General features: G+C 37.2%; 5 protein-coding genes across 14 annotated transcripts; 3 read left to right on the top strand and 2 right to left on the bottom strand.

The window, feature by feature from the left end:
- The first annotated feature begins 667 nt into the window (after positions 1-667).
- On the top strand, positions 668-6,655 carry FFAR4 (free fatty acid receptor 4). 2 transcript variants are annotated; one of them, XM_068688069.1, is made up of 4 exons: positions 668-1,422; positions 1,853-1,981; positions 2,763-2,851; positions 5,659-5,823. In XM_068688069.1, exons 1-4 carry the CDS (start codon positions 901-903, stop codon positions 5,684-5,686), a joined length of 768 nt encoding a protein of 255 aa, XP_068544170.1. In that variant the 5' UTR covers positions 668-900; the 3' UTR covers positions 5,687-5,823. The 2 variants fall into 2 exon arrangements, with proteins under 2 accessions (XP_068544170.1, XP_068544169.1); XM_068688068.1 differs by lacking the exon at positions 2,763-2,851 and having other exon boundaries at positions 704-1,422; positions 5,659-6,655.
- A 333-nt stretch (positions 6,656-6,988) lies between these two features.
- On the bottom strand, positions 6,989-14,692 carry RBP4 (retinol binding protein 4). The gene is made up of 6 exons (XM_068688073.1): positions 14,533-14,692; positions 14,231-14,366; positions 13,425-13,561; positions 13,159-13,265; positions 11,581-11,793; positions 6,989-7,273 (listed from the first exon to the last, which is right to left on the bottom strand). Exons 2-6 carry the CDS (start codon positions 14,357-14,359, stop codon positions 7,260-7,262), a joined length of 600 nt encoding a protein of 199 aa, XP_068544174.1. The 5' UTR covers positions 14,360-14,366; positions 14,533-14,692; the 3' UTR covers positions 6,989-7,259.
- An 11,549-nt stretch (positions 14,693-26,241) lies between these two features.
- PDE6C (phosphodiesterase 6C) lies at positions 26,242-55,561 on the top strand. 3 transcript variants are annotated; one of them, XM_068688058.1, is made up of 22 exons: positions 26,242-26,721; positions 35,888-36,040; positions 36,159-36,248; positions 36,521-36,661; positions 37,182-37,256; positions 37,342-37,406; positions 37,519-37,585; positions 38,391-38,438; positions 38,629-38,778; positions 39,582-39,725; positions 39,809-39,877; positions 42,504-42,650; positions 43,029-43,136; positions 43,226-43,335; positions 46,182-46,269; positions 48,849-48,949; positions 50,048-50,155; positions 50,442-50,505; positions 51,549-51,623; positions 51,768-51,851; positions 52,793-52,946; positions 55,492-55,561. In XM_068688058.1, exons 1-22 carry the CDS (start codon positions 26,242-26,244, stop codon positions 55,548-55,550), a joined length of 2,580 nt encoding a protein of 859 aa, XP_068544159.1. In that variant the 3' UTR covers positions 55,551-55,561. The 3 variants fall into 3 exon arrangements, with proteins under 3 accessions (XP_068544159.1, XP_068544158.1, XP_068544160.1); XM_068688057.1 differs by having other exon boundaries at positions 55,480-55,561; XM_068688059.1 differs by lacking the exons at positions 35,888-36,040; positions 36,159-36,248; positions 55,492-55,561 and having other exon boundaries at positions 52,793-53,025.
- Positions 55,434-94,503, bottom strand: LOC137859234 (protein FRA10AC1 homolog). Of its 3 annotated transcripts, none has more exons than XM_068688071.1 (15): positions 79,039-79,157; positions 76,091-76,167; positions 73,601-73,693; positions 73,472-73,517; positions 73,042-73,118; positions 72,303-72,386; positions 71,703-71,787; positions 66,867-66,912; positions 63,408-63,521; positions 62,597-62,639; positions 61,280-61,404; positions 60,609-60,647; positions 59,166-59,241; positions 58,646-58,702; positions 55,434-55,700 (listed from the first exon to the last, which is right to left on the bottom strand). In XM_068688071.1, exons 1-14 carry the CDS (start codon positions 79,069-79,071, stop codon positions 58,660-58,662), a joined length of 981 nt encoding a protein of 326 aa, XP_068544172.1. In that variant the 5' UTR covers positions 79,072-79,157; the 3' UTR covers positions 55,434-55,700; positions 58,646-58,659. The 3 variants fall into 3 exon arrangements, with proteins under 3 accessions (XP_068544172.1, XP_068544173.1, XP_068544171.1); XM_068688072.1 differs by lacking the exon at positions 55,434-55,700 and adding an exon at positions 94,483-94,503 and having other exon boundaries at positions 57,059-58,702; positions 79,039-79,090; XM_068688070.1 differs by lacking the exon at positions 55,434-55,700 and having other exon boundaries at positions 57,059-58,702.
- LGI1 (leucine rich glioma inactivated 1) lies at positions 79,243-110,071 on the top strand. 5 transcript variants are annotated; one of them, XM_068688060.1, is made up of 9 exons: positions 79,246-79,384; positions 97,729-98,178; positions 98,557-98,628; positions 102,578-102,649; positions 102,753-102,824; positions 106,737-106,808; positions 108,073-108,242; positions 108,660-108,824; positions 108,906-110,071. In XM_068688060.1, the coding sequence occupies exons 2-9, from the start codon at positions 97,988-97,990 to the stop codon at positions 109,721-109,723; spliced, it is 1,632 nt and encodes a 543-aa protein (XP_068544161.1). In that variant the 5' UTR covers positions 79,246-79,384; positions 97,729-97,987; the 3' UTR covers positions 109,724-110,071. The 5 variants fall into 5 exon arrangements, with proteins under 5 accessions (XP_068544163.1, XP_068544161.1, XP_068544164.1 ...); XM_068688062.1 differs by lacking the exon at positions 106,737-106,808 and having other exon boundaries at positions 79,243-79,384; XM_068688063.1 differs by lacking the exon at positions 97,729-98,178 and having other exon boundaries at positions 79,250-79,384.
- The last annotated feature ends 9,720 nt before the right edge of the window (positions 110,072-119,791 follow it).

Here is a 119,791-nt window from a genome sequence, read left to right as displayed (position 1 = left end):
TCACTCCCTGTCCATTTCTAAATCATCTGGAATGAAGAGCGTAAGAAGGAAAGCCTCCTTTACAATTTGAGCAAACACTCAGAAATTAATGTCCTGAAAAATGACGCTATTTCCTACACATCTTGATTAATGAGGCTTCTTCCTCAAGAAGTCGTAGCACAGAAAGGTAGGACTCTGGATCAAACTAGTACAAGGCTCCCCAAAACAGTATTGTAATGTCTCCTCCCCACAGTGGACCACCGTCAGCACATGCAATGCACAGGACCGCTGTTTCCAAAAAACACTAGCAAGACATAAGGCAATGGGTAAATCCCTCTTTTTTTACCTTACAACAGCACTTGTTATCCTGGCCCCTAGAAGGGCTCTCAGAGCCATTCCTCCTTGAAATCCCTTCCTGGAGTTTTTGCTTTGCCCCGTGCTTTACCACAGGTGCTCCCAGCGGAGGGGTGCATCATGGCAAAGTCTGGGAAGCCTCCCCAGGTCACTGGCACCTCAGGGGCCTGTCTGGAGAGCGGGTCAGACCAGGACCACCCTGAAGGATGTGGCCAAGCTGGGTCCCCTTGGCACGGAGGTGCCATCGCTGTGCCGCACGCCCTCCCAGGGAGGTGTTGGGTGGCCCCACTTGTGCCCAGCCCCTCGCTGCCTCCCCAGGTGCACCGGCCTCACCTTTGTGTGAGCTGTGCTGTGTTTACCCTCCCACTTCCTTGTTCTACTCCGGCACGAGGGCCATAAACCACACGGCTGGCACGGCCGAGCCCTCGGCAGCAGTGCCAGGAGGAAGGTGAGAAGGGGGATGGCAGCCAGCCCCTCGCCCCGTGTCAGGAGGGCACCCCGAGTGCCACCGTGGCGGCTGGGAGCGCAGCCGTTCCCCTAACTCGCTCATGCCCACCAGCTGCCCTCATGCCCGGGGCCGCGGGGGACGAAAAGACCTACTTCCCCTTCTTCTCAGACTTCAGGGGCCGCAACGTGACGGCCCTGCGCGTCGGTGAGTCGGTGGCGCTGGGCTCCATCTTCCTTCTGGCCTTGCTGGGCAACGTCTGGGGCATTTGCCTGCTGCCCTGGAGGCGGCACCGGCTGTGCGTCGCCAACTGCCTGGTCCTCAACCTCTTCTGCGCCGACCTGCTCTTCATCACCGCCATCCCCTTCATTGGCGTCGTCCGCTGGACCGAGTCCTGGGTGCTGGGCGACGTCATCTGCCACATGCTCTTCTACGTGATGACCCTCAGCGGCACCGTCATCATCCTCTCCCTGTCGGCCGTCAGCCTGGAGCGCGTCGTCAGCATCGCCCGCCTGCGCCACGCTGCCTGCCGCCGCCGCAAGATGCTGGTCGCCGCCCTCCTCGTCTGGGGCTTCGCCGCCGCCGTCACCCTGCCGCTCTGCTGCTTCTTCACCGTGGTGCGGCTGCCTGCCGCCGCCGGGGAGGTAGGGGCGAGCGGGGGGAAGGCTCCAGGCTCTCTGCCTCCGCCATCGGGGGGCGAGCGGCGCCGGGGAGCGGGCGGCAGCGGGGCTATGAGGCGGGCAGCAGCCGGCCCCCGGCCCGTCCTGAAATGGGGCTCGGCGAGGGTCAGGCTGCTCCTCTGCGCTTTGTAGGTCGAAATTCCCCGTTTCGGTACACGTTAGTGTGTAAAATGCCGTTAGCATATGGTCCGGAATTGCTGGCACTGACTAGATCGAGGACAACTCACCTATCTGTACACGTGTGGGCTTTTAAAACCATAAAGTGATACATGAAAGTTTTCACGGGTTCAGTTTAGTCTGCACCTGCTTTCTCCATAGGCACAGAGGGAGATAAGGACAACATTGTGGTAAAAACTGTACAATGTTACTTTTCTTCTTTATTCTTTGCAAACAGGAGGTTCAGATTTGCACCTTGGTTTGGCCCAGCACTGCAGGAGAAGTACTTTGGGATGTGACCTATGCAACTGTTGTCTTTTTAATACCGGGATTAGTCATTGTCGTCAGTTACTCCAAAATCTTGCAGGTACTTTTCTATTTTGTTATACAACTAGGAGAAGTAAACAACCATTCACTAGGCATCAACATATCATCATTGTATACAAACACACTTAAAGAGTATAGACATTATTAGCTCTGGTAGAAAATGTGTGATATAAACAGAGACATTTCAACCTGTAAGCATGTACCTTTCAACTAGACATGCTTGAACGGCACATTACCAGAAGCCTAACATAAAGTTTGTCGTCATTTATATGCAGTATATAATACCCTTCTCCATTTATGTATCATTCATATTTAAAGACTCTCAATCTCCTAAATGCATACAGACTTAAGAATCTGAAATGCTTAGATATTGCATTTCTTTAGCTTAGACTCCACAGACTTGCAAGGGAGTTGTACGAAAGCAAAGAAAAGCAGGATTGGAAACAACAGTCCTTCCCCTTTTAGATCTACTGATTTTTCTGTTTTCTGTGTGGATTTCTATTTCACATATTTTATTAGAACACATTTATTCCTCCACAACTTCTGACTTTGCAATGTGCAAATGGAACACCATATCCACATTCTGAGTAGATGTTGAAATACAGGCACCAAAGTCTATATCCTAGCAAGCATGGTACTAGACACCTAAATTCCTTTTAAAAATATGATTTCATAACCCTTCCTCTTCCAAAAACGGTGTGAGAAAAGAACTAGAAAACTACAAACTAAGCACAAGAATGTATGTTTTTTAGCAACTGCCCTGGAAAGATTCTTGTTTCCTGTTATGGGCTAATTAAATTTCTCATACTGTTTTACTACAGAAAAGTAAAAGCTTTGGAAAGGAACCTCAGAATACACCAATTATTGAGCAGGGATTAATTGGTGAAATGGGGAGCACCAGAAGCTGTGGGTACGTGAACCAGACATATATGTAGGTGTACATGAACCTGGGACCTAGACTCCAAGGCTCTCAATGGACTGCTATTGATCGGACTCAAACTTGTCAGTCATCAGTTCTAAGTTTCTCTACACTCTAACCTCATTACAATCTTGAGGTAAATGCATTAGGTAAACCTCTTCTAGTGAAGTAAAATACTTGCTTTTTGCAACCTCATACTATCTGTACATGGAAAGCATACAGTAACTCAACGGGGAGTCCAAGCCCTTTGAAAAAATTGCAAGAAACTGCAGGCCAACAAATGCCACAGTCCTTGTTCAGAGAGCATGACAGGAATGGTGTTCTGCTTGTCCTTGCAGACTCCAGATTATTACAGGTAGATTTGGAAAACACAGTGGCACATATGGATATAGAATCCCCAAAAAGTGTTCAGCATACTGGATTACAAAACAACCCCTTGCTGCTATGCTTGCATTTCTTTTCCAGCTTGATAACACAGATGCTGAGATGTGTTACCACTTCTCCTGAACTGAAAAAGGAATAAGGCCTATAGCAGATTCCCATATGTTGTAATTGATTCTTTCTTACACAGCTTTCTGGAAAGCACCCAGAACTCAGATGGAGTATATTTTAATCCTTGAGTCGAACAGATTCACTCTTACTTTGTCAGAACACTCCATGATGCCAGTACTCACTGGATACAATGCTAAATATTACTGCAAGAAGTTCAAAACATTAGTGTATTCATTTAACACAGCATCTATGAGGATGATGATTAACTACAAACGCTCTAAGTTAATAAGAAATATACTCTACAAATGTAGCTCAATTTAATCTGAAACTGAACATTATTTTTATACAACACTTCCCAGAACACTGGCAAAAACGACAGGCTAGAAGGCACGTTTAGTTAATGGAGTTATTTGTTTTTGCAGTGTTCCCCCTTCAGGTATGGCCCAACCCATATGGATTTAGATAGAAGGCAAGAACCAGTAAAGATATTACTTACTTGTATATACATGACCTTTAAATTACTTGTCCTCAGAGTGTAGTCCAGATTCCCACTGTATGTGTCTAGATTCCTTATGCTGGGCACACCAAAAAGGGATCCAAAACATGTCACTGTCACCCTGTTTCAGTTGAGCATTTCATTCAGATGCAGTTGCATCTTACTGCAGTGCTGGTGATTCTTTTATTCTTAGTTCTAGACTGTGCAGTTCCAACAGCAAAGATGGGGTACTTTTATGGTGGATAACAAAACCTGCTGGTTGAGGACTTTCTGTAGACATTGCTTTGAAAACTGGAAGCTGAGGAGGGTACAGAGCTTGTTTTTCCTACTTTTTGGATAAATGCTTAAAACCCTGCACACATATTTGAAGTAGGCATTAGTCCTTTGTATTTTATGCAGTGCATGTTCTTACTAAGGTGGGTTTTGTATGCTCTGGGAACAACTCTTGAATCATTCAGAGTTAGCCTGATTTCTGGATGTCAAGAAGGTAAAGCAGGAGATGATCAAGCTGGTATAGTTTTACATGTTCAAAATATCAGAATTCTCTGCCCCTTTTAAATCAGGGAGGCGGCTATTGATATTGTTGGTAGATGTCTAGGTTCTTACAGGATACTTATTCTAGGACATCAATCTCTGTGACAGACTCAGAAAACTGCAGGAAGAAGAACAAATTACTCAATGTCTATAACCATTTTCATCTTTACCTGAACCAGGAAACTATTAAGTATTACTCATACTAGTGTTATCCTTCTCTTAGTTATTGGTAAAGGGAAATGCCACACATACAAATATCAGAAAGACTCTTATGCTTTAGACTTTCCTATTTAAATACCAGATTGATTGAAGGTTTTTAAAATAACCATACTTGGGGTAAAATGGCATCTTGATTATTTAGCTTTTTTTTTTTTTTCCAAAAAAAAAAAAAAAAATATATATATATATATATATATATTTTACTTTGCATCACATATATAAATCTAACAGACTTCAAATGTTCTGTGCAAACTACAATGAAGACATTGTGAGTAGAGCTTAAGATTTAAAGTTTTCTGCAAGACCTTGGGATTCAATATTCTATGTAATGACAGATGATACACACCCATGAATAGCAGATTCCCAAACTAGCCATCCTCTGGTTTATTACATCAGACAGTAATTTTACAAGACACAGAGATTTTAGTAGTGACAAAAGGATCTGTAAGATTTCAGATTAATTCATAGAAAGCAATTCTGATTACTGGCTGAAAAACTTAAGAGTTTACACAAAACCTGAAATCCTATTCAAAATTAAAACATACCGTGATTTCATTACTGTAATAAATTCATGCTCCTTCTAATACCTACCTTATAATACCAACATGGCCATAAGAGAATTGGATTGTGTTCGTTCTTGTGCATCAACAGGATTGTTAGTTATGTTCCAGTTTGCATTTGTGGAAAAATCAATGTGATTATTTAGATAGAGAAAATGAAGTCATAATTTGAAATTAATGGGATTTCATGAGTAATTAAGGCCCTATTTTATGCTGAATAGTATTTATGGCTTCTGGAGAGCCATACAGAGAACAACCAGTTTCATTAATACTGAGGTGAGCTCACAGCTGAGAGGAAGAAAAACCTCGGTAGTAAAGTGAAAATGTTTGAAATGAAACCATTAAAAAAGTAAACATGGAATTCTCCAATGCCTTTTTAAGTAGTCACTTTTCAAAATGGAAACATCACGTGCAGAGACTTGCTTTTGCAACTATAAAAATGTGTTAAAAATATTTCTAGGTTTCAGTGAAATCTACTTTCTTCTCTTTTACTGCAGATTACAAAAGCATCAAGAAGAAGTTTAAATGCTGGTTTGGCCTACTCACATAATCATCAGATTCGTGTTTCCCAGCAGGACTACAAACTATTTCGAGCCCTCATTGTGTTGATGATCTCCTTCTTCATCATGTGGAGCCCAATTATAATCATTATTTTTTTAATTTTAGTCCAGAACTACAAGCAAGATTTAAATGTTTTGCCATCAGTTTTCTTTTGGATAGTGCTATTCACTTTTGCTAACTCTGTTGTCAACCCAGTTTTGTATAATGTTGCCCATTTCAGACGTAAATGTCAGGAAATTCTTCTCTATTTTACAGGGAACCATACAGGGAATGGGGCTGGTACAGAAACCACTGCAAAAAGAAGTAAACGTGAACAACCTAATTTGTCTTTCATTACCAGATAATTATTTGAAGTTCTGAACAGTGACACACTTTGGATGTTAATGGCTATACTATCCCAGTTTGAATAGGTCATTATACTATAGTATTACATGTTGGAAGAGGCAAAAAAAGAAAAAAAGGAAAGAAAAAAAAAAAAAAGAAGCTAATTTTAATTCTCTTGCATTCGTTGCTTTGCCTCAGTAAGATTGCACAATTTAATCCAATGGATTGAATTTATACTGGAAGAAATTGAAATATGGCAGTGAATTTGGTGAGTGTAAAATAGTTGAAGTACTTAGTAGAAGAATTAAATTCTATGGGAGTACATTTTCTGTTGATGTAAAAGTTATTAACTTTAATGAAGTTATAATGAAGCCATATCAAGAGTAGACCTGTTCCATTTTGAATCTGTATTTTCTACTGAGTGAGATCAACTTGCTTGTGAAAAGGTACATCCACAGAGAGTATCTGCTCTTGTAAATTACCAGAAAAAGGACACTTGATTATACAGTTAGAAAACCGACTACCTGAATAAAGGTTTGGGCACATGAGATGATAAATGTATTGTCACCAAAAGAATGACTGTTTTGGTTCCATCTCAAATTAAAAATGTGGATGCCTGTTAATTTATAAATAAACAATAAATGTTTACTTGTTATGTTTAAATTATTTCTTTTAAAAGGATGCATTTTTGGTGTCTTCAGTAGTCATAAAATTAAGCAGTGATATATACAGTCATTGAAATTCCTTCCTCCTTTCTAAAATGCTATTGGAAAAGATTTCCAGTATTTCCTAGAAAAAAAAGATGACATCATACTTGAAAAGAAAGTAAGTTTTAGAAAGCAAATACACACATATATATTCCAATTAAAACACCATTAGTCAGAAATTGAAACCAATAACAACAAAAAAAAATAATTCTTAATTATTGGCATCTGTCAGCAATTTAAAATAGTGCATTATGATAATGGTTTATTAATAAAACCAATGCCTACATATATACAGATGTGCATACAGACAATTTGCATCCCCTGTAATTTGAGTTTATTAAAATGTTTCATTGGTTTATTAACAAGATGAGCTATGCAGCTCAGATAAATATATTCAAAATCTAAATGAAGCCATCCAAAGGCTTTTCAAAAGAGCACCTGATCAACGTGTTAACTTTACATCCATGGTGCTGTCACGTGGTTTACTTCCATATTTTTGGATCTCCTTAAGAGCAAAATCCTGTAACACACAAAAACCCAAATTTAGTTTTTCATCCACATTAGACAAAACTATAATATACACACTTTCACCAAACTTAAAATGAATACGTATTTAATTTCTTTTAATATGTTTTTAAGTCCAGTAGTCTGTTGCTTGTAATGATGTGCCAATACTTAGCTCTGCACTTTATAAGCCCAAAGAATTTTCAACTCAAAACAAAATAGGAATTTATCCAATCTGTTAAACCTGTCCTGATCATTTTAATACTTTCACAAGCAAGGCATTGAATAGATCACAGGTAGAAGTGTTATTTATGTACTTAAACAAGCTTCAAAGTATTTTCAATTTTAAAATTATTACTTTAAGTACATCTTTCAACAAAATTAGAATCTCCTGACCTCCAAAATTTCTAATGGCAATAGTAAATTAGTTGAATTTACTACTCTTTGGCTGAAAATACTGCTATTTAATTCAGAATTTTTGCTTCTAATAAATGCTAAACTGCAGATTTAGTTTTAAATTCTATTAATATCAAGCTCTAAAAGCTTGCTCTGAAAGTAGCCACACTGTGATATCCACTCCCACGTTGAAAAACTTAAAAGCAACTGTGTTATATACTCTGAGAGACGGTGTCAGTGTATACAGCACAGCTGGATGTATATTTGGAAGGGAGCTACCACCAGAAATACAAGATCAGTTATAACAAAAACAACAACAACAACAAATCCTATGTTTCTCTTTTGCCTAAAACAGCCAGTATACAAAGATATATATAATATATAAAATATATATATATATTTTTATTTTTTTTCCATCAAGGCAAGGTTTGTACATCTATTAGTCTTTTGGGGGTGCATTTAGTACAGTATAAATTTAAAAAGTTATGGATAGATCAACAGAAAAAATATTTAGCTTCAAGACATAGGCAGAGTATGCATGATCAGAAACAGATACAAGCCTATTCTTGCAGTGTCTATTAACTTCAATCAGAATTTTACTGCAATAACAGCTGAATACAGGCTTGTGCAGATAATTGAAGCTGGCTCTTTTAGCTAATAGTTCTGCAGCTCTTAATAGCAGAATTAAAACTAAAGTAGCAAGTCTCATGCTTCATTTCATGAGGAATTAAGTGATTTTTGTGAGTTTCTAATATAAAGCTTTTAATAATCTTTTGTCAATGTAGCTTGCAGTCATTCTCTCATTTCCAAACATTTTTGATATTCAGGAACTCAGCTTAATGGTACCAGATAATTCAGAATCAACTAACAAAATGGTAATTACGGGTCTGATCACAGTAATGGAAGAATGCAAATTGCTTGCTCTAAGTTTCATTTACAAATGCTGCAGACAACATTAGAGACCAGACTACCATTTTTCATTTGCAAACAGTATTGGACTCAAATGGTTTTATCAGACACAGCACTCAACACCTAACATCTGAATAATACAAATGAGGGTAGGAGAAACAGAACAGTACTCAGCAGAACTTGGTAGATTTGATATTTCTGTAAAAAAATGGAGGCAACAACATCAAGTTTTAAATTAAGGTCAGGAAAGTAAAAGAATATTTGGAGCTTAACTTTCAAGAAACATGCTGAGCTTTTATTTTTAAATTATCCTATTGGATCTATATTATGTGAAAAATACAAGCATTCTATTATATGAAAGTTCTAAGATATTTAAAAAGATATAACACAAATTATGAATAAATTAATAAACTCATTTTTTCTTTTTTTTTTTTTTTGAAGACTGACCTGAGCAAAGTCTATGCTTGCCAACACAAGCAGAGAGAATTGGATAGTAAAGAACTTGCAAACATAGGAATACTTTCTTGCAAGGACTGACAATGCATTTATTGCGTTGTGAGCCTCATACATCCTAGACATAATGGAAACACAGATTCTACAGAGCTGAATCCGACTAGTACTGAGACTAGGCCAATGTCCTGATTTTATAGTTGGACAGTAAAAAAAAATTTCTCTGGTTTGACAGAAATGCAAGGAACCACCATAACATACACCTCTCACAGTTAAGAACAACAGCTGTATATCTATACATGTACTTTATCTTAGATTTAATGCAAAAACCTCCCTAACATCTCTAATCATCTAATTATTTTGTTTTCTCATATTCAGTTTTAAAAGTTTTAATTTTTGCCATACTTCATTTGAAGAGCAGTAAGTGTGGTATTCAAAACAAGAAAATATCATCTATTTATATAATAATGTTGTTTATTTTCTATTCTACACTTCATGCAATCAAATACAACATTAACTTTCTGATTGCTGCAGCAAAGGAAGCAGAATTTTAATTATGTTGTCTGCTGCATCATACAGATGTCTTTCCTATACACACAGGTCAGAACTCAACAGCATATGAGTGGTTAAATTTTTTCCTGTGAAGCTTTATTACAAGTACTAATCAAAAGCCAATTTCATTTGCATCTGTGATTTCTCTTAAACCTGCTTTAAATACTGTTACGTTGCCTCCAAATTCTCATTCAATTTTTTTATTTTTTATTATTTTTTATTGTTGTCAGGCACTTTTTCCAGGTCACTAATGAGTATACTGGCCACCACTCACCTTAGCACATCTTTCAGGCACCCTGTTATCAGGATACTTACTTTACAACATGGCTATATATTTACTCTCTGTTAATAGATCAGGTGAACAGGTAATAAAGACACAAGACCTGACTACTCATCTGTTCTGACTTTCTTTATAGTACACCAAAGTTCCTTCAGTCAATCCCAGTTGATTCCAACATGTTGTTTAGAAAAGCCTTTTATCTTGATTTACAGATTTCAGTGATGAAGACCATGGAACAGCTCTTGATAAATAGTTCCAAAGGTTAACGAACTTTGGAGTTAAACAAATGGCTATTTATTTCTGCTCTGAATGTGTCCAGTTTAAAGTTCCATCCATTTTATTTTATTATTCCTATGTTTGCAAGTCCTTTACTATCCAATTCTCTCTGCTTGTGTGGGCAAGCATAGACTTTGCTCAGGTCTGTCTTCAACCTCTCCTGATGAGAAAACGATCAAGCTTTTTGAAATATTCACTGGGGGACACATTTTGCAAACTCAATCATTTTCGCTGCTTTTATTTAAAATTTCTAATTCATCCTCAGTACCCTTCCCAGTTACACAAGACATATTGAGTGGACCTATGCCAAGCACAGTATTCTCATATGAGTCTGTAAATTCATTTTTGACACCCCTGATTTATGCACTCAAGAATCATGCTAGCTCTTTTGGCCATAGCATTGAATAAGGAGTTCACATTCCACTGATTCACCAGTCAAGTATTCTGTAAATATCTTGTTTTCCAGAATGCAAGGAAAGGAGTGGGGGAAAACTGCTATTTTTTTTTTGCCCTAAATATTCTGATCTATCTTCTTCATAATTTACTATTTCCCACTCCATATATAATCTTTATCAGTAAATATACTATGTTTTCTTCCAGATCACTGATTAATCTAGCATAAGTAGTCACTTGGCCTTTCCTAATATATTTTTGAACTTTCTGTGCTGCACTCTACTGGCATAATTTGCTGGATGGACTAAAAACAACTTGAGTCTTTCGCTCCTGTCCCCAGCTCTTAAACACTTCTGTTGTGCTGGAAATGTGCACATTGCAAATGTAGCCCCACAGCTTCTCTGCAGTTTTTCAGACCCAAAAGTAGGATGCACAGAGGAGCTGAGAAGAAGCGAGCTAATCTGTATCCTTGTGTTGCAAGTTCCACTTGATTATATAACTCAAGATAGGGTCATACCTCTAGCATGAGGCATATGTCCCTTTTCCATAAACCTTTGTGAAATGGTTAGCATGAGGACCTGCGAGAAATGGACACCCTCTGCTGATACAAAGTCTGCATCTGTATCCATTCCAAAAATTCTGATTTCCCTTAAAAGCCTTTTGTGAATAATTTTCAAATAATTTTTTGAAAACACATTCTATTTCTTTCACCAACACTTTTTAAAGAAGGCAAAGAATCGTGTTTAAAGAGAGAATTTCTCTTTACAGCAACAATGAAGTTTATCCTTACTGTTTACTCACACTACATTGATTTGTTTTACAGCATCCTCTAATTATTATTTCAGCTGATGCGATACACCACATAAAAAGCTATACACCTTAGCTCTCCTTCAGATAACAGAAATAAAAGTTGAAATTAACTTACTACAAGCTCCAGTTTTCACAAGACAATATTACAGCCACTAAGTATAAGACTTGATGTATGTGCTGTTTAATGAGCAACAGACTTCAAGTGCTTTTCTCAGTAAGTCCTGAAATAAAATTGTAAAGAAAAAAAATATTCTTACCATTATGAACGATAACTCTGTATTTTCTGTCCAAGCAGAGGTCTATCTGCCTTTGTCTGACAATCTTCTGTGCCTCTGGAGGCAATCCCTTAGGGTCCCGGGAGAACACAAATGAATAACTATCGGCACAAGTGCCATCTTCATTTAGCTGGCGGCAGGAATAATGAAGAGCATATGTATCATAATCTGTGTCCACTACCCAGTGATCATCATCTGGAAGAAACCATAGCAAAGAAGCAAAGGAGTTACAGAGACACAAGTAAAATATAATAAATCAATAGAGATCTATAGATCTATAAAGATCAGGGTCATAACTTTATAGAGTTAATACAATGTTAATACAATAACTTTTTTTTTTTTTTTTTTTTTTTTTTTTTTAATAAGCGTATATATTAGGGGCAGTGAAGGAGAGAAGAAGAAAGGTTGGCACCATTGCTTCTCCTATAACATGGGCATTGAAGAAGAGAAGCATGTGGAAGTGCAAGTAAACATCTTGTAAATCAATGCCTGAAAATCATTACAAAATATGGCACCAAACACAAAAATAGAACTATGCATTAGAGGAGCTACTGTGAACACTAAGAAGATTTTCTTATTTTAACCAAACAAGGGGTACAGTCAGGAATAGTTAAAAAAAAAAAAAAAAAAAAAGAGCTCCTGGTCATGCCAGTCATGCCAGATTACTCAAAAGTCATCACTATTTTCTCTTCAGGGGTGTTACTGAAACCATATTTGTAATAAAAAAGATTAATGCAGTTGCCAGTTGAATTCAGTTATCTTCCCTGTCTCTCCTGTGGGTGGGGACCACAGTTTTTAGGAAGATAGAGCTCCAGATCAGCAAGTAATCTGCAGTATCCATGAAAACTTGACTCATCAGCATGCTGTGAGGAGATTCAGCAACAATTCAGGAGAAATTGGCATCCAAAACATTCTTTATAACTGTGCTTTTGGAGAGAATGGAGTTTCAATCACTTCCAAATTCTACCTGCTTTTCTTGGAAACAATCCATGGAAATGTCTTGAGCTACAAGTGACTGAATGTCTACTTGGCTCAATAAAGTAATTTTGCATAGGGTGTGAGAAATGACAGGAGAGGAAAATATGAATATATATATATACTGGATCATATTTATTTCTTAGAACAGATAAATCCCTACATTTGCAGATACTGGATTAAGCAAAAGGATTGTAGCAGAATTCTCTTCCCTGCTGGACCAAGTCTGATGTTAGACTTTTTGCAGAGAACAGATCAATCCAATAACTGAGTTCTGAATGAAAACAATACTTAAAATACTTTATTTCTTCCGAACAGTGACCTTAGATTATATTGCTGGGTAAGAAACAGAAGAAACACAAAGATATACAGAGGTCTGGTCTTCAGTTTTTTAAACAAAACCAGACAGCTGTCCCATCCAGAAAGAAGTAATTACCTTGTTCATGTTAAGGCTTTGCTATATTATAGTTATTACATGTTTTAAGTGTTTTAGAAATTCAGCACTACTTCTTTCTTCCCAAGCATGGACATTTAACATAACTAGGCCCCTAATTAGCTCTGCATCTTCTATAGCTAAGTACTCACTTCCTTTCTGCAGAAAAGAGGCAACTCCCCAGTACTTCATCTTGAACTTGGCAGGATCATCAGTGTCAGTGAAAGAGCCAATCATATCAGCACAGACATCCCAGTTACTGCAGTCAGAGAGAAAGAAAACATCACATTCAAACCTAACAGCACAGATTTGGTGAGACTGTGTGACTACCACAGGGATAACAGGTAGGATTGGAGCACAAGCAAGCAGAGCAGAAACTTAGTGGAACGGAACAGACGGAAGACTGCAAAAAACTTACTTGAAGAGTCTGACTCTGCCCTTTGCAGTGGCACTCATCTGTCCATTTTCATCTACAGTAAACTGGGCTACCACATTGTCCTGCAGGAACAGCCCCTCGGGATCTTTTTTTGCCATGGCATACCAGGTGCCGCTGTACTGCAAGGAAATGAGAAAGGCTGCAGTTAGCCCTAGAAGTATGGAGAACATTACAAACAGACATTACAATTTAGGGTTGGGTGACAGAGGGAAGGACATGAAGATCTTTGACACCATGCCTTAAAGTTGTACCTAAAAAACAAATTTAAGTCTTCTAACATCTAGCATAAGTCTTCTAACATCTAGTATAGTGCAGACAAAAGAAAGAATTTACTTTTTTTTGTGTGTGTGTGTGTGTGTGTGTGTGTCTGTGTGTGTGTGTGTATCTTTTTTGTATTTACAGTTCTCCTGTATTGAGAACAGAGAATTTGGTGGGAGCAGAACAACTGGCACATGTTGACAAATCTACATATAAATATGATTTTCCTTTGTAATGTTGCCTGAAAACACCACGCATTTTTCATAAAAACAATGGAGTCACTACACTCCTTTTCCATTTAGAGCATATAGTTTGAGAGCAGCCTGCTTGACCTACATTTCTGCAATATTCCTGTATTGGTTGCATCAGGATCCATCACTGTGGAGTTGTGGGCAACATCACACACACTGTTTCTCAGTATTGCAATCCGTGACTTTGAGTAAAAATGTGACCACACAATGCCAGATGTTGTAGCCTGGGAAGGGCAGCTAGGCGAGACATCACAGATCCAGAAGAGAAAAAAGTTTTACCCTGTTCTTGTCGAAGTTCTCCTTGACTTTGAAGCTGCTCACCCGGCAGTCCCGCTCTGCCATGCTGCTGCCCAGGAAGGTGAGTGCCAGCAGCAGCAGACAGGGCAGAGCTCTCCTGGTGTAGGCCATCCTATCCCTACAGCAACAGCAAGAGACAAAGAACAGCATCAGCAATGGGCTCCATCAGGCACCCGGGGAAGGGAGGAGGGTTGTCCTGACAGGTCCCCAGGGCATTGTGCAGTTTTCCCTGATGCAGGCAAGGTGCTCAGTGCCCCCCAGCCTACCCCAGCAGGGTCCCTTACAGTCAGTGCCAGTCCCTGCAGCCTCTCGAGATCTGTGTGTTGGGGGCAGTGGCCAGGCCACCCAGACAGGGAATGCTTTATGTAGTCCTGGGGCTTTCGCAATCCCCTGAGGAACAAAGCCAGAGTTGGAGGGGGAGTAGGAAGGTGGATTGATGCATGCTGCAGTCTGGGGCCCCTTCACAATGGCCCCTTGCATAATACCCATGGGCTCAGGTGGTCTTTGACCTCTACCTGAAGCCAAGCGGGTGTTAGGATAGAATGCCTCTCTGGTTTTCCTAACCCAAAGGCAGAGCTCACACTGGGGGGGAAGGGGTGTGCACGTGTGTGGATAGAACAACGGGAAGGAGAGGCACCCCACCTTTTCACAGCAGGGGAGCCAGCTGCCTCCACCTTCTCTGCCATTTTACCCTGCAGTCCAAAGTACTTCTTGCCCAATGTGCCAGTTACAAGGTGCAGGCTTGTTTCCTCCACCTCCTCCCCAAATTTCTTTCCTCTCATCCCCCAGTAAATAGTGGCAACCATCATACAAGTTTCTGATACCATCTCTGAAAGCCTCTTCAGATCCACACTAATGGTTCCCTTCTGCATCCCAAAGGATGGCTCTGGTGCCAAAACTACCTCTCAGGAGAAGGAGCTGAGGCCCTGCAAAACCTCAAAAAGGCAGAACGCATTTATGTGGCCCTGCAAATACCTGAGAGCATGTATATACCACATCTGGTCCTTTTGGCATCAAATATAAATTAGAGCTTCCAGAATTTCTATTTTGTTTTTGACAAACTGTTTTCAGTTATATAAACCATTATTGTTTTAGCCTGTCCAGGCAAGTTTTGCTGCCTGTCAGTCAATATTTGTTCTATAGTTTCAACATCTTTAGGAAGCATTAGAGAAAACCTGTTAATTATTTTCTAGATATGTAATCAGAGTAGGGTAGGAATGATCGTTACCAAGAGAACTCATTCACCTACTTATTTCACCTCCCAGTTTTTGAAAGAATAAAGGCAGAAGCCTGTTAGGGGAAGAGTTTGTGTTCATTACTTTCAGAATTAAATAAAAATATAATTCAAATATGGAGATATTGATGAAGCATAAAAATATTTCAATAGTGGGTGTACAGAAATAAAACCGTTTATTTAGCAGTTTCCCAGAAATGTTTCACCCTTCTGTTCCTTTTATATACTAAAAAAAATTAAACTTTTTACTGTTGCTGCCCTTTACGATCTTTTGCATATGTAATGCACACAGTGGCACAGGCTGCTGGGTTTATATGCTATTCTTTCTTTTCTGCTTTGCATTGGAACCTTTTTGCATAGATAGCACTATGTTTTTGTTCACATTCTCAAACATAAAATGCTCTGGGCTGTTAAAGTCTGTTCTGAAGCCTTTGATTCCCTGGATATCATCAGACACTTTATATTATATTTAATGTTAAACTGTTGAACTTTTTTTTTTTTTTTTTTTGAGTAAAAAACCTATTTAACACAGGTAACCAGAAAAATTCAATGGATATTAATTGGCTTAAAACATTCAACAGTAGCCTTTCAAAAAGCCAGTATTTACATTTTTAAATGAGATTTCAGGTTTGCTAATTTCCACACAGACTGAGGAGCAACAGAAATCTATATTCTGCTAGCAACCTTTAAAACCTTGTGCCATCATCTAGCAATGGTGTTATATATACAGATTTTTACACAAGTTTTAAAAAGCACACACTAGTATTAATATATGAATTCATCATATTTACAAGATCAAAATCAACATGGATTTTCTTCATTCAGTTTCACATGACTAAAAGATAATGGCTTTATTTATAAACTTAAAATTTCTTACTGTCTTTATTACCAAAGAAAACAATTCTCTCTTTATTCTCTGCCAGTTTGTGAAACATTGTTATTTCTCTTACTTTTGTCCTCTTCAAAAATCTGTATACAGATTTATAATCCCAGAGAGGTTCTTTCAGGATCAAACCTATTCCTACAAAGTTTTGTTGATAACATGATTATCCATGAAAAATCTATGGCAGAGGTTTTCAAAGGTGTCTATGGTCATGCATCCAAATTAATCAAAATCTGATGAGATCTGGCAACCTCTGAAAATCTAGGTCACTAGTCCCATTATACTTGCAACATTGTCCTCAGCAGCTTTACAGAAAGGAGACCAATCCAAGTTTCACCAAAATGAAAATTTGCTTCTGTTAATTTTTTATAAAATCAGTTCTAAGTATATATAAGAGCCATTTCAGTCTCTTAAATTAATCTGAGGTCATCAACAATAATAAATCAAAATAATTGTATTTTGTATTAGCCATGGCACAGCATTTCTTTAACTGTGTGCCTCCGATGACCTCAGCAAGGTTTGGCAGCTCATCTGGTGGAGGTGCCTGGCAAAGACTTAGCAATTATAACTTATCATTCATTCAGTTCCTCAGGCCTGGGATCTCTACAAACTCCAGGAAATGCCAGAGAAAAACCTTTTTTTGAACTGCTGTAATTGTGGATTTATGGCAGTGCAGTCACACCAGTATTTCTAAGTCAGATTTCAACAACTGCAGAAGAGGACCTGGACAAGTCAGTAGGATTTGAGGTCATATTGGAAAAGTCTGGCTCTCTGCCTCTTCTGGTTTGCCTGTATTTCTAACTCTGCCTAGCTGAGACACGGTTTACATTGATGAAGTCCTTTCACAAATGCTGGTAAAGCACTTTGGTTCAATGAGACAAACTTTTTAGGCAAAAAGGCTCCTCTGCTAAGCCAGTTAAATCAGGATCGGTAGTGTAGTGGAGGAAGGAGGGGAGGCTGCTGGCAGGCTAACATTGTTATGGAAATTCAAGGGTGAATTTTTTCTCAGTCCTAACAGATGCAGCTATGCCAGCTAAACTCATATGTAAACTGATAAACAGTGCCTCAGTTAATCATTTGGATTGACTTGGGCTATGGGCTCTGTTGAGAAATGGTGCCAGCGAGTGATCCTCATCCAGATCTTTGGAACCAGGATATAGCCTTTGCAGGTTTCTACTTCTCAGGCAGAGAGGAACAGAATTTGGGCAAGGATTTCAACTGAATCTGAGACCAACATGCAGAGATCAAGTAAATGGCATCAAATGATTGATGGATTCTGGGAAAGCTTAGACAATTAAATTTCAAAGATTAATTGAAATATCAATAACATAAACATAGAAATAGCCTCTAATGTAAGACATAAATTAACAAAACTTGTGCTGAGTTGCCAACTTGACAAATTTCATATATGACTTTCCATTCCAACATTTGAAACTGGCAGCATATTTTGAATATTACCGAAAGTTTTTGAAAGTGGGTATGTATTTCTTAAAACTATTTAATTGAGGACGAAAGAAGCCTTCTACCTTTGCCATAAAGGGTTAGCTTCTGGCAGTGATTTTGCATTTAAATTATTTTTTACATTAATAGCTTGTAAAATTCTGTAATATTTTCCATTAGGAATAATGACAGAAAGTATGCATAAAAGGTGAGATTTTCAGAGCAAATGGCAGAAAAAAGCTTTCATTGTAGGACCTATTTTAGTTTCACTTATAATTGCATAATAAAAAAGGAGTGAGAGTCAAATTACCATTTAAAATTTTTTTAATGCTGAAACATTGAAGCTTTAAATATTAAAATAACTAGATTTTTATTTATGGTCACAAGAGTAAGTCTATCTCTTAGGAGAAAGCTGACTCAAAGAACTGGTAAGAGGAAACGGAGCATCCATTTCCAGCCAGACTGTGCACCAACTGAGAGGCTTCGTGCTGTGTTTGCATGGTTATTTATTGTTTGTGCCATGCACAAACACGGGTATCCATTAAACTCTCAGAGGCAGATTTTGCAGGGGAACGACTGAGTGCTGTGTGCACAGAGCGGTGGATCCGAGCGGAGCCCCAGCCATGTGGAACCAGGCTCTTACGAACAAAGGAAAACAACTGGTGTGAGCTGAGCCAAGGAGCTCCGTGTACTTTTCAAGGGACAGCTATGTACACTGTCACCATCACAACTGTTCCCCTTGGTGGCAGTCTGAGTACAGAGGTCAAGGACAGCATTAAACTGAAAATACAGGTCTTTGCACCATGCCAACCTGTGTGCTGCATGTTTTTGTAATTTAATGACGTGACACTCTGCTTGAAGGAGTATATTTACACTGGACTCTTTATAAAAAAAAAAAGCAAACTTCATTTAAAGTGGTGACTTTATTCTCTTCACCAAACATTGGTAGGGATTGTGATTCTGAAGTGTTTTTCTAGATGTCCTACTAAAATGAAAATAAACTTGAAAGAAAGATGTAGAGATGTCTCTGCCAACAGGCTGGCCAAGCTAGTGCGAAGAGTGTTAACCCACGAGTGACAGGGCAGGGGATGACACCCAACAAACAAGTGAGCCTTGAAATCAAATAGAAAAGTCAAAATTCAAGTGTATGCACATAAATAAAAGGATGCCTACAGGACATTGTCATGGGGGGAGCTTTCAGACCTCCTCTGGGAAATCAGCATGACCAGGCACCTCTCTTACACACCTGTACACTAACACATACGGCATGGGGAGCAAGCAGGAGGAGCTGGAGATGTCATGAGGTAGCTGACACAGCTGGAGTGCTGGATACAGGCTCTGAAGGAACGACAGGCCAGGGTGGCAAAGAAGGTGAATCACCCTTTATGTGAGAAATAAGTGGGGCTGGACAGGGCTCTGCCTTGGGATGGATGATGATCCAGGTAGGATTAGGGAGCACATTGACTATAACCTTCTGACATAGACGATTGAGGAAGCAATGAGGGGAAACACTCTGCTAAACCTGATTCTTAAAAACAAGAAAGAAATGGTTGGAGATGTGAAAGTCGAGGGCAGCCTTGGCTGCAGTGAAATGAGATGGTGGGGTTCAGGTTCCTGAGAAGAGGGAACAAGATGGATAACAACCCTAGGTATCAGACGATACCTACCTGCAGAAGACTAAGTGGTCCCGGTAGACAAGAAGTTGAATGTGAACCAGTAACATGCCTTTGTAGCAAACACCAACAGCCTCCTGGGTTGCATTCGGAAGAGTGTTGGCTCTTTAGTCAGCACTGGTGAGAGACATCACATAGAATTTTTGTCCCATAAGTCCATAAAGTCTGGGTAGGCCTTTTATTACAGCTGATGAAAGAGGGGGGAAGATGCAGATGCCTGTGCAGATAGGCAAGACTGCTTCTGAATTGGCTGAAGGGTGCTCTTTCCTACTGCCCATTTAGCATACTACTTCTGCAGCACGCCAAGTTCATACCACCCAGAATCAAGGAAGCAAGTTCAAAACTCACTTTTGTATGTTCATTTCATTAGCAAGCTTTGGAGAGCCCACAAAAGCAAACTACAAAACAAAACTAAAACAGTAACAACAAACCCCACAACTTACAAAAGTCAGTATCTCTACTTGTTTAGTCTATGTCCAGACACAGATCCATGAATACACTGACTTATGATAAAAAGTTAGCTTCTTCTTTTCTCTTATAAGTTTTGATTGAGATGAATTTAAAGCAGGTCTAACTATGCTCAAATTGGAATTATAAAATCTTAGAAATTCTCCGTGAAATAAACCTGTAGAGCTAATGGCACCACTCTATCTGAGACTAATGAACCCTCCTAGACAACACTGTGCTGCAGGGACAATGTAAATCCAAGCCTTGTTCATGTGTCTTTAAAGAGCTTAGGGGAGAACCCAGATTTGAAGAGATGGATATTAATCCCCAGTGTACTGGCCAGCTTTCAGGTTGGGGAACTACAAGCCAGCAGTTGTATTTTTCTTGTCATTTCAATTACTCTTAACTTTCTGCTCCAAATATTTTATAGAGTAAGTGCATGCCTGGTGTAAACAGCAGGTACATTTAACTCTGGAAGCAGGTGCCTTTCAATGATGATTAGCTGGGATGTTTAATAGTTTTTGGCATATGGTTGCAGCCTTGTATGTTTGTGAAAGCATTTTGGAGCACTTAGAGTGACAGGCAAAATTGTTTTGCTCAATGGGAAAAGAAAACAAAAAATACCTGGCTGCTATATGTAATCATACAATAAACAGTGTAACACACCAAAAGCTTCCGTATGAGTTACATCTGCTTTTGGGCGGGTTTACTGTCATTAAGCTACACGTGGCTTGTCCTTGACACAGACCAGAGCAATGGCATACAGTGGGTAAACCCTGTATCCAGAGCTGCTTTCTGACTGGTGGCAAAGCAGCTGTTCAGAGAATGGAGCTGGTGATTGGCATGCAAAGTGTGTGAAACCTCTCGAAGTCAGCCCTTTCATCTCTATTAACCACTTCAAAGCCTCTACTTTACAGTATTTTTCAGTAAACTAATCTAAATTAAACCAAGCTCTGCACCTTACAAATATTACTCACAGCATGTAATTGTGGCATAGCACCTACAGTGTAATTATTACGATCTGACTCCTTTTCAGGGGATGTCCGCACAAAACTTTAGGATGGCATTTACTGTAACAAACAATTCAAGTTGAAACACGAAACAGTAACCAACAGCAACTCACAGTCATCAGTAAATGCCAAGAAAAAAAAAAAAAGAGAGAGAGAGAGAGAGAGAAAGAAAGAAAGAAAAATCAAGGATCAGCTTCTTCTGATTATCCTTGTTGTTTTTCCTGCCTTACAAATAATTTCTATAAAGTAACACTCTGTGTAAGCAGGAAGGCATTCAGTGGGAGATATTGTCCAGAGTAGTGACCAAGGAAAGGAAGAGTGCCAAAGAGCAATTTAGAGGAGACTTTATGCCTTTGGAAAACATTTTCTTGGCAATAGATAGAAATATGTTATCAATAATTACCTTTTTAATACGTTGTCATAGCTCTGTTTTATTAGAAGGTTTCTTCACAGTGGAAGCTTTGCAATTATTTCTCTACTAGCTACCTACTTTTGACATTACTTTGAGCAGATCAGTAAGAAATAAAAGTGAGATTTTGTTATTTTTAATCTAAAATAATAGAATCATAGAATAGCTCAGGTTGGAAGGGACCTTAAAGATCACCTGGTTCCAAGCTCACTGCCATAGCCAGGGATGCCACGCACTAGATCAGGTTGCCCAGGGCCCCATCCAACCCAGCCTTGTACACCTCCAGGGATGGGGCATCTACAGCCCCTTGGGGCAACCTGCCCAGCCCTCCACCACTGTTGTGGTGAAGAATCTCCTCCCAACACTGAATCTAAATCTCCCCTCACCCAGTTTAAAACTTGTTCTATCACATATAAATTGTACTATACTATCTCATAGCTGATAATTGTACTATATTATCTCATATTATCTATGTTAGTTGTAATATATTATCTCAACTTCTAGATTGAGATTTTTTACATGTTTAAATGCTTTTTAGATTAGAGAAACCAACATAAAATGTACATGCTAAGAGAGGAAAGGAAAGCATTAGATTTAAATAGGCAAAATGAATGCAAATTCTCTGCAAAATATGACTCCTTTTTGATATGGTCTAAGAACGTATGGCAAGTTGTCAGTTGAGCCTTATAAAATCAGAATTGTTTGTTATTGCAAAACTCTCAGACACCCCACAGGACATTAAAAAATATGTATTGACAATAAAAAAAGAAAAAGAAAAAAAATAATAACTCTGTGAACATTTCTGTATGCACAAAAGTTTCCTAAGCCTTCTTCACATACATGCTAATCATCTGCTGCAATATTCCTGTAACATGCATATAAATATTAACCCCATTTTACTGGTGGGAAACAGTAATAAAAATGGTGAGGTAAGCTAAGATCGTCAAGAAATAAAGAGGGGATGAGATAAAGATTAAAAAGCTTCTGTCCTTTGCACAGTCCGTATACTAAAATTCATGCCAAGCTACCAAGAAATCCATCATGGTCAAAGCTGTGGTGCATCTGGCAGCCCAGGTTCACTCCTCCATGCTAGACTGACTGCTTACTTTATGAACCCTTCCCTAGAGGTTAAAATCTCTACTTGTTTCATGAAACCCCAAAGATAATCTTTGGTAGTTTTAAGGGATCATGAAAACTTGCAGTCATATGGAAAAAGCAGCTAACTTACTATTTTCAGCATTTGCATTTCTAAGATTACTTTTTCAAGTAGAAAATTATTTTAAAAGAAACACAAAAGTTGAAGTTGAATAGAAAAGTTGAAGCATCCACAAAAATACCAGATCAGTGATACCAAAACATATCAGTGCCAGAGAACTGGCTGCATCAGTGGCACACAGTACTGATTGTAAATATCTATAGAAGCCGTTCTCACAGCCTAGCCATTTAGAAAAAAAATAAATAATAATAATTGTATTTCTGAACAATTATTTCTTCTATATCCAGACAGTGGCCACAAAATCATCCACGCATAAAGCCATGCAATTGAAATAAACACATTTGATCTATATTTCTTCTGAAAATCATAACGGAATAAACCACAATAACTGCTGTCAAGACGGACAGATACACTGAGACACAAACACTGAGCTGAACTGGGAAACCTTATAAATACCTTTGACATTTACGTGCTGCTGGATTCTATTTAAATAACCACGTCTGTCAGTTATCCTTCTTAGGAATTTCCATGTATCACAAGGGCTCAGCAATGGTCTACTACTAAGAACTATTCTATAAATAGTTTTGATTTCTGTAGTGACTATGAACATGAAAAGAAAATGGCATCACAATGTACATCACAGAGTATAAATATTTCCAATATTCTCTGAAAACAATTTCAAAAATATAGCACCATGTTCATCCTGTTTTTAAATCAAACCATGTTAGCATGAAAAAGGAACAAAGCCAAAAATATATTAGTTTTGCCTTCAAAAATTCAATGAAAATGATTGTGCAAGGTTAGCTTCCAGTGGTAAACCTCCATGTGTATAATGGATCCTAAATTAAAACCTATTTCCTTAAAAGGTGATCTTATTGACAAATACTAGGAGGGATGATAGCAAAACCAAATTCAGATGACCTTCGTTCTGGAAACATGAAATAATTTGTGGTATACTTTATGATAAACTTAAATATAAATATGAATCTGCATTACTAAATATAAACGTGCAGAAAATGACAATAGAATTGGAATAGGAATATATGCCTTATTCTAGCATATTAGAATGACAGATCATATTAGAAGGACAGATCTCCAAACAAATCTAATTTCCAAAATACATTAAAGTACTAACATTAGTAAAACAAAATAAACAAACAAAAATCACCAATATAGATACAGTATATTTTCCTAACTCTAAAATTAGGACTTACATAAAAGTTATAAAACCAAACTTCTTTAACTTTTATTGAATGATTTCAACTTCTTGGTTTGCCTTAGTATTCAGTTAATAAATATATACGTAGAGTTTATTATGAAACATAACATGACTAGTATAGCAATTATTGAAAAAAGACAACTTAAACATCTTTCAGACATAAACCTCATAAAGATCTTCTATTGATTTATGATTCTTCTTTCACAAGCACTTACCATCAAGAGTGAATCTTAATTAAGAGAAAAAATATTTTTTTGATTATTTAAGAATGATTATAGGACAGCTCAGATAAATCTGAAATTACTAAATAGCATAATTTATCATTTGTAAAAAAAACACTGGTCATAATGAAGATGTGGTGGAACCATGATAAGCAGTTTATGTGTCCTTTCATATGGAAGAAAATGGGCATACATGAAAATAAAATTGCTAGGTACCTTATAAAAACTTAAAAAATTGTTGACTTTTACAAAACCAGAAAAAAAAACACAATACTAATACTTTTAAAACTAGATGAAAATATTTGTGTGCATTTGTGTCTATTTGTGTACATGCCATTTCATAACACAAAGAAATAGGATTTAAGTCATGGTTAATTCAAGAATCTGCTAGTCAACAAAAAAGATCATGAACAAATCAGTGTGGTTTGAACCAGAATGACAATATGATGCTGAACCTGTTCTTTTGGGAATCTAACTGAAACAGTACATAAAATAAATTTTTAATCAAACATATATGATTACACAACTCTACAACTCTAAGTTTCCAGGAAAGTTTCCAGAGTACTGTGAATGTACCTCAGCTGACACTGTCTCTGGTTCAGATCATAGTCCAAGCCATTGTGTGTTATTAACATGGTCAAACTAAAGATGAATTATGAGGGAGTTTCTAATGAAGACCCATGTTATTGTGCAATATTTGGGACATGTCATTATATGTATAAAAATGGTAACAATAGAGGTCAGGAGGAATCCTTGACTTTATTTATTTATTTATTTATTTATTTGTGGCAGAAAGGGTCCTTGCAAAAATCTATGAAATGGAATTTTTACTGCTAAAAATTTGTTTTTGAATATCTAACAATGTTCATTCACCACTACCTATAATATGTTATTTCTTAAATTCTGTATTTATAGCTAAATATTAAGCCCATATTCATTGATATTCATTGATACTTTTATTAAAGGGTAAAAGATAACAGGCTTATAAAAGTTCCATTAAATGCTCATGCCTTATGATTCTCAAGAACATTACATGCCATGGGCCGGGACACCGTCCACTAGATCAGGCTGCTCAAAGTCCCATCCAATTTGGCCATGAACACTTAAACAATTCAATACTTATTAGTGAAAAATGGAGCAGACCTAAAGCTGCCTTCATCTTCATTCTTCTTTGCACTCCCCCTTTACAGAAAATTCATGTGAGTCATCATGAACTCCCAAATGTAAGAAATTTTAAACATGTTATAAAGCTATGACCAGCCTCAACGTTCCCTCTTTGCATGGAATTTGTCAGTTACTGCAATTTCTATGCTATTTAATGGAGCAGAGATCTCCCACTTTTTCCTCAAAAAGGCACATGAAGAAACTGCATTACTTGCAGGACCCTGTCTGACCATTTACACTTTATTTATACTAAGAATTTGACTGGCTTTTGAACTTAATTTTGTATTCAAGCCATTTTTAAATTTTACTCTTTCATTTAGATTATATCTATTCTTGAAAAAAGTTACATATAAGTCATATCTGTCTGTGCTGAGTCAAATTCTGGTCCTTTACTAGATCAAGCTCAAACTGTTTTAAGGTCTTTAGGATTTTACCTGTTTTACGCATGTATAGCTTGTTAATTATTTACTTTTAGTAATATAATTTCAATCAACTCCTGACTTACTGAAGGAAAACTGATTTTTGCAATTAAAAAAAAATCTGTAACATTGTTTTCCTCCCTTTAAGCACTTTACACAAATACACGTGTACATGTCAGCCCACGTGTATTATGTGGACTAAATATCTAAGTGGAATTCCTCATATTAAGTTGCAATGGAAAATTGTGTGTATAGTACAATATATATACTATGAATGCAGGAGAGATCTTTTATGTATACATATCTACACCTCAGTCAATTTTAAAAGGTCTGAGAACTCATTGGTTTGTTTCAAATACTAAAACAACTCCCTTAGGATTTATGAGCTAAGAATGCTTAGGGGTTTAGTGTCCTGACATCTCTTTAATTAGCAGTCTCCAAGATCTCACACTAAGAAGATGCTAAGCCAGTGCCTTCTGTCATATCTCAAGAGTTTCAGAAGGCTTGGAAGCCACAGAGGAAGCAGAATGTACTATGCCTGATAGCTATACAGTATGTACAACGTACCATTTTCTTACTAGTACCTAACTTCTTGCTACCGCTCCTGCTTTGATGGTGATGAAGTTCTGAAAGAAATCCTAAGAACAATCCAGCCAAAATGGGTGAGGTAAATAAAGATGCTGTTGAAAAATACTTGGAGAACAATCCCCAGTTTGCCAAGGAATATTTCGACAGAAAAATGAGGGCAGAAGTGCTGGGAAGTATCTTTAAAGTGAGCCCTGGAGATGTGAAGGAAGGAGTCAGCTTCAAAGACATGTCCCGCTTGGAGGAGTGTAACATACTTTTTGAGCTGCTAACAGAAATCCAGGATGAAGCAGGCACTATGGAAAAGATAGTGCACAAAGCCCTGCAAAGGTTGGCACAGCTGCTGGCAGCTGATCGGTGTAGCATGTTTATTTATCGTTCCCGAAATGGTATTCCGGAGGTAGCTACCAGGCTTCTCAATGTCACTCCAACTTCCACCTTTGAGGAGAATTTGGTGCATCCAGACAACGAGACTGTTTTTCCTTTGGACATCGGGATAGCGGGATGGGTTGCTCATACCAAGAAGTTTTTTAATATACCTGATGTGAAAAAGGTAAGTGAGTGACTTCTCTTGGGGAATGGGACTGTGCATACACTTAGCTTCCTTCCTGCACAGGGCTTGTGGTTTGGAGTCACTCTTCACAAACATCTCAGAGACAGAAATCCAGACCAAAACCATCAGAAAGCCAACAGAAGAATATGTTTAAAATCCATTAGAATTGCATCATGTAGCTTAGTGAGAGAGTTCCATTATCCTTGCATAATAACTGAAATATAATTTGCTGTAATAAGGAAGGAGAACATTAGATTAATAAAGACCAACAAATACTTGTGTTTCTATTGAACCAGGCAGGCTCCTACTCTGTTTTCCAGTACAGGCTTGCAAGTACTATCCCTTGTCAAATTCCATTGAGTGTATAACAGCACAGAATAAGTAATTTGCAGTTTTCATAATGAAAGTGCTTCCTTCTAAGGGGGGTGAATGAACCCAAATGAAGATGATGTCAACATGTATGTCCAGCTTCACATCTATCTTTGAATTTAAAGTACCTTCAAATTTAGTGTATGTCCAGATCCAGAGATTTATTCAGAACCACCTACTGAAGAAGATTAATAAGTCAGAGCTGCTCTGGCATTTTCAAAGTTCTTGTTGAATTTGCACAGAATCACCTTCTTTGAAATGTTGATACGGGTCATTACAAATATTACATGAAAATTATGTGAATGACCTAACACAAATTAAACATGCATGCATAAGAACTGCTTTAGAAACTGCTTTGAAATACAGAGGGAAATAAAAAGGTGCTTTGATTGTTGTATTTAAAAAAAAACAAAACAAAACAAAAAAAAAAAAACAAAAAAACAGCTAACCTTCAACTCTTAATCTTACATGGAGAAGCTCAGCAAAATCAAATGGTGCTAAGATAATTATACCAGATGATATCTGTCTTCTCAATATTTCCTATACTGTCAATTTAAAATTCTAGGGCATTTTAGAGATAGAAACCACCTCAGTGTCCTAAGCTCAATGTAAGCAATAATGTCTTTATACAGTATAATTATTTAGGTTTTCCTGGAGGTAAACAAAAAGTAATGTTTTTTATCATGCTAAAAGTTGGCAGACAAATAAATAAAGGACTATTTTTAAAGCTTCACACCAAGCAAAAATGTAAACCTATGGGAACAGAACATTCCAGTATATAGTAAACTACCTCTGATGTAAGTAGGAATCATGGAAACAAACAGAAAAATGACTGATATGAGGAAACAAATCACTTGTTTTTAACTGATCACTGAGACACCTTCTTCAGTGGCTGCTGTTCTGACAAGAAGCATATGACTTACTGCCTCTTACCACCACATGGGAAGATTGGAGGATAATCCTTCTAAATTCATAAGGCTGATTACATGAGAAAGATCAGGAGGATCAAACAAGATGTGCCTTCTATCAGACACTGTACTGCTCCTTAATATCATTACATGAGAGGTGCCTAGAGCAGGGCTGCCCAAATATTTCTGTGCTTGAAGCAGGACTTGTTCAAAATTTTGTGATAAATGTAATTTGAATACCTTTAAGAGTACCTCTCTGTTTATCCAGTACTGCTAGGTATATGTTTTACATGCATAAATTAATGTCTGCTGAATATCTATTCAGCTATTATTCAGTTACTTTAAGATCATTTTTACTTTGGCATTCATTTTTTTATTTAGGATTACTGAGGTCCATGCCACTAGGTCACACTTGAAAACACAGTTAAATCATGGGGCCGTCCATCCACATTTGATAACTAGATGTCATCAAAACTCCCGGAGACTTCACTGGGACCAAGGTTTGTTATATGAAAATAACCTCAAAATGGTCTCAAAATGGACAGCATTTCCACTCTACTTGTAAAACTAAAACATAAAAACAAATAAAATTCAGTGTCCAAATTCATACTTTCCACATAGGCAAAGCTCCCACTACTGTCACCAGAATTTTATCTCCATAAGGAATCCAGAAGTGCAATTTTAGTCAGTAATATTTAAGGAATATAACCAGTCCACGACAGAAAAAAAACAGCCAGCCACTGAGGCCTTTATCACACTTTCTTGGAAAAGATCATTATTTGTAAAATCAGTTTGTTTGCAGTTCAGTCAAACTAGATTGTCTGCTACCCAAATTCTGACAAGCAGATTTAAGTCAGAGAGGAGTTTTGCCCCTAATGTCTTGTCAGAATACAAAATGCACAATGAATAATTCCAGATGCCTGCAGTGCTTTAAGGATGTCATGTCTAACCACTTTCTATTGTTGACAGAATCCATATCCAGACAGCATTGCATTTTAAAGTCTTAAATATATGACAACACTGACAAACCCACAGCGAGACATCATCATGCTTCAATCACCACCCCTGTATAACAAGAGGGAATGTAACAAAAGGTCACAACAGCAGTCAATCTTTGAAAAAAAATGTAAGACCCCACTTCTAGTGCCTGGGAGCCAGTTCTTTAGGGATTATCTCCATCAACCTGGAAAAGTACCAATAAACGTGAGGAAGCTCCTCATCCTGACTAATGCTTCAGAAAAGAAAAGCAGAGGAAAAGATACAGACCTTCCATAATTAACTTAGTAGCAAGAACAGTCTCTCCCCACGAGATTACAGACCTGTTGACTGCAAGAGCTAATAGTGTTTAATCCAGGATTTAACAGCAGTGAGATATAGGAGGCCAGGAAAGACCACTGCCCTGATGGTTGGCCTCACATTGTTCCCAGGGCCTAGCAGAGTATGCTAATTCCACAGTAAATTGAAAGACTGCATAAGATTTGGTATGTCTGGTATTATCCTTTAATTATTAACTGATACCATTGACAAAATGATAAAGAAGAGTTTACCTTACACCATGTCCTAAGGTACTACTTCCAAATAGAACTAAGAACTAGTTAGACGAGGAACATGACTTCCAAGGAATTAAAATCTCACAGTCTCAGCTTGTAAGAGCCAACAATGAAGACAATAATATATTTGCTTTAATCCACCATGCATTTAAACTATTGCATTATTGCTTCTAATTCATATATATGTGAAGACAAAGATGTTCCTAAAGATTGAAATCTCAAAAAATAATTTTCCTTATTATAGTAGAGAAAAAAAATATATAAAGTGGTGGGAAAAAAAATAAAAAATATTAGAAGGCTTTAGGATTAATTCCACGAAGGGACCTAAACGTGGAGAGATTCTGCTATTTCCAACTCGAATTAAGCAGAGCAATGATTATTGTGGCACCTAGTGTAACTACTGGAGATCTGTGATACAAACCATCTTAAAAACTTCTTCAAGTTGTGAGCACTTGTATTATCCCTTTGTAAACTGATTCAGCCTCAGTTTGCATGAGCCTTTTTCTGGGAGCTCTACTTCTCTATAATTAAAAGGTGGGAGAGTTTCATGCCAGGCCTGTCAGAACTAACACGAGTTTCAGGTTCATGGGAACACACGAATCCCTAGACTTCAGGCTGTCTGAGCCTGGAACCAAAACAACGAGACACTCCATCCCTTCTCTTATTTTTACAGTTTGGTGTAGATTCAAGTTAAAGACAATTTGAAAAAGGAAGAGAAGAAAGCAAAAGGAAGTGTGGTATTGCCGCTCAGTGCTTTGAACTCCCACGTGGCAGTGAGTAGGCCTGGACCCGGAGCTGCTGTCCAGCGCCTGGGTGTAAGCAGACATTCTGGTAACACACAGCAGTGGCCTTGGGATCAGGCAATAATCTTAGACTCCATCCTATGACAAGAAGAGGTTGATGGAATCAGGCACATCCATGTTGAAAATATAAAGCACTGGAATGACACAACAGGTTGACCTGAACATGGCAGAGGGAAAGGATTATGGAGGAAGAAGGCAGAAGAATGGGAATCACTTTGTGGTGGAGCTGGTAGCATGGCAGTCTCTTGCTAATGAGATTCTCGGTTCTTAACTCATCTTCTGCTAGGCCCCTAGCAACGCGATCTTGGAGAAGAACCCCAAGTACCCAACATATTGATGTTAAATAATGCTCCAAAGGCCAGAGGACAATTGTGAAATTAACTTTAGATGGAAATTCTTCAGAAAAAAATTCAAAACTCATAAGATTAGAACAAATGAGAGCAAAGATACACAATGCTACAGAAGAACTGCCTTCCTAAATGTTTGGAAAGCAGTGAGAACTGAATGAAACAACCCCAAGAAAAAGTAAACATAAGGAAAAAATGGAGAGGTAGCTTTTTACCTAGAAAGACTCTGCATTGTACATGTAAATATCTGTTCCTCCATTTTATATTGTCATCTTGATAACAAACTGATTGTTATTATAAGAGAGAAATAGATTTCCATTTTTTCCAGTTAATATTTGCTATATTGAGTATAAACATATGACAAAGATTCAGTCAACTTTCAAGAAAACATTTTAACACATGAAGAAGGTTATATTAATCATGCCCTCCAGGAAACAAGCAAACAAACCAACCCCAAATAGCTTTCATTCTTATTTTGAATTAACTTGTGTTAAAAGAGGAAAGCTCTCAAAATGGAAGAAAGAACAAATATTAAAAATTACAAATGAAAAGTTCCCTTTCAGCCTTATTTTCTTGCTATATGTGAAAAAATGACTTATAGCAACATAATACAGATTCATTTTGAAAAAGTTGCAAAATATCCACTAACCATGGCCAGAAAGCAGAAAATCATTGAAAAGTGACATGACTGAAGTTTAACCCCCAAATGCTCTCAAATATATATTAATTTCTATTTACTTTCATTTTCAAAACTCTAATGATCTTGAAGGTATCAAAGTCAATTTGTTCTGTTATGCTAGTAAGCTACATGTAAAAATGCATCTGTCTTACTTCCCTGACAAAACTTGATTTTTTGAATGTTTTCCAACGAATGGCCAAATCATTTAACTAATTGGTTTTGAATCAGAACTTTATTTTCATAGCTGATGCTAAATGCTTTTAATATTCCATTCATATTCAATTGTATCATTACAAAACAGAAACATTTGTGAGTTGAGAATAGGATAAGGAGAAATAATATAGCACTACAACTCAGCAGTAAAAATTTTGTTTGAAAAATCTGAGCCAATGCAAGACAATCAGTAGAAGAACAAATATCAGGAAGAGGAAAAAATACCGCAGACTACCAGACAATAAAAAAGAAACATGTAAAGATTGTGCAAAAAATCATGTGATAATGATGACAGTGTGATGCTGGCTCCTGATGTCACCACCCCCTATGGTTTCTCTTCCTGTAGTGTTCCAGACCCATGTCTGGTCATCCTACAACTGAAGGATGATGTATTTCTACAGTTTGAGCTGACCTATCCAACCCAGAACCTGCAGTCCACTGTGCAGATAGCAGCAAAGTAGTCATAACTGCAAGTGCTCCCATAAAGTCCCTCTTCCTCTGTGCTTCATAGTAGGAAAGAGGTGGAGGAAAATAGGCATTGGCTGTCTACCTCCATAGCTGCAGGATTAAGTCTTACTGCTTCTTGTCCACTGTGATATCAGGTGCACTTTGCTGAACTTAAAATGGGGAAGTGGCTGCACAGCAAGGTACTGACAAGTCACTCAGAAACAACACAAGAAGGAAGAAAGTAAGAATGGGAGTAATGGTGAAAACTGGGAATAATGGCAAACCAAGGCGTAAATGTCATCTGCGGGACATGGACAAAATGCTATCATGTTGCTTCATAGCAGGGCCCCCAGTCAAAAAAGCAAAGATTTACGAGACAGTCTCATTTCCTAATGCAGCAAACCACATGCAGTGAAGGTGTTGATGGTGGGCCAGATGATAAGCAATTGAAACTACGGAAGTATACTGGAGATGTGAAAAGCCTCAGTACTAAAAACTTACAGCTGCTGTTCCTATTGCTTCAGATGAACCAGTACAGTGAGACTTCACCCTGACTGGCCAAACTGGGAAGTGGGTTCCATATTCCTTTATACCTTCAATTGCATTGCTTTTCAGAATTCTCCCTTTCTCTTTCTTTCTTGAATTTATATAAATTACACATCTTTGTATGTACCATGGAAACCAAATTAACAATGATTACACTCATTACTTAAAATATTTTTTGCATTTTCTGATCAAATTTACATTTGCTGAGTGATTATGCTAAGGAGTTTGTCCTGAAGGTTTTGAGTAGTGTCAAACTCACGTGACTCCAGCTGCATTTTGCCATTAATCCAATCAGAAATGCTCAAGACTTAGCTCAGTGTTATGGAGCACACTGTAGCTAAGATGTCAACACTAAGATAACATGGTGCTCTTCCATTATTAAATACTGAATGATGGTTGAATGAACATTATAACAATCATCTTCAATTATAATAATAATTATTATCAAGTTTGGCATAGAATAAAACCCATGAAAGTTTAGAAATCTTGGACAACTCTTTTTCATAATTTGCTTAAAGAATTGTGGGATATCTAAAACCAGCCAGCAAAGCAGAATTTGTCATGAAAGACGTAAGGTCTTTCAAGACTGCTAAAAGGAAACATAGATGAACATCACTCCTAAGACAGGAACTGAGATCTGCAGGGAGAACCATGAAATAAGAAAGATAAAATGATTCCTTCTTATAGATGGTCCTTCCATAAGAAATTTTTAGAAACAATAAAGTAACACTGATTTTTGAAACAAACAAGCAAACAAACAAACAAAAAACAGCAATGTAATTGTAAAGTATAATCTGGTCACATAATCTTTGAAAATTAACCGACTTCTTTAAATGCCTGTGGTTCCCAGGGAAGATACTTTTTCTCATTTTTACCCTATTACCAACACAAACTTACAGCTGTGTAGCTACAATTCACAATCATACACAGTATAGTCTCAGCAAGCCTATTCATAACCACCATTCAAGGAAAGTAAACAATATTGTTAAAAAGAATGGCCAAATTTTTCACTTTTACTGAGGTGCAATCACACTGTTTTCACAACAGTGATTTATGATTTTGTAAATTCCACTGCTACCTATTAAATGGAAATTAGGTTTATAGAACATAAAGAAATTGAAAAGTTGAGGCCAAATTATCTAAACATAGAGCACTATATGGACAATTTGTTGGTAAATGGTTTATAATAATGTGTAGTAGTATTCTTAAGTTTCAGTGAGATAAAACTGGTGTCCTGGTTTAGAGAGTAAATAAATAAAATAAAATATTAACTAGTCACTTCAAATAAAATGGCTAGAACACAGTCACATGCCAAACCTCCCTCCATTCATCTTCTGTCACCTATTTAACAGAAGGATGAACACAGAGAGGGGTCCCAAATTTCCATTCCTGTATGCTGGTTTTAGTTTAGTGCAAATCCCTGACATGTTGCACATCTTGGCATTTATCTATAGAACTGCTTGTGGAACTGTAAAAGGCTATGTATCTGAGCTTTAAATGGAGCTAGTTGAAAACATTTGCAAATATACTACAGTTAGGGAGTTATCAACAAATTGCCTTTCTCTCATTTTTTTAAAAGCCTGTTTTACGATTTCACTGAGAGTTGAAAGTTCCCAACATCACTCTAAAAGATGGTTGGAATCGTAAGATCAGGCTCAGAAGACTTAAGTTTCTACCTTCATATAATCATGGGAACACTGAGATACTCTTCTGGCTCTGGTACTACAGAGCTTATTTATGTATCAACACGATTTTCCAGACATTGTGAAAAGTGATTTTATTCAAAATCAAAAGGAGTTTATGTTCTCAAGAGAAAATATTTTAAAACTTTGATTGGAAAAAAGGCTTCAAAACCCCCTGCCCCTTTATTTTGTGCAAAATAATCAATAATGTAAAGTCTAAATCTAAGCACAAAATTTTGCTTGTATACGCAAATCATGTGTGATTGAAGTCTTTGTGATAAAGCTGCCAATGTGTCATGAGGTATTTATATCTGTCTGTATTTGCACTATCTAGGCACTATTCAGGTTGGCTTGTGGTTATTTTCTTATTACCTGCAGAAATCTTGCTACCATAGTTCTTCCCAAGCACCACTACTTGTCTGGAGTAATTAAACAAATTAAACTCAGCTGTTGTATCCTGTTGATTCAACTCACTTGGTGTATGCAGGTCCCTTTTAAGTAGTTGCAGATCGTGGATTCAGATGTCTGTTAAGTGACATCCCTATACCATTCTCCTAGAAAAAGAAAAAACAGCAACTCAGCAAAATGATTGAGAGAAGTAAAGAAAATATCACTCTTCACCTGGACCTCATCAATTTATAAATAAATAGATTTATTTGTAACTGGCCACACTCTCCAGGGACCCAAATACAGCATGATTTATTGAATGACAGAGAGAATTTATGGGGATAATACAAGCTTTCCCTAAAAGAATCAATTCTCTGTAATGCAGACCAATTAGTAAATACAGAAAAACACATTTCAGAGTTACTTCCGCACCATTGATTCATTTCCCAAAAATACAGTCCTAGCAGGAAATTTAAAATGGAAATATTAATGATGGGCAAACTAAAGGCTATAAAGAACTGAAGGAAAAAAATAAACCTAACATTTTGAACACAGAATAAAGTCCAGTCTAACTTCTCAGGGTTGGATAAACTATCAATTCAGCATATCCCAGAAACATTTGCTAAAGAGGAAGGGGGAAAAAAGAAAATCAGAGAAAAGATCCAAACAATTAGTAGACAAACAATTTTAGTTCTGGCATTTCCTAGCATTACCATCCTTGATTATATATATATATATTTTTTTTTTCTAAAGTAGTTTTCTGTACAAAAGCAGAAAATCTGGTATGTGGCATCCTGCAACATTCTCCAGTACATCAGCAAGGAGGAAACGTTTAGGTCCACCACAAAGATCTCAAATGATCTTCCATGAAAGATAACCTATCTTTCCAGTGCTTACATGACAGAATGAAAAGAATAGTTTTTACTAAAACCTCCTCAGCATTCAGCTTCAAGGATTGAAGTTGAATTGGAGTGATAGTTATGGCTCTTTCATTAGTGACATGGTATCAGCCCCACAAGATCCCATGTCACAACAAAAATAACTGTGTGCCCTGATCCCTCCTGGTCTACACCCTCTGATTCAAGTTGGGGTGGGAGCTGCAGGAATGGGAGTCTGTCAGAGAGGTTATAAGCATAAATTATCAAATACAACAATCATTAGCTTTTGGCATGATAACTAATTGTGATGCTTTTCAACTGTGGCTTTGATTTTTCTTTTTTAATTATTTTTTTCAGAATAACCATTTTTCTGACTTTCTGGACAAAAAAACTGGTTATACAACGACCAACATGTTGGCAGTCCCAATTACGCAGGGTAAAGAGGTGCTTGCTGTTGTGATGGCTCTCAACAAATTAAATGCCACTGAGTTCTCAAAAGAGGATGAAGAGGTAATAACCTCAAATGTTATACAACAGCACAGTTGTTAGTTCACAAAGTAGTCTGAGTGAATCTACTTCTTGATTTGAAACTGTTGTCTATTTTTTTTTTCTTTTAAATCATTTTTAGGTCTTTAAAAAATACCTCAATTTTATATCTTTGGTCCTAAGAAACCATCATACATCATACCTCTACAATATTGAATCCAGAAGAAGTCAGGTAAAGAAGGATTTGTTCATGATAATACTTTGTTTTTAAATGAGACTATTATGCCCACTATTTTATATTCTCACTAGATTATTGAAGTAAGAACAGCATCTATTCAATTATTTTGTTTTTATTTTTGTTTTATTACAGTAGTTCAATTTATTCTTTTATTCTGGAATATTCAGTATTCATATGTGGTTTTTTGTTGTTGTTGTTGTTGTTTTTTCATTAAAAACACTTTGCCATTGTGACAATTTACCCAATTTCTCTTTTGTTGTAAATAGATGCTTTTGTGGTCTGCCAACAAAGTATTTGAAGAGCTAACAGACATAGAACGGCAGTTTCACAAAGCCCTGTATACTATTCGAATGTATTTAAATTGTGAAAGATATTCTGTTGGTCTCCTGGACATGACCAAAGAGAAGGTAATACTCATTTTGCCTACCTGTGAGAAACGTGTTACTCCTAACTTTAAGTTATAAAGTCTGTCCTTCTAGTTTCCTATGTATTTCTAGTGCACCCCTCTCCAAGATAAAAAGATACCATCCCTTCTAATACTTTGGGATAATTCATATAAAATCTGACTGATTTACAAAATAAGCATGGCAAAGTACATGATTAATATTAGGACTAATTCTGAAATAATTTTTCGTATTAATAAATATATCTGAGTAAGGAAATAAGTGTAGTCTGATTATTGCTTTATAAATGCCTGCTTTCTAAAACAACAATTAAAGTGTACAGTTGGGGAGATAAGCTTCATATTCATCTGAAATTTACTGGTTAATTGCCTGGAATATCCTTAATGTTTTCTTAATTTTGTCTGAAATGTGACCACACAACTGTTGTAGAGAAAAAAAAAATGTTATCTGCAGATTTCATGTTACCTCTGAAGACAGACCCGATGTTTTCCCTTTTGCTAATGCCTGTGTATTATTTTCCCAGGAGTTCTATGATGAATGGCCAATTCGGCTGGGGGAGGCAGAGCCTTACAAAGGCCCCAAAACACCTGATGGAAGAGTGAGGATATTCATTTTTCTTTTTATGAGTCTTAATTCTGATGTTGAGTGCTATGTCACCTACATGTTTTTCTCTTTTTACTTAGGAAGTCAACTTTTATAAGATTATTGACTATATTTTACATGGAAAAGAAGAAATCAAAGTTATTCCGTGAGTATTCATTGGCAGCCTGTGAATATGTGGTCATTAGATTTATTGCTGGTATAGAATAATAACGTGTCTGTATCTGCAGAAATCACCTAATTTCATTCTCTCTCTAAAGGTCACCTCCAGCAGATCACTGGTGTCTTATCAGTGGATTACCAACATATGTTGCTGAAAATGGATTTGTAAGTTCATAGCAAAAGTAAAAACTCTTAACCTTAAAGTTTTAATCCATGCAGTACTTCTGATCAGAAAAAAAAATAAAAATTAACAAAACAACCTTCCCTATACCAAAAAGGCTCTGTAAAAATACTGTGCTGTTCCAGAGAAATCATGTGAAATCATAGTCTGGACAGAGACAAGCCCTCAGCACAAATAGTCAATTATGGTGACATCAGAGGAATAAATTGTGTGTCTGATGTCATTTTGCAACTGTGTGAACTATGTTAAATAAAAAATGTAAAAGTAAGAAAATCATTTTATATACAGTTCTATTTTTTTTTTCTTGCAATAAGTTGGAAAACATGGGTTGGGCCAAGTAAGCCAGAAAATACGTGTAGCTCCCAACTAGTACAGCGCTTGTTTAACATGGCATGTAGCATAGCCTAGATACTTAACTCAAAGTCATGGTGAATGACAGATATTAGTAATTTTACAGCATTTGTAACAGCAGTAAGGATGAAGCCCTGGGAATAAGTACTCAATTATTTATTTCTGCAAATCCCCATGCCATTTTAAACTGGCATGGTAGTGGCTTTCTTAAGCCTTATGCATTGAGGCATCATACATGAGGCACTTTGTTATAAGCACTCCAGAATTCTGTTACAATAACTGCAACTGCATTAATAGGAATGGTTTTACTTTTTGTAGCTAGCTAGGCTGCTGACTGTTTTTACCTTAGCAAATATATATGCCTTCTTTAAACATTAGGCCAAGTTTAGTGTACGTTACATTGCCTTTAAACAATGCCCCCTTTTCTTTCTACTGCAGATTTGTAACATGATGAATGCACCAGCAGATGAATATTTCACATTTCAGGTAATTCCAGTGATGGTAAGAGTTATAAACTTTGTGGAAAATATGCTAGTGTTTTCCACCAATTAGTTATACATTTGGATACATAAACAATTCTGTAATTTGTAGGACTTAATGTTACATTGCCTATATCAATAGCTGTACTACTTTCAAAGAAATATGCAGTATTTCCTGCTCTCTGGCTTTCCTACAGAAAGGACCTGTGGATGAGACCGGATGGGTTATCAAAAATGTCCTCTCATTGCCTATTGTCAACAAAAAAGAAGAAATTGTGGGAGTTGCAACATTTTACAACAGGAAAGATGGAAAACCTTTTGATGAGTATGATGAACAGATCATTGAAGTAAGCTTAATATCATTATAGGCTTTAAGGAGCGATATGATGCTAATCAAAATATTATTGTAAAAACATTTGATAATATCTAGAAATTTCTAACAGGCTCTATTAAGATCAACAGAAACACTATCTTCTTCACCATAGAATTTCTTAAGAATCAGAGAATTTTATTACCCTTTGTAAACCTGAAAATTTATGAGTTCGTTTATGTTCCAATCATAAACAAAAGTCAGGTGTAATTTTTATTTTTAGTCATTTGACTTTTTAATGATGGTCAACATTTCTAATTAATGTGAGTGGGTAAAAAAAAAAAAAAACAGAATAGAATAAAATGGTCAAAGTTCATTTAGTCCAACTGCCTGACATGTTCAGGGCTAACCAAAAGTTTAGCATATTACTGAGGGCATTGTCCAAATGCCACATGTAAGCAGGTATGCCATGCTGCTTACCAAAGGACATCATGCCTGCAAGCATAAACTCAAAGGGAGTTCATGCACTTTGGCATGATAAGATGTTACACAGTGCATTCAAGCCCACCCAGCTATCTTAAGCCCCATAAGCCTCAAAGTCCTGTATACAAAATAGGACTATGGGCCCTTAGTTACATAGGTTGAGACAAACAACATCATTAAAAGCTCTAAGGGTCTAACAGAATCTGCTGATGGAAGGTAAAGGTCTCTAACAGGTAGAGTTGCACGTTGCTGTTTAAAGGACACTACCAGAAACTGAACTTAAAAAAAAATAATTCAAATCATCTGTTCAATTTTATTGTCATGTTGTCATCTCCACTTTGCTTGGCTTTGTTCTAGACTCTTACACAATTCCTGGGGTGGTCTGTCTTAAATACTGACACTTATGACAAAATGAACAAGCTTGAAAACAGAAAAGACATTGCTCAGGAAATGCTAATGTACCAGACAAAGGCCACTCCTTCTGAAGTTGAATCTATACTGGTGAGTTTCTGTCCATAGTCACAAAATTAAAATAGGAAATTTGCTACACAAAACTGAATATGATATTCATTTTTCATTTTTAGAAATACAAAGAGAAATTAAATGTAAAGAGTATAGAAGAATGTGATGAAAAGGATCTTATCAGGATTTTGGTAAGTCAATAAACTAAAAATTTGACTTTTGAAAGCATGTTGACATCAGATGGTAATGGACCCTCCTTACAAGAAAACATTGTATATAGATAAATTCTGTTTAATATGATTGATATTAGCCATCAGTTCCACAAGCTAGATTGAGCTAATTTAATTTAATAATACATCTTCAACTTCATTGGTTCCTCCATGTGCATATCCCACTGGTACCTACAGGGAAACATTCTGTCCCAAATATGTGTTGACAGACTTGGATAGCCAGAGTTATATAGAAACCTTTATATGAATAAACATTTAAAGTATTGAACTCCATTAAATGTCCACATGAACAGTGCTATCCCTATAATTATATTTATTTCATTTTGGACATAAAAGAGGATACCTTGATCTAGGTTGCTTTCATTTTGACTAAGAGAACACATACAGAAGCGTCCAGTAGAGCTAACCTAGTTTCTCATGAATTTTCCTGCATTTCTCTAGACAGAGAAGTCTTACTGTATCTAAAACAAAACTAAAAGATGTGCTTCAGGAAAGCACCAAATGCACTCTGACTGTTAATGATCGAAATAGAACTAGGTTGAAAAAGAAACATCAAACACACACAAGTCTGTTGACCTCCAATATCAGCCATGTATTTCCTCCTATTACACCACATTTGCTAATGCAGGCATGTGTATGTGCATGCCAGGGTTCAATGCTGAAGTTTCACTGGCTCCCACAGAACAGATGCTCACACAGCTTGTAAGTGGTGAAACACAAAAACATCAACAGTCCATGTGTAGCTCCACACACCTTTTAAAGAAAACAGAGATATGCATTCTTAAATCTCTGTATTTGCAGAGCAACAAGTGATTAGGATGGTGCTGGCCTCCAAATGTAAAAATATAATAACACTGGTATGAATTTTTAAATCTCCAGAAAGTAAAATGTGTTCTCTCAACACTGTGGTGTCAAGTATTTAAAGGTCTTATATGTTCTGCACTGCAAAGTCAACATGCAAATTCTTTATCCTATTTAAGGCCTGGAATCCCAGATTGTTAATGAGATAAAGCAGGTGTTTCTAGATCTGATGATTCACAAAGTAATGGGTCTTAAAACACCAGTGCCCCAGGTTTCTTTGTCCTTGACCTCTGAGCAGAGTAAATTTAAAGGAAAATCCAACCAAAGGAGAAGGAAATGCTCTTCCATGGATGTTCAGCATTATTTGTTGAAATACATGCAGAGGGGGAAATAGGTTTAGTTATAATTTTCCTTATTTGTAAAAAGAAGATCATTTAGTGGCTATGTGGCAGAAGGGAATAATTGTGGTCATATAATCTGTTTTTGTGTTGCAGCAGACATCCTTTAAAATATACTACTGCTCTCCTTAGGCTTTGGACGTACAAATGAAAAGCATTACAGAACAGTTTGCTAATATCGTTATTACCAATTAGGCTATTCAATGTGAATCCATATAATGTATACAACATGAAATTTAATACAAGCTTCTTAACATTTGTATCCTCTGAATTTTAGAATTTAGTAAATGCTTTCTGGACATTCTTTAGTACAAGGAAGAGCTGACCTAAGCTCTGTATCTGCTCTTCAGGGAGAGAAAAGTCTTTGAAAGGCATCCAGCTAGCATCTGATAAAATCTAGTATGTGGGGAAAATAAAATGCACTTATACTGTCCACTACTTCTGGAATGATCCCTCATTTTCATCAGTGGTCAGGGTTGTTCAGAACAGGCTGCTCTAAATCACAGAGGACACTTCTAATACACAATCACCACCAACTACAGCAGTAAAAAGGAAATGACTAAGGGATTTGAAGTAAGCCATAATAACTGAAAACTACAGACTTTGTACATTTAAGCATTGTATCAATTTTTATTTTATGCATATAATGAGATCATTCAAGAGCAAAGCAGTCAAGAACCTATTGAAAGCAAACAAGAACGTAAGTAAAATTATTCAGCCACTCAGACTATTAGTTGTAAATTTTTATAATTGATCTGTAGGTTTTTCCACTCTGCTTTACATCTGCCAAATAATCCCTACAGATTTCTCTGTGAAGCGTATACAGGTTATCAAAGACACAAAGAGAGATTGTCAAAGCAGACAGGGTGAGGCAGACTAATTTAGACAGGGTTAGACAGACTAATGCGTTGTGGAGCATCAACAAACCACCAGCACTCTAGAGCTTTAAAAATGTACAGGAATCCTTGCTTGGCTGTAGGCCAAAAGGGAAGAACACTTTTACCAGGAAAAGCTGGGATTGTTTAATAATTTTGGCTGTGAAAAAGATTAACTGCAGCTTTGAGACCAGGGTAAAAGTGGGAAGCCACCAAGGCCTGCGTCTTCATAACTAAGGAATTGCTGAGATTGTCACAACCAAATGTTCTGGAATTCAGGGTAGGAAGAAACACCACCTGCCCAAGACTTTTACCTATTCTCTTGGAGAAGAAAAACAGCAGTACCACCATTGTGTTTCAAAACTTAATGTGCATTAGATTCTACGGAAACCTGAGGTCTTTGACCATAAAGCAAACATACTGTCCTTATGCAATGTTTCCACTGAAGAAAGAACATTTTCCCCACCATTGTTAGGCCATAAAAATCCTTGTGCTTTTAACTTTCCCTAACAGAAGGAAGAATTACCTGATCCAAAAGATTTAGAACTATATGAATTCCGCTTCAGTGACTTTCCTGTTACAGAGCATGGCCTGATAACTTGTGGAATACGACTGTTCTTTGAGATAAATGTTGTCGAAAAGTTCAAAGTCCCAGCAGAGGTCTGACTTTTTTTTTTTGTCATCTTGTTTATGTTTCTTTTAAGATAGAAGAAAAATAGCTGGCTGTTGGTACTTTAATATAGAAGTAAGCTATATTAAGTATGAATAGGATTAGTTATCGTATGGATAACAATATTCATTCTTAAGCATTTGCATGTCTGTCATAAAGTCTTAAAACTGATCCTGAAATTGTGTGATTTGTGGAAGGAATTAAATCAACATACATTTATATAAGAACATTTTGGTGTTGCCATGTTTAATTTAATAGAACTTGCATGTTATCCGAGTAATTTTACAGTATGTTCCATTAATTTTATAGAAAATTCATAATTTTTTTTCAGTTAACAGCACAGTATCAACCACTTTTAATCATAACAGGTCCTTACAAGATGGATGTACACAGTCAGGAAGGGCTATCGAGATATCACATACCACAACTGGCGGCATGGATTCAATGTGGGACAAACAATGTTTACGCTGCTGATGGTAATACTGCTAATATTAACTTTACATTCATTATTTATTTTTTCTTTCAAGGCAGGTGCACACTCAGAGTTGTTTGTTTTCTTTTACAGACAGGCAGAATAAAGAAATACTATACTGATCTAGAAGCCTTTGCGATGGTTGCTGCTGCTTTCTGCCATGACATTGATCACAGAGGAACCAACAACCTGTACCAGATGAAGTAAGTGCAAATACTCAAATATATGGCTATGAAGTATTTTAGTGGTAAATGAAAACAAAACAAAAAAAAAAAAAAATGAACAAACAAAAAAGTCAACACACGGAAAAATATAATGTAGATATTTCAGTTTATATAGCATGAATGGACATTCATCCTACAGAAGATTCCTTCCTCAGTATCTGTCAGGTCTGCTGAACCAAAGACAAAATGCAAAAAAAGAATCTTAGAAGGATCTGCTGGAGCTGTGGTTCATTTTTAGGAGAGCCTCAGCTCTTGCAACACTTGTAGTGGAAACTTATGCACATGAGACCACACAGAAATGAGAAAAGAAAATTAACAAGATAACAAAGCCAAAATTACTGGCAGTGAGAGGGAGCACAGAAGCCTGCAGAGTCTAAAGTGCTAATTGATTTGTGTAGGACCTACAAGGACTTCTGCCACAGATTTGTCCTCAGCAGCAAGCCGAGGTTGAAGGGGAGACTGAAGCCTCAGAAGTAATCATCACTCCTTTTCTCTTCTTTAATGCCTTTCAGCATGTATGAAAGCCCCTATCTAGACGACGGTTGTTTTGAGTTCATGCCAGACCTCTGTAGCTCCCAATCTGAAAATTGGTTCAGGTGCCGTAAGAGGAATTCATTGAAGCAAATGAGACGGCTCTGCTACAATATGATCAAAAGGACAAGAATTATTTTGCCTCTAACATTTTTAACTGAAAAAATATTTAAATGAAGATCAAGAAGACAAAAAAAAAATATTCTGGGACAACAGCAGTTAGGCTAGAAATATAAAAACATCTATGTCTGTTGATATTACAGTAGGAAAAAAAATAAATAAATAATTAAAACCAAACCAAACCAAAAAAAAAAAAACAAAACAAAACAGTTACAATAACAGTACGGCAGACAAATTCATAGGACTTATCTGTCATAGCCAGCAAAATCCAAAATCAAACTTGTGTTCTCTTTCTTACTGCACCAGCAGTAACATAAAATTAGCTTCAATAAAAAGAGTAGAAAGACCCTAACTGGATTTATTTTTTTTTCAAGATAGGGCAAATTCACTTTTCTGGAGAGGAATTCATGATGTTGCACAGACAAGGGTCAGCTTAAAAAAAGACAGGATTTCAGGTGCATTCTTTTTCTCAGTTTTCTACTGGCTGATTTGCCCAGCTTTTTTGTTCCCTCCAGTGAGTTTACTGACTGACGTAAGTCCTTTCCTGAGGTGTGATCTCATCATATTATATAGGATTCTGAACTATTGAGATTGCTTTCTGCCATGGGATTCGTTACACGTCATGAAGTTATGCTTTGCAATTCGTGATACTTTGTTTTCTGAGTGTGTAAAATATTCTAAAGGATTTCTTTGTGATCTTTCCCTTGTTGATACTAGGTTTTGGTTGAGATATTAATAACAATAATGTTAACAATATTATGTAATATGAATTAATATTGTTAACATTTTAACATTATTGTTATCATTAATGTTAATATTGTTAATGTTAACATTAACGTTAATTAACATAATTAATATTAATGTTAACAATAATGTTAAAATGTTAACAATATTAATTCGTATTACTTTAAACTTGCCAGTTTATTACAACATTACATATGATGGTGAGACCAAGTACTCTCTTGAAGAGTGATCAATCTGTCCTTTAGTCTTTCATGTGATTTATTTGGGTTTCTGTGTGCTAGGCAGAGAACACAGGTATCTCAGGATGTCATGTGTACCAGGAGATTATAACCGTAATTTTTGGAGTACTATTTCCCACCAGCTGTATCTCCAGAATGATTCATCCTCCTTCTCTGCCCCTGGACGCACTCTGCCCAGGAGAGCAGTTTCAGACTGCATGCTGGAGCAGTGACGTTAGGGGATTTTCTGATTATTCTCTGGGATTCTCCAGGTGACGTAGGAGAAAGAGAATGACAGACACTGATTCTTATTCAGCTGACTGCCTCTCATCCAAATAAGTTTAAGGGGTTTTAAAATCTTCCTACTGTGGTCTTCCCCAGTTGAAAGCCCTCTAGTTGAGGTCATATGCGGTAAAGCTATTTATAAAAGCTATCAGCTTTGCTGTTACAGCCTGGAAGTCTGCCTCCTCTACACTGGCAGAAAATACAGGTAGCCTATACCAACCCACCTTAGATTATCTCAGGAATTAAGTTTTTGGCCAATGGAGGACAGGAGGAAAATATGCTTCCAAACATGCTGAACTACCTATAATATAGCTAGGACACTTCTCCCTTCCTCCTGCTGACATAGTCTGAAGCAGAATTACCTCTTCTTGAAGTCTACCCCAGAGGGATGCTTTGATGCTTTGAGCTATGTGCTAAGACACATTGAACACATCTGAGCTGTCAGGATTTGTGCAGTTCATAAAACAATGACTCTGAGGGAAGGGAGGAGCCAAAGGGTGCCTGAGGAATTAAACTCTATTATACCATTACTTTAGCTTCAACTTTAGTGAATTAGTATCACAGGAGACATGCTCCACAGTGATTACCGAAAGACAACAGTTCAAAAGCCATGCCACACAATAAATACTGAATGATGGATACAGGCCCTTTTAAGGTAACACAGAAACTGTGTAGATTAAACAAACAGCAAAATAGAATGTGCAAGATGAAATTGTGGCACATTTTCTAAAAGACAGTTTTTGAACTTTGAGGCCTCTCCTTTGACTGTCAGCGGGCACTGAACACCCAGTACTCTTACTGCCTCATACTAGTGGTCAATATATAAATTAAACTATTGAATATGCAGATCAGAAGCATTTGAATCACAATCATAAATAAAAAAGAATGCCTTCAAAATAGTATAAACAATCATCTCTTTTTCAACAGATCAGCTGCTCCACTGGCAAAACTTCATGGCTCTTCCATTTTAGAAAGACATCACCTAGAGTACAGTAAAACCTTACTGCAAGATGAGGTATGTTTGCATGAATCTTCTGCTTACACTGATCAACACAAAAGATCCAATTAAGTTATGACATTACAAATTTCTCCAGCTTTTATTCATTTCTCTAATTCTGAAATAAGAAATTATGCTCAAATTCATAAGTTTAAAACAAATTCTTATGTACTGTCTACTTTAGAGAAAAATCAGTAATTTTGCCAGAAATTGATTCTCTCAAGATAAAAAAAGCTTGCCCTGTGGGCCTCACTCACATGCCTCAGTTCTTCCTGCTTTCACTAAAAATCTGAAGTAGAAAATACATGGTGATGTAATTAGCGTGCTGCCCCTCATTCTGAGTTCAGTTGTTGGCTCTGGCAACTGAGGAACAAAGGGATGAAGCTGTTTATGGAGGCTCCTCCAGCCCCCCCTATATCTCACTAAAACAGCTAAGGGAGCTTCGTGATTCTGTGGCAGCTCCCATTACTGCTCTTCCCTGCATTAGATGTTTTCTCTCTTCTCTTCTGCCACCTTATATGTCTCTACCCCCCTCTCCCTATCACTTTTCATACCCCTGCTGCCTCAGCCTGGGCAGGCACATGCCTTTCTTTGGGCCCACAGGGGCACTGTGTGGCCATGCACAGTGACATGAGGGCCATGCACAGAGGGCATAGGGCGCCCTCAACCCTCCCCAGGCTCAACAAAATGGCGGCACTGTGCGGCCATGTTCCCCCTCAGCCCTCCTCAGGTTCAACAAAATGGCGGCACTGCAACCAGCCAAGGCCTTCTGCCCCACAGAGCCCTGACCTCCTACATGGGTCAGCCATTCCTCCCTAAGTGGTGCCTGGTTGTTTCCCCACTAAAAGGGAAAAGACTACTTACAACACTTTAAAGGATATTTTTCAGGGAAATAAGAAAAAGACTTAACAGTCTAGGCCTGAAAACTGGTGGTTGGAAGACCCCTTCCAACTTGTTTGCACCAGTGTGGCAGGCACTCACTTCCACATCCTTTTCTAATTTTCTAATCCTTAAAGAAGTACTGACCACTGCAGGGCATAATCAGAATAAATCCTTACACTTACCAGTAGCACAGTGGTCTTAAACACAACAGAATATTTATGATTAAAAAAAAAATTAAAAACTATTTACCTTTATTGATGGAGATGTACTTTTTCAAATGTGAGATGCTGGGGCCTAACCACTGCTTTTTGGTGGAGCAATTTTCAGAATCTTTGAAGGTGTTGAACTTGGTATCTGACACCCCAAGCTCTCACATGTATCGCCCCATCAGTGATATGTATCCCCTCTGAATACGCTCCAGGGCCTCAATATCCTTCTTGTACTGAGGGGCCCAAAACTGAACACAGTACTCGATGCGCGGCCTCACCAGAGCAGAGTACAGGGGGACAAACGCCTCCCTAGTCCTGCTGGCTACACTATTCCTGATACAAGCCAGGATGCTGTTGGCCTTCTCGGCCACCTGGGCACACTGCTGGCTCATGTTGAGGCAAGCATCAGTCAGCACCCCCAGATCCTTTTTCCCTGCACAGCCTTCCAGCCACTCTGCCCCAAGCTTGTAGTGCTGCATGGGGTTGTTGTGGCCAAAGTGCTGGACCCAGCACTTAGCCATGTTGAACCTCATCCCATTGGCCTCTGCCCATCGATTCATCCTGTCCAAACCCCTCTGTAGGGCCTTGCTACCCACAACACTTCCCCCAACTTGGTGTCATCTGCAAACTTACTGAGGGTGCATTCAATTCCCTCATCCAAATCATCAGTAAAAATATTAAAGAGGATGGGCCCCAACACAGACCTCTGGGGAACACTACTGGTGACCAGTTGGCAGCTGGATTTCACTCTGTTCACCACTACTCTCTGGGCCCGGCTGTCCAGCCAGTTTTTAATCCAGCAAAGAGTGTACCTGTTCAAGCCATGGGCAAAAGAATTACTGCTCCATCTGTAAGGACACCAGACAAGATATATTTAATCTACTAGACTTGACGTTAGATTGTGCATAGGCCCTGCCCATCATTTTAACAACACCGCTTGTAGAAATGAGCATTTGATTTCTTCATTGGCCATCAGAGACTACCATAACTGCAGGTCTGAAAGTGCAGGGTAGCTTTCTTAGCCATTATTCTCTGCCTACGCTCTTAATCTGAAAGAGGAAAGCTAAACTATACCTTTCTCTTCCCCTTTAACCTATAAGATTAACTATGTTGGCCAGAAGTAATTCATCTAGAATCACTTACCTGAAAAGAGTAGCTTTTGTATTCTGTATATATAAATATCATACTTTACCATAAATTGCTTCAGCCAGTCAAGATTTGGTTAGTATATATGACATTGTTGGGAAAAAAAAAAAAAAAGGATATTTTTATTTGGATCTCAGTATTAGACACTTGTGTAGCAGTAATTGACAGAATGGTATTAAAACTTAAGAACTGGTCTTGAATGAAGGCCATCTTTGACAATTGAAAAACTTTTCATTTGTAGCGTTATGTTGATTTAGGCCATACATGCAGTTTTGTTATACTGTACTGGACAGGGTGTATACTACAAACCAAAGACAGTTTTATAAGAGGAATTGAATTCGTAAACTTTCCATCTTGCAGAGTTTAAACATCTTCCAGAACCTAAATAAGCGCCAGTTTGAAACCGTTCTACACTTATTTGAAGTTGCAATAATAGCAACTGACTTGGCATTGTATTTCAAGTAAGTACTAAATTCTGTGTAACTTCCTACTGAAAAAAACTCGGTCCTATACGATTTACATCTGTAGTTTACTTGTTATGTGCAGAGTACAGAGCTGTATTTTAAATTGTTTTTAATAACTCTTAATTCTTATCAAAAAAGAAAAACAAAAACACAAGACATTCTTAGTTTCTTTATAAACTTTCAAATTTAGGTAAGTGTCTGTAATACTTCATATACATACAACAGGTCATTCAAATATGCGTTTAGTTACAGCAGACATTGTACATGTATTTCGGAAGTGTGGATTCTGTAGCCTAGTAGTAAGATTGTCAGCATGTATTTAGTGTACCATACTACAGCTACTCATACTAAACAGGAACATGCTTATGACATGGAAATTGACATTCTGGTTTAAGAACAGACATCAAGTGATCCCAGTGCTAAATATCCGAAAGACTTCAGAGATAAATTACCTATCCTGTTTCAAGTTTACTAACTTAACATGCTTTTAAACAGGGTATTGAGCTTTTGGTTTTTTTGGTCCAGATGTCTCATGACCTGGACAATTTAAAGCCAGGAGTCAGAAAAAGTTTAGTAAGTTGTTGAACAGAAGTAAGTTAATTTTAATGAAAATTAACTTTATAATTCATTATATATGCAAATTAAAGGATTTATTAAGCAATAATAAGACATCTATATTTTTCAGAGTTTTCAGTCAGCTTTTATGACTTTTCTTGACATATGACGAGACAGAGTTGAAGAACATTTATTAGCTATTTGTTTCAATTTTCACAATTCATTATGTTACTGGAAGGGATAATATTAAGGAAAATATAATACTAAAACAAGAATGTCACCCCAAACAGTTTAATACGCAGTCAGGAAACCGGTTATGTGGTTGTCAGGAGCTAGAATATATCTCAATGGTATACAGCAAAATTTAGATGTGTTAGGTTAACTAGAAACCTTGAGTTTGGTGGAAAGAAGGCATCACTCTGAAACTGTTGTGACCAGGATACAATTTTGGAAAAGCATAAATATGAGAAATATGGTTTTCTATTTTTGATGCAGGAATTTTTGTTCACTACTATATGGTTTATTGGTATGTTTTCACAGGAAAAGGACTATGTTTCAAAAGATTGTGGATGCAATTGAAAAAATGGAAACAGAAGAGGAAGCCATTAAATATATATCTATTGACCCAACCAAAAAAGAAGTCATCATGTAGGTGGTTAATATCTTACTTTTTATTCAATCAGTTATCTACAGCCAGATTTTAAAAGTATTTGGGCACCTAGATATGTAAGTTGAGACTTGGTGTTATTGTATGATGATGAGCATAACCATGATTTTAAATAAGAAATAGATGTCTACAGGATTCTCAAAAGGTACATCCATCTGTATCTTAAGTATCTAAACACCTGAAAAAAAAAATCTGTATTCTTTTTCCTTCCCCTTTCTTTTCTTTCATCATCCTAATCATATTCCATTTTGCCTTACATTTTCAAAGGGCTATGATGATGACTGGATGTGACTTGTCTGCCATAACCAAGCCTTGGGAAGTACAGAGTAAAGTAGGTACTTTTCAGACAGTGCTGCATTTGCTGGCTGTTTTATTGCCCATTTGCTACATGATCATTAAAAAAATATTTATTACTTATTATCATTAGATAGATATTTAACTATTTGCACCCAACTATCTTTCCAGAAAACAACCTTTATTTATCTGTCACTGAGAGCATAAGGGCTCCATGATGCCCTCTTCCACCCACACTACAGTTTATCTACCCTTTTCTACTTGTCAGTCAGCTAAAATCTCTGATTCTGTCACCTATTCTAGCTACCCTTAAATCTTAATCCATTATTTTTGTGTTATCCAATTTTTGCTATTTTTCAAGTACTTTTAAGGTACAGATTTCACAACAGAACAATTTGAATGAATTGTGCTTCTTCTGTAGATCTTGGTGCTGTTTCAAAGTAGCTTAATCATGCTAAAAATAAATTCAGTAATACATTGTGACACTGTGTTGTAGATAAGTACCTCAAATACTTCAGTACTTATTGACCATCACGCTCAAGTTCATCTGTTAGTCTTACAGATATAGGTTTTAATAACGCATAATCCAAATACAGCTGCAAGATGCTTGTGGAGCATTCTACATAATATGCATTACAAGAACTAGAAGATTCTGTTGTGTTGCTAGTATTGTCATGGTACTGCTGATGATAATCTGTCATTCAGTCAGTATGCACCAGAATTTCAAAATGGTAGATATTTTACTTGCTGGAAAAAGCACACCAGAGATTGTCTGTAATTCTTGAAAGAAACACTCAACTATCTCAGAAGGGATTAATGAGTGGAATTAAATTGTTTTTGACCAAAATTCTCTGTTTATAATGCAGCTAGCAAGAAATAAATGCTCTTTTGTGGGTGTGAAGATAGTTAAATACCAAATACCAAATTGAGAATACATTGATTTAAACAGTATTATGCCAGTCTGAGTTAATCAACATTTTCAAAGCTTTGTCCTTTCCTTTATCTATTTATTTATTTATTAATTCATTCATTCAAATTGACTACTTTCTGCTTACATTTCCATTGAATTATGATTCTCAGGTTGCCCTCATGGTTGCAAATGAATTCTGGGAGCAAGGTGACCTGGAACGAACTGTGCTACAGCAACAACCAATTGTAAGCACTAAATAACTTAACTGTGTTAAGCAATATTATCTCTTGTTTAAATATTTAATAGATAATTGTCCATGATGATAATTAGATCATTACATCCAAAAGAATGATGTCTGCATAATCTAAATTACTGCTATTCTGTTCTAGCCCATGATGGACAGAAACAAAGGAGACGAACTACCTAAGCTCCAAGTTGGTTTCATAGATTTTGTGTGTACATTTGTGTACAAGGTAAGAATAATATTTTTGGTTTTCCCACTACAGCAGTTCTGATGGAGCAATTAGGGGCAAACCATTGCATCAAATAAAATCTAGAGAGCAGCAGGATTCATATTTATAGGGTAAGTAACTATCACAACCACCACAATTTTTCAATCTTTTGTTACATAGAAGAATTGCTACCACAAAGCAAATTCTAGAGGTGATATTAACTGAAGATCTCAATGAAACTCAAGGGCACTTAAGTTTTGTTACTACCTTCCTTGAAAGACTGAATTAGAAAGCCTAGCCTGAATCTTCAGTCCCATTACTAAATACGCAACATGTACATGGTTACAGAATCCAATTAACGGCACAGTGAAGGGAACAGAAAACTTGCAACATTCTGGAAGTATAGCTATAACATGTCTTCTAGAAAGCAATGAAATGTCAACATTGTTAATACCCATCTAGCTTTTCATATTAACCCAAAATATCACAGAAAAACAATGTGTACCTGAAGATATGAAAATATTACATCTGCTTGGAATATACTATGGGATACTAGACTTTATCATTATATTCCGATATTTATAATCACATGATAAAATACCAGGTATCATAGAATAAACCACCATTGCAGGCCACCAAGAATATGCTCTCAAATATGCACTGGCAGGTACTGGCACGTTTTAAAAACGTTTTTCCATTCTGTAGAAAAAAACACTACCAGATAATAACACTACCAGATACTTTTGCAAGTGGTTGCAAAAGAAAGTGAAATCAAATAAAATTAATTCATCTAGTATACATACTGAAATAATTAGATTTAATAGAAAAATGAATTCAAATGTTTTTATCTGCAAAGCAGCAGTATTTCTGGGAATTCAGACTTTAGAAATCATCAGTGTTTACAATTTACTAATTAGGAAATTTTCTAATTTACTAATTTTTAATTTAAATTGATTGTACAGGAATTCTCAAGGTTTCACAAAGAAATTACACCTATGTTCGATGGTCTTCAAAACAACAGAGTTGAGTGGAAAACACGGGCTGATGAATATGAAGAAAAGATGAAAGTAATTGAGGACCAAAAGAAAAAGGAAGAAGAAGAAGCTGCCAAAAAAGGTTAAATAACTTCTAAGATTTTCCTTCATGTATATGTAAGGCAGTCAACGTGTTCTCTCTCTGTAAAATTCACACATGCAATACAGCCTCAAATGTATTCACATGCTTTTTTTAAGCTAAAAACAAAAACTTAAGGAAAAGGGATGAGAATGGACAGTGTGTTTTTGGAACATCCCCGCTCCTCTTCCAAGTTTGAGATAAAGCTTTTGGCTCTAGTTTCCTGTCATCAGTTCCTTGGTTAAAATATGCTCTCATAATACAAATTTAAGACTAATCTAAGAGAGCCGAAGTCCTTAAATTGAAAGTATGGCTTTGCATATGATAACCCAGAAGATAATCTCATTTTATAGAAACTGAGAACCTATCACCCAAGTGTAAGAGTGAAATTAGTCAGTTACTTTTATTCTGTGTTACATGTGGAGCATGAGCTCTGGTAATCAGCTGAGATGACTGAAGAAATTCAGAGATTAAAAAACAAATTGTGATTTCTAGAGAATGATTCATTGTCAGCTAATTTAAAGAACAGTTAGTTTACTCTTACAGTTTATATTGCATCTGTAAAACAAAACAGTACTGAATAATCTATTTGTTGATCAGTATCTGTGGGAAATAGGTGAGTATTTTCCAGATTTCACACAAAAGAGAGGTTATTCATGGCTACCCATCAAGTTACTGTCAGAATTTGAAGCAGAACTAGAAAGTTATTGGCTCCTAAAAAAGTTGTTAATAGGCTAAAATTTTAAAAATGTTCCTGTACTTATTAAGAAAGCACTGTAAGGTACATGATTTAATCAGAGCAGATTTTTGAAAGAGATCTGAGTCAAGTTATTACTGTACCAACACATGTTTTAAAGTTTAAAATGCATTGTATTTTATCAGGCCAAGTTAAACATTATCCTCCAAACAGTTAGCATGTATATTCTTACATGAACTGTTAAACAACTTACAATAAAACTATATGAAATATTTTTCACACTGTGATACCACTTACAATCTCATAGGAATTAAGCCCACTCCATTCTCTCTCTGTTTTATTTTAAAAGGCTTTTTTTTTTTTTCCCAATTAATCTTATAATTTTATTAATTTATTGCTGAGAACTAGCTGGTTCTGAATATGAACACTGGGATGTAAGCATCTGAGTTTCACAGAAATACCAGCAAAAGCCAAACCTCATTACATATTTGCTTTTTTAGCAAAGAAGATAGTTACTGAAGTCTCTGTTCTTAAGGCTCCTCTTAGCTAGAAATAAAGTAATAGTTTAGGAATTTAGAACTTTAGGAAGAATCATATACTGATATTCCCACCTGAAGGCAGGACCATCTCACATCATTGGTATTTTGGAGTCAGTTAAATCACTGACTTAGGGAAAGAAATATTTTCCCACAGGGAACTTTACACAGGCTGGCATGGACAGACTGATTTACAGGAGTTAAAGATCTGGTCTTCTTTGCATATCATAATTAGTATAAAAAAATACAAGTGAATTATTTTGCCTCTTTCAAAATGTGCATTGGAATGAGGCCATGCACATTTGTGAAGAACAGATCTGACACTGTCAAATCAAGGCCATGCAAATATATGCGTTTGTTAAATCAGTTCATACAAACAATACCATGATGCATGCTGAACCACGGTCATTTCTCTAGATCACACTGACCTGGCTATTCTGAGCCATTCAGTAGACAGAAAACAAAATAAACATACTTGCTGAACCACTACAGTGGAAAGTTCAGAACAGAAACTAAAACAGTATACAGTATTTAACTAAGAAAATAAAATACATATTTAGTAACATAGTGTTGATTATATCCACAAATTACAGAGGGTAGGACACTGATTATGTGACATGTTTCAATGCAGGTGGAAAGGGTCGAAAATGACCTAGTAACATGGTGATCCACAGCTTTCAAATGTAAGTTTTAATTCTAATATTGGTATCTTACCTTAAATGAATCTGGAAACACAATTTATTACATTGGAAGAATCTTAACTGTGACCAATAAACATCTGTGGAATCATTTGAGTGAGATATTAACAGAATCAGTAGCTATAGATAAGAAATATTTAAGCAGTCTTTCTCTTAACTGGTTATTACCAAGGGATTCATGCAGGGTTGGATCAAAGTTCATACAATTAGGTCAAATTAAATCTTGTATTATCTCCTTCAAAAATAATTTCAAAGATGATATCGAACCAAGAGTTTCTTTTGCATGGCTTGCATACTTCAGTTTTGTATGTGTGGGAGAGATTTATATAAACTACTGAAACTTTCCAGGGAGAGTGGTTCAGTGTGTTTGGTCCTTAAGAAATGGGGTATCAACTGGTACTTCATATACTTACATGTACTTATAGTGTGTACTGTTGTTGCATATTCCATTTTCCCAGACAAGTAGCAAAATCACTTTCAATTTTCAGAAGGTAAACACACATAATATCCTTATAACAGAAGCAACACTTTTTAAACAAGGAATGAGAGCAACTAAAAGTAACAGGAAATACTCACTTTACTTTTTTTTCTTTTTTTTTTTTTAGCTGAAAATGCAGCTGGAGGTGGTGGTGGAGGTGGAGAGGACGGAAAATCCAAAACATGTATAATTTTGTAATTTGTCTCAAAGACACTGTTTCTGCTACAGAAAAGATATTGAGAAAGAACTTCAATGAGCCCCAGTGGATTTCTGCTTTGCATAGGATAGTATAGATCAGTCTCTTTACAATCCTCTTGAACATTTGCCGTTTGTTGGAAATAGTTTTCACTGGAGTAAAAGAAACAGTTACAATTAAAAACTGAAAAATCAAAAGACAAATGAAAAAATATTGGTGCAAAATAAGCTACTGTGTGCTCTAAATACTTTTTCATGTCACTCAATTTATATACAGTATTTTTATTAAAATATGTAACTTCTGCACACTGTCCAGGAAAAATATAAATAATTTTGATAGATGTTATATGAAATTACTGAATGAAACCTACCATGTACAATTTAATCAAAAAATTGCAATTTTCATAACATGTATATTTAGATTTTTATATTATGTGTTTTTCCTTAATCTGGCATTGTGTCCTTTTGCATCATACCCAGTACTAAATACAGTTCTAGTGCAAGCATTTCCTTCACTTTACGAGAGCTAAACACAATTCTCTGGCTCATATCTATAAACAACAGGGCCATGGTACAGTCTTTTTTCAAAACTACTATGGATAAATCTGCAAATTATAGTTATAGCTTGGAGAAGCCGCTTCTTTGCCCATGTGCAAATGGCTCTGCCCATAGTTCCTAAACTTAACACCTTTTATTTTAAAAATCTAAAAAGGTACACCAGAAACATGTAAGTGAGAATTTACCGCGATACCTATACCACTATATCTATAGAAGGTTCTACATTCAAATGCATTTTAAAAAGCTTGTACTCCCAATGTACCATTTTAAAAATACAGTAAATGAACAGAATTTTCTAGTATTTGAAAACCAATTAACTGGCACCAGTTTAATCTCGGGAGCAAGATGACAGCAGAAGTAGAACATCAGAATTCACACTATCTGCCTTTCCACAACCAAGACAGACTGCATACAAATCAACTCTTTGTAAAAAAAATACCTCCCTACAAAAACCCTCTGTTCTTGAAGCACGACAGAGACCACTCAATGCTTTCTACTCAGGTCACATGAAGTCAGGTCCTCCTGCAGATAAAGGAAGGAAAATGGCTACTGTATTGTGCACAGATCTGAATATTCACTGGAACCAGTTCCAAACCTAAGAGGAGCTGGATATCAAAGACAATTCCTGCAAGAAATGATTTTGGCATACAGACTCAATCCTGCCCCCTTTAAACAAAGCAGAACCCTACACTTCTTTTTTTTTCTCTGAAGGACCCTCAGCATCAAGAGAAGGGAGAGTGATGGAAAGATTTGCTCACTTATATACCTCTATAAGATGCTGTACAAAGATAGATACTGTGTACAACTATCACTCAAAATTAAAAGTTTCCCACTTATTACATCATTATTTACAAATGGGCCAAATATTTTATGCAAATGTAGTTATGACACAAAACTGGATATTGTGTATTATTCTGTATTAAATGTAGATACAAAAGAAAACTACTCCAAGGTTGTTTCATCATGTAATTTTATTCAAACTGTATTAAATGATGTATTTAATATATATGCTGTAACATTTTATAAACATATTTTGAGGTCTCACAACAAAGTTAGTTATCCAGCACATACACCTAATATGCAATACTTGCAGCAACAAATACAGCAACACATTCTACAAAAGCGTGTTTGGGCAAGTTGCATACATGTAAGCAGATTGCTGCAGATTGGATTTGGCTCTCAACCAAGCTTGCAAGATGACAGAGAATTAACCTTTAAATCCACCTTCTTACCTAAAGAAGCCTTCATGCAAGGCTACGTTTATTTGTTATTCAAGGACACCCTAAATATGTCCTTGTACTGTCATCTATTATGTAAGTAAAACTGCCTAAAATGTAATTATGTTAAGAAATACTTGTAAATAGTTGTCTACTCATTCATGAGTACTTGTGGTATGTTCATAAATACGCTGCAACCATCTCTGTTACATTTTCCACATAAAATACTTACCATAAATACTTTCTACAAATATATCTACAGTGGAAAACGTTTATAAAAATACTTTTTCTGTAATGCTAACTTTCCTCAACTTGTATTACATGAACACTTAATTCAAGAGTTCATCCTTTTTATCCAAAGTAATTTTCATCCAACAAAGAAAATGGCCACCGTAACTATTCATGTGCAGACTGTTTCTTTGGAAATATGCAATAAAGAATGCTTAAAGTTGTGTTTCAATTTGAAAACAGAGATGAATCCAGTAGGTTTCTCAAGCACTATACATTCTTTACTTGTATGTTCAGGATTACACTTTAAAGAAGGATTAACATTCTATCAATGCTAAGGAGATCAGAAACCACAGATAACATACAAGCCACGTGTACCTCTTGAGCGGCAAGCCACACACTTTATTAAATCAAAGATTTCAACAGCCATTCAGATTTTTAGTAAGGAGTGGAATTACCAGTCACATCATATTATAAATAAAATTTAAAACAAGGTCACAATGAAAACTTTTTAAAGAGCAGGGGAGATATTTCAGATATGACTTAAATTCAAATAAAATACACCGTTGACAAAAATGAACTTCTCTAATGGCATTTAAAAATACTTACACAGGCTAATACCTGAATATTGAAGTCTACATGACTGATAACTTCAAGGCTATTAACTCTTGTTTAATAAATTACAAACATGAATATAATAAAGTGTATGTTTTTAAACCAGTAATAGAGTCTTCTAAAATGCACTTTACAAAAATCTGGCAATTGAATTTTGGGATAAAATAAAGAACAGCCTACTTCTGTGGTATACTGTCAATAAACTATTTTCTTGCTTGTTTACCTTCTTCCAATTTTTACGATAGGGTGTCATAAATCTTTTGCTATGAACTGAAAAAATATTTCTCATATTTCATGAGTACTCAGATTACGACAAAAAAAAAAAAAAAGAAAGCTTTTAGCCCTGAAGCCTTCTGCAAAGATAATCCAGTCAGATGGTTCATATGGAGTGCCCATGTATGGAGTGACCAGGTATGCTCTCAGAAAGACATTTCTGGTCCCTAATTGTCCCTAGACAATTCATGAAGAAAATCAACCTACATCAATTTCAAATTTCAGAGAAACAAGTCTTGAAAGTATTCATCAAACTCTTCTTCCCTGTAGAAAAATAAAAATATGTCAAAGAAAGTTCTGCTTTTGATCTGTATCTAGGAGATAAATCTTTGTATGCAAAACATTCAGCAGATTTCTGGTCAGAATATGTCTAAATTATGTACCCGGTATAGATCACCTTGACTCACTTTGATTCAATACATTCCCCTACCCTTCACATTTCCTCTTCTGTACAACAGCAGTGATTTGACTGTCATGATAGTTTGACTGTCTAAGATAGTTAACAGGACAGTAGCAGATAAAACAGCAGTGGTAATGTAGCAACTTGACAAAGGTTTATCCTCCAGTGCTGTGTATGTGTCCTCTTATATAAAAAAGCATTCCTAGATTCACTACATAGAAGATTTGACATAACTTTAAATGTCAGAGTCATTAAAACACTCAGTTTCTGCCTTTGCAGTTCCAAATGATCACAATACCAGATAAATGTTAACTGTGATGAACTAACCGTGATTTTTCATCTGTTTCTTGTAGAGGACCTTTCCAAAAATCAGCATCTGAAGGACCATCTTGCACATCTGAATCTGTTAAAAAATTTAGAGTGCTTAAGTAATAAGTTTTGAAAGAATTTATTTATTTACTTATTTATAATAAATAAGTAGGTAGGAGAAACTTTTCATTTTAACCCCAAGAACAAAAAAAATGCATTACTTTGAATGTAAAAATGAAAACATTTTCTAGTCTTATTCAATACAGCGCCAAGAAGACTCAGGTATCAGTGACTGATATTTTGGCCAAACAGTAAAAATCATGTCAGAACACTGATCTTGGTAAAACAGCAGTTTTATAATAACAACCACTTTATTACAATACAGTTGTATTACAATATAACTTGTGATACTAAGTGAATGAATTACTTTACTCCTTGAATGACACATCAATGGTAATGTATCAGTGAAATTGCCAGAAAATATAGATTATTACATAAATTGTTCCGTGTAAGTATACAAAAGGAGTGAAAAACAAGAAAGTCTCATTATCAGAAATATGCCTTGACTTACAAAAAACAAAACAAAACAAACAAACAAAAAAACCCACCACCATTCTGAAATCTTCCAATAAAGCTTTCCATGGAGACTTTTGGGCATGATCCAAGTTTTCAGAAAACTGCTTTGGGTCTTCCTGTATCTCTACCCTGTATCCTTCCTTATCTAGGACATTCCTCAAAGTATATTGCACAGCACAGCAACAAACAGAAACATTAAGTCCTTTCTTGAGACTCTGCAGCATGAATAAGGATGACCAGAAGATGGGGCTTATTTCACCCGAAAGAAATTGGGTACTAGAATTACTGAGATACAAAGATAACCACTGCCTAAGCAGTCACTGAGACTCTGAGCACATCCATTTGCAATGCATCTCTGAGGTACTAATAGTTATAGCTGGAAGACTTTTGTTAAAGCCTAGAATTTATTTGGCATGGTGTCTCCTCCCAGTGCTCTCCTATTAATTTTGTGAGTTCAGTAGATATTTCTATTGTTCGATGAAAGGAATTGTAGTACTTACTGTATTAGAAAAGTACTTTATTTACGCAGCACATATTTATATACCTGGAACCGTCCAATTATTAACAATAATTGGGGTACTGTTGCACTGTCTGCTCTTTTCTGGAACAATCTACCCCTTTATTTTCTGGACTATTTTCATTGTGTATACAACCACACTTTTCTTCTTTCCTTAAATATTTTCTTCTTAAAATTCCTTATATTTTCTCCAATATTTATAAGTAATTATGTTGAACCTTACTATCTCTGCTTGTTTTCAACACAGCCTTCTTGCCATCTTATCAAATATTAGAACTGCCAATGAATGCTAAGACCAACAACAAATGTATATGAAATAATTCAACTTATAAAAACATAAAGATGCAGAAGATAATGAAATACTCTACCTTTATCAGAATTATCTGAATCTTCCGAAGAAACTTCATCTAGAAAGAAACACAAAAACAATTTAAAAAATAGTAAGCTTATCTTGGTTTTATCTGTTATCTTAAAATGTTTACAAAGGATACTTCTGTTACAACAAATTACACATAAACGTGCACATGCATACATACTCCATTACATTCAAAAAAACAAAGTAAACACTGAAGCAAAGCATTTCTTTTCATAAGTTCAAAGATCATCAGTTTGAGCTCAAATAAGTTATCCCAAGATCTGGGGTGTAAAAAGGTTATCTTACATTTCCAAAAGGCTTTCAACTCTTCAAGGAATTAAGTACTTCAGAATCTCTCTGGTATGCAACATCTGATTTTTGGACAATGTACAATCTAATATAATATCCAATTTTTGAACAAATTTTTGTGGCAATAAACATTTCTCAAAAGGTTCTTCCTCTCTATATAATGTAAGAAATGAATCTTCTTTTTTTTTTTTCACATAAATCTTTTTCTTTAAAATAAAAAATGTATCTTTTTGACCACCTATGTTACAGTCTAGAAACAATTGCATATCTACATATTTTGCATATCTATTTACATACCTATTTAGGTATGGTGAAATTAACATTCATCTTTTTTTTTTTTTTTAATAATATAGAAGGTTTAAAATTTAAATGTACCTTTATGGGTCTTTTTTTTTGACTTCTTTTTTGTTGAACGAGATAATTTTGTCTTCTTAACTTTTGGTTCTTTAGAGCTCAGTACAGCTGTGCCTCTTTTCTTGCTTGCTTTAATTTCTTTCCTCCTTTAAAAAAAAAAAAAAAAAGGTACATCTTCTTTGGTATATATACCCTTCAAGCAAGAGTAAATCCTAGGTATTTAATTCAAACAGTTGCCATTTTTTTCTGAAGCTTATCATTAGTTAAACAAAACAAAACAAAACAAAATCATCTGACGAAGAAGAATCTCAGGCCTAAGAAACTGCTGCAGATCAACAACCCATGTATTTTATTTTCCATGTGACTTATGTAGGCTTACTGTATGAACATAAGGATTTTTTGCTGCTTCTTAATCTAAAACAGTCAGGAAAATTATTTCTGAGTATGTACTGCTCTGAAGCCAACTAAGAGAAAATATGCTTGATAGTGCTTTTTTTGAAATCATGTGGTTTTACAATTTTAGTAAAAAAGAAACAAGTCAAACAAATCTCAGTTAGTTAATTGTCCTTCTTAACATGTGTCTACAAAGCACTTTAATGAAACTGAGTATGAATTATATTTTAAAATAAACTACCTTTTATGTATAAATCCATCTAGACACACCTTTCATTTGTGTTACTTTTAAACAGAAACAGTAGTTTCCTTGCTCAAAGGTTTTACTTTCACATGCTGTTTAGATAATTTAGCAATTAAGCCATACAACTGAGACCACTTCAAGGACCAGACAACCATGACACTGGAAAAGCTGTTAAATTCAAAAAGATTAGAGATGATAATCAAAAACAAAGCAAGTGTTAATGCACATATTTTATATGTTCCAAGTTGAGTAGTTTTCTCTGCTAGTAGGAGTGATTCTCAAAGAAAAAATACTTAAATTCAGAATTTCAAAGCACTGATGACTCACACATAATAATCCTATTTTTTAGCAAAGGAAAAGCTTTCCAACTCTTAAAACACAGCAAAAGGTAAAATAAAAGGATGGTGTTTTTCATAAACTTTCTGAAGAGAAAAATAACTATTGGGCTAAAACTAAGGAAAATAAACTTTGGGGGAAAGAAGATTCTCCTAGTTTGGGAAGTTTTGTAAATTCATTAGCACAAAAATACCTAACTCTCAACAATATCAAGCCAATGGCTTTATAAGAACTCCAGAACAGAATATGCTTCAGTGTCAATTACGTTTCTAATCATCTAGTTGAACTTTTATCCTTATTTGCTGTTATTCATACTAGCAACATATCAATAATTCATCCCCCGTATTTTCAAAATATTTAATTACCGGTGATGGAAGTTTAGTTTGTAGGAACATTCTGGACATAGTCCTGAAAAAGAGAGAATGAGAATACCATAGCCATGTATTCGATAAGCACAACTAAAAGAACCTTATTAATAAACAGATCAAATTGTTCTACAATTGCACTGAAGATCCACAAGTCCCTTACATCTTCAGTAGAGACCAAGTGTTGCCACCTGGAGTGTTTTGTGCACAAAAGAAAAAACACTATTTGCTTCCTTTACGTAGAAAAACTGTGTCAATTTTGCTAAGTTTAATTATCTGCTGAATATAGCAAAATGTACTGAATAAGAAAACCCCACTCAAGAGATGAGAATAGAAAAGGAAGCAAGTTAATTAAAGCTAGACTTTTTGGAAGAAAACAAAAGATGTAAAAATAACCTCAGTTGAGCTGAAGGTGTACAAAAACTTGACTGTTCCAAAGCCCTAAAAACTCCTAAACCACAAAATTAAGCAATGAAAATTATGAACTTTCCTTTCAAGTCAGTATTTTGCAATAAACCCAGACATGCCTGTATAGAAAATAGCTTATAAATTATTCTAATTTTATGACATCATGAATTATACAGGATGAAGTGCTCAACCTGTAACAACTTTGCCATATATAACAATAGTAGCCATTCTCAACAAATCAAGACCATTGCTACCTTTAATTAATCTAACAAAATTAACTCCTATTCTACAGCTTATTTTCCACTTTTCATGAACTAGTATCATTATCTTTAGGTCTCACTCTATAGCTTTTCAAGAGTAGGACCTTCTTTTAGGTTTATATATCCTTGAAGGATTGACTTACTCAATTTCACAAGTGCATTCCTCTTTTCACCATGTTCAACATAACCAAAATTCACCTCCCAGCTCTTCAGGCCTTCTTCCTCATCACAGTGCTTATTTCCACAAGAAAACTGACCTTCAAAGACATCAGAAATAGCAAACCATGGTTCAGTGATTAACATGCTTAGGCTTGGGGTTGTTATTTCCAGTTTTGCTCAGTTTTTGCTTTCATTTTCTTTCAAAGAAAAAAGCCCCAACCTAAAAATAAAACCTAGATTAAAGAAACAATAACTATAATGACAAAACAATCATACTTGTCTCATATTGCATATTTGCAAAGAAAGAACAACTAAAATTTCCTTTTACATTGCATAGAGGAAGGAAGATCTTGGGGGGGGAAAAAAAAGCCTAAATCTGAACTAGGATATATACTATGCCCTAAATGTTACTTGCATGATGTATCAGCAGGTGCAATTCAGCTGTACATCCCTAATGACATAATTTATCCAATGTACAATGAATAAAAAAGATTAAGATGTCTGTATTCTTATTACCTTACAAATTTACCTGATATACTAGAAATACAATTTGCATTTTAGTGACTTTCCATAAACACTTTCCTTTAAGAAAAACTATACTTTAAAAAATAAATTTAATTATGTGAAAAAGCATGCAGCAGCTTTAAATGTTTACTTGGGTTTATTATATTAAATACAACACTAATTTTAAAACAACATACATGTAATCAATGTTGTTTACACCACTGGGTTCCCTATATTGCAGTAATAAAGACACACATATTCATTTCGCAGAGGACTAATTTGTATGCAGAGCTGGCAGTAAGGATCTATATTAATAGGCTCACAAGCAGGACTGTTTGTGAACGATTAACCTCAGAACATTCTGTTTAAGCTGCTAACTAATGGATTGGAAGTGTCCTCAGATACTTCAGTTCTGCAATTATATTCTGCCATTATAAAAAGTTTTGAATTCATATATTTTCAAAATGTTTAACCCCATGAAAGGTGTGGTTATCAGGAACCTCTATAATCTGGAATCATTTATACCAATCATAAAAAAATGAAAATAAACAAGGAAAAATTTATACTATTTAAGACTTTTGGGAACTTAATCAATTTTTTTGTTTGTTTGTTTTTTCCCCTTGTCCTTTGAAAAAAATCAGTATCTTCAGATTGCTAAGGCAAGGAATGAACTGCTAGGTAAGCCAGGACTTTACTGTGTAGGTCACCATAATTCTGTGACCTTATACATTTACATATATTTATGATAATCTAAATATTTTAAATGATGGTGCATTTTTTTTTTCTTAGAAGATCCTTACTTCATACCATATATGTATACAAATGGTCAGGCTTTTCTCAACCTCTTCTTTCACACTGCAATGCCTAAAACACATGCTCAAGCCCTGACTTGAATAAGTAATTCTGCTGTTCGTGAAGTTTTTTTTCAATAGTGTTTATCACTGTAGAATGTCATTAAAAATATTTTTTTCAGAGAAGTAAGAGATCGTTACAATCCCCTTTCACTCATCCTAACTCTCCTTCCCCATGACCTTACAAAGAAAGGCATGTAAAACAAAGCAACCAAATGTGAATAACCCATTCCTATGTTCCCTTCTTAACATACGCCAAACCATAACTCAATCCACCAGCAGCAGTTCTCAGCACCACTATTACTGTCACAGCTAAATTAAGCACATACTCTCTTTTTTAAAATATGAATCATAATTCATTCATACATAGCTGACCAGGTTAAGGTAGGTATTAATGCTTTATTACACACTGATTAAAGTAATTTATATTACTGACTTATATTAGAAAATAGCAAAAGAAAGACATTAGTTATGTCTTTCTTAAATAACCACTTCAAACTGGACTTTGCCAGAGCATCTCATACGCCAGGTGGATTCTTGCGCCCCTCAGTGGTGAGAGATAACATTTCTCAATTCTTATGTTCCAATTGTTCTACAAGCTTTACACTTCTTATTAGAAAACTTAAAACATGTAATTCTGCACTTTCTCCTGCATTTTAAAATAGTGTATCAAGTATTAAAAGTACAATGTATCTTTAAATTCTTTTCTCCCTGATGAAGCCACAATAATTCATAAATTATGAATTTCTCATTAACTTCTGTTATCTTTTAAAAGTGTTCATTCAATAAGACATACAACTGTATCAAATTTAGGTACCTGTTAACATAATCTGTAGTGCTGAAAGCAACATATGACTACAACTACCTTTAGAAACATGATGAAAACAAACAAATAAACAAAACACAACAGCATTGTATTTCTAATTTCTTGTAACGCATAATAATAAATAGAACTGTTTACAAATCTTTTCTGATCAACTGTATCACTCCACTCAATTATCTTGCATGTGCATGCATGACTCCTGAAAACTGCATAAGGTGCACAAGCATTCTACCCCCAGGAACAGCAATATGTTCACATAATTTTCTTGCTTGTTCAGTTACTTGAAAACTCCATGCCCCTAAGCAATGAAATGAGGACCACTGTATAAGTTCCAGTAATACAACGTTATCAACCCACATACAGAGTCAGCTAGAATAAGTTGCTGATTTAGAGACAGGATAGGAAGAGATGACAACCATTCTCACTGAAGGTTTCAAAACCAGGTTAGCCTGAAACAGATGTCGTGTGTAGTACTTTAATTAAGAAGTTAACATGTTCCAAAACAACATTGGAAAAACTTAAAAAAACGATCTTTTGAGAAAAGAATTCAGAGACTTCAATTAAAGGTATCAAAGACTAATAAGTAAGTGTAGAACTACTGGAGAGAAGCAGCTGAAAAATATATCCATGACATTCTACATCATCAAATGCATTATGTTGGTGTTCATTACAAATTTGACCTTGTGAAAGTAAATTACGTGTTCTCTTAATTTAGGCTGGAGAAAAGGAGGCTCAGGGGAGACCTTATTGCTCTCTACAGCTACCTGAAAGGAAGTGGTAGGGACCTAGAGGGGTCAGCTTCTCCTTGCAGATAAGTAGTAATAGGAGGGAATGGCCTCAAGTAGCGCCAGGGGAGGTTCAATCAGATTGGAAATTGGGAGAAATTTCTTCTCAGGGTGGTTAGGCATTGGAATGGGTTGCCCAGGGAGGTGATGGAGTCACTGGCCCTGGGGGTGTTTAAGGAAAGGCTGGATGTGGTACTTGGGGATATGGTAATGTTGGTGGTAGGGGGGTGGTTGGACCAGATGATCTTGGAGGTCTTTTCCAACCTCTATGATTCTATAAAAAAAAAAATCTATGCAGATTAGAGCTATGTGGAATAAAACAGTGGAGTTAACAGCTACATCAATTTATTGTCTATCAACATCTGATACACTGATCAGCATAAATTGTCAAATACTATCAAAAAAAATTATGTTGAAAAGAAACAAGAGAAGCAAAAGGCAAGGTGAAATGCAATATAAAATGAAAGAGAGCATTATTACCTTTTCCTGAAATTACTTCTTTCTCGTGTCTCCATCTAAATCCAAACTGTTGTGATAAGAACCAAAATCAGTTTTGAACAGTCAATATATTCCGTAATATAAAGTCTATTTTCAGTGACTGATGTCCTGCATTTCATTCATTAAATTCTGGTTACTAAAATTTAATTTCTTTATCTGTTAATTAAAAGTATGTTTCTCCTTCTGGTTACCAAAAGTATCCCAACTTACTCATGCAATTCAAATTCTAGTAGATGCTGTGTTTGATCGTGAATTAACTTTTTAAAAGTTTCACAGCAGGCAGAAAAACAAATGGGAAATTGGGATAGATATCAGTAATGGAAATCAACAGTTGATCTACAGTGTTTTTTTATTCGTGTTTTAAATGGTATTCCAATTCTGAAAAGCTTGTAATACAACTCAAAAATATTGCAAGTTTAAGATTAAATGTCAACAGTATTTTGGCATCAGTTTTGCATGTGTGTGCTGTAGACTATAATGTGTGAAATGCTCTTCTATAGTCCCTCTTCCACTTCCCCAGTCACCAGGTTATCCATGCACACCTTTGCTACTTCAGTACTTTTATGCATTTTCTCTCACAGTCCAAACATGACCTGTTATGATATAAATCATTTGATATCCTTCACAAAGTATTTCTGCAACAGTATCAAGAAAAAAAGAGACTACAATAATAAGAAAATATGCAGCCAGAACCACCAACCAGAAGCCCAGTTTACTGCTTGGATGAAACCTGTCCTTATCTGCAATTCAATTTTTGCCCATCACTATTCCACCAACTAATGGAAAATGATGGAGAGCAAAAACGGATAAGAAGAAACCAATAAAATAAAAATGAAGCAACAACTTAAGTCCTCTAACTAAACCAGGAACAGATTAAACCACATAGAAAAAAAAAAAAATTAGGGTAGGTTTATCAATAGCCTGCAAAATGAAGGAATGCAGAAGCAGTTATTCTGCCTCACCTTCCTCGTTAAATGAGTTCAGCAAGATACTGAATGAGCTATTTCTCTACCTTCAAGGTAGACCAAGACTCAGTCGAGCAACTCCAAAATGTTTTTATGGGACTATCAAATGGCTAACTTATGAAGAAATGACAATTTAAAAAAACATGAAAGATCTTTTAATATCCATAAACAGTTAAATTCTCAATCAAATGCAGACTGCTTTCATAACAGTTATTAGCTGCAGCAACATTTAAAATTTAAACAAAACTGTGGAAAAATACCACAGATATTTTAAATATTTTTCTTTTCACAGAAAAACCTTCTATGCTGACAAAAGTCAACATATTAACATTACCAAGTGGAAGACAAGTTGGCCTAGAAATCTGAAAAAGATCTGGGGAAAAAAAAACAACCTCAGCAAAAGAATAAAATATTCTGTTTAATGACCAGTTGTCAGATGCATTTCATTTCTTAGCAAATGGCAGACATTTCCAACTGTTGAGCTACAAAACAAAGCAGAGACAGCAAATAAGAATCCTTCTGGAAAAATACGAAGGCTAAGAAAAGAGAACATTTCTAGTCTAATACCTAATGAAGTAAAACTTATATGCGGAGCACTCTCCCTTACTGCACAGCAAAATTGACAATAGAGCTAAAATATGACAATACTCAGATGGTCATTTATCAGCCTCAAAGGTTGCAGACAAGATGCAGAGGTACAAAGACAACCTTGACCTCAAGTAACTCTGATCTAGGGAAATGTAAGGAGTAGCAGATACACCTAAGGCAAAAGTTGTCAAAGCACATTTATCCAATGTCTACGAGTAGCCTCATATCAGAGGACCACCTTGGCATTGCTCAGTAAAATTAAAAGCAAAGGAAATGATGACACGCAAAGAAAAAAAATAATGTAATCCTCTGTGTGCAAAGATCCTTGTTTATGTAGCAAAACTGTGAGAGTTGCACCATTAAAAAAAGACCTTGGTGTTCAGTTGTCACTCTGCCAGAGATGTTTCCTTATTCAGTGCACCTTCACGGTAATGAGGTAAGGTGCAGATGAGGAGGAATGGGCTTCTGCTTAACGAATATAAGCTTTGGTCTTTCTCTTTTTCTCCATGTTTAGGTTACTAAAAACTGGCTACAAACTTCTATTATTGACTGCAGGTGTCAATTTTAGGAAGAACTAATTTGAGAAAAGCTAACTAAATTTGATAAAAGCTCATCTACACCCCCCAAAGAAGCACAGAGACACAATAGCAGTAGAAAGAACTCAAATAATACCCTGACCCCTGCTGCTTCAAGGCCCATCACAGAAGCCAGCAGGCCATCAAAGGTGCACCTCCACAACCCCAGAGAGGTATAGAAGCACAACACTGGTTTGAAACCCAAGGTACCAACTCCAGAGGAATGAACTGCCAGGGCTGTCCAGGCAGAACCATCAGCCGCATTGTCCAGGTGTGAAACCCGTCATAATGAGCCATCAGGAACAGCTCTCTGGATCACCTTTCACATGGAGGGGTGAGACACAACATGGCACGCAGGGGAAGAGCTTTCTGGGACTGCACAGGATTTATTACAGGACGTTTAGGGAATGAACTCAAGGCAGAAAAAGACTCTGAGAGCTTTGGGGAAGAAAAAATGCAGAGTAATAGAAAGGTAAGGAGCGGGATGATGCCATTGGTACTATCTTTGTGTGACTGCTCTGTGCTCACGTCTGCAATCTGTGTGGATGATCCTGTGTGTACATTGTATGTACATAATAATAACTATGATTATTATACACTTATATGGGTATACGTGTGCTCTGTGTGGGTGCCTACGAGGAATACATTTTCAGCCTCATTACTGGTTGGAACTGGGTGCAGGGAGCTGCAGCAGCCTTGCCCCTTGCATGCTCTTGCGCCCAGAAATTCCTTTAACAAAGAATATCAACTTAATGAAGCTGTACACAGGAGGTATAAGGCTTCTTATTGTTTGCTTTTTGAGCTTCTTGTCTTTGGCAAGATGGTCTGTTGATTTTTCAGACCTCAGCAGGGTGCTTCCCACAAAAATGATACTTATCATTATCCGCTATTTAGGAAAACTGAGTTCATTTTCTCAGAAGAAATGTTCTAAATGAGATCGTAACTACAATCTCTATGCATAGGTCTGTAGAAGAATTAGCTGGTGAGAAGATTTTGTCTAGTAGAAAAACAATTATATGTGTGAAATGACAGATGACTATGTATGGGCAAGTCTCAAACTATGTTTTTTGATAAAAGCTTTTTATAAATAGATAGATAAAAACACACACACACAAACTCATTGCCAAGTTTAGCACCACCTAATGGCATATAAAGAAGCATCATCAACTATGAAACAAAAGATTGACCAGCTTAGAAGCTTGCCATCCACCCTACACCTCTCATAGCACCAGCACTGCAAAACAGAAGGCACGAGGGGCTAAAGATAACTGCCTCCAGTTTCTGGAAAACAGAAAAAGAATTGAGGCAGAAAAAATCTGAAAGCACAGGCTTCATTCCATTGGTGTGAACAGGAACTGATCAGCAGCCTATTTCTGACTCCCAAGAAAAAACTTGCTTTTGGCATCCTTCTGTACCAAACATGGGCACGGATAAATCAATAATTGAGAATGAACTGGAGAAAGGACTCTTGCATAGTCAGAACATATTTGAGGACAGAAAGCATAACCTAATAAAGAGAACAAATTACCTGATGTATCACTTATGCTGAAATGGCAGTTCCAAAAATATAGGTAATGACTTACTAGCATAAACAGGAATTCAGAGTGACCTCAAAGTTAGGACAGTCACATTTGAAGTCTGACAAGGGAATACTGTTCACACAACACACACACAAAAATAGGAAACTGTGGCAAAACAGTTTCCCACAAAAGATAGCAAGCATATGGAAACTTGGCACAGTAAGGAAAGAAACAAAATCTGTAAGCATGCTCAAGGGAAACTCAGGTTGGGATGGGGGTGGGGACAAGATACAGAGGGATATGAAACTGTAGGAAAATAAAATAATTTAATTTTGTATTTTTCTGTTTAATCACCTTTAGATGGCTGTCCTCTTTTCTGCCTAATATTAGAGTTTAAGCCTAGTCCTTGCAAATATTTACCAGTGAGTATAATTTTCAATACTATAAATAGTCTCAAAGAACTTTACATAGACACTGTTCGCAGGGCTGGGTTGTTACTATGTGCTAACAACACTAATAGGCATTTGAGATCAGCAACGCTTTGCAAAATTACAATAAAAAATTCACATACTCTTTTTGACTAAAAGGTTAGACAAAACCTTGGAAACAACAAAGACTGTTTTGGCTAAGAAGGAAAACTGGTCTTGGAATTTGTTTGGTTCTCTTAAGAAATTTTATTTATTTACAAAAAAATCTTGTTTCCATAAACAGAGAAGAAGAAGCAGTGACAGATGCTGCTTTAGAACAAGCATATCCAAAATTGTTTCAGTCACCCTTCAAGTACAAAACTATCTCTTTTTAGACTTTTTTTTTTTTTAACAGTAACATTCCCAAGGTTTTTTTAGGCTTCATCAAATGTTTCTCTCTAGACAAACCCCTTTAGCGTTCTCTCCCCAGCCTCTCTGCATTTTGTGCCTTTCTTACACACAATGTACCTCTTCATAAAACCCCATCAGAGAGAAATGTTTCTATTCCCACAGAAGCACATTTTTGGGGCAGTGACAATGCTTGGATTCAAAACTGCTGCTGCTTATTAAATAACCTGACAGTTTCTCTCAACGCTCTTTCTAGGGAAGGGGTACTAACAATCTGGTTTCACAACATATATGTTGTTGTAAGAAAAAGAAGGCATACTTTAACACCAAGATGATTTACAATAATGAAACATACCTTATTCTCTTTGTATCTACTGAGATCTGCTATACAGTATTCTTTGAATAATTTATCATAATACTTCTTGGCAAGTCTCTTCTCCCTGTAAAAAAGGTATTATTTTTATTAAATATAGAACATAATACTATTTATTTTATATTTTAATGACATTAACCAGACAAAGATGTTTTGTTTCATCTGAAGAACACAAGTTGTAGAGCTAGAAATGCAACAAAAATACACTCTTTGAGATAAGAGACAATTTCCACAAAAGCAGGAAAATGCATCTAAAATATATCTACAAAATCACAAATTAAAGTGTTTTGTTTTGTTTTGTTTTGTTTTTGTTGTTGTTTGCTTGTTTAAGAAAGGGCTCCTTCAGGATTTTCAGAACAGTCATCTCAGAGAATGCACAAATACTTTTTCTTTCTTTCTGTCACCATATCATTTTGCCACTAAGTGATGTTACTAAACCTCTTAAAGGTCTTTCATTGCTAAATGCATTAAAGATCAAAGAATGATCACTAAGTATGAACAGTAATTCTTAATAAATAGGGGATACAAATTCAGTACAAAGTGATCTAAAAATACAATGTTTTATATAATAGTTCCAGGTACCAATTCATATCTGCTTCATCATCTTCATTCCACAGGAATCTATGGTTTTCTCTTATAATATCAAGATCCGTCTTGTCATTTTCTCTGTAAAAGAACGCAATTTTATTTTAGTATGATATAACATTACCATGAAAAGTCAGTCACATAGTAATTTGGTAAACATCAGTATTCATCATTTTTATCTCTACCTCACTGTATAAAGGAATTACTATGGAATTAAACTATTTAAAAATATATTACTCCCTCATATACCATTTCCCAAATGAAAAATCCACAGTAGTAAATGGTCACTGAAACTGTGGATGACATCATTCTGTCTGAAAATTCTTTTTTTTCGAAGACAGTTATGGATAGCTCTAAAGAAGGATATCATTATTCTGGACAATAGATAGCAACTTTGAAGATCTGAAAAGTGTTCCAGACTGATATTTTGAAGGTACTGCCAGATATTTCTCAACACACCTTCAATTAATGCTCACCTGTCATATTTCCTTTTATATAACAAAACAGGAATTAATTCAGCTCATGGTAAGTTCTTTTATAAAAACGATGGAAAATGGAACAAGGCAAGTTTGTGCTCCAGATATTTGCAATGACTATAGTTACTACTTGTGATCAAAATAATTAGTAGCTTGATACACACACACATCCCTCTCTTCCCCCTAAGATACAGTTTAACAGCTTTATGTAACAAGGGGGTTCTAAGGACCTCAGGGGAAAGACTGCTTATGGTTCTTACCCAGAACGTCGGAAATCCTCCCTTTTGCCACCATAGTATAAAATGTAGTCACTCACAAACTTTTTGTGTCTTTCATACTGAATAATGCAATTAAGGATTCTGTATCAGTATTTAAATTATTTTACTGATAGTTTAAAACAAAAATAATAATAAAAATGTTTTATATATTTAGCAGAAATAATTTTTTCTCAAAAACCTGTTGTTAATTTCCAGAAAGAAAGGAATTAATTAGCAGCTTTTACTTAATAACCTCTTATAGAAGTTATCTTCCAAATACAGAACTTCAAGGCAATTTCATCTTTAAAACCTCAACCAGCTGCTAGAAGTTTATAAAACTATCTTTCTTCTCCAAAAATGCTCTGTAAGCATATATATAGAAGCCAACCTCCAACCCATGTCAAACTTGAAGAATAATTAAATAGAAGGATACAGCATCCATCGATATCAAGTGAAACCTTCTTTTTCTTGCTTCTTCCCTGTTAATAACAAATATGTTTGAGTGAAATTTACCTTTACATTAAGGAAAAAAAGCCTCACAAGAGCATCAGATTAAAGATACCTATCCCATTCTTCAGCTGCAAATTGTCTGTGAGCCACACTGCCTTGTTTTGCTTTTTGGAATGGCTTTACCAGAAGGCTCTCTTCCTTTGTGCTACAGATAAGGGAGAAAAAAAAAGGGAGAAATGTTAGTCAAAAACTTTCCATAAGTAATAGCATTTCCATATCCAAATTTTGCACTAACTCAAGTGACAAAACCTGCTATGCTAGTTTCTACAGTTTCTGACTAACTCTACATTACAAGCCCTTTATATATCTAGGCTTCACAGCCCAGTAAAAAAAGGAAGGACAATATGTTCACTGAATAAGAGTGACTGATAACAATACTATCCCATCCTTTCATGCTAATGTCTCAACACCTCATTAAACAGTTTTGCCTCTCTTAGTGCAAGCACGGTAATTTAAAACTTAATTTAAGTACTGTCTTGTGAACCATACATGTCAGTAGCCAGCAAAAAATACATTCAAAATTTAACAAAGTAATAAAAGTTAAATATAAAGTAATACACTTCAGCTTAGTAAAAGGTATATTTAGTTAGTTTCATTCCTCAGCAGAGGTGAAGAAGGAGATTTTTCCGTAATTACCAGCTGGCAGAAAGAAAGGAAGTCAGAAACCTGTAGCCAGTTGGCCAGGGAATTTATATTCTATGCTATAGGATACAGGACTCTAGAAACTAAGCATATCATTTGCTCAAAAGGACCTGTAGGCACAAAATTCCCATAAGGAGATTCCGTAAAACAGCAATACAGAAAAAGCTTAAGACTACTATTTTCCTTAAAGTGAAAATAAATATCATCATAGAGTAAGAAAAAGATATACACATATGCAGTGAACCCACATTAGAGCCCTACTGGGAATCAGCAGCAGTGTGCCAGAACAAGGATAGCAATGATATTTTTGAAAGGCTCCTGATGGTTAGTTCCACCTAGGAAGCAGAATGGTGTAATGTGTAATGGCCTTTTAAAGAAAATCAAAACTGAACAAAACTAGTCACTGTTTTACTGGAGAACAGCCATATTTATAAAATAAATGCCTTTTATTATTCCAGTGATTAAAACACTGACTTTTTCCCAGAATGTAAACACTAGAAAACCATTCCTTCAGTTTCATTACAAAGGAAAATATGCAAGAGTCCTAGGAAAGTTTCCAGAAAGCCTTCTTAAATAAAGTCTAATAACAAGGCAAGGAAGAGACAGGAAAAGGTATGAGAAATGTATGTGTAATGTAGGCAAAACGTTTAGTATGGTGCAGAAAGTGTCCAAGGATTATGGTGCCAAAGCAAAATAAATACATAAATTAAAAAAAAATAAATCTTAATAAGATCAGACTACAAAATTTTAATTGTGCAAACTAATGAAAGAATTGGCAAAATGGTCTCAAGTAAGAGATACATAGTTACATTTCAAGGATTGAGTACAATATAATTCACCAATACAATTCCCAGGTCTCTTCATAAATTAATAAACTTTAGTGGTTTAAACTTGGTAGGCAGCTAAGTACCACAAACCACTTCCTCACTTCCTGCCCAGTGGGATGGAGGAGAGAACAGGAAAGATGAAAGTGTGAAAACTCATGACTTGAGATAAAGACAGCTTAATAAGTGAAGCAAGCGGTGTGTGTGCAAGCAAAGCGAGATAAGGAATTCATTCACTGCTTCCCATTGGCAGGCAGTTGTTTAGCCACTTCCAGGAAAGCAGAGCTCCAGCAAACATAATGGTTACTTGGGAAGACACGTGTCATATCACCAAACGTCCTCCCTTCTTCCTTCTTCTACCCAACTTCTATTGCTGAGCATGACATCATATGGTATGGGACATCCCTTTGGTCAGCTGGTGTAAGCTGTCCAGGCTGTGTCCCTTCCCAGCTGCTGGTGCACCCCCAGCTTCCTCACTGCTAGGGCAGCATGAGAAGCAGAAAAGACCTTCCCTCTGTGTGCAAGCACTGCAACAACTACACGTAAAACGCGTTTTCAGCACTAATTTCTAAGCACTAAATCCAAAACACAGCACCACATGAACTACTATGAAGAAAATTAGCTACCCCAATGAAAAAAAAAATAAATAATAAACTAGTAGCAATTCTTCACTTCCTCCAAGCAGGTGTTTTATATCTACAAAGCCTGCAGCTACTTGGCCTCTTTTGCCTTGTTCTCCTAGCAGTTTCACATTTCCTGATGGATCACAGTGAAGTGAAGGGAGCAGCCAAACTCCAGCAGTTCATGCTAATGCTCAGAAAAATGAAATACACTGCTCCAAGAACCGAGAGGCACATAGACACCAGATGGACATGGCAGAACAGATTTTAATCAGTTGTCCCTGGGAGACAACATGCTCTGGCAAGCTTGGTGTGAGGAAATGCTGGAATCAGAGGTTGATTTTTCAAAAATCAGTTCAACACCAGACTTTACATACTACAGCATAATTTTCTACACAGTAATACACCATTTGGACAAAACACACAATGTAAAGTATTAATTCTGTACTACATTACCTTTTAGTCTTTTGCACAGACTTCTCTCCATTCTCCTCATCACTGAAATCAGAATCATAGCCGCCATGGCCACGTGCCTGGAAGTAAATAAATGACAATGCAGTCAATATACCTGCTAGAGTAATCTGGATACGGCATAACTAGAAATCAGTACTGTGCATCATGAATAAATAAAAGACACTGAGCACACAATCAAGTGCAAATTCTCACATATGTTTAAACCAAATCATATGCAACATACAAAGCAGAACATTTTCTAAATAACATAGGACAAAGAAACTATGGTTTCTCACAGATACTGTCAACCTGTCAAAAATCACTATATAAATAATTTATACGCAGACGTTCCAATACTTAATCTTAACAGATGCAGATGCTAAAAAAAAAAAAAAAAGATGCTAAAACACTTTTGGTCTTTACTTTCAAACAATCTCTCTTACACAGAAAAGGTATTTCCTCCAAGAGTTACTCTTTCAGAAGGCTGGAGGACAGAAAATGACATGCCTACATTTAAAATAATCAACAAGGATGAGCAAAATTTTTTCTTCGGCTGTGGTACAACATTTGAGATTGTTAGATCTTACATAAATAGCTGGAAAGCTGATTGAAATTATTATCTAAATACAAAATAAGATGCCTATAAAAACATACAGTTTAATCGGCACAATAGTCATACCACGAAATGAAATATTTTTCCCACACATTTTTGGACCATTATTACTTATTATGTTATTAAATACTACTAATAATCCCATATCTTAATGCCATCAAAATGAACAAGCACTAGCTAAAGCCCAAATCTGTCATCTCCATTTTTCAGCATACAGTTACATGTGCAGTTCTCTCAGTGGAAGCAATGGCTTTAGTTGATCCCACCTCCTCTCTCTCACTCCTAATCTCACATCTTCCTTCTAGCTGTCCAGCTGCAAAGTGTTCTAAAACTACACAAGAGCCAGATCAAACCACTCATCCAAGTTACAACAAATGATCTCATTAAAAGTTCAACGATAAATTCAGGGTGAAGAAAACCAACCACCCTTGACTGATGTCCCAATACTTTTAGGCCAATCCTTCTCTGAAGGCACAGTAAAGCACCAGTACTGTGGCGTGCACACCAGTCCTTGTGTGCAGACAAGTACTGCACCAAAGCTATGTTCATGCATCAGCAGCTCCAGCAGTGCTGAAGGCACTTGTGGAGACCCAGACCGAACAATTACTGACTGCCCTGCATGCCTCAGGATGGTACCAAGATCACCTGACTTTTAGGTAAAACATAAAAATGGACTCCAACAAAGAATTTCATGAATATTTCTACTTTGGAAGGAGAGTGCAAACAGACATCTGCTTAACATGAAATTTCAAGACTGGTTTCCCCACAAACAAAAAACCCAATCCAGAATACGTAAAATTTATTCCATATTTAACTGTAGTAAAAGACAGGCAGATAACAAAGCTTTGTGTCCAAACTAAGAGATTTTAAAAGATGCATATGTAAGTATGGTCATGCAAAACTGTCAAGAAAATTTAAAGTAACTACTTTCACTATTTGATAAACCCTCTCATACCACAGTTGTTTTCATATTTTTTTTTCTAAACTAATAAGTAACTACCAAACATTTTATCAAAGTATGAACCTGAGAATTACATAACTTATTTGAGTATTTTATCTTCTGCACCGATGTTGGACTTTTTTTTTTTTTCCAAACACCACCACAAACTGAAACCACAAAACTAAAACAAGTACTAAAACAAGTGTACTTTGGGATACACTTAAATCACTGACAGTTAAGCAATCCCAACATCTTGGATTCACTTTTGGAAAGCACTAACTAAATTAGAGCTCCTGTAAACTAGCAGTTTACACGCGGTAAATGCAGTAACGTTGCGTATGACTGACAGCAGACAGGAAATGTCAACTGTTGATGCCAACTCCCCAGCACCACACTTGCAGGAGGCATTGGCATCCAGAAAAGGGTGCAAAACCTTCAACCCTGTTTTAACCCTTTTCATTGAGGTAAAGGCACACTAGTGAAATGTGCACATCAGAGAACTGTTCATGTTGACTCCTACGGTTGAACTGTAAACGCAAAAAAAAAAAAAAAAAAAAAAGGCAACACAGTCCTAGACACAAAATCCCATCTCGTGGCCCCTCGTCACGCAACTCCCTTAACAGGCACCACTCAGCCTTCCCTGTACCTGTCCAGCTCACAGGGCTGTGCTCCTGTCTGCGCCCAGCCCCAGGCAGGCCCCTGTGCTCGTTTTGGCACAAACTGCCCTGGGAATGCCTCAACTGAGCCCGGGATCCAGACCAGAGCTGCAAGGAGCTGAAGGCTGGAAGCTGACAGGAAACTGAGCGCAACAGACAGGGATCCGCATGCGGCAGTGCTCAGTGCTCCTGCACCTCCCTGTCAGCTTCCAGGCTTCGCTGGGACTATGCAGCTGCCACTTGGGTGGAAAACAATTGACAGGCCGTTAAGTGAATTTCACAAAAACACGATTACGAAATGTGTTTGTACATACTGCATGGTGAACGCTCCTAACAAAGAGAAAAGCCACACAGTACAGCCTCTTTGCAAAGGTTTTTTATTAAAACTGTCTCTCTCTCTCAAAAAAAAAAAAAAAAAAAAGTAAAAGGTAAGACAGCAAGCAGGCTACGGCAGTGGAGTTCAAAGGTTTGTGGGGCTCCACAGTGAAAAATGACGCTGAGGAAAGGCCTGGGTTGGTCTTAGGCAACTTCCAAAGCCACCCCTCACGCCCTGAAAGCTTCCCGTCCCTTCCCTTCCGATCCCTGCCCTTCCCCGGCCCGGCAGGCCGCGGGCCGCACGGCGGCGGGGGCTGTGCCCGTGCGGGGCCCGCGGCCTGCCCGCGGCCTGCCCCTACCCCGGGCCTTCCCCGCGGCGCCGCCGCCCGCCCCCTCCCCGCGTCCCTCCCTCCGCGGCCCCACTCACGGCGACGCCGAGGCGCAGCTGCTGGGGCACCATGGCGGCGGCGGCGGCCGGGACCGGGGCTTGGGCCGCGGGCGAGGGCCGGGCCGCGGGCCCCTCCCGGAAACCGGGGCCAGAGGCGGAGCGGGGCCGCGCCGGGAGCTGCCTGCGCTCGGCGGAGGGGCGCCGAGGGGCTCGGGGGGCCGGCGGAGCGCGGCGGGGAGCCGGCGGCCGGGGGAGGGCGAGGGCGAGGCGCGCCGGCAGGGGAGGGGAGGGGAGAGGCGCTCATCATGCTGAGGGGCGAGGGGAGCCTCCCCGTCCGGGATCCCGGTGCACGGCCCCGGCTGCGCCCGCCGCCGCCTCGGGGAAGGTAGGAGCAGCCCCGGCGGGTGCCGCCCGGCTGGAGGGGCTGGGGGGGGGCTCGGGGCGCAGCGGGGCCGGGAGTGGGCTCGGGGGCGCCGGGTCCCCCCGCTGCCTTTCCCCGGGGGAAAGAGGCCCCGGGGCTGGGGTGGCGGCGGCGGCGAGGGCCCTGTGGGAGGAATGCCCGGCTGGCCCCGGCCCCAGCCCATCTATCGCCCGGCAGCGCTGCTCCTGCGTGTGCTCCCCTGGCTTCTCCCGCTGCGCTGCGCTGCGGTGCGGCTGGCATCGCCGCTGCTCGCCCAGGGGTGGTGGAGTTTGGCCTGAGGGAAAGGAGCTTTGCACCCCCGAAGTGTTCTCGTGAGCTGGCTGGGAATTGCCGGTGTCCACCATTAAGCGGTCAGTGCCAGCAAGTAGCTGTCAGGCAGCTGATACTGTTTCCCATCAAACATTAGGACGCACCATACTTGAACCGGTGCGTTGGCTGCTGAGGTCAGAGATGCTGCAATCCATCACAGATACTTTATTCTGGAATATATCAGAGTTCCCAGCCATGCTATTGATTCCTGGAGTCTTAAATCACAGATCTACTTCACAATGGAAAATTTTTGAAATTGAAATACTACTTTCATTGTTACTAACAAAAAACATTATAGGGAGTTGCTATTATATAGCAAGGCTGTTGCACACCGCAGCTTTCAATGTACCTCCTTACCTTGGCTACTGAATTTCAGTTTCAAAAGAGAAGTGTTTTTTCTCTTGCTCAGGTATTTTTGTCACTAATTATGTTGTTACAGCTCTGGAAGGGATTTAAAGGTGGTGTTCCATGGAAAGGATCTGAGAGCCAAGTGTATGTGGCACTCACTGAATGTATATGGCATGCTGCTGAAGCCCCACTGAAAGTGTCCCATTTCCTCTAAAGGGCAGAGACTGTTGCAAAAATGGAATTATCCTAGTTAATAATTTAAATATCTCAAAATAAATAATGTATACACATGAAGCTGTAATAGCAGGCGTATTCTTTTTGTTTTTCCTCTCCTACGGAAATGGCAGACTGCTTTAGTATGAATGAATCTTGACATGATTCTAGAAACTGGGCCAACATATCATTGATTATGCACTTTGAAGAACAGTGGGAAAGGTAGAGAGAAGATCTACAGTTCTTGAATCTCTCATCATTGTACTGTGGCCACAAAGGCCTGCATATATAAAATATAAACTTTCTGGAACAGGAAGATTCTGCAGAGAGTCCAACTATAGCAACTGTTGTGGATGCTGAAGTTATTGTATATGCAGTTTTGCTGAGAATAGCTGCTAGATAATTTCATTTTACTGCACTATACTATTCTGATGTCTGGCTTTAAAACATCCCAACGCTGACTGCTTTTTATATGCAGGCTACAGTAAGCTACTTTACAACCTACAGCTGGGTAAGTGGATCAGAAACAGCCTGCTAAATAGATGGGAAGTTGAAATTAGGCCTGTTCATAGCTTGTTGTAGATAGATTATAGCTCGATCTTCTGGGAGTATTTTCATTGCTTTAACCTTGCATCAATATGCTTTGACACTAAGAAGGACAATTCTCTCGTCAGATTCCCAGAGGACTGAAAGATACAGGGGAAAAGGGCAAAAAGATGGGCATCATTTCTTGGGGGGTGGGAGGCGTTACAGCTTTAAAGTGGATTTCAATAATTCTATAACCAGCTCTTTGCAGCACAGTTTGCAATTACAGGTAAATCAATCTGTGAGTTAGCTGCTGCTGAAAAGGGCATTCCTTTTCTCAAATTGGCAGTAGTGCTTGTCTGACCGCTTCTGCTGAACTGCAGTATTTAATTTGCTGCCAGTCTAGCTCCTTTGACACTCCTGCTGCGGCATCTGTTGAGTATCAGTGCTGGTGCAAAAACAGGTTAGAAATGGAGGGATGGGACAGGAGTGAAGGGGGAGGTGAGCTATAAGGACAGCCCTTTCAGCAGCAGATCTCCATTAAATCAGCAGTAATGTGAAACTGTTCTCTTAAATTACAGTAGCCCTGAACTTCGTGACCCACGAGGAATACAATATCACTGTAGTTGTCCTTTTACTCCTGACCTAAATCCAGAATTGGGTTAAGATCAGACCCACTGTATCCAGAAAGCCTAAGTCAGACATGGTTGTAAAACCTCCAGAAAGTAAATGTTTTCTCTCCAAGTTTTCAAATTATTGACATTTATCACTCAATTTTCTGACAAGTCAGTGTAACAATTCTGTAGAAAGTTCTGGGAAGAAGAAACGGAAATTACTGTGAAGCTGGGATATTCTTAATAACAGAAGGTAATGTCCATGATTCTGAAATACTTCCAAGAGTTTAGCTTTAGCTTCTCTACTTTCACTCCTTCCTCCAGTTGGCTATGTAATCACATTTTATTATGTGGACCACAGAGATAGACTCAGTATGGAGAAAAAAAAAAAAAGAGGCCAGTTTCATTTAATTGAATTTGCCACTTCTCGGTCATTCAAATTCATTAAATTGGTGGTAAAGCTGTTGCAAACACAACATGATTTATGAATAGGTATCAACTCATATCATTTGTGCTGAAGAGTGAAAGGTAAATTTTAACATCTGGCATGTGCCTTTCTGTGTCAGGGCAGACCTCTGAACTTGCTGTGGGGGTAGCATTATGTTAACTTAAGCAACCTGTTCACTTATTTATTGAATTCTGCCATATTTCTGGGGGGAATACTCATCAACATGTATGTACTAAAAGAAGGTACTAAATGATGGAGATGCAGAATTCACAAGACTATACCTGATGTATTGGTTGGGCTGTTCCTAAAAGTTTTTTTGGTATAGGAGTTTCCACAGTCTAAATAGCTGAATCTATTAACCTTTAAGGTATATAGTGGTTTTTTTTTTTTTTTTTTTCCTAATATATAAGACAAATCTCCCTAGTTGCTACGTGAGATAATTTTAATGCCCTAAACCAGTTGATACAGAAGGCAAGAATTGATCTACATTTTTCTCATACATCATTATATACTGGAAGACATATGCCCACAGTCTTCTCTTTTTGAAGCTAAAGAAATTAAAGTACCTTTCCTTATAGGTTAAATTTTTGAGAACTCTTATATACTTTATTGCTATTCTTCACACTCAGATTCCTCTTTCTGTTTTTAAGGAACACTAAGGCAGCTTTGCCAGTATGCCACAAGGGACAGCTACCACAGGTATAGAGAGTGAGGGCAAGGCAGTCACTGCCATTATAAGACCTGTTTGCAGAGTACATACATTTGAGTTTCACATGAGAAATGAATTCAGAGATATCAGAAGTATTAGTAATGTTCAGATTTATTATGTCTAATCTCTCCTCTTTCTCCATTATACCACTTATTTTGTTGAAAAATGAGGAAAAGAGATTTTCTAACATTAGTTGATATCAGCACCTTCCTCCATTCTACATCTGTGAAGTTGCCAAATCTTTTATTTTCATATCTTCGTAGTACGAACAGTCTCATGGCATCTGTCGTGTTCCTGATTTTCATCTCTTTCTATTTGAAGTCCCCTAGTAATTTGTAGAAAAGCAAGCAGAGCTAAAAATACAAGTTCATGTGTGCGAGTAAAATTACATTCAGTAAGTGCAGTCTGCTTTCTTTAACGTGTACCTCTGTACAAATTTCGGGATGCACTGTGCCTTCCAACAAGCCCCAGCAAAGTGTAGTTAAGTCACAGCTGACTCACAAGCCCAAGACTTCCTAAGGAACAGGGAAAATCACTGTGGCTGTGCTGAGGCATGGCGGTTTATGCTCACCAGTTCCCATGACAGGGTTTGGTCATTACAGACTAGTCATTAAAGAGTCCTGTCATTCTGTGATGATCTAAAGATTATGTAAAGGAAGCAGACTGTTGAAATGCACATTTATTTTGTCAAATTCAGTAAATGTTATGTTCCACAATCTTTTGCCATGTAAAGATGCATGACTTGGAGTTTAACTAGCCACTAGATGTCAATGTTGCTGTACTAAAAGGCATGTGAAGTTTCATTTGTTTGGCTGATAATTTATTCAATAAAAGCACTTCTGGATTTGAATTTTTTTTTTCTGGTATAGTCTGTTACAAAAAATATCATGGGCAAACCTGTGCTTTGTGTTTTATTTTGAGAGCAGCTGTGCTGTTTTGTGTTTTTTTTTTTTTTGGAGCTGTAATTACCATTTCAGTGTGTAATCATTGTTAGAAAAGTGCCTTTGAAAAAATAACATCATTGTTCGTAAGTTTCCTCCCATGTTCCAATACCCCATATCTTTGTATAAGTGACCACAGTCGTTTGTATTGTGTTTAATTTGTTAATAGGGATAAACTAGAGATATATATTAGATATAATATAGATAATATAATAATATGGATTAGATATAATGTATCTAATCCTGTTAAGAGAAAATCAGTTTTTCTAAATTCCACTTATTGATGGCAATTTTTCAATTAAGTATTCCTGCTTAATACCATTGGAGACCAGGATCAAACAGACCAAGACAGGATTTCTATAATATTAAGTCTTCCAGTCTGATAAACAATTTGGAAAATTTGGTTCTTTTGAAAATTTGGCCCTGATTCTGTTCAACCTGAAGGTGGCAAGGAGAATTTGACCCCCAGACCTTTATTCTAGGCTCCTGTACTTTGAGGGTGAGCAGATCACTGCAGCCTTTCACAACCCCTTGCTGCCTGCTGCACTGTCAGACTTGCAGCTGAGGTGTTGGTTCTGTTGGCCATCTCCAGAGCATTCACTTTGGGAATTAGTTTTGGAAACATTAATGGAAAGCTCAAGAAGAGGCCAGTAGGCATGTCAAATTCTGAATTAAGCTCAAAGGCTTTTATTTAAAATGTTGTTTGAACTTTCATCTGAAAATCTTCAAGAAGCAAAATATGAAGAAATTTCACCCTGATTCTTAGCCCATCAATTTGGTAAATAGAATCCCGATTTAGGCCACATTGTTACAAAATAAAGCTTCACCTGATCTATGCCATCAACTCCACTTGGATGCACGAGCCCTCTCCATTTCAAGCACAATTCACAAAATGTATTTGTTGTTACTGTTGGTTGAGTAGCAACCTTATAATCTTCATCGTCATAGACTGTACTAGCTTAAGTCATGCTCACCCCCTTTGATAGTAGCATCACTTACACTTTTAACATGCTAATGGATCACAGCTATATGAAGTACTATGACTTTTAATTTCTAATATCTATTTGAGTTTTCTCAACTATGAATACAGAATTATGTAAGAATCTTGTGATATCTTGAAAACCAGATTGTCTCGACCATTCATTCTGTTGCATTTAAGGGAAAACTCCTAGCAATAACCTAGATCCTAGAATTTCTGTGAACTTTCCAGAACCAAAAAATATCATTTAACTAGACCACAATCTCTTGCTAATGTGTGTATTGTAAATAATACCACTATGGCCCTGTAAAAACTAAATTATTCAGTTACGAAAATCATAGTAAGCAGACTTTCATCAAAAAATAATTATAAGAAACAACCTACTGTGTTATCTCTACAGATTATTTTTTTTTCAACAAATAAATGATTTTACCTAACAAATCCCCCAGAGATACATTATGTAGACTCCTGTCTGCTGTCCTTTAATTGGCGCTGCTACTCCCCGTTTGCTGCGTGGCAGGTGATTTTGGTCTCCAGAGGTTACAGTCCGGCAGCTATGCAGAGAACAGTTTGCTTAAGACTCCACGTGCTTGTAAGCATGCATAAACAAGTACAGTCACCTCAGTCTGTTAGGAATTTAATTAAAAAGTAATTATAAATATGCACAAAATATTTTTCCTTAGTTTTATCAACCTGCATTGAAATAAGTGGAATACAGAAAGTATTCCTCCAGAGTGTTCCAGGTTTCACTCAAGGAGATTTTAGAAGTGTATTATGCTTAAAATCCCCAAAGTATGAACATTTTCTTAAGACAGCAAAGAATGCTTAATCTTACTTTTATGTCTAGATCTGTTATGGTGGAAAGTGACTGATGATGTTCATATACATAAATCAAAGAGAAAGGAAAATCTGTTCTTCCAGTTTGATATCAGTTATTATGTGAGGGGGAAATGAAGAAAAATAAGAAGCAAGAGATAAGGAAAATGTTGTAAAGTGGAAATTCCCCCCCCCCCCCAAAAAAAAAAAAAAAAAAAAAAAAAAAAAGGCAATACATTTTGTTATTTCCTACTAGATTTATTCAGTGAAAATAAAAAGAATGTGAACAAAATCACAGCCCATGGCAACTGTAAATTATAGTGAAAAACATGTATTCCCTTGCTTCTTGATAGCATGCAATTTTGTGCATGTCTGCTGTGTATATATATTCATTAATAATTTACTTACCGTGATAATTGAGGAAAGGTACAAATCATTTACAGTTGAATGTATGGAATCTAAAGACTCGTATATAAAAAGGTGCTGACAAGCTTCTATCCTCTCAGTCTTAGAAGCAGTTAAGCACTACTAGTGTGCCTAGTATTACAGAAAACCTGGAAAAGAAGGGTGCCTCAGGGCCTTCAGTCTACATTATAATTTAATAGAGGAATAAGGCCTCATTCCTGCATATGTGTTCCAGAAAACATTAGTACTTTTAGAGATGTGTTGCACCTTAGTTTAACCAAAAATTGAGATGTTAATCCAGGAATCAGGAAGGCCAGTTCTGTAAAATATTCTGTAACTGCTCAGGCATGTTCATCACAGGGTTTTCAGTGTCCTAAAGCTAAGAAAATAAAATATTTGACAGCATAGATGGTTTGCAACATGCAGTGGTATTGTGAGTAGTTGGAATCACACTGATGATAGATTTTTATTTATTTATTTTATAAGAGAAGGTACAAGAGCATAGTAAGGCATAATGGGGACAGAAGCAAACCTCAATCCACTTTATGGTTTCAGTGGGATTACTTCCATAGTAAAGTAAAGCAGTATAGTAACTGGATGTAGAGGCTGATAGTATCTGGGTTGAGGTAATCAACAGCTGACCATTTGGTGGAAAATGGAGGATACAGGGATATAAAGACTGCACTCTGTGCAGTGAACTAGACTGAATCAGTGAAAATTCCTTTTTCACTTTTTTTTAATGAACATGCTTATACAGTACTAATGTGAGACCTCATTTAATAATGCCACTAGCAATTATACTAGAAATGTCCTTTCATTAGTAGAAATATATTACTGATTGCCAGTTTTGGAAATAATAGGGGTTATATTTCAAATTAAATACAATTTTGTGTTATTTAATCACAAAGATTGTTCAGACACGAAGTACTGAAATACTATCTGCCTTTCTATTGAAAGTATTTCCAGGATACTATTCATTTCATGCATCTAAGTGGAAAGGGAAGGATAGCTATCCTAAATGGGAACAGTTAGTCTAACCTAGTTACAAATATCGAATTATGTTACTTACAACCAGCAAACATGACCCATGCAATATCCACAACTATAAAGATTACATTAAAAAATTGCTGAGGAAAGTATAGTAAGTAAAAAGAAATATTCAAGCTTGCATCTTGGGGGAGATCCTGCTATTTGCTGAAACCACATTCAATTTGCAAGCAATATATTAAAATGTTAAGAGTTACATATCTAAATGACTGCCTTTCTTGAATGGAAATAAAATATAACCACATGAAAGATGAAGGTCAGGAATTCAAGTGAGATTTGGGTGAGACACCATTTTCTTTAGCATATAATGAAATTTTCTCACAAGTCTATATTATACAGTCCTCAAATATATAGTTCTTAAAAGATGGAATATATTATTTAAAGTTTATTAGGATCCATTTTAATACATTTTAAAATCTGGTTTTAGTCAACCCTTGCCACTCTTTCCTTGTACAATAGTTTTTATTTGAACCTCAGCATTAACAGAGTCAGTATTCAGAAGGTTTCTATAATCTGATTCGCTTAACAAAAGGAAAACATTATTTTGACTATGTCATTTAGCTTTGATATGGTTGTAATCCATCCACAAGTTTTAAGAACTAGGAAAATTTGTATTTGGAGATTAAACATTAAATTCAGTTCCTAATATGGGACTCCTGAATCATACATAACCTTTCTCTTGCAAACAGTTTTATGTCAAGCTTCAACTTTTCACTGTAATTTTTTAAAATCACCTAATTGTGAAGAAAGTTAAAGAAACCAAGTAAGATTACAGTTTTCTGTATACAGAAATGAACCTGGTTTATATGTGTTTGGGAGCTAATGGGTACCATGGAATAGAAGTCCTTCCAGTTTTTCTGTTTTGCCATATTTCTATATAGTAGTTACTTTAATGACCAATATTTTGCCTTCCATTCTTGCCCTGTAACGCATCTATCTTGCCTTGAAGTTCAAGATCAAGTTGTTATCACTTGGAAAGATTTACCACACAATGAAAGAACACTAACTCTCATTCAGACACTCTTTTACTTCATTAATTTGATTTTCGTCATCCTGAAGGGATGCAACCAGAGATAGTCCGCCAATGTACAAAAATGATTTCTAAAGGTTTGACAAAATAATATTCTTTCTATAACTCCAAAACTTTTTGTTAGCTGAATTTTGAAAACTTGGGTTTCATAACCTGAACAATCAAATGACACTTATCTATAACACACTTCACTGTTTTATGCAGTGTATGATCTGGATAGTTACATGTAAGCAGTTTTTCATTTGCATTATCCATTAAATTTTAGACAGGGAGGTAACTTCCAAAATTAACATTAGCTTTGTCAGCATTGCCAGAGGACACACTGCCAGAAGTTCAAAACAACAGTATGTAGTGCAATTTTTTGATGTGGTTTTATTGCTGTCTTGAAGGTAATCAAATAGCTGATGAATTGTCATCCTTTCAGCTCTCTGTTAAGAACAACTGGAGAAGCATTTTGATGTTTTCTGAGTTGGAGACATCAATGCCTGCAGAAAAAAAATATGCCCTTAAAACAACATATGAAATTGTTATCCCAATCTAAAAAGAAGCTATTGTGCTATTTATATCTGAAAGTACTGTAGTACAGTGATCTAGCAGTACAGTTGGAAAAACAAAGCCTTAACACTCGAGTCCACATCTGTGATTTCTGTTTCAGATTTGCAGTTCTGTGCAGTCTTAGAACAACATAAATATCCCCACCTTGGAGCCTGAGTCTTTATGAAAGGGCAGCAGAGCCCAGGTCACAGACAGTAACACAGCCCCCCCGAGCCACAGCCACGTGGGTCCTCCCTGTCCTCAGCAGAAGGATTGAGCTGCTTCCCGACATCACCCATTCTGAATCTATAGCAACCCTCCTCTAATACGTGAAGCTATTTTTAGCAGCAGGGCAGCCTTGAAAACAGCAGGTAAAGCATGAAAAGAATGAATAAGTGGTTGTGGTGCTTGCCTGTGAATAGAAGCTATATATAGAATAGCTCATTCGCTCTCTAGAGAAAGATCTTAATATATATAATGTATCTATGAAGGGAGATCTGCCTCGCCCCGAGCGGAGGTGGAAGTGTTAGAAGCATGCAGCAGAGCATTATTACTACTTCTGACCTGAACAGTTACTTAAAAAGTCAATCTTTAAGATTCATTTTTTAAAAGATGTTTAAGAAGATAAATTGTTAATGGAATCAGGTATCTTGAATTCAGTTTTTATTTGCAGAGAATGCATAGCATTCATTTCCCTGAGTGAAGAACAAATTAAACAGCAGGAGACTACGTGCAGCTCCAAGCTCTTTTCAGCCAATACTTGCTCCAGGAAGTTCTCCAGAGACTTTTCTCAGGATCCTCTTTGCAATGCCTAGGGTCCAAAATCTCTCCTTCTCTGATGTTCCTGCTGGCTTCTTTCTGAATTCCCACTCCTGTTTTCTTGTCCTTTTCTCTTTCTCCCATATTCATCCATTTACTTCAAAACAATGCTTAGGAAAAAGCCCCATGTGCCTTTGTTTAATCAGGAGTGTGTGTCACTTATTTAACTGGGGAGCTATATTGCTTCAAAAAGGAGCTTATTACTTCTTCCTGATGTATTATATTAAGACTGGGAATTAGGCCCTCCAGTTTTAATGTCTCTTTGCCTAAGTCGCAATGGCAACAACAGTGGAAACTTGCAGCTGCCTAACAGTGATCGCTGTCTAAAAGAAATTCAGCTGTATGGCATTTGGATGCTTGTCTTAGGAAAGTGATATATAGGAAGCATTGCATGTTCAAAATCTGAACTTCTTAAATATTATGCACAAGGTAGGGAAAAAAGCTTCTGAGCAGTCATAACTAAAACATGTATCCCTCTGTAGAGCTGAAAATTACATTAAAAATTACATCCAGTGCTTAGACGCAGTGTTTTGTTGGTTTTGCTTTCCCACTGCAGAGGGAGAGCCAGGCAGCCAAAAGAGCAAATCCTTCCTTAAAGCTGTACTGAGGAAAGAGCACGTTGGCATACAAACAGAGATGTGGCAGGCTTCTTCAGCACTCCAAAGTCTCCTCAGCAGGGGGTTGCGACTTGGATGGAAATGGAGCAGGGCATTCAGCTGGGTGCTGTGTCGTTTTTGATGGAGAACCTGCGCTGGGCTCTGCACAGCCACAGTGTGCCCACCATAGGGTGGGGTAAAGTGGGCCATCTAACAGTTGAGGTAAAAGGGAGTGTTTTGTAGGGAAAGGTATTTTTTCAAATTTATTTAATTGTTAATAAATACTTAGTAAGATACACTTGTGGAGCTATCAGCAACAAACCCTTAAGATGTTTCAGCACTGGTCCAAATCCCAGCTTTTCGAAACATTTTGATTAGCAACCATAAAACAGCAATATGTGTTTGATGAGGCACATCCTTCTCATTGTGCAATTCATTATGTCAGTGGCACTCCAGTGAGGCTTTTAGTTGAACTATTTGAGCGACTTCAGTAGGGCTAAGATTTCTTCCATTGTGAATTATTCAGGACTTAGAAACCTCCTGTTTTTAATCTCTCCTCAAAAGCCCGTTATCTCTGCCATGTAACAAATAATTTTCTGATGTACATTTAAATAAAAAAACATTTCAGTTACATTTTTCTTTCTGCAAAATGACAAGGAAAATTAAATACAAGCTTATACAGATTAGAATAATTTTACGGGGACTCAATGCCATGAAAAAAGTACAGAAGGGCAATGTAAGATAGCACAGGTCAAGGAAAGGATTTTATAATGTGCCGTCTGTTTTTAATTAGCATCTTGGCAGACTGGAGGATCTCAAACATTTTTCCATGAAGAAATGTATTATAGGCTTTTCTTGCTGCCAATTAAATGGCATTTAGCTGCAGTGACAGTGGTATGTTGTTTTGGGTCTACAGAAAGCACTTGCTCACACTAGAAAATCTGGGACATTGTGTTTCGGATACAGGGTTCTTACTGGACTGGATTTTCTATCACTCTGCGTTTTCAGTGTAGGCATGAAAGATACCTCCTAGGGACAACTACTGATTTCATAAATAGTACAACAGTGAGCTGTGGAACACAACAGAACCAAGAGGCCATGGAAGAGTGGGGAAGAGAGAAACCATCCCCTTACAGAAAGTGTTGCATAGATTCTTAATATCACCACGCCACTTCCTTCAAAAGTCATGAGACCATTTCCAGTTATAAACTTAATATTGTAGATTTTCTTAGTTGTATCATGACTTAATGTCTGATCAGGCCATGCAGGGAAAAATATGGTAGCTTGCATATTTCAACATGACTTTTCCTCTCCGAGAAGTTCCTATAGAGGGCACTTCAATCCTACAGCAGGACTCAGATTAGGTATGACCCTGATGCCAGTTCCATTGCAGTGGTTGGGCATTTTGTCTGGCTGAAAGGTGCCTCCTTTTCCAGCTGCCTGTGTGAGGTGTCGATCTTCCTAGAGTATAAGTTAACTACTGGCAGATTTTCTTGAAAGTTCTACAGAAAGTTTGAGAAGATGCAGAAAGAGAAGATTCTGCAGAAAGTGAAAACCCAGTGTATTATTGTCTCCTTTCTTAATACTTCTCTCTGTATGAGGTTTGGTCTCAGGTCCACCTTTGAATTGTGCTCTCTTTAGCTCTTGAACTGTTTGCTGGTTTTGTGTCCATCTCCTGTCCCCCATCTCTATATACCCACTGTCAGTGTTTTCAAGCCAAAACACATACAACAGAGATGAAGGAGGAATGGTTTCATTCTGGAGGAAAGTGGCCAGTATTTGAGAGAATGGTTGACTACATGCTCTTGGATTGCATGCTGCAAAGCATGCTACTCCATAACCAAGCTCCCAAGCCTTTTAAACACCTGAGAAAGCAACTGGTCCCACTGTGCTGGGAAACAAAAGGCATGAGCTGGGGGAGAGCTGAGCAACCCCAGCTCTGTGATTCATACAGGCATCCAGTCCCATTCAGAGGAGCAGGAATGTATGGCCTCTAAGGGAACTGGAAGTTGAGGGTGAAAAGCATAACAGGTTTAATAATGTTTGTGAGGTATCCCTCACAGCCAATCCAGGAGTAACTAAGGTTATGTACATGTCTCACCTGAAGGATGGCTATTGTTTTTTTTTTTCTGTTTGTTTTGTTCTTTTTATTTACTTACATAAAATAAAGGTACTGAGCTGAGGTGATTATGAAGGAAGGCTGAGAGAGTTGGGGATGTTCAGCATGGAGAAGAGAAGGCTCTGTGGAGAATTCATTGCAGCCTTTCAGTACTTAAAGGGGTCTTATAAAAGGGATGGAGAGGGACTCTTTACTTGGGTATATAATGATAGGACAAGGGGAATGGTCTTAAACTCAAAGTGGTTAGGTTTAGATTAGACATTAGGAAGAAATTCTTCACTGTAAGGGTAGTGAGGCCCTGGAACAGGTTGCCCAGAGAAGCTGTGGATGCCCCATCCCTGGAGGTGTTCAAGGCCAGGCTGGATGCAGTCTTGTCCAACCTGATCTAGTGGGTGACATCCCTGCCTATGGAAGGGGGGTTGGAACTAGATGATCTTTAAGGTCCCTTCCAAACCAAGCCATTTTATGATTCTATGATTTGCCTGTCTTGGAAGATAGTCAGATCAGCATGAGCAGTCATCCAGAAGAACGTTTAAACAAACTTAACATTATCAGTATTGTCAATAGCAGCTGTTCAAAGACTATAGACTATGTCCTTAAAATTTTGTGATAATAGTTTAAAAGTCTTGTGATAGCTAAACATAGTACATTTTGAATGCTCTGTATCTAGCTGCTTAGCCTTTATCCCTCCTGGTTACCCAGGATGTTGGATGAGCTTGCATACATTGCACATCTGTTTTTTCCTTAAAGAACGATAGTTCAGATAACAGCACTTAGCTTGTGAGGTACTGTTTGTCATTGGTCAAATTCTGGCCCACCTAAGCCAGTGAGCAGTCCTAGAGCCACCTGTATGCTGACCAGGATACAGGCAGCAGAGCAGGCGTCCTGCTTCTGGCCAGGAGAGCTAAGGCCCAGCTCTCTTCAGAGGTGGTTATTTGTAACTCCATGGTGAACTGTGACGGGACCCCTTTATGCAAGGGAAAGGAGGCTGTCCTCCGTGTTCTTCTTTCCCCTAAAGCTGGCAGCAATTACAGTAGCCGTTTTCTCAGCCTTTTGACACAAGGATTGGACTGACTGTCCCACTTTTAGACAGGAAGGGAAAAGTAAGTTAGAACAACTTTCCAAATAAAAAGTTTTGGACAACTCTGTGGTAATTCACAAGCTATTCTGTGCTATGAGCTGTTGTAAAGGCATCTTGAGTTTTGTTGCACCTAGCCTGCAGAAGGTCTCTTCCTGGCAATGGCTCCTGGGGACAGACCCACCCAAAGCATGCTCTTTTCAGAACTATCTGAAATTGAAAAGACTTCATTTTGTTTATTGTAAGGGATGGCACTGGGAGAGTAAAAACTCAGATCATGAGGTGTTTGCGGGAATCTTTGATCCCCAAATCCTTCTGCTCCAAACACAGTGGTAATGTAGCAAGAACAATGTTCTCTTCATAGGGGACTCCTGAACATTGGAGTGTGATTCTGACTCTTGTATATCTCTGTGGTGAAACATCATGGACTTAACACTGAGCAGCACAGTGAAGTTTACTGTCTTGCCATTGCTGTCAGTGGATTTTGGATTAGGCCTTGTATGTGCGGGCAGCTCATCCTGAACATGGAAAAGGCAACAAAATTTTCTTAAAATGTTCTAAAAGTAGGATAAAATAAAGGATAACTGTAACAGTATATGTATCTGTAAAGGCAAATGTAGTCAGCATGAAACCACAGGAAGCTTATTAAAATTTTGCCATATGTTGGTAATGAAAACATATTGGGCCAATGTGAATATGCAAATACAGCCAGTGGAGTAGAGTTAATCCCTCAAAAATTTATTCAATATTTTAAAAATAATTTTTGGCTCTATGTTATGACCTTTTGTTTGCTTTCCTCAAATATTTTAGCAAACAGGTTTACTCATAAAAGTATTCATATTGTAACCAGATATGCAAGAATAGTTGCTAAAAACTGATCTTAAGTAAATAATAACAATAAATGCTTATGTTTGGACTAGAAACCAAGCTGCAAAAGTTGTGCTAAATCTGATCAGAGTGCGAGCAATACCAGGTGGTGAATACCTTAAATGACAACTAGCAAAAGTATCTTGAATTTTGAATGTCATTTACCTGCACTTGATCTTAGATGGTTGGTTGTTAACAACTATTGGTATTATCAAAATACCAAACAATTTGGATATAATAGAAAGAAATAAGCTATTTCATTCTTACCATATAGAGTGAATATATGGGAAATAATTATTTCCTAGGAATTACTTAGCTTTGGTCAAAATTAAAGATGACAAATATCATAGCTTCTTAACAAAGTATAGGAAATACTAAAATCTCAGTGTAATGCAAAGATGAATGATTTTCAGCTGTTAAAAAAAAAAAAAAAAAAAAAAAAAAAAAAAAAAAAAGAGGCCAAAAATTAAAAGGATCCCACACACGAGGAAGAAGAAAAGCAGGTCCTCGTCTCCAAGGAGCAGACTGGCCTCGTTCCTCGGCTTTTTGTTTTTGAGGGCTTCTTCTTAGACCTGCTTGAGCTAAAATAAAGGAGACGAAAGAAAGGGGGAAAGCAGGCGAGGGAGCGGTGGGCGCCTCCGCCGCGCTGGGGAGGCGAGGGCATCGCCGGGGCCGGGGCCGGGGCCGGGGCCGGGGCCGGGTCTTGGTCTCCGCGTGTTGCCGCTGGCTACGGGAAGCAGCCGGCAGAGGCGAGAGCCGAGCACAAAACGAGCAGGGCCCGGATTAGGTTTGGCAATCTTAATACGATACCAAAGAGGAGTCAGAACGAATAACAGCAGCCAGCAGCACGGTACAGGCTTATCGCTGCCCATATGGGAACATGTCTGCCAGCAAGCACCTCCGTTGTGTGGCAAGGTGAAGATTTTTCTGTTAAAGCATTGCCAAATCGTGAGAAGCACACCTAGCAACACAAGCCAGGCCTCCCTCATCCCTCCCGCAGAACCCAGGCTGAAACCAAAATAAATACATTTTGACTTGCATGGCATTGACCCAGTGCGTGAAACACAAGTGAGAAGGAACTGGCACAGCAGCCCAGTGCCTGTTTGTGGCCAGAAAATAAGCAATGATGGCAAATGTAAAGGGCGAGCCAAGTGTGGTGCTGGCTGGAGAGCAGGTTATGGCCCTGAACAGCCATGAGCCAATTTGTTTTTCAACTACTACATGGCAAGAAACGAGATACACAGCTTGGCACAAAAGGACCCAGAAAAATGTAATTTATGCCTCTCTTTTGATAGAGACATTATAAATATTCGTAATATTTGCCTTTTTTTTTTGGGGGGGGGGGGGAAGGGGAAGGAGAGGAGGTGGGGAAGCAGTTGTTTTGTCATTTAGTTTGGAATAGAAAGCTAACTTCCAGGCGGTTCTCTGCACGGGTGAAATTGGAGTCAGGTTACGGCTCTGCTGCAGAATGTGCTTTTGTTACGGAAAAACTGCTATGCTCTGAAGTTTTCATGAGGGTCACGATGTGGCTGGAGTATAAACTGAAAAGAAATGCCTAAGTAATTGATGGTGGATTTCAGTGAATGAGCTTAAGAAAATGCAACATGGGTTTCAACATCAATGGCAAACCATTGCCATGGCAATGGGTAGCTTTGCCAGAAACAAACAAACAAACAGCCTTCTACTCTTTCAGCAAAAAGTTAGAGAATTTGTGGTTCTCACCTCACTGAAGCTTGTGCTTTTGTGCCACAGGCCATCTCAGAGGGGCAAAGATGGGGTGCTCTGCTCAGACAAGTTCTACAAATCCAGAGTCCTTTTCAGTAGTACACTTATAACATTTCCAGAGCAAGAAGTAACCTTTGTACCCATGGGAAAGCAACAACATTTGCTTTATAATGATTTCAGTGCTTTAGTTGCTATAATTCTGTACCATTTTCTAATGAAAGGTGGAAGGGCTCAGTATTAAAGAAGCTTTGTGTCACTAGTTGAAATTGATCCTGCTTCAGGAGAGACTTGCTGATATAGAAGATTTTCTTATAAGCCGAAACCTTGGTCCCACACTTGAATTAATAAAGAGCTTATTTAAAAACAAAACCAAAAAAAAAAAAAAAAAGCAACGAACAAACAAACAAAAAAAAAAAAAACAAAAAACAGAGAGAGAGAAAATGTGAGCTGTGCAAGCTGCCCTTCCTTCTGCAGGCGTGGGCACATGGAGGGGAGAGAGCTAATGCACAAGTGCTGGAGCCATCTCCTAGCAGGAGCCTTTGGAAGTGGCCCTCTGAAAGCTTTCTGCACATTTTTGAGGATCCTAGGCCCCTCTGAGGATGCAGTCCATCTGTCTGCTGTGAATTTTGTGGGTCTAGAGCCTCCTCTCAACTGTGGGGAGACAGATTTCAGCCACAGCCAGGCAAGGAGTCAGTAACATTGGGGTTCTGCCATCCTTGTTTCTTGCTGCTTTGCAGGCTATTGTCTCTGTTTGCCACCTCACACCCATAGGACCTGAAATTCCTGCTGGGCATCTACGTCTGGGTATGTGCTAGGGACTTCCTGGTATCATTTCTGAGGAAGACAGACATGGCCCGTTGTTGGTCTTGTGATTTCATGGCCTGCAGAGCAGGATCAAAGGGTCAGAACTGGATGGCGACATGGAATCAGAGAAGTAACCAGCAGCAATGAGAGAACTGTCTCAAAGGTAGCTGCTGGTGAGGAGACAAAGCCTACGTGAAGAAGTCAACAGAGAGCACGAATGTATCAAACTTTCTGTACCATCTGGCTGACCCTCGTAGACTTTGTGATCTGTGTAATTCAAACAGTGCTGACAGTCTGACAGGGAACGTGTAAAACCTATGTTTGCAAAATTCTTCTAATAGCAATCCAATATCAGATAAAATAAAAACATCCCATCTGGATTTCCAGCTATTTGGCATTCATTAGTTTTGTCTTACCATTCTTTATATAATAACACTTAGGTGCTGCTTTTCTTAAGCTCCCCATGAAATATTTAATATAGTTTACTGTAAAGTCTTCAGGATGAGGGCTGTTTCTTGCAGAGTATTTGTGCTGCACCTAGCACTAATTTAAATTGCAGCCTCCAGGCAGTATTGTAAGTACTCATTGTTTCCATCAAGATTTGTCCCTATCCTGTCACTTTTCAAAGAAAGTCCATTCTTAACTTTGGCTTTAACATAGCCAGTGTTTAAAAAACATTTATTTTTTCATCTAAAATGATCAAACCAGTCTCCAGCAAATAAATTTTGAACCTGAACTTTTAATTAATATTGTCCATTTTGAACAGTGCCTGGTCTGCTTCATTTAACCAGCTCAGAAAATATGTAACAAATAAGAACGTTTTTTCCCCCCCTTTTTTTTTTTTTTTTTTTCCATTTTCTTAGAAATGCAGTTGGGGTCTATTTTGCATGAGAAAATATTTTGTTTAGGAATGACAGTTGTAGGCATTCTCTCATACATTGTAATATTTTCCATGTGTGGCAGCTTGTTTTTCAGTGGTACAACTATGTGCAATAAAGCTAAGGATAAAAATTAATCTAACAGCTTTTGCAGCAATGCTTTTGATGGTTTCCCTTGATTTCATTTTTCCAGGGGATACTGCCCTCAGTTCTGCTGCTTGCAATATGCGAAGCATAATTCTCAAAGGTTCCTGAGGTTGTAGGGATCCAGTAAAAGATGACAGATCCCCCCCCCCGCACACACATACTCCACCCCACACCCACTCACCCACCCACCAGCAAAACATAATGCTGTACTATTTTTGGCAACAGGGAAAGGGCCTCCCTGTGAAAACAGAAAGCAGTGTATTTCTCAGTTACATCACTTTGCAATCTAATGCTGTGTTGTGCTCAGTGTTTTTGTGGTGATGCAAGTCTTTCTTTTTTTTTTTTTTCTTCCTTCAGCCGGTTGGATTTTCCCCATCTTACAGCACCTCGCAGGTCTCTTCTCTCAGCAGTACGTTGCCTGAGTGAGTGGAAATACACAGATCAGCTGCAGGTTTCTGTCTACAGAAACAGAGTGAAAGAGAAAGAAAAGGGTTGGGAAAGCAGAGACAAATATTGACCTGGACTTATAGAAAGACATCCAATGGCTGAATAAAGAACCCCTGTTCATGTTTTGGGATATTCTTTCAACTGGCTGGAACGAGAGCGGATCAAAAGAATGGGAAATGCCAGCAGACCCTTTAGAAGAATTGCTTATTTCTTATGCCTTTTATCTGTGCTTTTGCTGACTGAAGGGAAGAAACCAGTGAAGCCAAAATGTCCTGCCTGGTGTACTTGTACCAAAGATAATGCTTTATGTGAAAATGCCAGATCTATTCCTCGCAGCGTTCCGCCTGATGTTATCTCACTGTAAGGGCTGTAAGCATTTGGTTATTTAATTTATGATTTAAAATGAACTAGGATGTGTGGTGTTTTCAGTGCATACCGAAGGATGCTTGCTGCAGGGAGTACCTCCAGCATTCAGAATCATCAGCTAATGTGTTAAAATTGTGCTGCATTCTTGAATCATGATTTTTACATCTCTTTCATCTGTCTGTCTGTCTGTGTCTGTGCACACATACCATTTTATACCTGCTTCTATACTGTAGGAAACCTGTAACATCCATTTTTTTATTTTTTATTTTCAGTACTTGCATAAAAACATTTCTCTGTGATGACCAGATCAGTATTATAACCATGCATATATGAGACTTCATTAATATAAGGTTGTGTTTTTCTTCTTTCCAGATCCTTTGTGAGATCTGCTTTTACTAAAATCCCAGAAGGGAGTTTTTTGCTCACACCATCTCTGCAGCTTCTGTGAGAAATATTTCTATCATATAATTTCTGTTATGAAATGTATATGTATCCATAAATAGTGTAAAGAGGGTCTCAGCATTATTTTTTTGAGAAATAGCAGAAGAAGGTTCATCAGATGACAAAATACAAGACTTTTTACTCATTTGAAAGATAGTGCATGTTTAATTTTTTCGAAGTGCATGTACTTAGTATTTTGCAGGGATATCTGTTGTCAGTGCTACTTTGAATTATTGCATTCTGAAGCTTTCAGAATGTGTGCTATCTTTATAATACTTTAATTAATATCACAGTAGGGATTTGAGCATTGCAACAATTATTCTTGTTTCTTTTCTGCAGCCCCAGGGCTTGATCCCAATATAAAGGTGCTCATTTGCAACTTGCCTGCAAGCTCAGAACCTCTCAGATCAGGCCCTTCATTTTGGTGGGACAGGTCCTGAAGTCCTTTGCCATGTAAAATTGCCATTGACTTCTGTGGAAGTTTAGTCACTTCAGTGGGAGTTTTGCCTTGCTAGTTTCTGGATTTGACCCTATTTGTTATTTCACGTTCTTTGAAAGTGCATAACAGTAATGAAGATTTTCTTTAAAAAAAAAAATATTAAAAAGCTATTATTTCAAAATCAAATACTGTGATGAGGTATACATAGCAAGAAAGTATTTCTGGATATTCAAAATTGGATGCATTTCTATATAGGATTTTTACAGGTTCACAGACTTTCCTAGAAATGTGGGCATATGATTATATAATTGCTAGCTATGCGAAGGTAGAGGGGGTGTAACCTGAACTGTTTATAGTAGATGTGCCACCAGCCTGAAAAACATCCAGACTGGTCTCAGAAATCTGGCCAGAAGGACTCCCTGATGTGATCAACATCAAAATTAGACGTCTGTCCTGGACTAACTTGCCATGCACTCTGGATGTGGTCAGAAGGGCAGTGTTGGTATATCAGAGCCCTAAGGCTGTCACGTTAAACTGCCGGTGCGCTGATAGCTGAAGCCCTGACCCTAGCTGTACTCTGCTACCTCAAGTGGAGCTGATAAGGAGGTGCAGACATACTGTACAATTTTGGATACAGGGTAAATAGGTAAATGCAGTTACTATGGAAACCTAAATGCTTTTCCATTGTGCTTTATTCCTGAGAATATTTTCCCTGGTGGTCACAGATCACAAATGGGACAAATTTCACACATTTCCTGCCATAGGGCTTTCAAAAGGAAGAGAAAAAAGAAATAGCAGTGGTGCAGCTTGTATCTGATGAGCGAGTAGGACATGATAATCATCTCTCCTGGCTACGATGTGCCACCTACACTTAGCAATCCCACTGCCAGGGGAAGCAGGGTTGGGTAGGGTGGAGCAGGACAGACACATTCTGGTTATTTTGAGTCATTATAGTGCCTGGCACAGAAGGCTCCTAGTCTCTGACAATGAGTTTTGGCATTTTGGTCATGGCAATGATCTGCATGGTCTGCCTTATGCTTCACTGAAACACATGTCCTCAGCTGCTGTTAATAATGCTGCAACAAAAGCTGCACCCCCAGAAAAAACAGTTTTTGTTCCACTGTGGGCTTTGACAAGTGGTCTGTTAGAACGGTACAAACAATCCAGAGATTACTTACCTCTGCTACCTAGCATTTCTAAAAATACTGCTGAATACTTTTCCAGACATATTTCTAACATGGTAGCTGAGCTGCTTGCCATCTTTGGAAAGTCAGGCTGCTGATCTAAGGCAAATGAGTCCTTAAATACAGCTTGTAGAAGCAGGACTCTAGCCATGGGGCCAACTCCAGTTTCTAAGTGGGAAATAAAATTTTCCACATTTGGCGGGAGATAGAGTAAGGCAAATAAGAATATGGAAATCTCTGGTTAATTAAAGTAAGTTCTAACTTTGCATGATTATAGCTATATTGGTAGGTTTAATTTAGCCATAAGCAAGATTTAGCAGCCTATACATACTTTTACATAACACTCTCTAGCATTACATTTTTAAAGTCCAAATGTTACTCGGTATCTCCAGTATGCCAACCACACATTTCTGAGTGAGGAATATGTCTGCCTCTATTATTATTTACTACTGTTTTTACTGTAGTAGTGGCAATGGTCCCTGGAAAAATCATGGTCTTGTTCTGCTGAACACTACAACCAAGTCCCAGGACAGCAGAGCTTTTCTTCTTGAATGGTGCAGATGGTATGTTCTGTGCTCTTCATGTGACACTGAAAATGTTCAGGACCTACAGAGACAGAGTGAAGTGCCAGCAGGAGTGTTCCCTAAATGAGAACATCGCCCTGCTCTGATCTCCAGCACTTGTAGCTGCGTCTATCAGGCAACGTGCTGAGGGTGCCCTTATAACATGGAAGCATGCAGTGAGAAGGGAGGTAATTGTGGCAGTAGGATTCATACCAGTCAGCAGTGCAGTTCCTGCTCGGCAATATGGTCCCTAGCTACAGCGCAGCATCTTCTGCCTCTGTCCTCACCCCACAAATAGCTAGTTAGTGGACCACAGATCGAGCAGATCAGGTTGTTCAGGTCAGAATGGGAGAAAAGATGCTTTGTGCATCAAATACGTGATACAGCCACTGGGGGAAGGTACGAGATGGGAGGTAAATGAGCTCACCAAGTGCAAGACCTGTGCTATAAACCTGGCAATCTCTAAAACAGCCATGCTACTTAAAGAGATACTACCCTATTCTTGTAAAATACAAGGAGGGTAGAGTGCAGAAAAATAAAAATTATCCAGAGAAATCACATCAGAAAATAAAGATGATTTGCAGACAGTGGGTTTACCAAATTGGTCAACTGGCTCAGAGATTTTATAACAATACTTATTTTCTCTAGGAGAAATATTATTGTATCTTTAAAAAGGGAAGAATTTCCTGATTGTGTATATTTTTTGTAATTATATAGAGACAAATTCAAAGTGGAAAAAACACAGTCTGCAATAGCCAAACGAGAAAAATAAACCAACTGGAATTTATTCTTAATCTAAACTTCAAAGGAAGAGATTAACTCATTAAGTGTATTAATTCATACTTGGAAATCTTAAATTCCTGAATTCCTAAGGATGTCATAGTATAGGTCTATTTATCCATCATGTCCAAGTGAATAAAATATAGGTGTGCATCTGGTGTTCCACTGTGGAAAAGTAAAGTTCATCCTACTTGACAGTGCCTCACCATATTAAGGTGTGGCAGTCCTGAGATGAGTTAAAATGGATGAATGCAAACATGGCTGAATATCATAAATAAAGCCGGAAAAATCAATCCTAGTCCACTTCTAATGGCTACAGAGTTACATAAAATTAAATGTGTTGCCAGTATTTTTACTGCTAGATGGATGAAAAATATGTGCACCTACTAAAAGCTATCTACAGCAGGTATAATGCAGTCTTAAAAAGTATTTCTGTTTTGAACATTGACTGAATTAAAGTAACCTTAAGAAATTCAGAAAACTCTCAGTACCCTCAAGTCAAACATGCTCACAAGTTTAACTCCTAAGTTAAGGGTTTTTCCTACCTGTCAGGTGTGTAAATTCAACCTGATGTCTGGCTTAACAAGCTTTCCCCATGTTGTCATCAAAAGTAAGTGTTCTTCAACACTATTTAGACGTCTCTAGTACTTGAGCAATTCATTGTCATCCGAGTATGTCCTCAGTGGCTCTTATACAATGTCATTGTTCTATTGGCGTGATAAACCCACTCTTACATCCTACAGAAGTCAATGGAATTTTATCAGATGGCGCCAGTATGCAAAGCAGTGAGTTGCTGGGGCCTTCCACTGCACCAGACAATGGCACAATGTGTCAGCAGCGTGTTTTAGTCTGATGATCCTGTAGTGCTTTGCATAGGCAAAACCACAAAAACTGTCAGTTGAAGCTTGGCATGGTATGGATTGCTGAACCATTTTCTAAAGGTGCTAGTAACCTAACAGTCTTTTGTTTTGCATTTCTTTACACAGGTTGTTTACCTCCAACACTTTTGATGTTATTAGTGATGATGCTTTTATGGGCCTTCCTCATCTAGAATATTTGTGAGTGAACAAAATAATATTTCCTGGCATTATTGATGAGAGTGGGTGGGCTTCCAAGTTCCAGGCACTGCTTTGACCAGAATGACTTTACGACCCATTACAGGTTCATAGAGAACAACAGCATTAAGTCAATTTCAAGAAATACTTTCAGAGGACTGAAATCTTTAATTCACCTGTAAGTAAAGTGGTTGAATATATTCATACTTAGTATATTTAACATAGTAACTGAAGCACTGTGTTGTTTAATTTAGCATTTTGATATATATCTATATTTATTTGTTTAAGCGATATTAATATTCATTTAATTAGAATGCTAATCGTTAGGTTTCACCAAAGACTTCCAAACTGTGGTTGTGTATTAAGCTGGGACCCAAACAGCCTCGAGGCCGTGCATATATGGCAGCAGCTCCCTGGCTTGCCCTGCTCAGGGCTCTGGGGATTTCCAGCTGAGCAAGGAGGTGCAGGGTAGGCAGGGTGGGTCAGACACCTGGGCACTGGAGAGATGAGATAGGAGAGCGAGGCCAAGTTTGGGACTTTGAGAGGAGAGCAGTGATCAGCACTGAGGTGCCATGGGGGTGAGATGCACAGGGGAATGGGCATGTCTCTTCTCATGCACCACAGTCTGGCCTGGATCCTTGGCAATATCACGGCCATCCAGTTCTTCCTCTGAGCTGTTCAGCCCTCATACTTCAGCAGAAACTGCTTTAAACCCTGTACTGCACCTCCTGAAGCCAGAGCAGCCCACGATGGGCTGTCACGTCCTGAGCACCAACACCAGGGCCTACCTTTCGGCAGTGCTGCCGTGCTCACACCCACAGAGGTATTGCTCACACTGTGCTCAGCAGGTGAAGCGCACGCTGACAACAAATACCTGTAACATTTAACTGCAAACACGAGGGTAGCAGCCTCATGATCTCATCCAGCAAGACAGCCTTCAAACAGGCTTTTGTCTCTTGTCTGGCAATGAGTTTATGATTTAGCAATAGTCTTATTTCAGCAAATACAATACATACTGCAAGAAAAATAAAAATACAAAAATACTGTAAGAGAAGGAGGGTAAAATATCCAGGGTGTGCCTGACATGGATTTATACCCGGCTCTGAGCATTTGCATTCTGCAGCATATATCTTAGGGTGTCTGTCACAGGCAGGGGAGTAGATTCTGACCTCTTGGCCCTAACATAATAACCTCAAGGCGGGTTTTGAAAGAGGATCATTTAACTTTTTCTTTTATATATTTAGACACAGGAGAAATCAAAGGCTCAAATTTAAATAGTTAATGCATAAATATAATAGTTTAATTGCAATTCATCAAAGCCTTCACCACATAGTAAATGTACCATAAAACCTTTCCTTTTTGATCAGAGTAGACGAGACTCACAGCTGGCTCAAACTGAGCCTACTGTGACTACTATTGTGTAAAGTTACTTATAGGATGGCTTTAGGTCTGAGGAAGGGAAAAGAAGGAAGACAAGGAAAAAGATATATAAACAGTCTGTGCACATCCTATAAAAATCCATGTTATTGGTACAGGTATAATTGTGTTAAAAAAGGCAAATATTAGGATAAGGCTGGTAACTGGGACTCTATCTTCAAAATATTTATGCACATGAATAGCTTTATATTCACAAATGGTTCCAGTACATTATTTATTATACTCATTTATTTATTTAGTAGCTGTTACTGCCAGTGAGCAAATTGCTTTTCTAACACAGAGGAAGGCAGTTTGAGGAAGGCAGTTTCTTCACCACAGAGCATGCAGTCCAAGAGCAACATCTTGTCTTGACTGTTATGTTGGTTTCCGGGGATGCTTCAACAGTTTCATAAAAGAAAACATATGCAAAAGATAGAGCCACATTTGAGGAGCCATTGTGGTTTGCATGTGGTCGTATGCACATTTTTGGGACATAGATTTGTGCAGCATGCTGCTATTGCACATGGAGAGCTATTCATCAAGACAATGAGAATTTTTCAGAGAATAATTGCAAAGGCAGGTCCATTAAAAACAGAATGTGAATAGTTTAATCTGTTTGCAGAACTACTCCCCACCCTTTGGGGGAAATTGTACTTACATATTAAGAATAATCATTTGGCATCCTGAGGCATTTCTCATTTAAGAAACAGAAGGGTACTTGAGATACATAAAATATAGTAAAAAGAATCACAGTAAACAACCATAGAAATGAGTTCCATTGAGTTAGAGGAGAATATCAACTTTGCTCTATTTATTCTGTTCACTTCCTTTTCGCAATAAAGCTTTTGCAATACAGAAAGCTATCCAAACATTTGTATTTTTATTATGCAATTAACTTTGATAATTACAGTGTGTCCTTATTGTAAAATAGAGCGATCTAGTATTTGTTATGCAACACAATTCATTTTCTGCCTAGGGTAGACTGAGGAAAAGAAAAATTAACATGATTGCATTTTTCAACTAATTTACTAATTTAATGTCAAAACCTTACAGTTAGGACTGGGAAATAATTTCTATGCACAGTGTATCATTTCAATTGCATTTCTTGCAGAACTGCAAGTATCTGTCTATAAGCATAACTGCATGTTTGACTCAACCCTTACTGTCTTACCATAAAGCAAATGCCATGTACAGTACCATCTAGGCAAGTCAGTGTCTTCTAACATACAAGTATGCTTTTTAACAGTTGAATATAAAATGCAAACTTTTCATCCAAAAATTGGTGAATGCATAAACCTTGCACAAATTTTTCTTTTAGTCACATTCCCGTGGCAGTGGTGAGCCACTGGTATTTCCAAGGGCATTGTCCCTTTAGCTTGATGTAATTGAGGTCATAAAGAATATATAGGACATTAAACCTGCCTTTTCTTCTAAGTCTGCTTAGTTTTGTCCATAAGAGTTACCTGACTTTGAAATAATTGCTGGAGTGTAAAATTGAGCATAAGCGAAGCACATGATCCATACACCACACAGTGTTGCAACCAGATATACTTTGAAAGCTGCAAAGCCAGAAGGGACTAATGGCATCCCCTATTTACTATACCTGATAAGGCAGAGAATGCTCTCTTTTAAATGAGGCAGTAAACCTAGTAGGTCTGGGCCTGTTTTTCAGTTTAAGTATATGCCTTAGTGGCTTTGCTTGGTGAGAGAAATTGTAGTCAATAATTTTTGTGTTTAAAAGTAAAAACAGAAGAGGTTCTATGACTTACTAGCTACAGATTCTAACTGGGATGTTAAATTAGAATGCTTTCTTTCCATTTTCTTTTCTTCTCATAAGAGATAAATAATTTTGTTAATCAAAAAAGACATAAGCTATACCCTATAACATTATTATTTTCCTGGCATGTCCTCAGGGACAACTAGGAGAACCCAGACCTTTGGTGGACTTACAGAGATGTTTGCAACAGAAGTGTAACATTCCTTGTTTAAAGGCTGCTCCCATTTCCTCCCGACCTTACTAGCTAGAATACTCAGTGCATTTAGGGTGTGTTTTCTCAACATTAAAAATTGGGAATTAACACAACTTTTTTTTTTTTTTTTTTTTTTTTTCTGGTCTCACACACACACACTCACACAAAGATATTCCAGGAAATAAATTCATACCAGTCAGCAATTTCTTGTCTATTATTGCATATTTCCAAAAACTATGAGCTAAGCCTAAGTCCAATACAATGACACCTGGTATTAAGATTTTGTTTCCAGAAGGGAGACAAGAAAGTGGGAGATTGCAGTAATATGAACACTATGTATTGGTATCTCCTAAGGAAAACATCAGTAGATCCAATCATAACTAATTGTTTTAAAATAATGGTGTTGGCAAAACACCAGAGGTGATTGCACTTTTTACCCTGCTAAGTGAGGTATTGTGAATGCTGGAAGACTGCTGAAGAGTCAGAAAGCAGAAGGAGGCAGGGTGTTTTAGTGGAAGAAATAGTCACAAAGTAAATGAGCTGTTCTTCAGAGCAGTCTTGGAGAATTAAGTGCTGGAAAATGCTAGAGTTCTTTACCTTAAGAAAACAAAACAAAACAAAAACAAGAACAACACAGTATTACACCTTGCAAAAATGTGTAATTTCATGAGTTAGCACTGATACTGAAGTATCTTCTTTTACAGGAGTCTCGCAAATAATAATCTCCAATCGCTTCCAAAAGACATATTCAAAGGCTTGGATTCTTTAACAAATGTGTAAGAAAGCATTTAATTAATCTATTAATTATACTAAAAATATAAAGAGCTGTTTTTATAGGACGTTCTGAGTAACCATTCAAACCAATATGTACTGGTAATCCTAGTAATGGGATCTTATTACTGGGTAGAAACTACCCAGTATGGGTAGGCTTGTTTTTTGGCTTCTGTTGTTGATCAGTTGTTTTAGTTTGGGATATTCAATAATTACAAAGATAAGTGATATTGTTAGTAGTTATGTAAGATATCTGCATGTTCAATAAGACTTAGTGAATAAGAAGGAAATGTCCTAAGGGATGCATGAGAGAGCATGATATGAGAGGAGGGTGTAAGATACTTATTGGATGTAATATTTCTATGTTTAAATAAGTTCTGGGAAGGCAATTTGTTATCACAAAAGCATAAGTGTCTCAGTAAGTACCATATCCCATACCAAATCTAACCACAACCAAAACAAAACATAAATTTATTTAAATATACAACTTAGTTACCAATAAAATTACAAAATATAGATAAACAGATAAAGCCTATAGTTGCTTCACTGAAACATGTTCTCTTTGCAACATACCAAATTCTGTTTCACCGGATTTGGGATGAGTGCAGAACACCCTCTCCCTGCTCCTGGTATGAACAAGGTAGGCTGAATTCATAGCATAGAGTGGCAGTAGCAGGTTGTGGAGGTGTTCAGTGTATCCTGTAGCATTACTTGGCACGACTGGTCATGGCCAGCTGGCTACACAGTCTGGTCCTGGGGCTTGCCCATTCCTGTACATACTTTCAGAAATCTGACCAAAGACAGCTGTAAAAGACTTGAACAGAACTCCTTTGCTTGCGTCTCCTAAACCTCTAAATGAGTACATCTAAAGGACATAGCAAATACTCACTGGTTGAAATCAGGATAATTTAATTTCTGTTTTATCTAGAATGTTTGCATTGAGAAAGGGTAATCCAAAACAACCAAAACAAAGAACCTCCCCAGACATGGGGCAATCAGTTTGGTAGGCCTTTGTGTAGGCCTACCAGTTTGTGTATTCAAACTTCAGGAAATCAACAAAAACTTCCTACTGATTATCAATAAAATTAAATCCGTGTATGTTCTAGTATGTATATTTAACTATGGGACAGGACAAATTAATCCAGGAAGGCATCAACTGAGAATAAGCAAGATTGCACATGTTTAACAAAAGAACAGTTTGTTGTTGTCGTGCGAGGAGGAAAACAGCAACTGACTACTTATCTTCAATGCATGATTTATTTGTTGTAGAGATCTTAGAGGCAATGCATTTAATTGTGACTGCAAACTGAAGTGGTTAGTGGAGTGGCTGGGCAGCACCAATGCAACTGTGGAAGACATTTACTGTGAAAGCCCACCAGAATACAAGAAGCGCAAAATCAATAGCCTCTCACCGAAAGAATTTGATTGTATTATTACAGGTAAAGTGTTTCAAATTATTAAAACATGTTAAAATAAAGTCAAAGCTATGTATTTTTTATTCTAGGGTCCATTATGCAAGAAGTCTACATGCCAGCTGGAACTTTCAGTAAAACCAATATGAATTTTGTGCAGGTACAAGTTTGACACAGGAAGCACTTGGGAGTGGGATCTTATCTTGCAGCTTCTACTTGGACTTCAGGATGCTATACAAGGATTTGAAGAACTGGGACATAAAATAGCACCTCTTTTAGTTGAGAAATATTGGAAAACAGATTGCAGTGTTCCTTTTTTCAACATGAAAATTGGACTAGTAATTAAATACTGTAATTTGTAATAAAGTATGTTAAGAAGATGTTCTTTCAGTATGGTATGGGAAGTATCTCTGTAATTATCATATGTTGTGTGCACTTTTGCAGAATTTGAAGTTTATCAGTCCCTGCCATACCAATCTCTGTCAGTAGATACTTTCTCATACATGAATGATGAACATGTGGTTATTGCTCAGCCCTTCACTGGAAAATGCATCTTTCTCGAATGGGACCATGTAGAAGTGATGTTCAGGAATTATGACAACATAACAGGTATAAACACTGCTCAAACAACATTACAACAAGTGATCCAATAAGTGGTGCTAACCTTGTCTTTTACTTTTCTTTTTATAGGTACTTCAACTGTTGTGTGTAAACCCATAGTTATTGAGAGTCAGCTATATGTCATTGTCGCGCAGCTGTTTGGAGGCTCCCACATATATAAAAGAGATATTTTTGCTAATAAGTTTATAAAAATTCAAGATATTGAAATCCTTAAAATACGAAAACCCAATGACATTGAAACGTTCAGGATTGCTGAAGACTGGTATTTTGTCGTTGCAGACAGTTCAAAAGCTGGTTTCACCACTGTTTACAAATGGAATGGGAATGGATTTTATTCCCATCAGTCTCTGCATGCCTGGTACAGAGATACTGATGTGGAGTATCTTGAAATATCCGGCAAACCGCATTTAATTCTGTCAAGTAGTTCCCAAAGACCTGTAATATATCAATGGAACAAAGGAACAAATGAATTTGTTAAGCGTTTTGATATCCAAGATATGGAAGATGCATATGCAGTGAAACATTTCAAGGTGAAAGAGGATGTATACATTTGTTTAACAAGATTTATTGGGGACTCTAAAGTAATGAAATGGGGTGGTTCAGCATTTCTGGATTTACAAAGGATGCCATCCCGAGGGTCAATGGTATTCCAACCACTTCAGATAAGTAATTATCAATATGCCATTCTTGGAAGTGATTATTCTTTCACTCAAGTCTATTATTGGGATGCTGAGAAAGCAAAATTTGTGAAGTTTCAAGAATTAAACATACAGGCACCAAGATCTTTCATACATGTCTCCATCGATAAACGAGATTTTCTCTTTGCTTCAAGTTTTAAGGGAACTACATTGATTTATAAACATGTCATAGTTGACTTAAGCGCATGACACTCATAATTCTGAGATTACATCAGACTTTCTACCATAAGTGGACAAAATGAACTAAATGCATGATGACGCTCTTATCTTACTTCCAAATGAATGCCTTTAAAAGTTGAGATTGCTAGAACAAAGTATTACTAGTATCTTCATCTTTAATTGTCAAGTTTAGTGGTGTTGGAAGTTGCATTTTTTAACAAAAAGAAATTAAATTAACTGTTCTTTGCATCCACAGTATGTAAATATGTCTGCAACTGCATCTGTTGCTATAAAGAATATTAAGATGTACTTTTCCATTTATTTATTCACCTGTTTGAAACAACTGCCAAATAAAATGTTTACATTTTGTGTCTTTCACATTCCAAATATTATTTGCAGGTTATAGTTTTATTTGTGTATATGTTATACACATATAAAATAAACCCAAGAAGGTATGTTGCCCAATGCTGAGTTGTACTGCATTGAAGATGCACAGTATGATCAGGTGGGTTTTACATATACAAGAAGTTCTTGATGAAAATGCAATATAGAATCACAGCCCTATAAATGGTAACCTGAACACATCTTTGCGTTTAGATGAAGATTCACTCATTCAAACTGGACTCCATCCAGAAAAAATTGTTCAATTATATAGACCCAGTTGTAGGATGGGGCTTTGTACTGTGTGTAGTTGAAAGTATCTAACTGTTGAAAAAAAAATGACAGAGAAATCATCAGAATGAAAGCTGACGTGAAGGTCTTTCTTCCTCCGCCTCATGTTGAAGCAGCACAGAATGAATCTCAGGTATGACACTTGGGCTGTCGTGCTGAAAGCTAGAAGCACAGATTATTTTGCAGCTAACATCATTTCTGTACCTGAGCTGTCACTTATCACTTGTGTGAATTCTGTGTATCACTGTCAAATCTTTCCACTCTAATTGCAATTATTTAACATTCAGTGAACTTCTCCATTATTCTGAGTAAGGGTAGTGAAAGTGAAATAGTTTTTTTCCAATATCCTTCAATGAAATTTGGTAACAGATACTCCTGAAATAACAGGAATTTTGAATGTGACAAAACAAATTCAGTTGGTGTAACATCTGAAGCTCCAAGGAAGTTACCTATGTCTGTTAAATTACACTCAGGAAGACTGTGCAAATTGATCTTGAAGTTATCAAGCCTTGTGCTTCACTGCTGTCTTTAAGATATACACATAAACACTATGTATGTTTATATACATTTCTAATATTTCTCACACTGATTGGTAAATAAGACTTACATGATGCATGTCAGCTAACGACACAAGCTGATTCTGCAAGCTTGCAGGCTCCCTTTACTCAGAGACCCCAAAATGGCAGAGCAGTTTCAGGCTTGGTCGCTTTTCTTTTGCTTATGGTGCTGCTAAGAGCATCTGTTAGAACAGCAGACAAAAAATCATTAAGAAAAAATGCATATAACATATACTTAAAGAAGCCAACCCTGAGCAGAGTGCTTCTATAATAAAGAATAGGGATTTTTTTACATTAAATATTATAAAAAAAAAAAATCCTGTGTGAACAATGCTACTCTATGTTATTTTTTCTGATGCCTTTTTATCCACAGCTTACTATGCTTTCATCAGTATTTGTCTTAAAAATACTTACTGCATATATACTTATAGTGTGACTAGAAAGATTTTAAAGATGTTGCCCAGTTGAAAGCACCATTTTATTACCAAGTTATATTTCCAAAAACCATCCAGATAAATCATCACTCACTTGACAAGTTTCCTTCACAAGTTCTTAGCTTTTATATGAGCATGATTTCCAACCCCAGATGAATCTAAATAACTTTGTATTATTTTGGAATGTTGGCTGCACAATGGTGATTGCCGGCTTAGTTTGTTCATCTTACATTGTCTCTTCTTCAATCCACCTTGCATGGCAAAGGAATGATCTACAATCTACCAGTAAATCATGAAGTGTTTTCTACTTCATTTTGTTCTATGTTTTGGTCTTTTACTCAAGATCCTATTGAATTATGTGCACTGATTTTGATCTGATTTCTCCCATTATACTTGCCTACATGCACCCTCTATCAAATTATATAAATAATGGCTATGTATCTGTCTCATTATGGACATATTTTGGACATCTGGCTGAATTTAAGTGGAGTTGGATAACCTTGCTAATCTGCCACCAACATCTATTTACAAACTGTGTAGTATCTTTTGAACCCTATACTACAATATATTGCTTCACAATTTTACCTTGAGAAGGTTATGTTTCATGGCACTATAGAGACAACAAGCTATATGCCCTATGCTACAGTAGTGCTATAATTTTTTTTCATGACTTAACCTTTTCTAAAATAACATGATGGATTTATGGGAATTCAGTTACTCCTGAACTTGAAATGAGAATTGAAAAGCATGAAAGAATATAAGCCACTAGAATTTTACATTCCTGATATGAATGAAACTAGCCACGGTACAGTATAGGATGATACAGGATTTATCTGCTGAAGTATTCAACGGAATTATTAGTTTGGTTGTTCCTTCACAAAATTTTACCTGTGGTCAAGCACTAATAATTTGGGAAATTTTTGATGCTTATGTCATTTTTGGAAAGTCAACAAATCACTATAAAATGCTAAATCTAAATCTCTTTTCTTCTGAAAATCATGCTCTACAGGCAACTGATGTCAGGCATAGATTCAAAGGGACTACAGCTGGTTTGTTGTTGTGCATGTAGAGCATTTATTGTACCCTGTAAGGAATTGGGATATTTTTAAAACAGTGCTCATGATAGTTAATCCTTAATGTAGAAGAGCATAAAGGCTCAGTAGGAGGCTCTCCATGGTGTCTCTTCCTAACTTCAGAGACTGATCATTTTAACAACTCTGAGTATAAGGCCATATCCCACCCTGGCTCTGTGTTCAGAATTCCTCCTGAGGTCATTGAAAGCCCCAGGCAAACCTAAAATAGGGTCTTTTACTATATATATGTTTACACTTTTTTAAAAAACATTGTTTAAAAAAAGAATCCCTTTCTTACAGCCCAGGGTATGTTACTGTGGCTGCCTGGTTGTCTTCTGTGGTTGTAATGGATTTTCTAACCTCCCTAATCATTTTGTTTATGACTGACAGAATATGTAAAGTACTAAAAGTACTACAGAAGACAATATTGAAGTTTATTAATGGATGCTGCTGATCCTTAATACAGCTAAGTCATGTTAATGTCTAAGACAGAAACAACCGTTAATGGAATTGTATTGTATTCCTACAACTACTTCATTATATTTTGAAAGGAGCACAAATATAAAAGACTATACAATTCTCTGCTCTGAAAGTGATATATAAAATACATTCAGAATATCTGATACTACACTATGTGTAGCTTTTTTTTTTTTTCTTTGTCTGCTTTACTGTCTACAACTTGCAGGTCACTATTTCTACTTATATTCCATCTAAAAATATTCTAAAATTAGGGATAAATTGTAGATTTTGGTGAACTATGTTTGGAGCTGCATTTTAACTTTTAAGTATAACTTCTTCTAATTATCTTTTTGTTTGTTTGTTTGTTTGTTTTCTTTTATTTGAAGGGGTGATAACAGCCATACAAAGCCATACATACATACACTTGAGGATGGGAAACAACTACTAGGAAATCAATAATATGTGTGATGTGCTTTGATTTGTTCTAGTGAAAAGCTAAATGTCTAACAGCTGTATTTATGTATATAATCATTATAATATATTGTGTTAGTATTCAATGCAAAATAAAGAATATTTAAACCATGGAAGTAACAAACAGTCCTTAGACTGTTGATAAACATTCCTGATAATGGCACAATGAAAAATCAGAGAAGCTAGCATGCCCCAGATGTTAAAACTAGGTAGAGAACATAAAATCTGCAGCAAGTGTCAAAAGCCCTGTATTCTTCAGTTTCAAGGAAATACTTTCCTTACCACTGAGCACATAATGCTTTCTCTCTCAGTGGGGAGGGAACCACTGAGACCGTCACCCAGTTCTTGTGCAAAAGATTTAATGCAAGGCATACATGATCTCCATCTGTGGCACAATCTTTTCCTTTGGCACCTCTTTGTCACACTCACAGCAATCCCAACAGTGGTGACACAAATGGAGTGGTGAGCATGCTACAGCCCAACGAAAAGGCCAGGGTAGAAATTAAGCCAGGCTGAGCAGAATGAAAATCCAAACCCTTCCACCACATAGCATGCTTTCTCTCTGTTTTGTTAATACATATTGCAAACATTTGCAGCTACCTTCACACGACTACAAGCCTTTTCCTCCCACATCTGCCAGTCTGTAGACCTGAATGTGGCAATGCAGCTGTGATTTTGACTCCTATTGATCAGAACAGCTAAACGGGCTTTTGTGGTCAGGAGCTAACCTATAAATGGTGAGGTCTTGGGGAGTTCAGTTTCTGAAGGCTGAGCTGTGGTGCCTGACTTACTGCTAATGGGCAGGTTTTCATCATTACATTTTACTCTGATTTCTGATGGCGGGTGTTACAAGCATGGCACTGTTTATAGTTCACTTAAACAAAGTGTTCGGAGGCCAACCTATTCCACAGGAATTTGCCCAATACAAAGACCACTGTGTGCCATACAGAAGCAGTTTTGTATTTGTGCTCTGAGAGTTTGAATTTCTCCAATTAGTCATGCTGGTGTAATACTTCTGTCTTCGAATTTGTTACAGCAGAGAGTAATTTGCCTCAAATATGCATATTTTTATTAACATAATTGTTTATTTATTCACCAAATAAGTTGAAGTGGGTGATGGTTATAATTATGTTACTGTCCCAATCTCCCATTCATGAAATCAATTTTTGAATTCTCAAAAGTTGTTTTAAACTCAGCATTATTTGATGTCTCCTACTGAGTTATTTCAATTGAAAGAGGACTTTCTGACCCAATCGCACTTCCTGTTTGAAATTCTGGATAGCGACAGCAGTCTGTTAGTGAGTTGTCAACCTGCCCAGATGGTGAATATCCAAGAACGCTGAAAGAGCTGAAGAATAAACAGGCTGATCTACTAAGAATACACAGTCCCTCATTAAAAGCCATTTATGTGCAAAAGAACTGGAAGTAACAAATATCGTGCCTATTTTTATAAAAAGTTCATGGGACGATCAGCGGAGTTTCAGACCAGAAAGATCCACATTTTTATCCAGTCAAATATCAGAAACAATAATTGAAAATTGAAGAATAATAATTCAGGAGAAAGCAGATAACAGAACAAGTGTGACAGACTGACTACTGAAGTTCAGGGTCCATAAATGAAAAATACTATACATAGAAAAGAAATGCTTGCAACCTTTAACAGTAAAGAAAATCAACTTGACATCATTGTGAACAACTCAACAAGAAACCGATCTCAATATATATACAACTATAGGAAAAAACACATGATGCTAAAACACGTACAGAACAGTCAGGAGAATATAACACTGCATGTTATGGCAAAGCAGTGCTATTGCCTCATCTGAGGTCCTTCATGTAGTACTAATTCACTCCTCTTGAAAACGCACTGTGGAACTATTAGGGACTCAGAGAAGTGTGGTAGATATCATTGAAGGTATGGAACAGGATGATGCTTGATTTTGTCAAATCCCGTGCCATAAAGAAAATACTTTCCCCCAAAAAATAATTAAATGTGGTATTCACTGCAATTGGCCATTATCGAGAACAAAAACATGACATTCAGAAAGCAAAGTCAATAAGTTACATGGACAAGGTATATAAACATTTTAACTCTCATTTTAGTAGTTAAAATCATTTCTAATTATTAGGGAAGATGAGGTCCTTTACACTCTGTCAGAAGCATAGATATTTGGGACAAAATGATAGCCAAGAACTGGATTATGAATTTGTTTCAGTGTGGCATTTCCTATTTTCAGTCCTTGATACAACACATTGCCTAGAAATTAGTTCAACTTTGGTGAGAACTGCAAAACAATATATATAAGATGTACACATGAATGTCAGGAGCATTTAAAATACTGAGAACACAAACACGGGGAAAATCTGGGAGATACCAGAAACATATGTTTAGAGAATGGCAACAATTAGAAAATTTTGGCAAACTGTTTGCAAGTGCTTAAAAATGTAATTGCACAACTTTGGCTGGGTTCAGCTATGTAAGTCCTGACAGACATGAGCTCCCTTGGGAAGAACAGAACTCAGTCTTCTTATAATTTTAGCAGAGTTGAACATTAGAACTATAGAAATATCATAAGCAAAGTATTTTATAGTTGAGCAGGTAATAGCTTTGTCCTGTGAGGGAATAATTTCTAGAATATGAGAAAAGATCACCAATTTTAGATAAGACAAAAGAACGAACAAATGAACACTAGGAACTTTCCAAACAATTGTGACATTTGAAAGCCCTATCCTGCTCCTTCTTCTCCTCCATATACAATAATACAATGATACTCCCCATTCAGCAAAAACACAGTAAATGTGTTGCTCTGGAGTGCAAAAGAAAGGAAGAAAATGAACGAAGTTGGAACAGAAACAGTTTGTGGTCAGGAAATCTGCTTAGTTTTGGAAACCTTAATTGGACCTGTGAATGCCTAAATTTCCTGATGTGTAGAAAACTACTGAAAAGAGAACATCCTTTTAATGCATTTAAAGACTACCTAGTTTATAAACTGCAAACACCACTAAAAAATCCACTGCTTTTAAATAATCCATATGCAATGGCATGAGTCCAGTCTTAAACCCTATCTTCAATTTGTCCTTAGCATTATTTAAGATAACAGTAACTCCTTCCAATGAAACTCCCTTCAGGGCTGGAACTAAGAAAAATATCTGGTACAGCAGCAGCTAGGGAAGCTCTGCCTTTCTATGCAGGGATCTGGAATACATCAAACCGTAGCAGCAGTACGATAATCATGTTGTATTAGCTTGAACCAAATAGGAAATGAATGTTTGTTCCAGAATTACAACTTATTTCAGAATTTCTGTAAAGTTATTTTGAGAGCAGTGACACTACCAAAAGATCTAGGAATAATAAAAAAGGAAGCTAATTTCAATTGCTTCTCAGAAAATCCTGCTGTTGGGGTGGTTGTGCATGTTGTCCAAAAGTATGCATAAGTATACATGTAACTAAGTAAAATTGAAAAATAATCAGTTAATTCAATGGCACAAGCTGCATCTTGGCAAAACTATTACAAATCCACTGTGCTACAGTGGTATCACTGTTTACAGCCAGAGCTCCCTTCAGCCAGTAAGCTGAGTTTTGTTGAGAGCATGTTTGTGTCCTTCCTGTTCAAGAAGGGCAGCCCTTGGAGGAAGGGTACAAGCTCTGTGTGTGCTCAGTGGTGGCAGTTCCCTTGAAATTCAGCTGCATGCCAGAGGCACTCCTCCCAAAGACAAGGACAACCCAGCAGTGTCTTGAGGACACCAATTCTTGCATTTCAGAGCATTCCTGGTTTCGCTGAGATTTCAGAGGGAGTAATTGGCTTGTATGTATCATCAAACCCAAGCTCACTTCATGTCCACTTGCTGGGCAGCCAAGAACAGCTTGCAGTGTTCAGCAGACTGCAAAAGCTTGCTCAGCCCATTCCTGAGGGGCTGCCACACTGGCATGGTTAGCAGAATCCAAGCTTGCTGAGGTTACAAGGACATAAAAATAACTTCTGAGATAGAGCAGGGTTCAGTGTCCTGCCTACTTGGCCAGAGGCGATGCTTATAAAAAGAGCATGGGAAATCCACCACAATGATATCTCCAGATATCATTGCAGGGAAGAAAAAGAAACCATGTTTCCTGCCTTAAGGAACTACTCTTGTGGACAGCAAAATCCCTCAAGTTGGGTACATTCTGTGTGCATGGTAGCAACAGGGTTTATTTTTTCCATAATGGGGAGTTCTGTTCTGCATAGCTCCTGGAGGTAAGGAAGGAACACTGATTTCATTAAAGAAAAAAAAAAAAAAAGACAAAAAAAAAAAAAAGACCCCATGAATATTTGTGACTTTGATGAATGGAAAGGATTTTAAAACCAGTTTTGCAAGTATTTTTATTTTGTTTTGTTTTGTTTTGTTTGTTTGTTTTCCATAAGAAAAATTGTTAAAGTTGCACTTCAGATCATTTCACTTTGAACATGCTAGTGCAAGTAAATTGAGAGGCACAGGCATTGCACTAGCATGTTAGGACAAGATGAGAGGCATACAGGCTGAATCATACTGGTGTTTTATATATAGCACATAAATATGTTTTATATAAATAACATAACTATATTATTCATATACTTACATGTACATGGTAGGGGCCCAGTATGCTAATATTGATTCATCACCTGTGACAAGCGAATGTACATTGTGTGTGATTTTTGTTCTGGGGAACAGTAGAATCCAAGGAAGAATAATCTCCTTTCAGTAAAGAATACAAATGAATGCTTAATAATTCATAAGAGATGGAAGTGAGGAAGTTTCCCCCTTCCTGGCCTGCAGAGCAGCCTCAGGCAGATAGCTTAAAGAATAGGAAATGTACTAGGTAAGTGCCAAGAAATGAAACTGATGGAAATAGTTCTCTCCCCTGCCACAAAGATAGACTGCACATTCAGTCATTCCTATCGCTGAAAAAATCAGTTCAGGTGACAATGAAAAAATATAATTGAAATAATTATCTCCTCTTAACAGCCACAAATGCCATTATAGAACAAAACAAAACAAGCAGAAATGATTGGTGGCAATTTTGAGCAATTTCCATTTTCCTCCACTCTTTGTGAGCTCCAACACTCAATGGCTCAGATCAGCGGCGCTTCTACTGTCTACGGTTTGATTTTTGTACTGTACTGCCTGCCAGAAAAGAAATCTCTGGAAAATCACCATGAACGTTAAGTTACATAATCTAGTTTTGGTTATCCTTTTTTCTTTTTTTTCTTTCTTTTTTTTTTTTTCCTGCAGTGCTGACTGCCATGAAGAAGGAAATAAATACTTCACTTTTTTTCTGCCACTAATTTCTAACTCAGTAATCTATAGAGGGCAGATATTTAATCATTACATTTCTATTCAAACATGTTGTAGAATGGTAACTGATACCGGTTGCCTACTTCTGCTTTCTCTATCTGTACTTCAAAGAGTATATGCCCTTGCCTCTTTCAAGACCTTTGGCTTTGACAGCTGCATTGAACAAGATTATACAATAATCTCTGCTGTATGTAAGCAGCAATACCCACTAAATAACCGGACAAATTCCAAGGTAATTACCAATAAATCCTCCAAGAGAGTGGTGGAAAAAAACAAGTTAACAAAATTGCCAAACATGATCTTTTTTTAAACATCCACACATTGGGATAGATTTGGGAAATAATTTAAAATGAAAAAGATGTTGGGCACTGACAGTGTCAAGGTGTTAATTTTAGCTATTTCCAAAATAAAGCATTTAATTTCAGAAATGGCAAAATGTGTATTGGTACTGTTTTCTGCAGAAAAGTTTTCAACTCTATGTCTAGAAAAAATATATATCTAATAGAAGGTGGTGTTCCCCCTCCTCTTTCCCTATAATCACTCATGATTTGCTTGTTTTCAGAATACTACATTCTCAGTCTGGACACAGTCCTTTTAAAACATTTGAGAAGCACTAACCTAGGGGAATATGTACACAAATACTAGTGTGATTCTTCCTTCTCTTATATACATCAAATGCCATCTTTTTTTTTTTTTCCTGGATTCCTTATTCGATTCTTATTTTATTTCAGTTCATAGTGCATTTTCATATGAACAGAATGATTTTACTCTTTATGAGTAAATAAGAATCGTTCAAAGGGAACAGAACTTTATTTAGTTTTATAGCTAATCTCATAATGCTTTGCATTGCTAGAATAGTACTGACACATCAAATCAGAAAGTACAGTAAGGGAAAGGGAACACACCAAGGTTGGAAACTTGCAAACTTTTTACTGCTTAAATGGCCCCAATAAACAACTGAAAAAGGAATGAGGACAATTACAGTGTTACACTGATGCCATGATGTAGTATAAAAAAATCACGTGTGCTTTTCTGGAAAATTTTTACATATAGGAAGGATTCAGGTATCCTCAACTGATGAAATTACGCAGTATAGCACCACTTAGCAGAATAGCACCACAC

The sequence above is a fragment of the Anas acuta genome, chromosome 7 (genome assembly GCF_963932015.1).
Source record: "Anas acuta chromosome 7, bAnaAcu1.1, whole genome shotgun sequence".
Taxonomy (NCBI): domain Eukaryota; kingdom Metazoa; phylum Chordata; class Aves; order Anseriformes; family Anatidae; genus Anas; species Anas acuta.
The sequence above is the reverse complement of the archived record's forward strand: the minus strand, read 5'-3'. Positions and strand labels throughout refer to the sequence as shown.

What these genes read in the sequence shown, in the direction of transcription:
- PDE6C (XM_068688057.1), top strand. Translation starts at nt 26,242, where the DNA reads ATGGGTGAGGTAAATAAAGATGCTGTTGAAAAATACTTGGAGAACAAT. An exon ending in ATGATGAACAGATCATTGAA is followed by an intron (nt 38,779 to 39,581) that starts GTAAGCTTAATA and finishes GCTTTGTTCTAG; the next exon opens with ACTCTTACACAATTCCTGGG. An exon ending in TGTGTACATTTGTGTACAAG is followed by an intron (nt 51,852 to 52,792) that starts GTAAGAATAATA and finishes TTGATTGTACAG; the next exon opens with GAATTCTCAAGGTTTCACAA.
- LOC137859234 (XM_068688072.1), bottom strand. Translation starts at nt 79,071, where the DNA reads ATGGTGCCCCAGCAGCTGCGCCTCGGCGTCGCC. An exon ending in GAATGCACTTGTGAAATTGA is followed by an intron (nt 62,640 to 63,407) that starts GTAAGTCAATCC and finishes TCTCTTTTTCAG; the next exon opens with GACTATGTCCAGAATGTTCC. An exon ending in GAAACAGATGAAAAATCACG is followed by an intron (nt 58,703 to 59,165) that starts GTTAGTTCATCA and finishes ATTTTTCTACAG; the next exon opens with GGAAGAAGAGTTTGATGAAT.
- RBP4 (XM_068688073.1), bottom strand. Translation starts at nt 14,359, where the DNA reads ATGGCCTACACCAGGAGAGCTCTGCCCTGTCTGCTGCTGCTGGCACTC. An exon ending in GGCAGAGTCAGACTCTTCAA is followed by an intron (nt 13,266 to 13,424) that starts GTAAGTTTTTTG and finishes CTCTGACTGCAG; the next exon opens with TAACTGGGATGTCTGTGCTG. An exon ending in CTCTTTTCTGCAGAAAGGAA is followed by an intron (nt 11,794 to 13,158) that starts GTGAGTACTTAG and finishes GGTTTCTTCCAG; the next exon opens with ATGATGATCACTGGGTAGTG.
- LGI1 (XM_068688060.1), top strand. Translation starts at nt 97,988, where the DNA reads ATGGGAAATGCCAGCAGACCCTTTAGAAGAATTGCTTATTTCTTATGC. An exon ending in TTGGATTCTTTAACAAATGT is followed by an intron (nt 106,809 to 108,072) that starts GTAAGAAAGCAT and finishes TATTTGTTGTAG; the next exon opens with AGATCTTAGAGGCAATGCAT. An exon ending in ATTTGATTGTATTATTACAG is followed by an intron (nt 108,243 to 108,659) that starts GTAAAGTGTTTC and finishes GCACTTTTGCAG; the next exon opens with AATTTGAAGTTTATCAGTCC.
- FFAR4 (XM_068688068.1), top strand. Translation starts at nt 901, where the DNA reads ATGCCCGGGGCCGCGGGGGACGAAAAGACCTACTTCCCCTTCTTCTCA. An exon ending in TGCCTGCCGCCGCCGGGGAG is followed by an intron (nt 1,423 to 1,852) that starts GTAGGGGCGAGC and finishes CTTTGCAAACAG; the next exon opens with GAGGTTCAGATTTGCACCTT. An exon ending in GTTACTCCAAAATCTTGCAG is followed by an intron (nt 1,982 to 5,658) that starts GTACTTTTCTAT and finishes CTTTTACTGCAG; the next exon opens with ATTACAAAAGCATCAAGAAG.